General features: G+C 44.2%; 3 protein-coding genes across 14 annotated transcripts; 1 reads left to right on the top strand and 2 right to left on the bottom strand.

Moving 5' to 3' along the window:
* Positions 1-4910: 4910 nt before the first annotated feature.
* UBE3B (ubiquitin protein ligase E3B) lies at positions 4911-42634 on the bottom strand. Of its 9 annotated transcripts, none has more exons than XM_075012423.1 (29): positions 42465-42628; positions 41552-41665; positions 40316-40409; positions 39406-39575; positions 39175-39295; positions 38321-38380; positions 37848-37952; positions 37656-37752; positions 37015-37100; positions 36309-36391; positions 34377-34482; positions 32620-32740; positions 30445-30622; positions 30030-30199; positions 29087-29254; positions 27858-28029; positions 26657-26775; positions 25549-25663; positions 24875-24974; positions 23454-23573; positions 17262-17438; positions 17012-17122; positions 15223-15360; positions 14345-14410; positions 11867-11925; positions 9564-9746; positions 9005-9116; positions 8297-8389; positions 4911-7697 (listed from the first exon to the last, which is right to left on the bottom strand). In XM_075012423.1, exons 3-29 carry the CDS (start codon positions 40352-40354, stop codon positions 7506-7508), a joined length of 3261 nt encoding a protein of 1086 aa, XP_074868524.1. In that variant the 5' UTR covers positions 40355-40409; positions 41552-41665; positions 42465-42628; the 3' UTR covers positions 4911-7505. The 9 variants fall into 9 exon arrangements, with proteins under 9 accessions (XP_074868524.1, XP_074868523.1, XP_074868531.1 ...); XM_075012422.1 differs by having other exon boundaries at positions 41552-41660; XM_075012430.1 differs by lacking the exons at positions 4911-7697; positions 8297-8389; positions 9005-9116; ... (3 more) ...; positions 15223-15360; positions 17012-17122 and having other exon boundaries at positions 17436-17568; positions 41552-41660; positions 42465-42630.
* A 198-nt stretch (positions 42635-42832) lies between these two features.
* On the top strand, positions 42833-57976 carry KCTD10 (potassium channel tetramerization domain containing 10). Of its 2 annotated transcripts, none has more exons than XM_075012988.1 (7): positions 42833-42881; positions 45156-45369; positions 50175-50344; positions 51429-51515; positions 52208-52260; positions 52898-53093; positions 53873-57976. In XM_075012988.1, exons 1-7 carry the CDS (start codon positions 42879-42881, stop codon positions 54089-54091), a joined length of 942 nt encoding a protein of 313 aa, XP_074869089.1. In that variant the 5' UTR covers positions 42833-42878; the 3' UTR covers positions 54092-57976. The 2 variants fall into 2 exon arrangements, with proteins under 2 accessions (XP_074869089.1, XP_074869088.1); XM_075012987.1 differs by having other exon boundaries at positions 51426-51515.
* A 149-nt stretch (positions 57977-58125) lies between these two features.
* MYO1H (myosin IH) lies at positions 58126-100921 on the bottom strand. Of its 3 annotated transcripts, XM_075012984.1 has the most exons (32): positions 100812-100921; positions 97736-97897; positions 95834-95949; positions 92911-93109; positions 90046-90126; positions 89356-89535; positions 87848-87946; positions 86466-86579; positions 83615-83686; positions 82144-82263; positions 80896-80963; positions 79816-79921; positions 78497-78577; positions 76889-76980; positions 74959-75053; positions 73086-73132; positions 72768-72848; positions 72194-72299; positions 71479-71596; positions 70878-70991; positions 70679-70755; positions 69255-69323; positions 68812-68896; positions 67831-67990; positions 66657-66740; positions 66055-66148; positions 65186-65241; positions 63986-64121; positions 61871-61938; positions 61438-61535; positions 60244-60343; positions 58126-59484 (listed from the first exon to the last, which is right to left on the bottom strand). In XM_075012984.1, the coding sequence occupies exons 2-32, from the start codon at positions 97859-97861 to the stop codon at positions 59461-59463; spliced, it is 3066 nt and encodes a 1021-aa protein (XP_074869085.1). In that variant the 5' UTR covers positions 97862-97897; positions 100812-100921; the 3' UTR covers positions 58126-59460. The 3 variants fall into 3 exon arrangements, with proteins under 3 accessions (XP_074869085.1, XP_074869086.1, XP_074869087.1); XM_075012985.1 differs by lacking the exon at positions 60244-60343; XM_075012986.1 differs by lacking the exons at positions 86466-86579; positions 87848-87946.
* Between the last annotated feature and the right edge of the window lie 20657 nt (positions 100922-121578).

The raw sequence follows: 121578 nt of genomic DNA, 5'->3' as shown, positions 1-121578 counted from the left end.
CAGAGATAAATGATTTTAGCTTTTAATAGTTTAAGAAGAGGTGCAAATTACACACATTTGGCCCAATTCAAATAACTGCCACATTTCCCCTAATGTTTACAATGATCTCAGGCAGAGAGCCTCCAGCTTGGGTGAGCTGGCATCTGTTGAGGAGTCATGGAGGAGCTTACACTAAAAGAACAGTCTAAATAAGGGCCAGTTTTGTGGGGAATGGGTTTAGCTTACTAAAAAGGAAATGTAAAGTTTTCAAGCCACTACTCCATGACTTAGGTTTTCCAAAACCCTCTGTTCCACCTCTGGCTCATACACACATGGAGGCGGGGTGATTACTCCTACATTTCACTGTGATCAGAATAAGGGGATGCATAGCAGATGCTTGGCCCACACTGGCCATTTGCAGAGCCTAGATACCCTTTTGCCTAGCGGGGGTTTCCTTAGATCACCTTGGAATTGTCAACATAGACATATGTTGCTAAGGATCATTTATTCTTGTTTGTAAAATTTATGGCTTCTTTGCACTTCCATACTGACAAAACTGGAAGGCTTGCCCCCAAAATCTCACTGTATGGTTGCATCAGACGCTTGTACATCTGTTAACACAGTTGGAGCTGTGAAATGAAGTAAGTTTAACTATAATTCAACTGCTCTGATTACCTCCACAAGGTGTAAGCAACAGCACTGAGCGCCGCTCTTGCGGAAATAACAAACAGCAGTCATTTTGCCAAGTCATGTGTAAGTTTATACAAGTCCCTCTCCCTATAGAAGTGCAGGGCAGAAAGAGAAGCGTGCTGCTGCAAATTTTGAGCCCCCCCTTGCATCCGAACCCAGCCTCTCCCCTTAACAGGGTAGGCACCAGACAAGCAGAGGGATACTCACCTGGAATCGTTTTCTGCTGCTAGGGTCCTGTGTTTGTCCCTGCTCAGGGGGCATGAGTTTCAGAGTGCCTGGTGCCAATGCTACTGCAAACCCGGGGTAGTCCTGTTACTGAAGCAACACCCACTCAGCCAAATGAAAGTTAAATTAAAAGCACCTTCATCCCGAGTTACTACCTGCACTTAGCTATTTCGAAATACAGCGTCTACACACATAGGGCCTATTTTGAAATAGAGCCATCGGACGCGCTTTGGCTTATTTTGAAATAGGTGTTGTTTGGATGGGGAACAGAGCCTATTTCAAAATAGCTGCTGCAATGGTGCTGATCTTGGTAGCTCTTTGCAGCCAACCTTCCATCCCTGCTGCCGTGCCTGAAGCTCCTTAATGCAACAGCTGGAACTACATACAGCTGGCTGAAAATTTTCCACCTGAAGAATTTTCCTATTGGAACATGCAGACTCCATTCAATCGAACTATTTTACAGAAATTCAGTATTGCTTGTTTTGTTTTGTTGACAAAATACTATTGAAACGTTTCCTTTCGACCAGGCCAGCACTTTGTTTTGACTGTCTAAGATAGTTAATACACGCCGAAAAGTCAGCACATTAAATAACTTCAAAGAGGTTGTTTGGATATTTCCAAAACTAAACTTTTGCTGAAATTCAGCTGCATGGGAAATTTCCAAGTACAATTATTTTGTCCCAGTGCAGGACATTGCCACGGGCTGGAGTTTCACAGCACAGAAAATGTGCTTTGTGACCCACTCCAGGGGGGAATGCAGTCCCGGCAGTAACTCATGCACCCGGCAGTAACTCATGCAGTAATTAGCTCCAAACTCTGCTACCCCAGCAATGCCCAGCTCTGAAAGCCTATTCCCAAGCCAGCAATGGCTGTCCCAGTGCAGAGCAGCACACTGCCTGCGAGGGAGTGGGGGAAGTAATAGGAAAGGAACAAAAAGCAACAATGGGGAAAAAGAAGCATGGAGATGAAAAGACAATACAGGGAAAGGTAGTCCCAGTACAGGGGGGAGGGGGCATACACCGTCCTAAGTCCAATCCGCCCTCCTTGACCCCCCAAGAAGAGGTTGGCACTCACAGCAGACCAACAGAGACCACATCCTGGGGTCTTTTCATCTTGCTGCCTCCCTGCTTTCACTGCATGTGGCTGCTGTTTTGATCCTGCTTGGGCAAAGGAGGAGCATATTGCATCTTGGCCGGGTAGGGGTGCCACAATAGGGAGGTCAGGGCTTTTCCCTTCTGAGTTAAAGGGACCACTTTACAAAACCATTTTAAGGCCAGAACAGGCCACTGTGATGAAATCTGACTTCCTGCGTAACTCCGAGAAGTCCCTGTGTGGATTCCTGCTTGAAGGTCAATAGCTGTGCTTGAACTGGAGTGTCTCGTCCAGGAAAAAACCTCCATTCATTTCAAACCATCCAGTGACAGAGACTCTGCCGCAGCCTTTGGGAAGTTGTTCCAGTGGCTAATTAGCCTTGTTTCTAGTCCAGATTTGTCTAGCTTCATTTAAATTACCAAGCCCAGCGGAGGCTGTGCGGATGATTTTTGGTTTATCACTTGTGGTCATTCAAAATCCAATGGTCTGAGTAGAAACAATCCAGGCATTAACCCCACTATCTTGGCCAATAGCCAAAGTGGATATTTGTTCCACTGACAGCTGCCCCTCTGGACGTTTCACTTAGTTAAGGGCATTCTTTGTTGTCTGTACTGACCTGTTCTGACATGCTGCTGTGCTGTGTCAGTGAAGGGTCATGAATTTAAAACAGAGGTGGGAAAAGTACCTGAAAAGTTACTGGAGTAAAAGTGCTGCTGCTTTCACTTCTGGACACTTGAGTACAAGCAAATATGGTGTGTGTTTGTGCTTTTACTCAAGCAGTTTCCAGGGAGATACCGGTGACTTGTTCTTAAGTACACCCCACCTCCTCAGTGGCTGTACTTTTACTCAAGTAACTTTCTGGGTACCTTCCCCAACCCTGGTTTATAAAACAATGGGGGAATCTTTTAAACAGAGGAAGGATTGTTGTGTGCAGCAGCTGCTGCATTGGAGTCAGGAGCCCTGAGGTCACTTCCTGGCTCGCCACTGACTTGTTGCATGACCATAGGCAAGTCACTTCATCTCAGTGCCTCAGTTTCCCTGTTACACAGGAATCAAATAATTGTTTGGGATGGGTCTAGCTCCTGGAGTGACAAAGGCGAGAGCAGAGCCAAATGTCAGGCAAATAAGGCACGCTATCGACGTGTTACTGTGGCCGAAGAGGCATAAAAAGCAGCGTGTGCTGGAGCTGGTGCTCACAGGCCTGCAGTTCTCTGGCCTTCATGGCAATGACGCTCAAGGCCTGGCTGTTTCTTGCCATCTCTCAGCCTTTGAAGCTACTGGAGCATCTGCTGGGGGTGTCCTTTTTGCTATTTCTTACTGTGCCATATGCCGTGATGTCAAAGCAATACCACTCGCACACAGATTCAGCCCTCCTTCGGATATCTGCCCCACCTCTTCCCCCCAGATGGGGCCAGGCTAGCTTAGCCTTAGCACTGCCTGCAGTGCAGTCAGCAACAGCTGAGGGTTTGTGCCATTTCATCCTGTGGCAGCAAAGAGCAAAGGGGCAAGGAGCCTTAGAACAGTTCTTGAGGACACTTGCTAAGACCTATACAAGAAAAGCTACATGGCTTTCACACACAGCCACCTAGGGGGCCAAAATGATACAGCCAACTGCTGGTACATTTTAAAAACCTGGTGTGAAATGATGCGCAGCCATTCTCTCTCTCAGCACAAGGTGAGAGGAACGAGGCACTGGAAAAGCAAAGGGTACCTTTCAAGTACTCCCTGTTGTCCACTGCAGCGGGAAGCCCCTTAAAGCTGTGGGCACATCATCATGATCACCAGTGTTGGGGGGGAAAATTACATAGCCCAAAGCCCTCTGAAACCACTCTGGTTCCATTCATTTCCAACAGTGCATAATCGCAATGGTCACCCACCCTTCCAACTGTAGCAGTGAGAGGCCTGCTGTGAATCCTAAAAGCAGAAGGCCTGAACAGAAGTCCATGCTTTGTTAACATACAGCAAGGCTAACAGGCCTAAGCCGAAGGTAAAGCCTGAACAGAGGGGTAAAAGCAAAAACTGTGAGCTAGGTAGATTCTGATCACAGGAACGCAGCAAGAGACAGAACACTGATAAGTAACAGGGCCTAAAAGCACCCAGCGCCCAGGACTCAGTGATACACAAACACATTCCAGTAAGGTAGGACAGGCTGTATGGTACCAGGACCCTCCCACAGATAACAGCTTAGCACAAGGCACATTCCAACCCAGGTTCAGTAAAGGGTTGTTACGACAACATAATGGATAGTGGTGTTTTGATCGACAAGATCATGGGTAAGATCTACTTACATTAAGCGGTGTCAGCATATTACAATTAGGGGTGGCACCTGGTATACGTAATGTACACATAAATTGTCTGTTCCTGGGTATAAAAGTGCATGTCACCAGAACCTCATCTGCCAACCTGGGGAACAGATCAGGGCCCTCCTGCCCCTTGGAAACATGTTGAGCCCATTATCAAGGCACATGCATGTACTAGTGTAAAACTGCTGGCGTCCAAATGGGGACACCCAGTGCGCTAGAGCCCATGTGTCAACGACAATAAACCTGGTTCCGGTTCCTGCATACCTCGCTTGATCTGTGGTTACTGGGGGCTCCCAGATGTCTGCTGCACTGGCTAACTGCAGAAGCCAACGAAGCCGTCCAGAGGGAGCGCGCACGCAGCCAAAGGTTAACACCACAGCCTGGAGCAGAAGAGACGTCTGGACCCCACACCGGTAACGGCATCTTGCTACAATACACAGACTCCCTGGGCGCCTCTGACCCAGTCTGCAAAATGGAGTCAATGCCTCGCCTCTGTACTTGCCTGTCTCTTGCTCCTACAACCTCCATGTCTATAAAACATCAGCTGGAACGTTGCTCTGCCACAAGACAGGTCTGCCCTCCCCACACCCCACAAAAGAAGACAAAACCCCAATGTTCTTATTCAACACAGCAGGTTTAATATTTTTCTGCATTTCTGACACATGGGAGGTGCCAGGATCTCAGGACCATCAAGTCTGATAGAAAAAATAAACTCATTACTCTTCTATAGCAAAAAACTTTTCCCACCTGACACAGAACATACATGCAAAGTACAGACACCCAGGGCAGGGCTTGTCACACGTTCATAGCCTTCCATCAATACAAATGTCTTAGAGCCTCTCAAAATCATATAAAAATTAGTTACCTATGAAAAATGTTGTCCATATAGCCATCAGCATGTGTGTAGTTTATTACACAATCACAATTGCTATCCAAGCTACAAAATTATAGATTTAGTGTCTCATATAGTGCAATATTTCCAAACTTTTAAAGGAAACTTCAAGGGAAAGAGAGATTTGTTATTTGGTAAACAATTTCAGGCTTGTGATGTAACTGGACACTGCGTTTATCTAAGAAAAAAGGGTACTGTATAACATCTTAAACTACAATAAGCTGTTACAGGTCAGTGTCATGTTCTTTCAATCCATACGACCGTGAAGTGGTTAACAAGGGTTAAGTGACCACTTACACAAATAAAAAATGGTGTTTACCCCCTCTCTAAATTCATTCTAAGTTCATTCCTACGTAATAGAGTTCACACAGAAAAAGGTCGCTAACGTAGGAGGATTTGAGATGCATTTTCCAGCATTAGGACTCAAGTAGAGAAGGCTTATTTCCTTGAAATTCATCATCAATTAAAATGAGAGAACAGAAAACATGACCGCCATTTAGATGCTCTCGTTTGAGGGGTTCCAGCTGGGAGCTTTCTCTGGTCTGCTTTCTACTTCCCGCCTCTCAACAAGGGTTTAAAAGGCCTGCCCAACACCCTGCAGACCCATCCCAGTGCTGAGACTTGTGCTATGCAAAACACACTTGGGTCTGGGTTCCCTGCCAGTCACACCTACTGAAAAGGTCCTGAAGATGAGGTAGCCTTGCATTGTAGCATCTGCTGCTGGCTGACTCGCAGAGTAATGCTTCTGTTGGCTCTGCCTACGTATTGCAAGGAGTAGGATTTATGAAAACCCCACACACCTCCCTCAAAATGCTAAGAGAAGGAAAGGATGGGGCCGCGGGAAGGAGCTGGAAGCCTTGGCACAAATTCCTTTTAATAGCTGGCTCGCAACAGAGTGGAGAAATGAAATCAAAATTAATGATGTGCCTGAATACTGGGATGTATTGTGCTTTCCAGAAATCCATGCGGCACAAGCGAACTCTTGGAAGAGAGCAGTGTCCTTTCTCGATGGACCACGGAGCACTGCTAAGCAGAGCAGGGTCACTCAGGCTGCAAAATGTCAGAAGTGCCAAGCAGCATGTCATCTGTGTAAAGAGGTCTGACAGGACAGTCTCCATACTTCATCGTTAGAAAAGAAGTGGAAATGGCCAGCGTGGGGGAATCTCTCTCTCGCATACACCCTTCCCCCTCCCTCCTAAAAAGCCTTTCTCCAGAGCTGCCAGCTGAAGAGCTGGATGCAGCAGGTGAACACAAGCCACTAAAATAAGGCCAAAAATATTAAAAATAAATAGTTTGGCAAGCAAACATCACTGGGCTATGGAGAGGCCAAGTCTGGGTTGCAAATAGCCTACAGCAGAGACCCCATGAGGGAAGAGAAGGTCGCCTTAAATATGACATTTACATCTCTGAGAAAGAGGCAGACTTCCCAGCAGAGGCATTTTACAATGGGCTGTTGGCAGCTTGATGCATTCCAAGCATTGAATATGAACAGGGGAGATGCATGTAAATGACACGGACAGAGTCGAACACTGCACAAGGGCCACTGTGCTGCCTGGTCACTCGTAGGACGAAAGGAAAATTAAGTTAAAACCGTGTTCTACTTTGCTTCAAAGCAGAAAGTGGTCCCTCTCCTCCAGCAGGCAGAACGGGCTAGGAGCCAGCGGAGGTGTGCCTGGCTCTGCACTCCAGCCTCTGCACCTGTTCTCGGAGCTCCTATGCTACAGCACTCTGGAACTGTCTTTGAGAGAGGAGGGTTAATTTTGCTGCCAGTGCTGGCTGCTGCTTCTAACCTGGAGCCAGCTGCTTGTTTCAGTGGAGAGGAGCGTGCTGGCTGGGGCAGGGGAATCTCAGGAAATCACCACTGCGAAGCTTGTCCAGAGCCAAGGGGCTAACGAAAGGATCACAGCCAATGCAGACGACTGCCTGCTCGCCTCCTAGCTCTTCAGGAACACTTCCACCATCACCTTCCTTAGAAAGAGTTGGGCCACCTCCTAGCAAAGGCAAATAAAACCCTTCCAGTAACAGCAGCTAACCTGGACTGCTCACCGTGGCTCAGTGCACAGTCTGCCGGATCCAGGCCAGGGTTTTCAGTGCTACTTTAATGCTCTCCCTGGGTTTGATTTTAAATAGTTCATATGACACCAACTGTATTGGGTCAGGCCCAGCACCTTTCCTAGTGCTGCAAGGGAGCCGTGGCAGAGCCACAGCTGCCTAGCCCAGGAGCTTGCCCCGGGAACCTCTAATACCATCTGCAGGAGCTGACCCGCCCTCTGTGCAGCTCTGCCTCCACGTTGTCAGCGAGGGGCTCCCAGGTGTGAAGGCAGCTACGAGAGCTCAAAGCCTGTGTTCATGCTGATGGCATAGCGCAGCTTCTCTCGCAGAATGCTCTTCTTGCTGTAGTTGGGAAGCTTGAGCAGGTTAAAACAAGTAGAAGAGGTGGGGAGCCGGCCACCTGGCTCCTTCTTGCGGATGGTGAAGAAGCCCCTTAGCACGCTGCCCAGCGTATCGCCAGTGTCCTAGGGACAGAGGGAGGAGCGTGTCACCTTGCCCTTCCCCGGCACTCAGTGGAGCACTGCACAGCAGGTCACAGCATTAAGGAGGGAGGCATTTATCCTTGCTAATAAGGGGCGGGGGTGGGGGCACCAAGACAGGGAGACTGATACCCAGTAAGTATACAGTGCAAGCAGGAGGAATCAATCCAGCAGTCCTGTCTCTCCTGGCACCATCTAGCACTAAGGGGTAACTTCTCCTTGGTGAAGATTCAGCTGTGATTGACTCTGCAGAGGACACAACAGTAGCCAAGACTCGGGAGGAGAGAACCAGGTAAAGCGATGCGGGGGCGTGTAGACTGCAAGGCGAGGCGCTAACCTGCAGGTAGGCTGTTTCTAGGTTATGACGGGCTCAGAGGGTATGGGAGGAGGTCAGTGCCTCACACTAAGGTGCATATGTTTTCATCTTGTCTCCTCACAGCTTCCTGAAGGACATTTTCTGGGTGCTGCGCCAGGGAAGGGGGAAGCAGGCAGGGAGGGGAGGAGCTCTGTAAAAGGCCTCAGGAGGGGATGTCCAATGCCTAAAGGTTGCAGCAGTGCTGTTCAGGTCCAGTCTGGCCACATACCTGATCATCCGAGACTTCTACGCAGCGGATGGAGAAGGGAGGCTTGAGGTAGGCAAAGCCCAGAAGCGGAGGCCGGGAGCAACTGGTAACAAACTGAAATAGACATGGTTAAAGACCAGCACTGGTGGGTGTTAGAGCAACGTGGCTTGGAAACGAAAACCAGACACAGCTCTTCTACAGGCACTTTCCCTCACGGCCCTGCAGCATCCCACTGACTGTTCTAGGGATAACCTGAAGTGAGACCACGCTGGGAGTGGACGTCTGCGGCGCTCCTGCCTCACTGCAGGACACTGGCGCTTCTTATCAGTTGTTCCTCCTGCGGCAAGTGGCAATACCCATGCAGGGATATTCTCCGCAATACAAAATCCTCCTTCCACTGGGGAAAGGGGTCAGAACTCCTGGGCTCTGGCTTCTGTTGTTCTTTCTGCCACTCAGGCCACTTGTACACTCACCTGCAGATGGCCTGCAATCGAGGTGGCAGGTGACGGTAGAGCAGGGCTCGTGCAGACCTGCCACACTAATGGCAGTGCAGACCAGGCCTCAAGGGATGGGGATTATGAGCACCAATAGCAGCTCAGTTTGTCTAGATAACGGAAAGATGAGCAGGGCGCCGCCCTGAGCCAACTCTAGACTATAACGGAAAGATGACCAGGGTAGCCCCCACCCCCTCAGGCAACGCTCTCAGGAGCGGAGCTGGGAGACGTTTACCTTTAGAAACATGGCTCTCTCCTCGGGGCTGAAGTCGTGAGCTAGGATGTCCCAGAGCCAGATGATGACCCTGTGGCTGCCATGGAAGCCGCCGTAGTACACAGTGTGTTTCCTGGGGAGGACAGAATACAAGGTGCTTACACTTCACTATACCAGATGGATCACAGCTTCCTGCTTAATGGAGGGATCCCTCTCTCCTAGGCAGAGCTCAGACCCACAGCTTAATCCCAACGGGGGCTGGAACTGCTAGTGTGCCCTGAAATCGACATCCACCATTTTCTGCCGACATCTTCAAAAGCATCAGCGAGGACAGAATGACAGCCCCTCTTTTATCCCGTGGCCTGTCCTGCCTCCTGAGAAAGGCTCTTCCCTTGCTCTTCCTTCAGTCTAGTTTTAAGTGACGTCCAGCTTGTCCCTTGATTGTTTATTTGAAGACTTAAAAAAAAAATGGCTGGAGTGGAGTTAATTTTCATGTAACAAACCTCAGAATAACTCTGCTACCTAACAGCATCATTGGCCTATTGGACAGCAGAAAGAGGTGACTGAATTGCTCACTTACTTTAAGTCCTCTAGGTCAATTTCAGCATTGTCACCAGATATGAGCCGCTGTAACTCAGGTGCCGAAAACATCCGAATCCATTCGAGCTTAATTATCGATCGGAAGCCACTAATGAGCGCAGCTGTCTGACTCTTTATCTGCGTGTGCATCCGAAAATGAGCCATGAGGTGGATGTAGCTGATTCTGTCCAAGGTGAGGAGGAGGAAATCAGAGGACCCAAGCAGCACAGAACACCCAGCACACGAGCAAGAGGCTACAATGCACCACTCAAAAGGAACATGGGGCCTGCTTCTGGGCTCTCTAAAGTCAACGGAAAGACTCATGACTCCCTGACTTCAGTGGCTAGTTGCCCAGGTTTCACTCTAATGGGCAAGCAGAAAGCAAAGACAGACTTCTTCCACCTCAGCTTTTGTGCAGAACTTGCCACAATTCTCTCAGCCAAACTGACACACGAAATCATTTCATCCGGATGTCTGTGCCTAGCCTGCAGGAGCATGGTATTTCCAAGCTCTTACAGCTGCTGTTCTCCCCTTCCTGTCAGGGGCTGACAGCTGTTCTCAACACTGACACAGGGCTGCCGATAATGCTGAGCACTTACAATAAGCACATGGTCAAAACACTGGCCAGATATCAGCGAACTGCTGTTGATCAGCTCCTTAGCACTACTGGGGTTATTTTGCACAAAAACAATTTTTCTTCAAGCACTGTGGACTCCGTAAAAAAGACTCACAGGATGAGGTAGTCCTCATCACAAGTAAGTTCATGGAGGACAGGCCCACCAACAGCTATTGGCCAGGACAAGCAGAACAGTGCCCCAACTTCTGTTTACCAAAAACTGGGAATGAACAACAAAGGGTGGATCACCTGATGATTACTTGTTTGATTCAGTCTTTCTAGGGCACTGGGAATTGGCCACCGTTGGAAGACAGGACGCTGGGTTAGATGCAGTGCGGCTATTTTTACGGTCTTACTGGACGAATACAGCCTGCTTTAGAGGGCCCCCATCAGATATGGAGTTCAAGGGATCCAGAGTTAGCAATCTCTTGAAACAGAGTTTTCTGAGCTGCAGTAGCTTGTGGAAGGGTGCGGTGGGGTGGGGGGCCTGTCTGAGCTCACCCAAGCCAAACTGTTCTCTCACTCAGGATACAAACACAATCTAGCTCTTTTACTTACCTTCCCTCCCCTGCCTGCATTAGACTCCAACCCTCATAACCTGCCTATGTTTCTAACCCGAGGTAAGTCAAATAACAATTCTGGATTGCTTCCACTCTGGCATCTGGGGTTTTATTCAGTTTTCTTTACCAACTTCTTCTTTCTCTCTCTCTCTCTCTCTCTCTCTCTCTCTCTCTCTCTCTCTCTGTGTGTGTGTGTGTGTGTGTGTGTGTGTGTGTGTGTGTGTGTGTGTGTGTGTGTGTGTGTGTGTGTGTGTGTGTGTGTGTGTGTTCAAAATGACACATGCAGTAAGTAGAGTGACACACAGGACTTCTGACTTCCTTCTCGACCAGCCTCCTGAAAGGCAATCCCTATTCCTTTCCAAGGGGAACTCGCTGATCTGATCTCAGAGGAACATAAAGATTGGGAACATGCGATTGTAAAGTGCAGCCATGGCAGATGAGCCTCCAGGCTGAACACAGCCCTCACTTGCTGCTAGAGAGCATGCTGCAGATTAAGAGTTTAGACACGCATCTGTGTAATAGAGATTTAATCGGGGACGGGGAGGGCAGATTGGGGAACAAAAGAGGTGGGGAGCTTGGGTCTTAGGCTGTCATAGCTGACATTTAGGATAACTATCGAAAGCTGGTTATCTGTGAAAATAGCTCCAGGGCTTGACATCAACTCTGATTTCCCCTGTCTAAGCACCGCTGTCTGCTGCATTGAATTCATCGCTGCATCTTCTGAAGAACAGCATTTCATACAACTGCCACATGCTATCATTCCGAGAGCATCTATCTGCTCCAAGGTGTCTTTGAGCAGCTGTGCCCTCTGTGCTCAAGACCGTGTGCCTGAATTGCTTTGAATCCATCTGTCTCTCTCTATAACCATCATTAAATCCCTGTGAATATCACGGACCGTGTGCCTTTGACCTGAGAAGTGCTGTTTCAAAAAGTTAAATTGTCAATTCGTATTTTGCAAATCGAATTGAATACAATTTCTGCCGATGAAGTGTAACCAGTAAATTCTATTAAGATATTTATGGGCTCTTTCTACTCCAATCCATCTCAATCTATTTCAGAGGCAAGCCCAAGGAACCAGAATGAAGTATTTTACAGTGGTGACCTTACAAATCTAATTGCTGTACTTACTTGTTTTCATTGGTAACAGGAATGGTCTTCCCTCCCGGAATAAGTTCATGGCAAACCAGCTGAGGAAAGAAATTATTATATTGCTAATTGCTGCCTGCAAACAAACACTGGATGGAGAAGTCTTTCAGGTGCTACTACTTACCATAAAATATTAACTACTCTCTTACAGTAAAACACAGGAGTCAAATGTTAAACAATAAGCCCGTTTTTACCCCGAAACCAGGCTTTCGTTTAGATACAAGCACAGAAACTGAGCAGAGGGAATTTCTCAATGGAGTGGACTTGTCACTTTTCCTCCATTACCATCTACCAGGAACATTCCACACAAAGTACATTTAACAACCCTTAAGGGTGAAAAGTGAAGCCAGGAAATGGTCCCCTTAATTCTGCCTCCTTCCAGTCCAGTCTTTAAGTGCACGATCACAATTTTTTCTGGGAGTCCTGCATCACATTCAGGGTCTGATCCTAAACCCATGTAAGTGAGTGCAAAGACTCCCACTGAGTTTGACAAGCTTTGGATTTGTCCCTCAAGCCAGCAGATGGGAGGGGCTCCGTGAACAAGGCTGTTGGTTAGTGGTTTTTGCCATTCTTACTCACTGCATAGTCCTAGTTTACTACATGCCTGGCAGAGGACAGAAGAGGGTCGTTCCTCTCTCTTTAAGCTAATCACCATAGCATGTGGGAGCTTCACAAAGACTAAAGAACGTATTCTGGTCACACCCCCGGGAGATGGGGAAGTCGTATCCTCATATTACAGATGGGAATGGAGGCAGAGAGCGAATAAGAGACTTGCCCAATGTCACAGACAAAAAGAACCAGATCCTCCTGGGTCCCAGTCCACAGCTTTAACCTCAAGAATGCTCTCCCTTTTCCAGCAGACACTAGCCTCTCGCACAACACTTCACACAACTGCACAGAATGAGGCAAAGAGGCTTGGGATCCCACAGGGAGTCACAAAACACCACGCCTCATTCTCAGCCCAACGGGCAAACTGAATGAAGCTTGCATCCCGAGGAAAAATGATAAAAGCTCACGTATTAAGACTTTACTTTAATGAAGCCCAGCACGGGGCAGAGTTAAGGTTATGCAGGCAAGCTTTGCTGTTTCTGACTTCCAAGTCCTTTCCTTTGCAACCTTAGGTTCATTTCGTGTGAGGCTTTTGCACAGCATTTCCTTTTTTTTTTTAAATGAGAGAAAAAACAAATTAAGAAAAATCAGTCCTGTTCAAATATTTGCTATGCAGCAGCAGAGCACTTTATTCTAGGCAACAAAGGAGGCCTCCCGCCGTGTACACCTTTTGATAGCAGGTAGGAGGAACAGCCCCCTGTTTCCTTCCACAGCTACCCACCCACCTTCTCTTAAACCAAAGGGGCAAGAGTGCTCTGGAGTCCTTTCTCCTCTCCATTCGCCTTCACTAACCTTAGGAAAAGGCAAAGTATGGCCAGTGAATGCCACTAAGCTACCAAGGGTGGGCAGCATCACTGCCCCACTGGCAGCGCAGGAAGAGGCTGCATTACAAAATCGACTGCACACAGACAAAGTGATTAAAAATATCCCAACATTTACAACAACTGAAATTAAAACCACTTTTCAACAAGTCACCAACAGGAACAGATGCAACCTGCTGATCACCATATCCCTGCCCAGTTTCAGCTTTCCACCAAAAACTCACTAAATGAGAAGTGTGTAGAGGGAAAAAAGTCTCTTTTTCCATTCACTTGTATCTTCAAACTGGGGGAACTGTTCTGGATCACACTTTCCGCAGCAATTCACTTTCTAACTGGGAACAGGTTTACCATACTTTGGCCAGAAAAGTACCAGGTTAACGAATTTAGAGACAGCCAAAAGTGACCCCTTTGGAGTATCTGCATTACAGATGTGAAACAGCCTCTAAGAATCAAAGAGGAAGTGTAACAGAATACATTGCACCTCAAGTCAGCAAGCAGCTATGCACACAAAACGGGCTGATTCTAGACAATCACGAACTCCTCTTGGGAAAACTCTGAGACTATGCCATGGAGAGGGCATTCTGCCCACTGGTCCGAGTGCACCTGGGTTTCTTTCCCGTGTCTTACATAAAACACTAGCAGGAAAATAAGCACATATTTCCTCCGGAGCCAATCTAACCTACACGCAGGAATGCTCAAATTCATAATCCTCTATTTGGGGCACCAGCGGCTTTTTAACAATAATGGACAGTGATGCATGTGGATCATCACAACTGGTTCCAATAGAAAGCTCTCTCTGAGAACAATCAGATAGGCAGGCAGAACATGCCAGGTGAACTGGAGTCACTTGGGAGAACTGCTAGAAATTAACAACAGAAGGCTTGAAATTGCCTTTCCCAGTCCCCACGGAAACACGCTGCCTGCTAGCAACTCCAGGCACGTCTGAGAAAACAGATAGACGAAGAGGGAGGAGCAGAGAGAAAAGTTAACCCGGAGGGGAAATGACAACACAAAGACAGGCATGGCCTACCTGACCCATCACGTCTTCGTCATAGGAGAGCGTTAAGCCCAAATCGCTGATATCGCCATCGTAGCGCTAATGGAAGGACATAGGCAAGGCATATGGGTGAGGGAATCAGTGCTCAACCACAGAGAACAACAGCTCAGCATTACAGACCACGCTCCCTGTAAGTGTCCCTGGCAGGTACTCTCCACTGAGGCAGACAGGGTGTGTGACTGATTCAAGGTAAAATAGAGAGTCTCCATATGAGCGGACACTGCAACGCAGAGATTCCTGGCTCCCACACCCGTTCTCAGCTCAAAAGAACACCCTCCCTCACCCCCTGCTTTACATGCATCAGCAGTCCCACATACTCCACTGCCACCTACTTTTAGACTCCCACAAGCATAAGCATTTTCGTATCTTTAAAATGAACACAAGCAACGGCTCACAGGATGGGGGCATTTATGAGACACAGCAAGCTGAATATTTCTAACAGCAGCTAGCCAGAGAAATGTCTCCTCTCGATACCGAAGGAAAGGAGTATTTTAGTGCCTGTGGACATTACTAATACCCAGAGCCTAAACAATGTGGCCTGCCCATACACAGATCTCAATGCGCTTTACGAAGTCACTCATTACCCCCAATTTACAGATGGGGAAAACTGAGGCACAGAGGGGTGATATGACTTGCCCAAGGTGAAGAAAAAGGCTGTGGCAGAACTAGGAATAGAACACAGCTCTCCCAAATTTCAGCTGTGGCTCTAGCCATTAGTCCACACTACCTTACTGAAAAGTACTTTTGGAATTAATCTGGCAGACAAAAGCTCCCTGCTGGCATCCTCATCTAGACCTCTGAGCAGCACTAGCTATAGCAAAGTGAGGAGGTGGGGTACATAGTGCTCAGACCTTAATTGAGGTGAGATTTTTGTAGAACTCTGAGTCCAGAGAAGGAAGTTCATCCACTGAGCTGTAGAAGACATTGTGATGGTGCCCCAGCAACTGACTCAGGAAGAAGGAAGCAAAGGGAACATCCACAACTATCCCCTACAATTAACCAGAGAGAGAAATGTGTGAGGCCCCACTTGTAGGAGCCACGTGCAACGTCTCCAGCTGCCAGTCCTGCGGGACAAAGAGCAAGCTTCTGGCTGGGATGCCAGCACAAAATACAGTTTGCTCCCCTAAACAGACCACAGCCTCTCACAACAGCCATCACTTTGCATTCCTCCCCCTTAGAAATCTCTCTCAGATTTGGAAGCACTGTCTCCAGGATGGGTGGGGAGGAGGTCATGTGTTGCCTTGCTATGAGCTGCTGGCATGGGAAGTTCTGAAAGCACATTACAAATACGTACCAACCCTCAACAACAGCCCCTTGTGCTAAGCAGCAGCTAATGCCTTACTTTAAAAATCAGGAAGTGAGGGGGCTCACAGTGACTCACTGGTGCAGAAGGAAAGAAAACTCAGGAACCCAACTCCCACTGCATCGCTCTGAACGCTGACCTGGGTACCCTGCTTCAGGCATGAATACAGAGTCAGAGAGGCTCTGCTCACATGAAAGCAGCTTCTCGAGCAGGTGATGGGAACACTTCTGTGAGCAAAGCCGATACAGACTGCCAGTCACCTGGAATGCACCTGGGACCCTATTTCCCTCCAAAATCCATCTTGTTCAGAGATGGCCCCGTGTGTACGGAGAGAACTGATGTCCACAATAGAATGCATTGGCATTAATGCAGTGGCGTGACGCACAGAAGTGAACAGTGTCAGACCACTGCCTGTGCAGAGAGGTGAGAGACCAGGACATGGCTAAGTGCTCTTCTAAAACTGCAGACATCAGGTCATGGCTTATGCAAGCCATCTAACCAAACACCCAATGATAACATCGCATGTAGTTCCTAGTCCCAGGTAATTTAGGGGCTTCCACCACTTCTTCTGGGAGATGATTCTTTGGTCTAGCAAATCTCTGTCTCCCAGCTTTCCCTCTAACTCTGAAACACACTCGCTTTCAGACATTAGAAAGCCAAATTCATTTCCCTCGCGGCTCTGTCCTTTCGCAGCTGTTAAGTGCCTTACTCTGGTCTGCCTTTGGAAAGTAGCCATGTTAAAGCTCAGCAGTGGATTCACCACTGCAGCAGAGGGAGCCCAGGTACATTGACCTGGGCAATTTCTTGTATGTTTTCTAGCTACTCAATGAATTTTCCAGTTGGATGTTTGGCCACATTTCACCTATTTAATCCTCAGTCTCCCCTGTTCTCTGCCCGTGGCACAGTCCCTAGGAGATTAAAAGGCACCAGTTTAACTAAAGTCATTGGGCTCAGTTTAGGGTAGTGGGCTGACATACAATAACCTGAGAGATATGTGAGAGGGCAGATCTCATGGTCTCTTCTGGCTCTAATTGGCGAGAAGCAAGGACATGGACGCTGGCGTTTTCACAAGAGGCCAAGGGAGCCAAGTGTCAGTAGGATCTGGGCACCTAATCCCCTCTGAGATTGCCAGCCCAGCAGGATTACTGTAAACCAGCATTACTCCGGGCCATTCTATCGTCCTCACCCTGCCATAGCGCACCTCCACCCACCACTAACAGAACACCACATCTCCTACCATTTGCCTGCGCATCTGCAGGGCTGCGATGGGTTGTATGTAAGCAACGCTGCACCAAACCAGGAGATGTCGAAGTGTCGGTCAGCCTTCTTCAGCTTACCTCATACACAGCCTTTCCGAGCATTTTGCCCACAAACTCAAAGAGCTGGAGGTAGTTCTCATGGATGTAGGATGTCGGGGATGGATACAGCCTCTCGTCACCGCTGGTCATCTGCGCAAACACAGCGAGGGGAGAACCGTATTGTGAACAAGAGCCGGGTTTCACTGGGCATTTCTGATTGGGGGGCGGGAGCGGTGAGGTGGAGCTGGGGAGGCAATCAGCGCCTATTTCTGCAGCTCAGCACCTGTACCTTGAAGAGATTGAGTGCCGGGTCAAACACTTTCTTTATCATCTCCTCCAAGAACTCTTTGAAAACACCATCTTGATCGATGCCAGCCTCGTCGACACCCAGGTCGTTCACAAACTTCACTCGGATAACTCCCTTCATGGCATTTTGGGACAGCTGCCTTAGCTGTTCGTATCCATCCTGCCCAGGTGGGAATTGCCATGCGTTAGCCATGTAGAAGGACACACAAATGTCCACAAATATGCAACACTGACAGGCGTATGCACAGGGATAGACGTGGCACACTGGCATGGCACCTGGGAATTCACATCTATAAAAACAGCAGCAAATTCTTCTGTTAATGCCACGGATGTAGGGCTCAGAACAGACACAGCAACATGCTAAGTGTCCTGAATAAGCTGTTGCATATGAGGACTAGAAATCACCATGCCCAGGATTTCCGGGAAGAAATCTACCTTCTCCTTGAAGCAGCACTTCAAAGGTAGAAAAACTCCTTGCGCCGTGGTGTGGAAAAGGAAAAGGAACAACAACTAGTGTATGATTGTGTAGTTATGGTTAGTACAACTGGACAGAGCAAAACTAATCACAATTACAGCTTTGCACACCACACTTCTCAGTTACTTGTAGAGTATTTAAGTGCCTAAGAGGCAACCAGAGGGGAAAGGGCCACAGGAATAAAGACAGGTGACAAGAGAACTGAAATCCTTACTCAGAAGCTGGAACTCTTCAGTTAGACAAAGGCAGGTGGGGAGGGGCCGCAGGGTCAGGGTCGCACAGCATCACTTACAAGTTCTCTTATTGTCCATAGGCTCGCTGGCTTGTGCCTTACTGAAACTAGTGAATCCTATGATGAGTAAGATCCTAGTGCAAAGGTGAGCTCAAGGGAGCATGACGTGAAGAACCAGAGCAACCGAGTGGCCTGGGATGTGTGCCTGCAACCCAGCATTCCCTGTACGCTGTTCAATTGTATGGCCGCTCAGGAGAGATGCAAACACCACCCAGCTGATAAGCAGAGTGCCCACCGCTAGGCTGTATGTTTCCGGTCGTGGTGCACGTTAGCATGTGCCTCAGTGCACATAAAAAATTATTCTGTACCATGGTTGGAGCTTAGCAGATACCACTGCAGGCTGGTCTGGCGCTGGGAACTCTGTCAGCAACAAATAGAAAAAAAAAAATGCATATGGATGGAAAAGATTAGATGGAACTCCAGGTCTCAGCTCCAGTATCCCAGCACATGGCAATTTGAATAGACCCTGACTCAGGTGTGATGCAAGTGGGGACACAGCTAAGTCAGGAATAAATGTTAGAAAATCCCAACTGAAACTGGTTTTTAAAAAAAAAAAAAAAAAAAGCCTGTTGACTGAGGAGATCCTGAGCTGAAGAGTGCTCTGTCTGCTCCTGCGGTGAACACAACAGGTAACACCCCCTTATACCCTCCCACCCCCTGAATCTAGTATTTTTCTGCTGATCCCCATGCTCCTAAAGGGGTCGTATGCTGACGCATGACTAACCAGACATATGGTCTCTCCCCAAAGGCCTCAAACTGGTGTGGGAGGGGGGCACACCTCCCACGGGAAGGGGCATGTAGAGGTTCAGGGAGGAAAGGAACATGAGGCCATGAAAAATGATTCAATTTTTAAAGTTAAATTCAGCTGAAATACTCAATTTGTTTAGCTGCATTTAATCATCTCTTCTATAAGCACCTCTCAGAACTCTTCATCCAGTACAAATATTAAAAAATTGGAGCAGTTCAATTTCACCATTTGTTGGCTTTATTCGTCACCAATTAAAAAGCACCCTGCAGCATCCCTGCATATTCTTTAAAGCAGAAAGAGAATTATTTTTAATACAGGGGCAGCCAACGCACGTACAGCTACCTTCTTTGTATCACAGATATTTCTGCAAATGCCAACATTCTCCACCTTTCACTTGCTTTCTTGGAAAATCATTCACGTCCTCTTCAAATCACATGTTCTGCTCAGTTTCCTGATATTCACTGTCAGGATAGCCTCTGTGTTATTTGTTATTTCTTCCAGCAGGAGGTACATTCTATTCTTTTTACATTTTAAATAGCGATTATAGGCCTATAATAGTTTGCCCTGTCTGTCTTTGTGTGTGTGTGTAATGCTTTTCACTTGTTTATAACTGTTTTAATTAAACATGGATATGTATTAAATTTAGCACGTAGAGTTAGGTCACCAAAAAAAGAAATCACTGTTAATTCTCTCTCTCTCTGTATATATAAGAAATTTTTATGGTATTTTATTCAATTCCGATGAGCTGAGAGGCTGAAATTTTTCTGATATATGGAAGGCCCAAGGACATTTTTTTCTTTTTTTTTTTTTGTTGACATGTCAGTGACAAAAGAAAAGGAAATTATGATAAAGAGTATATCAACTGTGGCTTCTCCATCACTGAAAAAAAATGAGATTGACCTCCCTCAGTGCATCATACGCCCTAGAGTTCTCAGCAACGATGCCATGAGACCTAGCTGTTCAAAGCAACCTTTGGAGACAAACCACAAGGCATTGAAAGACAAGCCAGAAGAATCTTCTGCTGCCAAACTTCAATGCTTGAAACACATGAAGCTGGACATCAACGGAGCTCTTCATTGGGAGACAGCTAAACTGGGAGAAAATCTTACGAGCTGTCACTACTCATTGCCAAAGCAACAAAAGCTCACAGGATTGGAGAGACGCTTGTGAAACTGTGCTTGTTGAGTGCTGTGAATACTGTGCTTGGTGTTAAAAGTCAGGAAAAGTCATCAAAAATTTCACTGTCTGATAACACAGGGAAGTGTCGCATTGAGGAACCTGCAGAGGACGTAACGATAAGTTCTGGAAAAAATAAAAGCATCGGGGTTTTTGCAATTCAGTGCAACGATACCACTGATGAAGCTCAATGCTGTCAGTTGCTTGTACACTCTTGATTTGTGGATGATGGAGCTGTGAAAGAGGAAATGCTTGTCTCAGAAGCACCGGAGCCCACTTCATAGGCATCTGACATTTTGGCAATAGTTTCTGACCTTTTTCCAAGAAAATGGTCTTTTCATGGGACAAGCTAGTCTGCATTTGCACCGACAGTGCCCCAGCGATGCTTGGTTCTCACGCTGCATTTGTGACGCTGGTCAAAGAAAAGAAAGCCAGCCACTAACTGGGACACACTGCCTCATCCACAAACAAACCTTGGCTACTAAGCCCCTTCCAGATGACCTGCGTAATTCACTCAATTTGGCAATCAAAGTTGTCAATTTTGAGAAAGAAGAGCATTAAATACAAGGCTTTTTGCAGCTCTTTGTGCAGATTTGGGAGCTTATCATTAAGCTCTTTTTTTCCCCACAATAGCATTCCACAAAAGAATTCCAAAATAGCTGGCTCTCAAAAGGATAGCAGCTGAGCTGACTCTACAAACTCAAGCATGAAGTGGAAACTTTTCTCCAAGGTTAGAAAAAAAAGAGGAATTGCATCATGCTTCCACAGACAAAATATTTCAGCTTTCACTGGCGTACCTTGTGGACATTTTTGAGGCTATCAGCAAACTCAATTTGAAGCTGCAAAGAAGAAACACAAACTTCATTGCCAACTTCGATGCAATCAGAGCTTTTATGGAGACAATTCAGCTTCGGAACCACCGACTTCCAGCTGGAAACTTTTCATCATTCCCTCATCTCAATGAGCTCCTACGTGAAAAGGAAGGTCTTAATCAGCATTACCTTAATCAAAAGAATAGAATTACGGTTCATCTGGTGTCCTTGCTGAGCAGCTCATGCACTGTTTTCCAGAAGACATCTTGGGTAATCCTGTTTGAAAATTGGTGCGAAATTTATTCAGCACAGATGTGGATTCATTGCGAGACCCTTTTACAGGAACAAGGCGTCAAATCGAGGTGCAATTCAAGTGCAAAGGAGAATTTCGAAATCACGGGTCTTGAAGAGTTTTGGATAAAATACCTCCCCATTTACTGCAAAGTAGGAAAAAAACTGCTGCCTTGATCACTCTCTTTCTTTCTACTTATCTTCGCAAAGCTGGTTTTTCAACTCTCATTGGATTCAAAACAAAACCAGTGCAGTTGTCTGCAAGTGGGAAGTGACTTTCCTTGTGCTCTTTCATCCTTCAAACCAAGAACTTTTGCACTTGTGAGGGAAAAACAGTATCACCCATCTCATTAAATTAATTCAACTCAAATTGCTTGTACTTGTTTAAATTACTGTTTGTCTTCAGAAGTACAGTAAACCCTTGATTTTATGAACCCCAATATAGTGTGCCTGCCAGCACCCCCCATTGTTCCCAAAGACTGCTTAATCAGGGCCTGTAAAATCCTAAATCCCCCCACCACGCCCCCCCCAAAAGAACGTTAGAGGACTTCCAGAGCCCCTGGAGCCTGAGCTATTGCTGCTGTGGCTGGAAGGGCCAGTCACGTGGAGCTGTGGCAGCTGGAGCCTGCGCCACAGCCAGGAATGCCGCCGCCATCGGAGCTGCCATACATGGGGCGCACTCGCATACATGCCCCATCCCTGGTGGGAGAGGCACATGGCTGCTCCTCCAGGCTACGAGAGGCTCCAGCCCCAGAGGGGACCCAGCTGTGTATCCAGCAGCTCCAGCTGCAGCAGCGTTTCCAGTGGCGATGAGGCTCCAGCTGCAGCAAGGATCCAGCTGTGGCAGGGCCCCAACCACAGCAGAGTCTCCAGCCACGGTGGGTCTGGCGGCTCCAGCCATGGTGGGTCTCCAGCAGCCATGGTGGACTTTTCAGCTGCAGCAGAGGCTCCAGCCACAGTGGCAGGGCTCCGGCGGCTCCTCCAGCGGCAGCAGCCTTTCCAGCCCCAGCAGCGGTGAGTTGCCGGCATTTTTTGCAGGGAGGGGAGGACTGGGGCTGGGGGAGCCGGGTGGGTGTAGTGGGTAGTAAACCCTTGGATTTAACGGACTTTTGGGTTTAACGGACACCCCTCCCCGCTTAGTCCGTTAAGTCAAGGGTTTACTGTAAATGACTGAAAAAAAAAGTCACTTGGTTAACTGTTATTTACCGGTATATGGCTGTCTCATTCTGTTTACTGCAGTGGGGTCAAGTTTGAGTTAGTTCTGAAGTGGTTTGAAGTTGCAATATTTTCGTGATGTACATTATAAAAACGTTGATTAAAATATACACACTGACTTTTTTGTTCATTTGGAAATGTTCAGTAAAATAAAATATTTAATTTTATGCATTTTTTCAATCGCCCCCATATGCACAAGAGACAGGAGTAAACTAATTACAAGTTAGTTGATCATGAACAATGATATAAATATGAGTGCAAAGGGTTACATTTATTTCAAGCAAAAATGGGGGTTGGCCACGGGCATTGAGTGAAAACCAAAAGTAGGGGGTCGTCTAGAAGCTTGGACACCGCTGCTCCGGTAGTACCTTCAAACAGGTCAGTACATACTGGCTCACTCAGCAAAGCTGCCACGTGCATAGATAACCCAGAAGAATGGAAAGTCCCAGGGTCTGATCACAGCATAGAAGGGAAACTTCCACAGTTTATTACAGCTTAATGGAAAAGAGAGGCAGAACCCTGTAGTTTCTACTAGGTGCCTCCAGGAGCTTTCCACAGGAGAGCCATCCACAGCAGCAAAGAGAATGAGCCCACCCCTACTGAAAATGGAAACAAGCACAACCAACGCTGATTCCACCCCTCAATCCTTTTGGCTTCTGCAAGGTGTACAAAGCATGCGCCTGGGCACGCTTAGTTCTGAGGGGACTCGGCACAGTCTGGGACGGAGCTCACAGATCCCCCCGCCCACCCGTGTTAGGAGATTCTGAGGCACTTATTTAACCTTCGACCCAGTAAGAAAGAGGGGGCCCAGTAGTCACTTCCAACCTGTCATGTGCACGTAGGCAGCGGGGCCGACAGGTGCTGCAAGCCCAGGGCAAGGTCGGGGTGGCAAATCCAGAAGGGATGGAGCCAAGGGCAGTCAGCCAGCAGTGCTGGCCCCACTCACCTCTTCCTGACAGCAGAGGGCAGCCAGAGTGGCGGTGCTGCGGCATTTCAAAGGGGCCCGCAGCTACCAAAGCAGCAGCATGCCCACAGACTATGGCAAGGGGCACCACAGAGTACTTAGAGCAAGACCCAGGCAAGCCCAGAATCACATATTCACAGTGCTGTCACCAGCCAAACCAGGCTCCCGGCTGCTGATACGCTTCTCAGGCTGCGCCACTTACCTCCAGCATGCGTGAGCGGCGGATAGTGATGTGCGTGACATGAGGCGATGCAGAGCTGGTTTCAACCAGCCCAAGCTTCTCCTTCTCTTTTGTCACCATGTTCCGGAAAAGAAGAACCCTCTAAAACAATCCAAGAGAGGCCAGGTTGTAAGTGTCTGTCCAGCATCGGACCTGCTGCTCACCCACCTGTCAGTACGAGCCAGACAAACGGAGCAGAACAATGCTGCTACTTTCCCAACCCGAGATACAAAGGACGAAAATCTACCTCAGGGAAATTATACCCTGGCTTAAATCCCACGTGCCCTGCGCAGGTGGGCAGACTCCCTGGTTTCAGCAAGTCCTACCCACAGAAAGGGAGCGTAATCTGGCCCATGCTATCTTTCTGGCATTATGCCCTCCATGAGTAAGAGACCAGCTGCTGTGTTTTATTTAGTAAAGTGCCCACTTAGCGCACAAGACAGCTGGCCAGAGGAAAACCCTCCTTTGATCCCAGGAGCCAGCAGGATGCAGTTGAGAAAGAGACAGCATGGCAAGGCTGCAGTCATCCTGCTCTCTGGGCGGGCTCCGGCAGCCAGCTGGGGCACTGCTGCCAGGATGAACTGCTGGGATGAAGGAGCTGCCTTTGCAAACAAGATTCCCGCCCCACCCAACAATAAAGAGACATTTAACACCAAGGAGCTGCAGTGGACGCTGGTAATTAGCCACGCTCAGACAGATGCATTTTGGTTAATAGCAGCATTTGGCTGAGCACAGATCCGTTGACTTCATGTTAATGGGGAATATCTGCAACTTGCATAACTCTTACTGCCAACTTCTTTCCTCACGCTGGGCAGCACCCCAGGCCCCGGTGCCCCTCACCCCATAGAGAGCTCCAGCTGCAGGCAAATTTGTGGAGCTGCAGTGAGGGAAAGAAGCACATGGCTGTGCTGAGCTTGGCCCCTGAGCTGCAGCTGGAGCTTTGCAGAGGCAGCAGTGGGTCTGGGGCACACAGCTTCTCCCCCTGTGCTCTCTGGGCTCTACCCCACCCTGGTGTGTCCCAGAGCCTCCACTGCCAAGGAGAGCCCTGTCTGCAGTCGGAGAAAGAACAGGGTATGCGCCAAGCCTGGGCTCCCAGTGCCTGGGCAGGGGCAGCGCAGAGAGATCCTGTCCAGACCTCTGTGTCCCCTGCACCGTCTGTTAGAACCATACCATCCACAGGGTGGTTTTGGGGGCAGACGCCTCATGCCCCAAAATTTGGAGGCCCCAACCATCCTATGGACGGGACCCAGGGGAATACTAAGAGGTCTGGCGTGGGACAACAGCAGGGGGAGCCCATGTGCTCTGCTTCACCGCAGCAGCAGGAAGCAACGCCCCCCAACCTCCAGGATGGGCAGCAGCAGAGCACACAAGGCTCAACGCCCTCCTGCCCAGGTCCCACTCACGTTCTTATGGGGGATGACGTGCGGGATGTACTGCAAGAGCAGCTGAGCTCGCTTCTTGTCTTTGTCCAGCTCCTGGAAGAGCACGCTAGGCTTCAGGTCCCTTAAAAAGCAAGAGACACATTCAGAGCTCCCAAGAAACACACAGGGAAAATGGAGCTTGGCAAAGTCAGTGGCAGTAAAAGCACTGAAGAGATCTAGGAGCTTAAATCCTTTCCAAAAGTGGGCCCTGGGGGCTTCTGAAGTGTGGAGCCTGTGCGAGCGATGCTGCCACACGGAGAATTATCACCCTACGCATGAAAGGGAAGCTCCACCACCGAGGACTTTTTACAGCAAAGCAAGGCAAAGGGAGCACAGGGAACCACCCTGGCCTGGGGCTAGCAGGGAAGACCAATAAGGAAAGTTCCATGAGATTGTGGAATCCCCATCGCTGGAGATATTTAAGAGCAGGTTTGATAGACCCCTATCAGGGATGGTCTAGAGACAGTGCGTGGTCCTGCCGTGAGGGCTGGTGACTGGACTGGACGACCTCTCAAGGTCCCTTTTGGTTCTAGTGTTCTAAGTTTGTGTGAGTCTATGTCTAGTAAATTCACAGTCCAAACCAGTCGAGTCAAGAACTGCCAGGCTGAGAGCGCCAAACAGTCGGACGTGGCCCTGAGTGAGGGCCCAGCACTCACTTTCGCAACCAGTGGTCCTCGGGAGCAAACCGCCGGCGACAGTCCCTTTCGTACAAGACCATCAGCCAGCCATGAACAGAGTGGAACAACTCCAGCGTCTCTCCTTTGGCATTCTCTACAAAAGAGACAACCGTGGAAGTGGTGTCCAGTGCCTCCCATACCAGTGACCAGCACAAAGCAGAGAGCCACACTTTTCCCAGGTCAAACAAGAGGCAAAGTGTCCTCCATCTCCACTGGCTTTGAGGGAACTGCAGGGTCTCAGCCTCTCGCTCACATGAACTGCCTGATGCCTCCTAGAATCCGGACTTGAATCCCTGGGCCCTGTTACTGGCTACCACAACCAGCACAGGGTAAACACGCTTAGGTCTGTGTGCTATACACACAGGTATCCAATAATCTTCTGATTCGGCACAAACTTCCCCCAAGTGGGAGTATATTCCTCTCTGAAACCTCACAGAGCTGCAGTAGCCGGTACAGCCATGCTTTACTGGAATCTATTGACCACCAGAAACCATGTGCACTTAGCGGTCTTATTCCCTCCCCACTACTACCTCTCTGTGACCGGTAATGTAATTCCTGTTTTTCACAATCATTAAGAGAAAATGTATCCATTGCTAGGCCTGGCGAGGCTGCACGTGCAGGTCACTGCATACACAAACCATGCAATCGCTGGGTTTGTACACGTAATTACAAGAGGATGGAGCTAAGTGTTGTTTTAGAAAAGGTGCAGGTTTTGAAAATGATGTCCCATAAATTCTCCTGTAATAACACACTGGCTGGTGGGTTTTTACATGGTAACCCAACATGGAACAGGTATTCGAACACTTGAATGGTGGACTGTTTCATTTCAAACATCCTAAGAATTTCAGAGTGGTAGCTATGTTAGTCTGTAGCTTCACACACAAACTCACTTCATCAGGTGAAAGCTCAGGACGTGCTACATTTGTTAGTCTCTAAAGTGCTACAGGACTGCTTGCTATCCTAAGAATTTGTAATTATTTCTCTTAACAACATCCAGTCACTCCAGCACATTGGCAGTAATGAATGGATTAATCCACTTCTAAAGTAATTATCCTGGTCCCTACAATCACTCTGCTGGAGCACTTACCCACAATTCCCTCCCAGATCATCTTAAACACAAAGGAATTTAGGAAAGAGGAGATGGTAACAAGCTCTTCCACCTTGAACGAGATCTGCTCTTCATAGACTTCAATGTCGTCAAGAATTCTGGAAGAGGAAACCAAATGTTGTTTTGTTTCCCTTTTGAAAGGCTCTTTGAGAGTGCATTTTGCCTGACACATTTAGAGGGAATTCTCATTTCCTGTGACAGCTAAGACCAGAGGTAAACCCCTATCAAACAGTATTATTGATTTTAATCATTATCTGAGTTTAACATAAGACAGCAGAAGTTGGAGAAAGAAACTGTGCCTCAAATAGTAACATACTTGGAGAGGGCTTTTCACTTATAACTCACAAAGGACCTAAACAAGGTGGGTGAGTAGAATTATCTTCATTTTACAGAGGAGAAGACTTTCTGTGCAGGCAAGGAGGTGGCCCAAGGTCACAGAGTTGGCAGTGGAGCTGGGAACAGACCCAGGTATACAGGCTTCCAGTGGAGCTTCCTGTCAGCCAGAAAATGCGTGCGCCTCGGAAGAATTTCCCTTGTGCTTGGATGCAACTGCAGCACACCAGCATTGAGAAAATGTATTCCTAGGGCACTCGATGCTGTAGCACAGTGATGGGCAACCTAGACTAGGGGGTGGGCTGCACAAGTGGCCTTCTTCCTCTCAACGGGCCACAAGATTGTCATAGCAAAGACGGTCTCCTTGGACAGGGTAGTTTTGCTAACTGTGCTGATCTAGAATTTGTAGTGCGTGCCAAATGAACTGTAGCAGCACTTTGATTGGCTGCAGAGGGAGTACCCAGCTCTCACAGTCAATGTTGCGTGTAATCAGCTCGCGCCTCATGTCCATGCCCTTTCTCTGCACACACATCACTTAGTAGAACGGGTAGGAAGAAAACACAGACAGAAACGGGTGGAATCTGGCAACCCTGCACATGGGCAACGGTAAACAAAATGTCTCATGGGCCACACGTAGAACCTCAAAGGGCTGCAAGCTGCCCACTGCCGCTGGAGCACCTAGTAACCTCTCCTATCCCATGTCCATCCCTTACACGCCACTCTTTGCAAAGCATGCGGTTTGGCTCCTGCATTTTAATTCCCCATAGGTAATTACAGCAGCTTTTTGGCTCTCCACCCTGCCACCCAGAGAACATTCCATAGGAAAAGCCATCTGTTAGCAACCTACGTGATCAGGTGTCTTGAACAGTCGCAAAAGAGCGTCAGCATAGCCAGCAGCCTCTTGGATTCCTCAGTGTCATTGTTCAAACATTCCAAGAAGAGTTTTAATCCGCCCTGGGGTCCCAGCTCACAGATAAACGCCCACAATTTGGGCAACAGGTCATCAAGATAAGTGAGGCCTACAGGAAGGAGGGAGAAAGACAGAAAGAAAGTCTTAATACTGTTAATTAATAACATTAATACAGCTCGTTCCCCTGTATGCAGGGGAAGACAAATATGACCCACTGCAGATAACAGTTTAATTTTCAGAGAGGTAGCCGTGCTAGTCTGTATCTTCAAAAACAACAAGAAGTCCTGTGGCACCTTATAGACTAACAGATACTTTGGAGCACAAGTTTTCATGGGCAAAGACCTGCTTCGTCCGCCACGAAAGCTTATGCTCCAAAGTATCTGTTGGCCTATGAGGTGCCACAGGACTTCTTGGGTTTTTTTTTTTCTTAAATTTTCAAAACTAACTACCAGTACAGAGGAAAGTCACACAGTGTTCCTGGATGCAATTCACATGAACAGGTGTTCTACAATCCCAATGAGACCTGAAGGAAGCCTCTTAATGATCTAATAATACTTTGCACATCTAGAGCACCTTTCAGTTAAAGAATTCACAGCACTGGGCAGCATCAAATAATGAAATCCTTTATAATACCGTCATTATGGTTCCCACTGTACAGATGGTGAAGAAAGGCACAAAAGACAAGGCTATGCATGTTGCTCAAGGTCACAATGGCAGAGCTAGGAACAGAAGCCAGGAGTCTGGACTGCCAGTTTCCTGTTAGTGCTACTGGCTACAACACTGCTCACCACCTCCTACCTCCTCTCTAGTAAGATAAATAATTTGTTCTTAATACAAATGAAGCAATCAACAGGATCACCACAAAAGACTAGTACCAATGGGGATTATGCAAAGACATCAAGCCAGCTGCATAGTGGATAAGAAGTAAGCAGGTTTCATTAGAGCAGAACTTGTTTTCATTTGTATTTGATAAAGGAGCGATGAACGCTATTAATCAGCGGGATGATCCAGGGTAGAACACACTTTCCATCCAGCCCTGTCAAGTACAGCTAGTAGCAGAGCCAAAGGAATCAGTGAGAGGTGCACTTTTAGCTCTTTAGATGATTCTTCCCCAATTTTAAAAGGCGTTTTGATTAAAAACTCCCACACCCCCTCACCCCACTGACCCGTGAGTATCTGCAGCCGGATCTGCGTTAGAGTCGTCAGTGTGGTTTGGTACAGCACACAGATACTGCACACCTTCTGCACCTCTGCTGAATCTACCCGCTTGCCTCCAACTGGCTTCAAGATGTTGCGAACAGAGGCAGACTTCTGGAAGGCTCGCTTGAAAAGGTCTGATGGGAGAGAAAGGGAGATGCATGCACACAGGTCTACGGGACAGACATTCATCACTATGCAGTGTCTTATGCTGGGTCACCCAACAATGGGGTGTGGGGGTTAGCAAGGACAGTAACCAGTTGAGTGGGTCATGCCACAGGACTGCAGATTTCAGTGAATTCCCAAGGCAGGATGTTTTACCAGAAGATTCTCCATTTCATAAACACCACAAAGTTCTCTGGTGACATGGAGATTCTTCACTAGTCATTCTCTAGTTTCATACTTTATCCAAATGTAATAGCAATTAATGGTTGTGCTATAATATCTCACACGTATCTAGAATACACTGCTCCAGAAGAGTTATAGTGGGCGAGATCAAGAGACAGAGACCCAGAATTCCAGAGCTGTAATTCAGACTCTGCCAACGATTCATTGTTTAACCATGGGCAAGTCACTTCACCTCTCTGTGCCAGTTTCCACCTGTGAAGCAGGGCTATTAGCCAAGCACGACAAGGTTACGTTTGTAACCACAACAGGCAGAGGGGAATGACTGAATTGTGTTTTCACTTTCAAACCATTTGAGAAACGATTTGAATCCTGCTTGAAAACAGGCAAGTGGTCCCCAAGAACCTAGAGTAATCAGAACAGGGATTGGAGCCTGGAATGAATTTGCCTCTAACAGTACTGCAATAAAACTCAAAGCCTTTGACAAAAGGGAGTAAAGTCAAACTTTTGCCATCGAGAGAGATGACACTCAGCCCATGCCATGGCCGTGGTCTGAAATGAACTGACTTTTCATGGGAAGGCTGCTCTGTGGGGAAGCAGGTTGTCCTGACGGGTGAGTTGGATCCTGAGTCTCCACCAGCTTCTTGCTGAGAACATCACTGAAGAGGATTCTAATTAGGTGGACTCCCCAGAGATGCTGCAGCTGCTTCGTGAGCAGAGGCATGGACTCATTTAACCTAGAAGAAAAGTCAGAGCAAGGGGTGGGGAGAGAGAGAGAGGTTGTAACAGTGGCTTTATCCCATCTAGCAAGCACCATATGAATGTGGTGTTAAGGTTGTACAAGTACAATAGAACTCAGGACATGCAAGGCGTTACGATTGCCATGCTGTCCTTCCTAGCAGTGACAGAGCGCAGGCGTAAGTTGGCTGAGTTATAAAAAAAAATCTCAGGCTTACTTGTCTCAGAAGTCCTGTTCACTTACCCATAATCCACAGTCTGGGAGAACCAGCCGAGGACAGGGTGCCAGTGCGTGAGGTTGGACTTCTTTTGCGACACATACTTCTGGCAGTACGAGAGCATGTGAATAAGCACGCTCACAAAGTGAGCTGTCTCCTCCTCCAGCACCTTGTCATTCAAGGAGCCCAGGTAAACGAGGTTACCTGAAAAGGGACCAGTAGCAGCCCTTTGAAGAGGAGTGACATTTGCAAGGGAGTGAGCAGAACACCTTTCCTGGAGACACAAGGGGGTCTCTCGCCACCCCCTCTTCACTTCTTAACAGTGCTGGGCTGTACCCTACCTGCCTGCTCTCCAGTGCTCTAGACCCTCTGTTCGTAATCCCCTCCTTGATTACTGGTTAACTAAACAATGACCCAGTGCAACCCATCAGCCTGGGCGGGATCCTGCTCTCCCTGAAGGAAGGGCGAAAATTCTTTCTGTCGTTAACGTGGGATCTCTGTACTGCTGCAGTGTCACAAAGCAAACTGGGGGACTGAATGGGCTACTGAAACCATGCCAAATTCAGGTCTGGCATTAAGCAGGTGCAGGTACTAGTCAGAGCAATTAACCATGTGAACAACTCTCCAAGGTGCACGCTGCACTATCTGTAACTGACCATTTTAAAATTAGGACTGGATGGTTTTCCAAAAGATCTGTTGTAAGAATTTTTGGGGAAAGCACCCTGGCCTTATAGAAGACATCCAGCTAGACAACATCAGTGGACTCTTCTGGCCTTGGAACCTGTAAATCCTCCACAGCCCGTGATGCTCAGTGAACACAGTATCCCTGGCACTGCTCTCATTCACACAGGGTTTGAGCAGGCCTCGAGGGCCGCTCCTTAAACTGATTCTGATCCAAACCAATTGTCCAGTGACCACAATTTGTCTCTTGCTCTCTGATGGTTGTTCACTGACTTGTTCCATAGAAGTGGCTGGTTTCAGCCCAGTTACCAGCACATCCATCACACGCCAGGGTGATGCTTTTTGCGAGCACAGGACACATCCCCTCCCACCTAGTCATCTCATTTTCTTCCCGTCAGCACTTCATGTGTGGCATTACATGAAATAGAGAGCTCCTAACTGCAACCAGGCTAGAGAATCCAGAGGCCATGCTCATTCATTCATTACTACAGCTCCCCTGTTTCCAGAGAGTTGGCGTGAGCTCAGCTAGTTTCAGTAGCCTATCAATGTAGGCAGGAACAACGAGAAGTCCTGTGGCACCCTATAGACTACCAGATTTTTTAGAGCATAATCTTTCATGGGCAAAGACCCACCTCGTCATCTGATGAAGCAGGTCTTTGCCCATGAAAGCTTGTGCTCCAAAAAAGTCTGTCAGTCTATAAAGTGCCACAGGACTTCTCATTGTTTTTGTGTATACAAACTAACACAGCTCCCCTTCTGATGAACATAGGCAGAGTGATTTCACGTCTGCTGTGCCACTGTCAGAAACAGAAAGGAGTTTCTTCCTGAACGTCACCCACCCTCCTGTTTCCTGGGTCTCTTAACATGACCCTCTTGGTCCACTTTAGACCTCCCTCAGCACAGTGGGCCAGACTGGGTGACCTCTTGAAGTCCCTTCCAGCCCTACCTTTCTATCATCAATCATCGACAACCATGGGCTCAGCGCCTGTTGGTGTCCGGTGCCTCCCTCACGATCTCCTTCCATCTTTTCCTGTCCAGTGCGGAGAGGCTTAGTTTCTGTAGACCAGCTCCGCACCAATCTACTACATCATCTCCCCATTCTCTGTGGGGTCCGCCTCTTCTATTCAGACCACCCACTACGCCAGATACCAGGGGTTTGATTTTTCATTTGTCGTTCATTCTGCAGATATGCCCGAATAGCTGTAACTTCTATTGCATAACCTTCTGTAGTAGGTTCTCTTTCGCCTATGTCTTCCTATATAATTCCTCGTTGGTCACCTTTCTATGCCTTAAATTATACCTGCAGTTAAGTGTCCCGGCAACATACATCATGCAAGCTAGTTTAGAAACCGCCCAAATCAGTCACACTTGGAAACACTGGCCTTCAATATCCAGAGCTCTTGACCTTATTAGAGGAATTCAGATTTTGCTCACACAGGCCCTCTCCTCAAAGCAAAGGAAGACTCTCAGGAGTTTCTCTTCTCATGTGGGACATACTGAGATTACAGACGCATGCTTACCCAGTAAGCAAAGAGTATGGCTTCCTTCTAAACACACACAGACATCTCGGCATGAAGCCTCACGACTTAAAAACAAGATGAATTTGCGGAAAAGGTCATGGGATTCCATTACGGCCAGTCGCTGAAAAACAAAATGTTTTTTAAATGGTTATGAAGTTAACAGGTAAAGTAACAGAGCATCGCACAGAAGTAGCCCAATATGGCTCATCACTAGTGATTTAGGGCACCTGTTTATTCCAGTAGGAAATGACTGCATTTGGGGGCACACTGGCTGCATGCCAGGGAACCGCTCTAAAGAAGCGATCTCACAAGAACATCACAGGCATGTGGGGGAGCCTGCTGCAGGGGAGATCTGTAGGTGAACTGGGCATATTCTAGCCCATCACAAGGCTAATCTTTACCAGTCCTGAGTCTACGGTAATTAAAAAACACCTGCAACCCCTGGAATTCACTGGCAATCACCCATGCTGTGAAAGGGAACAGACAAATTGCACAGTATTAGTGGGTACTGTATCACCACTCAGCAAAGATCCCTCTCTATGCGACAAATGATTTTGCCCATCTTTGTTATCTCACCCCTTGTCAAAAATCACCATGGGGATTGAAGGCCAAGGACACACAAAAGTAATATGTCCAGACCAAAAACAAACAAACAAAAAAAGCCCCAAGTAACCTCAGGTGCCACACACGGCTGAAAAATTACACCTAAAATTGCCTGTCAAGCTTCCACAAACTTGCAGTTTCTCTCCACCCAAGAGATGTCCAGAGTTGAGTGGATCAATCTCCTTAATAATGTCCTATTCATCTGTATGCCCAGCAGAATAGGCTCTACATTCACCAGCTGTTGCCAGTTTCTATTGGCTGAGAAATGAGCACCGCACTCTAAATACCAATGTAAACCCGCCAGCGTTCTGGCCTTGTGCTATTTAATATTTGTATTAGGGGAGCACCTAGAGGCAACATGAAGTGTGGTGGCTGAGAAACAAAGGCAGATAACTACAGTCATGAAGATCATGGGTTTAAGTCTTGCTCAATCTCACATCAAAAGGCCACCTCCAGTTCACCCAGCTGCAGAATGAGTACCTGATCCAGCCAGTTCGGGCTGTTGAAGACAGCTGGGTGTAATGTTGGCCAGGTCACACCTCTGTGTCTCACAGGCTATGAAATTGATGTGTCTTCACAGCATCAGCCTAATGAGCTACTGGGCATGGTGGATCTCTGACTGGACCTCTTTTGGAGCCTGAGACTTGGTTATGCTAGCCACTCTGCCCCAAAGAGTACAAGACACACAGACACTTTATAAATGGGGAAACTGAGGTATGGAACAATTAAGTCAAGCAGGGAGCCTACAGCTGGCTATGCCTAGGAAAAGACACCAGACCTTCAGGGACCTCGTCCAAAATATTAACTATAACAGTATCCTTTCTCTGTATGCCAGGGCTCCCCATGTACCCACAGTTCAAGATGTGCACCATTCCGTAGGGATCACTCAGCATTCTGTTTCCTGCAGAATACCAAAGAGAGCTATCTCGGCTCCTATAGCATTAGAAACTCAGTCCACAAGGGATGGGGGAGAACATGCGCTTCCATTAGGAAACGATCAAATTGGAGGGGAAAGAGATTTTACTGTCAAATTTTAAGAGGCTGATGCATCTCCTTACACACCAGTATTTTTAACTATAGAGGCACGAATGACTAATTAATGCATATTAGATATGCCAAAGGTTCAAAATTCTGCAATGAAGTGGCTCACTTACCTCAGGTGTTAGCGTAACAAGGTGGGTCACTATTGCAGGCACTGACATGATATGGATCAGAAATGATCTCAAGAGATTGTCCGAAAATTGAGCTGCAATCACAGGGCTGAAGAGAAAAAAAAAATACTTCAGTCCCAGGTTTTACGTTTCCTAAGAAATCCAGCCTATCACTGAGTCTGAGAACGGGCCACAGCTTCGGTTCTCATTAAAGGAGGTCAGTTTGAAAAGAATCAGGACCTTATGAGTTCTGTTACCACGGCGACCTAGCAACCTCCACCATGACCTTAGGGAATCAAAGAAAGACAGAAGCAGGAGGCAACGTGGGGCTTTATTCCACACTACTCCTTAGCTCTCACCCAGAACCTCCCCTATCTCTGAAGAGCTCTATCAACTAGATTAACCCTCCCAACATACTGGTGAAGTACATAAATAAATAGTTCCCATTCACTCAGGCAAAGATTGTGACCTATTCAAGACCACACAGTGTGTCGGGGGGCGGTGGGGGGGGGGGGGTCAGAATCAGAACTCAACTCTACTTGTGCTGGAATGAATATCAGAAACCAGATGTTAGCGTGTCCCCTGGTCCCAGAAATGACACTTACAGAAGGAAACCTGCTCACAGAGTTAGCTTGGGGAAGTCGGGGATACTCCTTCGGCACCATGGTTTGACCCCAAGTGATTTTCCCATGAAGAGAGTTGGGCTTTGCAGATCTGAGTTTGGATTGCACATGGTGTTTCTTAGTAACAGAGAGTAAGCCGTGCTAGTCTATACACTATCAAAACAAAAAGCAGTCAAATAGCACTTTAAAGACTAGCAAAATAGTTTATTAGGTGAGCTTTCGTGGGACAGACCCACTTCTTCAGACCATAGCCAGACCAGAACAGACTCAATATTTAAGACACAGAGAACCAAAAACGGTACGCAAGGAGGACAAATCAGAAAAAGACAATCAAGGTGAGCAAATCAGAGAGTGGAGGGGAGGGGGGGAAGATCAAGAATTAGACTGAGTCAAGTCAAGTCATACTTGACTCAGTCTAATTCTTGATCTTCCCCCCCACCCCTCCACTCTCTGATTTGCTCACCTTGATTGTCTTTTTCTGATTTGTCCTCCTTGCGTACCGTTTTTGGTTCTCTGTGTCTTAAATATTGAGTCTGTTCTGGTCTGGCTATGGTCTGAAGAAGTGGGTCTGTCCCACGAAAGCTCACCTAATAAACTATTTTGCTAGTCTTTAAAGTGCTACTTGACTGCTTTTTGTTTTGATGGTGTTTCTTAGCTGACTAAAATCCATTATACCAGGACAAAATTTACACCTGCAAATTGAACTGCTAGCACAGGCCTGACCATCTGCACTCCTGTTTGACATGCACCCATAATTTTGGAGCTAGAGGTGCACCAGCAGTTTATTGGGAGGTGCAGATCCCATGTGAAGAAAGAAAGCCAATTCCTTCAGGCTATTTACCCAAGACACAGAAATGCACCATTCCAAGCTTAACCCCAAAGCTGAGCATCACAACTGATTTATAAGCACTTGATTTTACAGGTACAGAATAATAAAAAATTAAGCCCTCCATCTAAATTAATATCACACCCTAATACGGCAAACTCACAGACAGATACAAAGAGAAACACAATGGACGCATCTACACCAGGAACTAACTTTGAAGTTAACTTCAAAGTTAGAAACTACTTCACAGTAGCCAGGAGAGAGTCTACACACATTTTCCCTTACTTCAAAGTTAACTTCCCGGGAATAGGAAGTAATGCCCTACTTTGAAGTAGGGTGTGGAGAGATGCTCAACTTCAAAGTTGTACTTGGAAGTTTTGTAGTGTAGACACAGCCAATGAGAAACTGGCAGGGAAAGAAATCTTTAGAAAGACACCGTAAGCAACTGTGGATCCATCTCACTCCAAGCTGCTTTTATTGCCTTACCGCAATGCAAGAGAAAAGATTGCAGTTAAAGTGCCTTTGGACAGGGATGGTCTGGATCTCGCCAAGCCATTCGTTAGCACAATCTGAAAAGAAAATTGCAGCCCGTTACAGAGAAAAATCCATCTGTGCTCGTGAAGGGCATAGTCATGTTCAAGGGATATAGAAAAGAACGCAGAAAGGGTGTTACTTAATATGGTTGTTTCACGTCACTGGCCTGGATCAGAGCATTTCTGGTACAGGTACCGGCAGCACAGAAAAAATGCATTCAAAGAGGTATGCTATGATCATGCTTGCTTAAGCAAGACTCACAACAAGCCAGTGAAACACTCACACCCCCACTTTACAGATGGAAAAACTGAGGCAGAGCACAGTGAAGAAACCTCCCTAAAATCAGACACGTTCAATGGCACTGCTTGGACTACAGTTCAAGACTCCTGAGCCCTGGTTCTGAACTCTACCCAGCTGCATTGAATGACTGTCTTCTGTCTCCTAAAGAGATGGTGAAATGGTATATAGATTAATGGTATCCACTCTGAAAGGAGGGGAGCGTGGTTTTTTGCTTTACCGACCAGAAGCAGAGTATCCTCAGAGAGAGTCATGGACAATCCGTGCTCAATCCAAGCATGGAACAATGCGTTGGAGAATCACAGAACTTCCTTAATGCAGGCTTTGAAAAGCAGACCAACTGCTAAGATCATAAACTAACCTGCAGCACAGAATAAAATCCTTTCTGATTGAGATGTCCCATGATATTTGCACAGATGTGGTTCATGGCTGGTCGCAGGGTTTCTCCTGCAAAGACAAAATAATAATAATTGCATATAATATAATCTGTAATACTTGAAGTCATACATTGTGAATTATGAAAAAAGTCTACGAATGCCTTCATTCTCAAACTCACGGCAGCCCTGCACAACACACCGAGTTTCGTAGCTTTCTGGATTATTTTAGATATGGAAATTGAATTAAAATAGCATGTTTAGGGTTTGGGGTTTTATTTATTTATTTTCCCAGTTTTTCCATAAGGTTTCTTCAGGATCTTTTTATGAGTACAATTAAAGAAATGTTTGATGGTCAAGAGAGCTGGAAGTCATAACAGCCTTTTAATCCACATGACACTGGAGCAATATGAGACAGCAGCAATACTGACTGAGCTGTTATGATCTTAGGGAAAATCTCCTTTCTGATCCACAGCACGGATCTCTGTGGCTCAGTCTGCACAGAATTAATCATATCACTTGGCAGTATGTGAGAAGAAAAGTATTCCCTTTCTGCAGCCAGAAGACCTGGAAGAAAAAAGGGCCGGAATGGTGCCTACAACAGGGTTTTGGAAAGAACTACACAGACCTTTTCCCCTAAGTATTTTCCATGTGGAAGTGTCTGTGAAGGTAACCAGCATCGTGAGGTGCAAAGTGACCAGTTTAGAGTCTTGAAGGATGTCAGGCTGGAATAACAAGATCATCAACATTAATAAACCAAGTCTACAACACCAAGGTGAAACCACAACACATAGAGCTAAACCCAAGGAAAGAGTGTTACCTTAAGCTGTTTGAGAAACTCACAGCAAGACCACAAAATGTCTTTGATCTGTTTGATCCACAAGAGCGTAAGATCCTTAGAAAGTGCTAGTGACACATACCACACCTACAGGGAAAGAACAGCAAAAATCTGCGGTAACCTTTTCTGCTGTTGTTGACCCAAAACACAAACCCAGGAAACTCTGTAATACAACTGGTTCAACAGGCCGCACAGATCCCAGCACTGAACCTGAATCACCCCACTGCCCATGACAAGATCGGTTGTAAATTGTACTGTGTGGGACCAACGGACCCTTACAGTGCAACTAGTTATCTTGGGTTTTCCTATGGTATTTACTATATCAAACCAGTTCACCATGGAATCTGAGTGACACCAGAGTGTCTCTCACTCTATATATTTCAGATCAATGAACTTAAAAAAAAAAACAACACAAAAAAACACCTAAATGCCCCTAACAAAGTTGTCCTGCTGACCTTGGGTTCATTCTCTACATCCATACTATTCAGGATACAGCGACACAACTTTTCAAACCTCTGTAAAGAAAGAGAGACAGAGGTAAGTGTATTTCTCGATATGGATAGTCAGTTACAGGAAGCAAAGAGCTTCTGTACCAGAACTAACTGAAGCTCTGCTGAGACCAGCATTTTGTGTTTGGCAGTGATTAATACCAGTGTCATAAGAAGAAAGAAAACCCCATTGAGCTATATAGTTGCTCCCTCTTAGATTATAGATTGAGCTTGATTACATTTGCTTTGCTTGCAAGTTACACAGTGAGACTTCCATCCACTCTAGGTTCCGTGGAATCATTTTCACCTGGGACAGTAAATTTCAGGAGTCTCAGGAAGCAAAAATGGAAAAGAATCTAGATCACTCCTTGGCCTGAGAAAGGATCAGTGTACTCTTTGGGGGTGACATCAGTGATGCCACTTGTTGCTCTCTGCGCTTTGTCTTCACTGCAAAGTTAACCCAGGGTTCTTCAGTATTGCCCCTAACCAGAGCCCTAGGCTTGCACAAAACCCTCTCGGTCTAGCATGGTGGTGTATCACAACAGTGTTAACTGGCCCATCGGGTATATTAGTAAAGGACTTGCTCAAATTAACTGAGTATCACAGCCAGGATTAGAACTCTCTGTGCTCAGTCCTGCTGTCTCCCCACATCCTCCCCACGGCATTACAAGCTAGAAGGAGCCGTGGGTCACACTCTGAACCCTCCACGCTGTAACAAGCCATTTGACAAGCCAAGTGTCAGTTCAGAGATATTAGATGTACAGACTACTTTGCATGTTTTTAAACCAAAGGAGAAAAATGTGTCAGAGCAGCAGCTTTACCTCTTTGTCCTCTTTAATTTTGAAAATGAACAGCAGTTTCCTGGCAATTTTGAAGATGGAAAGGGCACTTCTTTTACTGGAAGCAGATTCATTTATTTCAAAGAAATCCTCCACTTCTCTCCTTGGAAAGAGGAGGAATCAGACAAGGAGCATTATAAAAGAAACCAATCACCTACAGAAATAGCTCAGTTCACAATAGGCAACCAAGCCCGTGGATGGAATTTCACACACCTGATCTCCCGCTGCAGCCAGCAGCGACAAAGAAACCTCCTGACCAGGGCTTGGATCTGAATGGCAGCTCGCTCTCTCTCCTTCAGCTCTCTCCGCTCCTCTCGGGCCTGACGTGCTTTATCGAGGAACTGGGCTTTGGAGGACTGGGCTGTACCAAACATTTTTGTAACCTTCCACAAACATGAGATCGGGGGTTATCCAGATGTTAAAATATAGGCAGCAAGTATGTTTGGGGAACTGGGAGTAATATGAACACAACACATTGCCCTAGGACAGGTATGCTTGGAGGAGCAATTCCCTACATCACTGCAAAACACCTGCTTTGATTGGGTTGGACAGGCTGCGTCCATCTTTAGAAACAGGAAATGAGCTGTCCACACAACACAGAGCAGGATATGTAGGTCGTCAAAGTGCAACACACACAGGGGCATAAAAAATGCAGTGGGTCAACAACAGAATTAAAGGCTTAGAACATGAAACAGCTGTCACGGGAACCCCTCAGAGTTCCCTTTGATACACGAGGGACTATGTAGCATCTGTCTTGTAGGAAACTTCCCCATTACCTCTCTACTTCACCTGCGTGTAGTCAGCTGACCTGTCCTTTTAGAGGGGGAAGGCTGGATGGTAGTCCTTCCAGAAAACCCCTTTTGCTTGGGATAAGGTCACTAATGACCCTAAACATGCTGCTTCCAGCATGCTCGCAGACAGAGGAGAAAGAGGCTGAAACTGGCCCTGAACTCAACTACCTCAACACGATTGCATGTTTCTCTACCCCCACATCATCTGTAACAGGTGAATTGCTCAGTAAATATTTAGAGACAGATTCAATATTTACAGAGCAACAATCACAGCTCCAGAGCATTCAAACCACAGATAGGTCCGCACTTCGACTTTGTGAATATTAACACACCTGAGGATTTGCTTCCGCAGAAGAAATACTGATACTCATCCATATACAAACATGATCCACACCTGCTCTGTCTTCAGGTAGTCTCCCTTTGCCTCTGTAGAGATAAACACATCAGTTCTAGATGGCGTGTGGTGATGGGGGTGGGCACGGATTGGTTAATTTCATTTAGTGCGCTAGATCAGTGTTTCTCAACCTTTTCTTTTAATTCAATACCCCCAAACTTTTCTTGCTTTAGGGGTAAGCAAGCCACCAGCTGAGAAACATGGTCCTAAGATAAACTGTTGAAACAAGAGCCATTCAACTTTTCCAGGTTACTGTACCTTTTGCAGGAGTCAGATCTGTTTTGCATACCACCTAATTACACCTCACTTAAAAACTACTTACAAAAACATACAAAAATATCATAGAAGATCACTACTGAAAACTTGCTGACCTTCTACCATTTGATAATCAAATTGGATTAGAAATATTGTACATTTCAGTGTAAGGCACATGAAGCAGTAAAACAAGTCATTGTCTGAATCAACTTTTAGAGTGTGCTATTTACTAGTGTTCTTATGTAGCCTGCTGTAAAACTAAGCAAATACAGTAAGCTCTTTCATATCCAGCATACCCAGCAATGCATAACACTAAAGAAAAACGAAATTAGATATTCAAAAACAAACAAAAATGTATGCAGAGCACTTTATTTACCAACAACAGTAGTACTGCGCACTCAGTACTTATACTTTGATTAGTAACAGAGAGAAAGTCGTGCTAGTTTATATACTATCAAAACAAAAAAGCAGTCCAGTAGCACTTTAAAGACTAACAAAATAAATTATCAGATGAGCTTTCGTGGGACAGACCCACTTCTCTATGCCTTAAATATTGAGTCTGTTCTGGTATGGCTATGGTCTGAAGAAGTGGGTCTGTCCCACAAAAGCTCACCTAACGAATTATTTTGTTAGTCTTTAAAATGCTACTTTACTGCTTTTTTGTTTCTGTACTTATACTGTACTTGATGTATTTACTTGTACATACGTTCACTATGCTGTACTTAAGGAAAACGTAACTAAAATTTACTAACGGTTAAAATACCAGTGATTGAGAGTTCCAGATGACAGAATGCCACATACGAAAGAGTTTACCATATCTAGATGAGCTGATGTCCCCCCAAAAGACCTTGGTGTAACCCCAAAGGTAAACATACCCCTGGTTGAGAAACACTGTTCCAGATGTCTTGGCTATACTCACCTACTAAATTGTCCAGCAGGCACACAGGGACAAATGTTGGGCAAGGCTCAAAAAGCAGAAAGGTGCATCACAGTTTTGGTGCACTAGCTGCAAGTGGTGTGTCTCAAACCTGCTCTAGGAAATAAAGAAAAGTTTTATATTTCATGTGAAATTCTACTATCAGAACTTTCATGTCACCAAATCTCATAAAAAGCCTGACAAACAAGACAAGGAGAACAACCACCTAGTATTAAGATTATCATGAATATTATCTCATTTTTTCCGCTCAAATCTCCCTGTATAAAGCTAATCCACCTGTAGCCACCTGTCCCTACAAGGTAACCTCAGAAGTTAACAAGACTTTTAACAGTTTCCAGCTAGGGGAATGGATCACACAGAATCAAACATCCCTTCCTCACTCTCACTCTCACACACACACACACACACACACACAGCCTTTGACCCCTCACGTTGAGCCCATCCCTTAGACCAAATACTCCCAGACTCTCTAATACATACACTACAACACACGAGGTACCTCTCAGCCCCCAAACACAGCTTCCACCCAACATTGCAACGCTCCCTCAGATCACCAGAACATACCCCCCCCCCCACCACCCGGTCTCCTCTGAGGATCCCCCAGATCAAGGCGACCCCCTGTGAACCCCCCAGCACACCTCCCTCCCATCCCCCTCCTCCAGCACCGCTCACCCCTCCTACTCCTCACCCCAGGACCCGGCAGCACACACACACCAGGATCCCCCAACTGCACCCCTCCCCCACGGGGATCCCGCACCCCCACGGCCCCTCCCCCACGGGGATCCCGCACCCCCACAACAGTTCCGCCCCCCCGCCCCGGGGAGCCCACCGTGAACCGCGAACCCCTCCCCCCGCAACCCCCGGCATCCGCCACCCCGGTGAGCAGCCGCCTCACATGTGCACCCCTCAGCTGGGCCGGGGCCGCGAATCCCGGGGCGCGGCGCCCGCTCTCCGCGCGCCAGGCCGGGCAGCCGCTGGTGCGCCGCGCTTAGCTCTCCGCCCGGGAACGCGGCCCGGCTCTGCAAGGGACCCCGCTAACCCCTCCCGTGGCGCCGTGCCCCGCCAGCCACTGGCACGCCGCCTCCCAGCCCAGCGGGCGAGCCCCGGGCAGCGGCCCCGCGCCGTGCGAGCAGCGAGGGGGCATCGGAGGCGTTTGCGGGGTGCGCTCTGCGGGGCGGAAGTGAGGCGCTGCCGGGACGGAAATTAGGATTCGAGTGAGGGGCGGAAGTTCCCCTTTCCTCTCCCCCCCCACCCCCCGCCCGCTTCCGGTTTCTCCTCAGAGCGGCTCGCGGAGTCGTTCGAGCTTTTCATGGTAAGCGCGAGGGGCCGGGGTCTCCGCACGGGAGTCGGACACCGTCAGCCTGGCCTGGGGGGCGGGGTGGGCTGCGCTGTGACGCGACGCGCGTTGTTGGGGGGGGGGCGCAGACCGGGGGAGCCCGGGCGTTGGGCGGGGGCGGGGGGGGCGCAGACCGACGGTGGGGGGGGGGCAGCTCCTGGTGGCCATTTGTTACGGGCTGGGTCTGCTGGCCCTGCCCTTCTCTGCTCACTGCTCTGCCACTTGCTGTGAGGAGTTGGTCTCCTAGGCCCCTACTCTAAGCTCCTCAGCTGCCTGCGAGTCTCTCTCCGGGCCCTGCCTGGCAAAAGCAGCCAGCTCCTGTACCTGCGTTGCCGGCTGCATTGAAGGTCTCTGAATGACAGGAGAAGATGGATGGTTTGAGAGGTGGCTTCTGGCCGTGTGTGCAGAAGACTGTGTGCCCTAAAGGCTATAGGACTTGGGTGGGGCCGAGCTGGCTGTGCTTCAGTCATCCCATCTTGGTGCATTCTAGGAGCTTGAGGCTAGCCATCTAATAGTGACTTAATGGAGGCCTGGTGACCAGTGAGTTTGAGTGCAATAGACATTGTGTGACTAATGTCTCTCCCTTTCAGTATTTTGATAGACAAAAGTACGAGTTGGCTCAGTTGTTGCGAGTGGGCTGGGCTGACAACTAGCCCATGAGCTTTGTGCTCTAAAGCTCGCTGTGTGATTCTTATTAGATGACCAGTGGTGACGCTTCTGCTCAGGACTCTCCATGAGCTAGCATCGGTGCTATAGGTGAGGAGAGAAGTGGTTCAATGGATCTGTGTATGGAATCTCCAGGCAAGAATAGTAAGAGATTGTAAACAGTCATAAGTGCATCAAAAGCCCTGTGAGTGTATGGAGATGAGGAGCCTACATTCACAAATGCACACACTCCCTCAATTTTCAGAAGCACTAAATTTACTCACTAAAAAGTCCTTTCACACTGAAATCTACAGACATTCTAAATCACAGCCAGTGGGATTTGTAATAGACTGGATGAGCCATGAAACGAACTCCCTATATATGCAAGTGAAGGTACTCAGATGCCAGATTATGGCAGAACTAAGCCACTTCCCCCAGAAGAATTTAAATCTTGTGAATTTTGAGGTGGAGAAATTAATGTACTTTTTTTTTTTCATTCTACTCAGTTTAGCCACAGTAGATAACCTATGGCTGTAAAATGCTGCTCTGTGCCGCTCTCATTTATTTACATTCTGCATTTGGCTTGTTTAATGCGCAGGACATTGTGTGTAGAGTTCATTTATGACTTTGAATAAAATACTTAAAAGATAACAAAGAGCTGAGGCTGAAATAACACCCAGTATGGAAAGTTAAGCGAAGGATCCCATGTGTAGGGAATTCAGGTCAGCTAACACTGAAATAGCGTGAAGGTCCAGACTGTTTTGTGCACAAGATTTCAACTGCAGTGCTGTGAATCAAGAGAAGATATTTAATGTGCGGAAAATTTTGGCTTGAAATGCTTCCATTGGATACAAAGCCACCGTAAACAGGAAGTTAGTTCAAAAATGGGAGTCATTAGATAGTCAGTGAGTAAATGCTAATAAGCAATGCTCTGGATTTCAGTTTAGCTTAACTTTGCTTTGTTTGCTATAGCTGCAGGAAACTGGTCACCATGGCATTAAACTACTATAGCCACTATAGGGCAAGTCCCTAGTAAAAAGCCACAAAACCCCTCTCTAGAGGTTTCCATATTTTATTAAGGGATGTTAAAAGGGTTAGCTGGCTAATTGTTTTACCTCAGGGCCTGCTGCCCAGCCCTGTGGCAGCCACAGTCCTGCTGTGTGTGTTGGGTGTCCCAGTGCCTGGCCTGCCAGCTCCTCTGCGACCGGGACCATTCTGGCCTGGTGTGGCTGCAGCGTTCACCTCATGCTTACCAGTATGCTTAGCAGTTAAGCATTTAATAGCCCTCATTTTATTATAGAGACTGGAATAGCAGAAGCAGTTATTCTGTGGGAGGGTGTATGGCAGATTCCTGGCTTTATTGACAACTCTGCCCTTCTTATGTTGTGAGCCTGGGCAAAACATTTAACCTAGGTTCCTCCAGCTGCAAAATGGAGGTTGGCCTTAGCTACCTGACAGTATGTTGTGAGGCACTGTGAATTCCCCAGCTGGAGTTGTAGAACAACAATGTATTAGTATTACCTACATAAGATGCTACAGGGGAGCAGTAAATTGTGTTGTGCGCAGTGCTAGACCAGCTCTCATTGCAACCCCTCTTCCTTTCAGGAAGAGATGTCAGGAGAAAGCGTGGTGAGCTCAGCAGTTCCGGCAGCTGCGACTCGCACCACCTCCTTCAAAGGGACCAGCCCGAGCTCTAAATATGTCAAGCTGAATATTGGTGGCGCTCTCTACTACACCACGATGCAGACGCTGACCAAGCAGGACACCATGCTTAAGGCCATGTTCAGCGGCCGCATGGAGGTTCTCACCGACAGCGAAGGTAAAGAAACACTGTTCGCATCATTCATGGCAGCAAAAAATAACCGTTCAGTCAGGATTGATCAGCACGTTAGAAAATGGACAACTGTAGTGAACAAGCTTATTCTAGCCCCAGGCTTCCCTAAAGCATTTGTTATTTTGTTAGTGTGTCTAGCAGACTGTACAGCTGAGGAAAGAAATGAAACAGAAAAGATGTGAACATTATTTCTTTCAAGCCATAACCCTCCACTTGTTGTTTGGATTATGACAAAGTCCAAAAGCCCTGATCAGACCCAGATGAATAAGCTTTTGCTTCCTTCTGAAACATTCAGATGAAATGTACTCTGGTAGAAGGACTGGGTGAAGTGGTTAGAACAAAGGCTGAAGAGTCAGCACCTGCTTTTTAACCTTGCGGTGCGAAGGTTAATTGATTTATTTCTCAATCTGTAATATAGGGCTAAAACTTACCTTATGAGGGTCATGAGCCTTAGTGTATTAAGCACTCTGGGGAGTCTTGGATGAAAGAAGCTGTAATTCTAGAAAACAAACCAGTTATGAAATGAAACCAGCTGTACAGAGGTTACTGACAGCTAATTATGAGTTTCTTGCATCTGAATAATTTTGATATTTGTCATTTACTAGGACATATGAGAATCAAGCTAAAAATATACAAACAATTTGTAAAAGTAGCTAGCTTTAGTCAAGTCTGTCTGCAAAGGGATAACTTAGACTGTTCTGAATTATGCCCTTTTTAAAAAAAAAAAAAAAAAAGCTAGTGCTCAAAAATGCCTTCCTTCCTTATCACAAGGACATGGACAGATTATCTTTTAAAAAGTCATGGGAGAAAACCTACTAGGTAGTGATTGTGTTCAGATGCAAAAATTCCTCACCTGAGGGCTGTTAAAAACTCTTAGCCCAGTTTAATGTCAACATTCCCACAGTGTGGGAGTACCACTGAATTTAATTCTAAGCACAGCTTTTTATTTGTGTTTTGACATTTTGCCCATTTTCTGACCGCTCCCATGTTAGCAGATTTATACATTTATTGTGTTAACAATAGTTCATTAGCAATCTTATCTTAGAGGTTGAAAATTCTTTTGTTTGTTAACTTGATAGTGTATTGAACATTTGAACTTGTTTTGAAGATGTTTTACATGTTATGCCTCAACAGAAGAAACTTAGTTTTAAGCACCAGAGTGCATCTGGTGTGTGTTTAGAGCTGGAGAGAAACAAATTATGGCTTTAATGGGTTTATGGCCCTCCTGACAGTTTTGTGAGAGCAGGAAGTGGTTTCACAGCCACATTGTGAGAAATACAGCACAATTTAATATATAAGATTTTCCATATAGAGTCCCATCTCTAAACAACTGGGGAAATACTTGAGTTTGTTTCATTTTTTGTAGTGTCCTTTGCAAGTATTCAAGTACTGTACTGAACTCTAAACTCAAAGGAATCAATCCCCTCATCACAAAAATGCAGGCAGCTTTGCAGTCAGACATAGCCACTGTTCAACTATTTAGTAGTGTTCCACAGTGTTAAAGTAGGAAACAGAGAATCCCTCTTCCATGAAAAATGCAGGTGGAATTGTGAAGGGTAAGCAAGGATATAATTATCCAAGTAAGCCATGATATCACTTGAGAAATGTCTTAGGGGATCAGTACTTACCATAGGGCTGTTCTGTTACATTTCATCTGACAAACTGTACATCCAGAGGCACAGCCCTTAATGCCTTTGGAATATTGGTCCATTGCTGATACAGTGGGAAGCATGCCAGCTATTCAATCATCATTTACTTCTAGTTTAATAATAGCACAAGTATGCAACTATTGAAGGTAAGGCATCATTCTTTTGCAGAGGTTTCAGAATTTCTGCAGTGGCACTTAGTCAAAAGAGTGCTTAACCATTTGTAGTGTTAGACAAACCTTAATTCTCCCATTGTCCCTATGAGTAAGGAGAGACTTTAACTTCTCTGTGTTTCCTCATCTGTAACATAAGTACGTAATTTATGCAAGGCCCCACAGCAAGTAAGTTAGAACTGTGATTGCTGTTAAGAGAATAAGGCTATCTAGAGCTGATCTTGGTAGTGGTAGAACACTACTTTTGGGAAATGTGATCACATACTTGCTTTGCTGTGACTTTCACAGTTCGTGGTATAGGAATGCTTCATTTGTCAGTTTGTGCTGGTGTTTCCTTGGGGATTTTAATATTACTTGCCCGTCAAAATGAGCAACGCATGCTGCAGTGACTAATATTTTATCTTCCTCTGGCTGGTATTACTGGGGAGTGCTTATGGAAACCAGGACAATAGTGCCATAGTGTTCAGAGGAAACTACCCTTATCTGAAAGCCTTCAGATAGTGTGTTCTTCAGTCACACCCAATATGTGGCACAAAACAGATGGTGCATTTCAGGAAAAGCAACTTAATTCTTTGAGAAAATCACAGAATAAAGTTTTTAAACATGTAGTATTTTACACTGAAAATCCTGTTCTATTTATAAAAGTGATCATATGACCTCTATCACCATAGTATGCTTTTTCCTCTCTCCTCTCCTGGGTTTACAATAGAAATAATGTCTCCTTGTTCTGGAGGAGAAATGACTACGGTTATCTGGCAATGCATGCCAGTTCTTTTCAGTTTACAGATTTAATTTGCAAATTGTAAAGAAAGATGTATATTGCACACATGGCTCCAATATGTTAAGTCACTGGCTCCATTTGGTCTGTGATAGCTCTTGGGTTTTAGCAGAAAGGGGGCACAGGAAACTCCTTACAGTGGCATGGCATTGTTTTGGAAACCTCTGCGGGGGCCAGTGGTCCTCCTTCCTTCTACAGGCAGTGCTACACATTGTATTATGCCCGGTAATTCGGGACAATCTGATGTTTGATTCCTTTAAGTTGGCACACACCTCTGTAAATCAGGTCTGCGTCACCTCTAGCTTCCTAGAACATTCCCCATGCTCCCTCTGAAGCTGCAGTCCTAATCAGTCAGCACCTCTGTGAAGCACAAAAATCTCTTGCTAATTGGGTCTTCAGTAGGAAAAGTCTACATTGAGTTCAGTGGCTGAAGAATTAGTTTTAGTAGTAATTTCATTAATTCAAGCCATGCGGTGCATGCTTTACCCTACTTTTCCCTTATTTGTCTAAAATATGAGGCCTTCCCCACAAGCGTTTCCTGGAGCACATTCTTGAGTCTAAGCCCATAAAAATTGGCCTTCTGTTTATGGAAACTTGAGCTGTACATTGCATAATACCTTTCTGGGCCTTTGCCGTGCTTCAGGAGATGGACTGCTGTTGCATGGGGATGAAATAGCAACTTCTTGTTCAGATTAAGGGTGCTGTGCATTATATGATCGCTGATGAAGTTTTCTTCCCGTCCGTCTAGTGTTCCTATCTTGTAAATGGCAACTACTTTGCCTTTTAGCAAGTGGTTTTGGAAAGGAAACGCTTCAGCATGAACTCTCTCACACGTCACTTGCACGACTAATGAACTCACATCTCCATAGCACCTGCTAGTCAATTTGCTGTCCTGGCCAATGCCAGTTTGGAAAAAGGAAGATGAAATGGGACTTTCAGGGACTCTGCTGAAATCCATAGTATCCATGTGTCACCTCTTAGCTTCCTCCTCACCTTCCATGCTTGCCATTTAGGGACATCAGGGTTACTTCAACACATGACGCTTTTTAAAAAAACACAGAGCACCTGGAGTGGCAAGCAGTGTGTGAGTTGGGGAAGGGAGAGCATTTCTTTGGGGCCCTGCAGGGAATGGGGGAAAATAAACGTTCTTTAAACCAACCACCATCTTTCCTGCATTCTGGGAGGAGGAGTCTGTCACAAAACAAACACTAAGTCTCTGCCTGATGGGGACTTGGCTTAGGTTCAGTTTAGAGTCTTTACTGTGCACAAGGTATGGGAGCGCCAGCTCAGACAGGTAGGACTCCTGGTTTCTGTTCCTGGCTTTGCCCTTGACTACTATAGGTCCCTTAGGGTATGCCTACATTGCTGTAAAACACCTGCCACTGGCCTATATCAGCTAACTTAGGCTGGAATTACACAGCTGGAAAACCGCTTGTGTAGTTATTTGGGCTGAGGGACTCTCCACACTCACAGGGTCTGAGAGCCTGGGCTCCAGCCCAAACCCCAGCATCTATGCTACCATGTTATACCGTCCCAGTCTGAGCCCTTCCAGCCAAAGTCTGCGACCTGGGCCAGCCACTATTGGCTTAGTGCCGTGACGTAACAGATACAGTTTAGCTACCTGGAAATTCTCTGTTGTACCTGATCTAGCTGTCGCTTCGCTGTAGTTATAGAAAATCTGCCCTGGTGGCTGTGTGTGTTTGGGGTGCTGCTGTGAGCACCCCAAGGGGGCATGCTAGCAGGTTCAAGATTGCAAACAAGATTCCAGAAAAAGGTGTGGAGGCTGAAAACAGAAAAACAGTTTAATTTGCTGGTGGGATTGGTGTGTTTTGCTACTACTTCAGCTAACACACAGTCAGTGGCTTGGGAGTTGAAATACACATTGAGCTTTTTCCTTCCATGACACTCTTGTAGGAATGCGGAGGGAGCCTCAGCCACACAGGGAATTCACTCTAGAAATACAACCAGCTGCCAACTCAAGCAGCGAGATGAGGGCTTGGGGAGGTGATCGGCAGGATGTGCTTAGTACACTGGCATGAGACAATGTTCCACAGAGAGGCTTCTCTGGGTAGAGCTGCAGCGTGTTATGTCACCTTCTGGCCAGATAGGGTTGGGGAGGAGTGAGGGTGTGGACTCTTTGCTTAAGTCTTTCCCTTTCGGTTGTTCAGCTCTGCCCTGCTTTATCCCTTCTAGGCTGGATTTTAATCGACCGCTGTGGTAAACACTTTGGAACAATATTAAATTACCTGCGTGATGGGGCCGTGCCTCTTCCTGAGAGCCGGAGAGAGATTGAAGAGCTGCTTGCTGAAGCAAAGTATTACCTGGTTCAGGGTCTGGTGGATGAGTGCCAGGCAGCTCTACAGGTAGGTGTGTAGGGTTTATCATGGAGCTAGTCAGTGCCAGGGACTTCAAACTTGTTCCATCAGCCAGCCCTTTTTTGCACCTTAAGAATACTACTACTGGTTAATCCCAACTTCAGCTCATCCCTTCCTGCTCTGTCCTCAGAAAGCAGTGAGAAATCACTCCCTGTCTCTTTGCTTGCAGAGGGTAGTTAAGCCTGTAAGGGGTTAGGAAAGGTCAAATAGTTTTCTGGACAAGTAGTTCTTTCAGTGTGTGATGGACTTTAAACTTGGCACCATGGAGTTCCAGGTGCAGGGGCATAGCAGAGATCAGCTCTGCTCAGCTCACAAATAAAGACGGTTAAAACTGCCAGCAGCACAAACAGCCCTGGGATCCAAATGTCAAGCTGGGGTCTCTGCTGTCCACAGAAGCTTCTCTTGGTCTGCTTTGTGATCCTTCACATTCGTGGAGTATTGATGGCAGAGACGTGTAGTCAGGCATAAGGTGGTCTCTTCCCACAGGAGCAGCAGCTGTTGCAGTTTTAGGGAAGGAACCCCAGCAGCCACTATATGGTTGCATAAGACCTTTTGCACCCTTCTCCTCTTACCTGAAGTCCCTGGCAAGGGTGGAATAGACATGTCAGAGCAATGGGTCTTGGAGTTCATAATCTAGTGAGACACCTGGGACAGTTAATGCCTCTGAGCCACTGTTGTGGGTTCTTTGCTGACTCAGGCAGAGATCTAGGAGCTGCCTTAAATGAAAAAGTTGGGCATCTGGGGTCCCATGACTTTGAGATGGAGCCTAGGGTTTCCCAAAGCACCTCAGCAACTGTTTTTATACTTCTTTCCCTTTCATGGTGGGTTAAGGTAGGGAAGCGGGTATCCTAGCATGCCTACAGAAAGGAACATAGCTATTTTCTGGAGTCAACTCCCTGCCCGCTCAGCTCCTCTTAGTTCAGATGATGGTGAGCCACCGCTTCCAGCTGCATTGCTGTAGCTAACCCCAGGCTTCAACATGACAGAAGACGATGGCCTCTGCCTTTTCTTCAGAGTCCCTGCAGAAGATTTGCACTACCCAGCTGTCTGACTGACTGTCTTGTTTCAGCAGAACAAAGATGCATATGAGCCGTTCTGCAAAGTACCAGTCATCACTTCTTCTAAGGAAGAGCAAAAACTGATAGCGACATCCAATAAGGTAAGATGATGCAGGTTGTGCTCAATCGCTGGGGTAAGGCTGCACACACCCATCCTCACTACAGCAAGGCAGCAGCTCACCACCTAGAATGAGAGCTGACACGCTGAAATGTGGCAGACTAGTTTGCAGAATTGTGCATGCTCAGGACCGTCTGTTCACTTGCAACTTTGAAACCCTTCAGTTGTTCTTCCTGCAGCCTAGTTATTCCATCTGAATTAGAAGTTAAACAGCTTTTCACTAGGTCTTGAAATGGATCAGAAATTTTTAAAAATGCATTTTATAGTAGGGTCCTTTTCTGCTTTACATATTCAGATAGAGGCAGCAGGGCTCCCATTCCTAGTAAACGGGCATGTACATTCTTGCATGTTCTCCCCACCCCCCACATGCCACCACAGCAAGCATTAATTGGGGGTCTCAGCACAGGCATAAAGGACTGGACTGGCTATAGAACCAGTTATGCTCTGGCCACCCCAGGCACTCTGTCGGGGAAGCTTACGCTGTCATTATCGTGTAACTCCAAGGCTGTCCAGCTAGCACCATTCAACATACCTAGGGCCACTTGCCCAAACAGTGATGTATGTACAGCACTGTCACTTCATATTACCCATTCTGTGCCACAGTGGCTTGCCAGGAACTAAAATTTCAGCTGTACTGTAGCCACTAAATTGTGCTTCCTGTATTTTTTTTTCCAGCCAGCAGTAAAGTTGCTGTATAACAGAAGTAATAACAAATATTCCTACACCAGGTAAAGCAGCTTCTATTATTGGTCATTAAATGTATAGTTTTAACTGGAAATCAGTTGTCAGATTCAAAGAGAAGGGGCTTTTCCTTTCACTGTGTGTGCTGCTGACATAAGCAGTGAGCACTTCTCTTGCTTGCCTTGTGGGGTAAGAAGTGGATCCTTCTCCAGTGGAAAACAAAGTGCAGCAATAAAGAGCTTCCTTTTTAATACCTAGCTGTGATCCACAGGAGCTCCATGGCAAGATGTTGCCCTGTATTCTGCATGAACTGCAGCATTCTTACCTCCAGAGTTGGCAGCTGGCCAGGAGTCAGAGGGGTGTGTCTAGGTGGCTCTCAGCTGGGCAGGTGTGGTGGCTGGGTTTTTGTCCTTACATATGACTGTCTGTAACTCATAACAGCGCTGGAACAATCCAGCTAATGCTGAACTTTTAATAGGTGGAATAGGTTACACTGGAGATGACGACGCCCAGCACTGAAGCTCTATTACGCACTGCAAGTGATTTTAATGCATCCTTGAAGGCTGATACAGCAAATAAAGGGAGACAGGACTTCTCCAGCTGCTAGCTGCCTGAATCTCAGTTCATGTCATTTCTTCTGTGTGGCATTAACTCCTATTTGACTAACGATGTATTCTCTTGCAGTAATTCTGATGACAACATGCTGAAGAACATCGAGCTGTTTGATAAGCTGTCACTGCGGTTTAACGGGAGAGTCCTCTTTATAAAGGATGTGATAGGAGATGAGATTTGCTGCTGGTCTTTCTACGGACAGGGGCGTAAGATTGCTGAAGTCTGCTGCACATCCATTGTCTACGCTACAGAGAAGAAACAGACAAAGGTAGGGGGAAAACCCTTTACTGCTATCTACTAGCTGATCTGGCCACTGTCCGAGTAATGTACTGACTTGTGGTTTCAAGCCTCATTTAATAACTTCCCCTCCCTAGAGTATCTACCTTTTAAAGAGGAGAAGACAAAAGAGTCAGACTTAAATTATAAGTTCTGTGGTGCAGGGATAGTTCTGGGATTGTGCACTGCCTAGCACAAGAGGTACTAACTTCCAAACAAAAAAATACAAGCTCTGATCTTTAAACCCACTTGCATACTCACCCAGATTCACTTATTTAATTGTATTAAAGTTACTTCATAAAAATCTGACAAAGTGGGTCTTTGCCCATGAGAGCTTATGCTCCAAAGTATCTGGTAGTCTATAAGGTGCCACAGGACTCTTGTTTTTGAAGATACAGACTAACTCAGCTACCCTCTGATATTCATAAAAATCTGTTTCTGTGCTTCAACTGCTGGCTTTCAGCCTCAGATATCTAACAGCCAGTGGTCTGACCTGAGCCATTAGCACAAAAAGGCAGATCCTTTCTGGACAAGGTAAGATTGTATGTGAAGAGAAAATTACTGGTCTTTGAGTTCCTCTTAAAATCTTGTAATGGTTTTGCAAGATTTCACACTTCCTGCAGAGTACTTCCCTGACCAGCGTATGTTGGAGAGGATTTCTTAAATACCAAAGGGAAGATGATAAAACAAAGGGCTAGCCTGAAATTTAAGCCTGCCTGGCCTAAGTACGATTGATTTGGTTCTCCTAATCTAGCTCTTTTGGGCACACAGGTGGAGTTCCCAGAAGCCCGGATTTATGAAGAGACATTGAACATTTTGCTTTACGAGGCTCAGGATGGCCGAGGACCTGACAATGCTCTTCTAGAGGCTACGGGAGGGGCAGCGGGCCGCTCTCATCACCTGGATGAGGATGAAGAGCGGGAGCGCATTGAGCGTGTGCGAAGGATTCATATTAAGCGTCCAGATGACCGGGCACATCTTCATCAGTGAGGAGTGACAGTGGCAGACTGCCCAGCCCTGTTGCGAAAGCTGGGGCCTGGCCTGCTCTATTATTTACAGCTGATGACCAGGCAACTTATTTATATTCAGTGAAGTCTATAAAATTACATTTTGTACCAAACTAGATTATTTTTGGATATTTAATGTGAAGTAAATCTATTAGAGGACTAAAGAAGGTATTGAAGGTCAGAGCAGTGCATTTGGGGCAACATTTGAATTGTCAGCTCTCTTCACCCTGCTGTTTTGAGGTTAGAGCGGAGATAGGTTGGTTTTCTTCTGCTTTTTCTACTATTGATTCTGCACTTTCTCTAGGATTTTCAAAAGACTGCCCACCTTCTCTGCAGACCCACACTTATTCCACCCTGTCTGAACCTACTGTACCTGAGAAGTGCAATTCTCTGCCCCAGGGATGCTAATGAAACTAACCTCATCTGCTTCAGCACTTTCTCCATTGTTCTCTCATCGGGCTCTTGAAGTGGGAGAGGCAGCTTCAATAGAAATGCTTCAACATAGCTTTCAGAAGACAAGTTTCTATGGATGCTGGCTTCCCCACAGACTAGTTTTGCTCTGTATAGTTTGAAAGAGACTTCAGTGGTGCTGTTTGAGAAGTAGACCTGCTGTGGTGCCAAGTCTTACTGGGTGGTAACAACTCTGGTTTGCTGTTTAGCGCTGGCAGTTACTCAGACTCAACTTCAAAATTCAAAAAGTATGTTAAAATGAGCACATTGTCAGACTACAGCCTCCCCCTTGAACTTACTGGTAGTTGTTCAGTGACACCAGTATGCTAGAGAAGAGTGGGGTTTAAGTGTGGGAGCTATTTACTCTATGGAAATGGAAGGTTAGGAAAAAGCTTTACTTTGATAACATTTTGCCTTGGGGTCTAGGGTAGCTGCTGTGCCTAATCACTGTTTAAACATTTCCTCGTAAAACAGTGTAATTTGAACCTTCATGGTAAAGCACTGTTTTTCCACCTTCTCCTGAGTCAACAGGATTTTTTTTTTACAGCTGCTCTGGATAACTGAAGCATGGACTACTGCTAACACCATGTAATCCCAGTCTCAATATGGAGCTAATTAGAAAATTGCTCAGAGCTTGAGTTCTAAGTGATACTAGGAGCTTTACCTCTACTACTATTATGCTGGTGACTACTCAAGAGAAGTGGTGGACATGGTTTAACTTCCCTGTCTCTACCACATGGTAGTTTAGACAAATGACTGTACTCTATAGGCTACTATGTAGACACTTACTTCCTAAAATTGTTCTTCTGTTCTGCAAATGCATTTTTATCTACCTCCGTGTCTCTGGGGCATAGTAGAGAGTCAAGTGGAAGTTTCTATTAGTCAAAGGGAGCAACTGCTACTAACAAATAATAGCCTGAGTTAGTTAATTCTAATGTTCTGTTCTGTCCCTCTTCGGAAGGGAGACAAGGCTTCATGCTTCAGGGGTCTGAATGAGACCTTCTCAGGGGACAGCTTCTGTTGGTGGAGTTTCTTACAGCTTCTTCTGATCCAGGTTGTATGGGCCTCTCTTGGAGTTAAAATGAAGAGCTAAATGGATCACCTTTCTGATGCAGTATGGCAATTCCTGTTTTCCAATGATGTATGTAGCAGGAAGTCTGATAAGCAATGGGTATACTGTAAAAAAAATTAGCATAGCTGTGGATAGGACAGAATAGACAACGTGTCACTCTTAGTATTTGTCAGAGGAAGTGTAGTTTTAAATACCCGGGGCATAACTAGCTGGGTTAGTGTCACCACGTATAGTGCTCCTCTAAATTTGTTTTGTAGGAATGGTATAAAGCCATACATACAGCTGCTTGTAGGTATTATTGTAAAATCAATATGCTGACTTGTTTATTCAATGGTGCATCACTGTGTAGTTTAAATACACCTCCAAGCCTAGGGAACTGAGGGTGGAGACTGCTTTTAAGAGGCAACTCTGTCAGCCAAAGATGATTTTGATGGAACATCTTTGTATAGTACTTATCTGCTAGACCCTCAAACAAACATTACATTAACTTGCTAGCAGAGAAGTGGTCACTGTAAAATTAGTTTCAGAAACAACTGTAAGTGTAGCATCTTGGACTATCACTGAAAACTGACAGATGTGGGCATAAAGCTCACTCCTAGCTGTGTTTCATATGGAGATACTATACTTCTCTAGATTATGCAGCTGGAGAATCTCTCCTAGAGTCTAGTGGTCACAGACTTGAGTAAAATGAATAGCCTGCTCACAGAGAAAATGGCTTGTTACTGGTATGTGTGACTTGAAATAAAGAAATCTTATCACACTGGAGAAAGTTATGTCCGTCCCTCTCACTGAACTGTTTTGGGGGGAAAGGAAAAGCCTTCTCCCCAGTAAACTGCACATTTCTATATTTTACAAGTTGAATTTGTTTTGTTTACTGAAACACAGCATGACCCTGCTATACGACTGCTATCTTTAGTATTAGGGCAGGCCAGGATTCTGCCTGCCTGGAAACTAGTCAGGGAGATAAAACTGTAGATTGTCAAGGAGTTCAGTCTCTCCCACTGTCTTTGCTACTAGTGTAGGACCAAGACCACCTTTTTTTCATGGTAGAGGAAGCATCTCTCTCATTCATCAGTTTAGAGCACTAACAGTATTTCCATTGTGATAAGCTCTGAGAAGGAAATTCTGTTACAGCTTTAGTAGTGTAAATACAGCAGTTCTACCCCTTGGTGTTTCTGAGAAGATTCTTATTTGTTCTGACACCATACAGCCTTCTTTCCCCAGCCCTTTTGAATCAAAGGTAAAGTGTCATTTTCCCTTCATAAAGAGCTGTTGAGTGATATTAATACAGCTTAACAGAAGTGGTTTTTAAAAGCCCTGTTAGTTAGGAGGAAGGATTGAGTTACTGTGACAGCAATTTAGTACTTTCTTGTTTTAGCCCTTTAATTGCTTCAGTTATGCAACAGAAGCATACCATTGTCTCGTAAAATAACGTTCAGTGTGTGGCACAGTCTTGAGTTATGGATGGGGGACCACAGTTCATTGCCTGTATAGATGCCATGACCTTAGAGCTCCTGCCTCATGCAACATCCTGCAAAGTAACACCTATAGTACAAACCTCGTTAAATAATATAGCAAAGAGCCTTAATTGTGCTGCAGAATATTAAAACCACCAGCCAGGGCCTGAAGACGAGCAGGAAAGTCAGCCTTTAGCATGTACTGAAAGCCTTGAACTGAACCCCTTAACTCTTAGTGCACAGTTTTAATCTTCTGCATACATTACCCACACTGAAGGCAGCCTTAGTGCAAACTTCAGTTTAAGATATCCGAATAAAACAGTTGTCTTGGGATCCTTTTAACTTATGTCATCCCAGGTGATAACACTTTTCTTTAGATAATGAGCTGTTTTTAGCAGCCTTGTCAAGGCATCACGTTAGAAAGACTTTGTGGGGTGAAGATAGTTGCTGTTTTTATATAACTAGGTCACCCCATTTGGTAATGAGCAATATCTCATCAAGCAGCTACAAAAACAAGGCAAAGTGCAGAACGTTAACAGCCTTAAGCCCATCTGTTACTGTTTCCAAGGTGCAATACAAGCAGTAATACAGTACAGACTGAAGCTGACCAAGCTATTTGTGAAAATGTCTTGTCCTTTAAGGCAAAGCAGCAAAAGTTCAAAGCTGCAGCTTGGTTTTCATGTTAAGACTGTTCATGTTCCATTCCAGCAATTACACAAGCACGGCACTAGTAAGCTCTAATCTGCTTTGTACAATCAAAACCTCACCAATGTTGTAGAGCTATGCACAAAAAGCATAAGATGGATTCTTATGTATGGTTGTATATGCAATGTGTGCTGTATGCTCATTTCACTATCTGTCTGCAAAATAAATTAGAATTTTCTATTTATCTCCCTGTTGATGTTGCTCTTAAACTGTCCATCTTATCTGACTGGATTCCAGAGCAAGTGTTCTCTTAGAGGAAGCTAAATCATGTTCTAGTGTTCCCAGGGGCTGAGAGTGTTACCTTCTGATAAGGCTGGTAGTTGAACAGCTGGTTACTCCAGTTCCCAGAACTCTTCCCCTCTTCAAACTGCAGCAGCAGCAGGATTCAGAGGCCCTTAAATATGCAGTCTCTGACTCTAGTCCACCCCAAACACGTCTTGGCATCCTCGCTTTGATGGAGTAAGAGAAGCAGTATTTTGCCTCAACATGCAGGCCGGCCCACTGAATTTTCAAAAATTCCCTTTAATACCACTGCAGCTCCTGGAGAAGATAGAGAGGAGATTTCACCCCACCCCCACCAGCTGCCATTCATACTTTGGCTAGAAAAGTGGCCCTGACTATTCAGAGCCAAGCACCACAGCAATCATTCTCCCAGTTGAAGACCCCCTGCAGATTTTCCAAAGGAAGGCATAGGCCCCTTTGGAAGTCAGTTTGCTGCCACCTGGAGAGGCTCTGGATGATAGGTTGAAAACCACTGCTCAAGAAGGATTCACTTCCCCAGCAGTTAAATCTCAGCACAAGGAGAAAGTTGAGGACTCTGCAAGTCAAGGGACTGTGCTTTGTTCAGAAAAAAATCCTCTCTACGCTTTCAGCTCAGTTTAAATTAGTCAGTGAATGTTTCCCCCCCCCATCTTTTATTTTCATATAATTAGTAATTCCATTACCTTGTATTCATACAGGGCACTGTGTATAGCCATATGCAACAAACATGGAGAATGACTCAATACCATTCACTATAAACACTACCTGGCCAGAAAGCAAGCAACCTCATCTAGTACTGAGTCACAAAGAGCATAGCGTCAGCCTTGTTCTTGGTGTGTTCAGGGCACACTTTCTCTCTGCCCCTTTAGTCCCCTGGGGCCGTAAGGGAAATCTGTCTATCCTGGCTTTGAAGGCTAATAGCCTTCATGTGACCAGAGGTGGTTCCAGAGTACACTGCCCCATTTACCTATCTGCAGTTGGTGCATTAAACCGGTTTGTACAATGAATTGCTCATTGATTCCTAACCCAAGGGAACCCTCCCCCACCTTAGTTTTGCTCTGAAAGTCTTTGGTTACTTAAGATCATAGCTGTGTCTTAACTCTACTTACCCAGCAAGTTATTTTGCATGTTAGCTGATATTTGGGTTAAACAGGTTTATGAAATTTAGCATTTGTGTAACTAGAAGCTACATCAATTGGATTGTTACAGCAACATATGGGAATCTAGAATTAGCTACAGTGAAATCTAAACTTCAGTTTTAAAAACCCAAAAACTGAAACAATGCAGGTGACATCAAACCACAACAGTCTTATGGCAGCAGAAAGCTTTCAGGTGGAAGATGTCAGTGCTGATCTCAGCCTGCAGGTTCCTTTCTGTTACGAATGAAGCAGGAATTCCTGTTGAGCATCAGGACTTTATTCTGGCTGACACCTGTTATAGGAGGAAAGTGTTTAGTTATTTTAGTCCAGTGCAGACATTCCGGTGTTGGTGAGAGCTGTGTGGAAGGAGAACTACCATGCAGCAGTGCCAATTGTCAGAATGGAGGTGGCACTTCAGTAACCAGCCAAGTCAGGAAACCCCTTATGCTACATGTACCTCTGGGGATGGGCAAGACAAGCCAGATGATACTGCCAGGTGCTTTAGGTATGACTGAACAATCCAATGAGTGCCGAGGCTTATTTCTAATCAGGGAACAACACGGATGTAATTTAAAGCAGAAAGACGGCAATTAATGTTGTTTAATATGCTGGTATCGTTGCTTTTGAAACAGCTTCTAAAGACTCCAACCTTTCACTGATCTCCATTCAGTGGTGGTAATTTGCTACCTAGTGCCCAGGAAACATTTGGGCTCGTGGAGGCAGAGTTCTGTTCTTCGTGCTGGCTTGTTAGCCCTCCTGCTCTTCTCTACCCAAATGCTAGCAAGGAGGAGAAGCAAGTGCCTATTACCTGCTGCAGCCAGCAGTGAGAGAGAGGATTTATCTGCCCCTCTCTGCTAAGAGACTTGGTAGTGCCTTAAAGGCAGGGCTGTGCTCTGGAAAGTAGTCATCTGACCAGTGTTATAAAGGTGCAGACAATGAGAGGAAGGGGTGTGGGGTGGGGATAGGTCTTGTTTTCCCAAACAAGCAGAACTGTGGCTGCTCACATCATGCAAGAGTCACTGTCAGATTGAACTTGAATTCTAGTTCTTACCACTGTGAGGTGTCCATTTTTGGCTTTATAGATCTGAGGCTCCTGCCCAGTTGTAAAAGCTATCGTCCCTTCCTTCCCAGAACTGATGTGAAACTGAAGACTGCAAGTAGATAAATGTATATCACCTGTTATGTGCTTTCCTTACAATAGGCTTTACTCTAAGCTCCCCTTCAGATCTCAAGTTCAAAACTCATCACAGACTTGGTAAATTCTCTGAACAATTGCACATGTGCAACCAAGCCAGAACATCAGTTTGATTATGGGAACACACTAATAAAGGGAAGAAAAAAATAAAAATCCTGAATTGGGTAGCATGCCTGACTTGGATGGCCTGAACCAGCATAAATGCTGGATTTTATTACAACTGAAATGTAGTAGCTGTCAGAAGATAAAAAACAGGAACAAGTCTCCATTGCAATTTTTGCATTCCATTGGTTTCAGTCTAAGATCTATATACCCACTCCCAATCTCTTGAAAGCCCACAATGCCTGAATACAGACTGAGCTGTTAGGGTTACTCAGAGGTTATCTGAAAGAAGCTGCCTCTCTTCAGAGCCTGATGAGTTGAGAGTAGCATTTTTCTGGAGTGACCTGGCTGACAAACTATTTAATGGGTCAGCATCTCTAGCTTTAAATAAAGCCCAGCCATTAAGCTGCTGGCAGCTGTAAGGCTCCTGCATGTCTAGCCTTTGCAGCACATTTAGTTAAACCAAACAGAGTATCATGCAGAAGATTACAACAGGCAAATAATTTCAGACTTCTTCGCCTGGCAGGAAGTAGTTTGAAAAACTGCATTTAAAAAGTTAAGCGGTTTTGTAAGTAAAACAGAAAGCTGATTATATCCAGTCACACAGAGCTGCTGTAACACACATTTACTGCAGAGCCATATCATTCACACTAGTATGTTACGTAGTGCAGTTGTGTGTTCAACATGCTTCACCTACATTAAATAAGTTTGCAAAGAAGTCATTACAACAGCTACTGCTAGAGAAATGTTTTGGGAAATAATTCCCTGAACACTTACTCCAAACACCAGGTTAATTTTTTATAAGATTAGGGGGCCCTTTGATGTAGGCACACAGCATTAGTAAATAGGTGAGGATTGCTGGATCAAAAGATTTTTGGTAGAATTCATTGTCACAGAATCCCTTTACAAGCTGTAGCATGAATGGCAACAAAAAACCCTAGTGCTTACCTTCCCTGAACAACTTGGACAGCATTCTGCCTGTTGGCCAACATGCAGAGCTTTGTGATTGTCTCAAAGATGTGCTTGCACTGAAGGATCACATCTCCCTAGAAGCAGGGATGGAGACCATACAATTCAGCATTCTTGAGCACAAGAGTGAATAGCTTTTCATCTCAGACCAGTTAAGCTAAACATTTAGCTTAACATTTAGTTAAGCTAAACATTTCCAAAGGTAGGAAAATACTGTCAGTGATATCAGAAAAATGTCTAATATATATTTTCTAATTATAGGTAGTTTTTTCCCCTCTCAGACCTGCGTTCCTGTATAAGTAGGTTTGTAAAATGCTGCTTCTAGTTCACTTGGTATTTATGGTAACATGGCTATTTCACCTGAAGATGTTCCACATTTGCCTGAATCACTAGGAGCTTTATAGTAGTTTACCTTCTGTTTGTTGTCCTCTGGAACATGGATGACTAAGATCCCATCACTCAGGTTGCTTGTGGAAATACCTTAAAGGAACACAAGAAAGAGTGAAACTGAGCCATGTTCAATAATCATCCTGGGTGAAGGTTACAGTATCAGTTCTCTCAAGCTGTGGCTCGTTTGGAGAACAGTAAGGATAGTACATTGAATATGTTCCATTTCCAGTATGAAAATCTGCTCTCTTTACCAGCTCCCAGAAGTCTCTGCTCTAATAGCATCAGTGCCAATTCCTGAGTAGCATTATTCTTACACTGCTTTATTTCCCCCCTCTTAATTCCTAAAATATTGAAATAATTTTGAAATTATTCTTTGTTACCCCGCCCTCCAAAGTCTCCCCTCTTGCCAGACCGGGGCACACATTTTGAATGTGCAGCCACCTCTTTCCAAATTTTGCCAGTTTCATGAACTGGTGCATAAACTGTACTATAGTGGCATGTTTGGAAATTCTGTTTCCTCAGCAGAATCTAGAAATCTAATCCCCTTTTCCCTTAGGTACTGTTTGCTGTTATTTATGAGATTAGTTCCCCACCCTTAAATACATATTCATGCAGCACATATACAGAATACAAACTGCTACCTACTACAGAGAGTAGTGGTTTTATAAATTGCACAGATTCTATCAATAGAATGAACTGGCATTTGTAACCCAGAAGAGATCTGGTTTCTGAAGTAATTTAATAAGATTCCTTTGCAAGATATGCTGGTCATTTACAGTAGTGAAGTAAGGATGTTCTCAAACGATTAGCAGCTTCCCCAACTCGAAAACGTAATTTTGCCCAGAACTGAGCTCCTCAGACCAGGGGTCTGCAACCTGCGGCTCCAGAGCCACATACAGCTCTTTAAAAGACATCTTTGTGGCTCCCAACGATATCATTGCAAAGTAAAAACAACCCTCCCAATTATTTGATAAAAACTGTAAACATCTAAAACCCCAGCAATGAACAACTCATTTAAATAGCAAACAATATGCAATCTCGAAATGCTGGATAATGTCCCCTTTAATATGTGCAGTGCATCGTGTGATATGATGCTATATTGGTATTTTGATCATGTTGCTAACAAAGTCTTGATTTGGAAAAGGAAAAAGAAACTTGCAGCATTCTTGCTGTGAAGGGCAACACGCATTTTTAAGAAAGAAAACTGAAGTTAAACGTGAAGTAAAATTGGCTTAAATAGGTTCAGAAGTGAAAATCAAGAAGATACAAATGCATGTAAAGTTTGAGGAACTAGAATATGTAAAAAGTTTATGAAAGGTATGCATTAAACATGTATCACATTACAAATCATTGACCCTCCCACATCCCACCCCTTCTGCCCCTCTGCTCTCTGATTTGCTCACCTTGATGATATTTTTCTGATGTGTCAACCTTGATTACTATTTTTGGTTCTCTGTGCCTTAAATATTGAGTCTGTTCTGGTATGGCTATGATCTGAAGAAGTGGGTCTGTCCCACGAAAGCTCATCACCTAATAAATTATTTTGTTAGTCTTTAAAGTGCTACTGGACTACTTTTTTGTTTTGATAGTATATAGACTAGCACAGCCATCTGTCTGTTACTATAACAAATCATTGTGTGTGCATGGTTCTGAAAATAGGGGTTACAAAAAGTCTGGTTTGATATTTATTAAGGACTATCTTGTATTCACATGCAGCGTGGCTCCTGAAGTATTGAGTTTTTTCAAATTTGGTAAAAAAAGCTCAACTTGCTGTTTTGGTGGACCACCCCTCCCTTAAACAACAGTAAGACTTTAAAAGTAAAAAAAGAGCTGCAGAGTAGGGCTGTTTAGAAATGTATCTTGTTTTTGATAATCAGGCTCATGGTCACATGCGGCCATGCTGCAAATAGCTGATAAACTGTGGTCACCCTTCAGGGAGTCAGCAGGAAGCAATAACTTTGAGAGCATCTTTTTTAAAAAACACCAAGAATTTAATCGCTAAGCTAAATAGCCGGTGAGGGAGTTGAAAAGATTGTAAGGAGGACTCAGCAAGGCGGTAAACTCCCTCTTCACATTCTGTCCCTTTGCAAGACTGCAGCCACCTCTCCAAGGGAAGAGCCAGCACTCACACTCTTACCTTTGAGAGTTGCATAGTCGATTTTCTGTTTGATCTTGGCCATTTCCACCACATAAGCTGCTGACTGGGTCAGAACAAGTTGCCGTTCTCGTGCTTTAAATCCATTCCTGTCGTATTTTACCACTGGGGTTACATACTGAAACAACACATGAATGTTAGCAGCTTCCACTGAGGTTAGGTTCTGATTGGAGACAACTCAGGAAATGGGCAACATTTAGGGGGTTATTTCCTTGCCGGGTTTAAAATAATCTTGAAATAAATGGAGTTTGTTTAATTTCTGAAATTGTGGCAGAGGAGGGTTAGCAATCAGTGGAGGCAGATCACAAGATCTGGGAAAGATTTTTGTCTACCTTTTGTGCAGCTCTCCAGCTCTGGGATAACAATGGGAAGTGCACCATATGCATCTGCAGTTTAACTATTAATTGTGTACTGGAAGAGGCAACAAGTATAGGGCATTAAGTGCTTGGGTTTATATAATTTGGGCACCCTAGAAAAGGAATTCAGTGCTGCTTGCATGACTCAATCTACAAGATTCTCACAACAGAATCAGAGACTGAGGGTGACGTTACTATTTTAGGTCACGCTCTGTAAGAACTCCCAATATATGATAATCAGTGAACTCCCTTCCCCGCCCCTGGAGACTTAAAAGGTGCTTACACATTATAAGCAATGTCACATGTCCTCAGCTTCCTAGGTATATACCTACAGAAAAGCATCCCAAGGCTGGGCTTAAAGTTAAACTCACACAACACTGAGGTGTCTCTAGCCAGCGTGAAAATATTTAGCTACACTGGTTATTTGATAGCATGTCCTGTTCTTCAGACCAGGACAGTGACACCAACAGCTTCCGCAGGCCCCGGAGCGAGAGGGGGCGGGGAACAGGCCAAAACCAGTCAGACCTCAGCACCACAGTGCGGTGCCCTCCCGCACCAGCTGACCGCAGAGGGAGCAACACTGTTGCAGCACTTCAAAGGGAACCAGTGCTCCAGCTGCCACTGTGGCCAAATGCCAAACCCTGGGGCAACTGCCCCCTTTGACCTCCCCTGTCGGTGGGCCTGGAACAGGATGCGACACTCTTGAAGATCACAAGGTTGACCTCCACACCTTTAAAAGTTTTGGCAGTGACGTGGTTAAGGGGGGTGGGGGGTGAAGACAGTAAGATGGGGCTGATATGTTTTTCGGTCACAGATTTCTCCTTACCTTGACCTTCTCGCCACGAATTAGTTGCAGCACTTTGGGGTTTATGTCTCTCTCATCTAAGGAGGGAACCAGAAACATACTGCACAGTGAAGCTACAGACTAATACGGCTACCTCTCCGATACTGCACAGTGCTGAGGCATATGTTGTATTACCAAGTCCCTCCGAATCGATTCAGCCTCTGCATTTGCTGTTTAAATGTCAGTATGCTTCATTCACATTGTAACTCTGAACCTTCCTTGATTTTATGACCTCTCAATGGGACTCCTAAGACTGTTCCAGGCAAATACTCGTCCTACGAAGTTAATAAGGTTTCCTTGCTCAGTAAATTACTAATCCATCTGACCCTTGCCATGCAAGTCTCATAGGAGATTCACCTTTAGGTTGGATGTGACTCCCCCATCTTTTTTTCTCCAGAGAGATCTAATTGAGGCTCCTTCTCAGACAACATCCCATTATTAAGCACATCTCCCACTAGGGCATGAACACCCTGGCTATGTCTACACTAGAGAGTTTTGTAGAGCATCTGCACACAAAATGTGTTTTGCCAACAGAAACTGTCTACAAAAAACCATGTAGATGCTCCGGCAGGGGGTTGGGGGGTGCATTTTGTAGTAGAGTGGCTCAAAAGATTGATCCACTTTTATGTGTAGACATGGTCTGTTGACAGCAGTTTTGTCAGAACATCTCTTCTGACAGAACTTCTGTAGGCAGATGCCTCTATGTCTGAGTATTTGAAAGATCACCTCTACAGGATTTAATGGAATACTCCTCACTTGGGCAAAACTTCCTCAGACCTCAGGATCTGTTACCTAACATATTAAATGGGACTCTGAGGAAGGAGCACAGTGAATTTTGTTGTTACACTTACTTTGCCTGGTGTCTGCAAAGGGCTGGCTTATACTCTGCAGGTAGCCATCTTTCTTCCCTCTGAAAATGGCACTTGCTACTGCTTTTTGCTGCAACTGTTTAAGAAAAAGAATCTTATTTCCTGTAGAGCATTTCCCACTAGCTAGATCAGTCATCACTCAGAGCACAGTTCCTGCAATTTGTGCATTAGACATAAAGCTGCATTTCTCCCACCATGTTTAGTTTAATCCTGCGCGACTATGGTAAAGATTTAGTAGAGAACCAACCTGACAGCTTCTTTCACTGCTGATCTGAAAAGCAACAGGAAATAGTCCCGTTCATATAGTACACGTCTCAGCTCAGGCTATGGGAAAGAACTGTACTGTGCATTTCAAAATCCCACGCAACTGAAGCTCAGGACTATCAACTACAAATAAAAGCATGAATATCTATTTTCCTACTGTAAAGGAGTGAAGGAATCATTGACTTGGCTAGAATAAAATGTAGAGTTAAACTGCCTTTTTATTGGTTTGCCTTTGTTCCACTCACTAAAGAGGAGGACTGTTCTCTGATGAACTATCCTCCACCACATCCGTTCACGAGCACGCACACTCCATTTATTACCTGGGCAGTTCTCTCAGCTGTAGTCCCTTGACAATATTTTCGCACTAGGTTCCTCATGCAGATTTTCTTAAGCATCTCGGAGGTCTGCAGCAAACAACAATGTATTTTCAATGTAAACATGCACCAAGCGTCCAGATATAGCTGGTTTGGAGCGAGAGAGGCAGCACGGGCTGAACTTGCATTTATGAAGTTTAGTCTCATTTCCAATACCAGTTCCAAGTATGACTTTGGAACAAGTCAACCTGTCACCCAGGTCCCTGCCACCCTTGCTGTAAAATGGGTTTACTCTAAAGAGAGATGGTTCACATCTGTGCAGCGCTTTTAAGAGGCAAAACGCCAGATGACTGCAGAGTATTACTGCTGATGCTGAAGTGATCCAAGATGTTTATCCAGGAAATGGAAATTTCATATATATAAAAACAGAAGCTGTTTCTCTAGAATGACAGTTTAGACTTTCAGCCAGGTAGTTCAAGAATTGGGTTTATTCTGACAGCCCCACACCAAGGATTAGAAAGGCAATAGAAATGTGAAAGGTTTTACATTTAGTATCCTCTTGGGAATGGGCTGAACAGTTCATCCAGTTCTTACACCAAGCTCTCTCACCCTGCCAAGCCCCACTGCGGAATACAATGCACGCCACAGATCCAAGAGGACACACAAACTACTCGTGCTGCAGGTTTAAAATATGGCATTTGTTCTTCTAATGCAACATAGGGCTGTCAACAGTCCCCTATTTCAAGGGATGCCCCTCATTTTTTCATCTCTGAATGAAATCAGGCATTGCTGAGTACTGCTTAGTATTAATATCAGGAGAAGGATGAGCAAACACCCTTATTTTTGAAACAAAAAAGCAGTAAAGTAGCACTTTAAAGACTAACAAAATGTATTAAGTGAGCTTTTGGGGGACAAACCCACTTCTTCAGACACCCTAAGCAATTAAACTGAGATCAGTTATTGAGTGCATTTGCAATGTGAACAATTTTCAACAATAAAACTGTTGAAAATGGCAGTAGCATTGGAAATGAAGCAAGCAGCTCCTCTCAGCACACTTGAGCATTGTTTGCTGCAGGCTGAGCAGAGTTAGAGGGAACCATTTCACTCTGATACAAGGGAAGGCTGCACATATGAGCAGTCCTTTCATACGGTATCACTATGTAACAAACCCTGTGCTCACCTCTTCCAAAATAGCAGGAGGCTTGAGCCAATTCTTGTCCAAGACATTTTTTGGAACATGGTCTCTGAGCTTCGTGAGATAGGTGCACTGCACAAACCTTATGAACTCATCGTTTTCAGAGCAAAGGGGATTTTTTCGATTAATGAAGCCTTTTATAAACCTACAGGAAACATCCCAATCAGAACTCTTGTGGACAAATGGCATTCCAAACATAATGGGAGCAGAAAATTCATGCCAACAACTGCTGAATACACAATGTCAGAGAAAGCACTGCAGCCCATCTCCTTAACGGAAATCTTCAAATTTACAATATGCCCAACAAAGACACTTCCACTCAAAACCTGTACTCCATTTTATGGAAGGCATGAATTTTTAATGCGCCAATAAATTGTTCTTGTAAGTTCAAGAGAAGATCTGTTATATAACCTTCAGATCTCAGTTTCCAAAGTATTATTTAAAAAAAAAAAAAAAAGTCAAGCAAGAGTCAGGTTGGAAGGCAGGAGACTGGGCAACTTCTAAAGATTTAGTTTGAGGATCACCTTTGAAGCCTAGCCACTCACGCACAATACAAGAACAGCACAATACAAGAACATATTTGGCCTGTGAAAGTGGACCAGAAAGATCATGAGAAGGGGCCTGAGATTTCTGGTAAAGCCAGAAATAGCTATTTGAAGATGGTCACTATAAGAGCAACATTTGCAAAGGGGTAATGAACAGCGATGAAAAACAGACATGAAGTAGGTGTTCTGCCTACAGGCTGAACAAGAGTAGATTTAGCACATTTGTTGACACCACTTTAGGATCATCCCATCCCCATGTACCCCACACACACACACACACACACACACACACACACACACACACACACACACACACACACACACACACACACACACACACACACACACACACACACACACACACACACACACACACACAGAGAGAGAGAGAGAGAGAGACACCTTCCCAGGTGGTACTAACCTTTTGATGGTATCAACAGCCCACATTCTTTTCTTGGCCTCTTTGCGTGCCAGCGCCCCTCTCCAGCAGGCCTCAAGCTTAATAGCTGCGAGAGTCAGCCAAGTTGACAGGTTACACTTAGAAATATTTATAGTCCTTTTGATGTAGAATCCCACAATTCCTCCCCTGTGCTGGATGTGAGGAAGAGTTTCCTCAGCAGGGGGCATGGGTGCGCGCGCACACACACACACACAAATAGGGTCACAGCAGCTAGTGGAATAACAAAGAATCTGGCGGACTCTCTAATGCTGCTGTCACCATGGTTCGTTGGCAGTTAAAGACACATCTCTCATGCCTAGCTAGGGTGGGTATAGTGCAGGCGCAACTGCTGGCAGGGAAGCAATACCCTAGAGAATTACAAGCTCATGCTGGAAAACTCAATACTGAGGAATGATCAAACTTACCAGCTTCCCTCTGTTTCTTGTATTCTCGCTTCCCTAAGCAGCCTTTGTATCTGGCCTGTATTCTTGTTACTGAAAATAAAACATTTCTTGGTACTATTGAATCACAGCAATTTGAGAGTTGCCCTTCCAACTGAACAAGGAAATGACATCTAATCCAATCAGCCTCACAGTATTCTGTGATAGGGTCAGCTCTAAGTGGGGGAAGGGAAAGTTTGTCCATGAACAATGAAGGCATGCAGGCCCTGCAACGAGGTACAATGTCATTAGCAAAAAGAGGAACCCAAGAACAGCCATATTGGAAGAACATTTACCTGTCTGCAACAGTGGCTAGTTTGAAATGTCTCAGGCAGGAACAAGAAAGTTCCCCCTGTGGGGGGCAGGGGTTCTCTGTTTAGAAGGGGAGCTATTTCTTGCCCTCATGCAGACAGTGCTGGGCACAGCAGGATATCTCCTCAGCATCCCCATGGGGGACGACAACTCCACAAGATGGGGTGAAGCACCCACTGGAACTCTGAGTGAATTCCCCAGGGCTGATGTTACAGAACATGTGTAACATGAATTGTGTAACTGATTTCTAGTCCCCTTTGGCCATCTCTTCAATTCTACAGGGCCCTGCAGACTGGAAGTCTCACCTCGCATCTTGGACTACAGCTTCAGATAACCGATGCACCAATATCTGGTTATTCTGAGCTATGGTCTGCTCATGTTTGGCCCAGCTCAATGCTCTGTGATAAGCCACTGCATTTCTATGCCATTGCAGTGCATAAGCAGCTGCCTTTAACTGACTGGTTCTTGTAGGTAGCAAAGAATTACTGTGTTCCTGAACTGTTGCATTTCAGTGCTGGCAAAGCAATTCCCATTATGCAATTAAGATCTTCCTGGGTGAAAATTCCATTCAAATGATATTAGACTGGGTCTAGTTCATATGCGCATGAGACCACTATACTAATCATAACCAATCTCCCTTTTGGGACACTTTCTAGAAATAGGAAACCATGTTTAATCAGCAAAGATTTCGCAGCACTTGCATTTTAGCATGTACATTTATAAATGTTAACCCACCTGCTAGTCACAGCTGTAGTACGGGCATCCACAGAAGCTAAAGAGGTCCCTAACTAGCTATTTGTATGTGCAAACTCAGTGTTGTATGTGCAATCTTGGTAAATGGACAGAGGCAAAGCTTGCAAATACTAAAACCTCAAACTTCCCCAAGTCTGTCAGACCTGAAATCTTTACCCAGTTCCTGTAATTTACATCTCCTGGAAGCCTATTAATTGTCTCCAGGGATGTGTTTCTGGCATCTATTATTCTCCCACAAATGACTGAAGAATGCTTGTAAGAGGACAGGCTTATTTTTCTTGGAAGTATTGAGGTGGAAAAGGGTTATTAGGCTTTGTATGATAAAAAGGCAATCAGAGCTGTACCTAGCAGGTGTTTGCTGTGTTCAAATGCATCTTCCGTGGCAAATAAAGTCCTCGGGAAACGAATGAATATTTTCGTTCTAAGAGAGAACACAGCCCATCAATCAACAGCCACCATAACAACTTGAAAAGGAGCAGTAACATGACTGGATTATCTGTATGCTTGGTGTAACATCCAGTGACAAGAGAAAAAGGCCTTTACCTTCCTAGTTTATAGTCTTCAGGCTTGTATCCAATGTGCTTTATGAGTCTCTCCACTCCCTCAGCAGCTGGTCCATGCCAATGAGGCCAAGTAGCTGGACACAGGGATTTGTACCTACAAAGATCAGTGATACAGCACATCCGCAAGACAAGACTAAGTTTGAAACAAAGAGCAAAGAGGCCACTATATGCATCTTGGAGGATGCACATGTACAGGAGATTGGGATTAGATGTGTTCAGCAAAACAGCAGCAATTAAATCAGCTTCTTTCTTGCACAGATACAGTCTTAAATTCTGTAAATCCAAAACACCGAGCTAACATTTTAAGACTTCATCACCTAAATCCATACTGAGGCTCCCAAAAGTAGCCTAATTCTGAGGCATGAGCATAGCAGTCAGAGCTCTTACATTCAGAAAATGAGCAGACAACCCCAGTGACCAGTAATCAGCTGACACCTGTGCATCCCTACACACCGGAGAGCCAACCTTTGACCTGACATTCAACTCCAAGGCAGAAGGATCCTTTCGTACTGTAAGAAACCTGACCTCACTGAGCCTGCACATGCTAGGGAGTAGCTATACTTCCAGTGAACTATGTTTACCTTTGCAAGAAGAGTTCATACTTTCGCCGGTATGCAAAGCCAGCTCGCCTCACCCGCAAGTGCTCCATCAGCCCCAAGTACTTCACCTGGTGTCTTACCAGGACGTCATCAAACTTGTCTGTAGTGAGTGGATTGCAAAGTGAGCAGGAATAATTTGTAATTTCTGGCAATGGTATAACACCCTCCCTATTCCATACATCAGGACAGGTCAATTTTGAGAGGTGCAGAGTTGAGGGGGAGGATTTGCCAGTAAGAGGCTTAAAACGTTCTCCTGCTTTCTCCGTCCCCAGGGAAGAAGATTCTTGTGGCACATTGGAGTACTTGACCCAGGTTTGAAGATTAACCTATGAAATGGCTGGCTGCACTGGGGCAGCTAACAGATAGCCCACTCAGCAAGCCCCAGTGGATTCTAAGGGCTGTCTAGAAGATGACGGCAAAACACAGACTAAGTAGCAGCTGATACATGAAGTACGTGTAGTCTGACTAGCATGTAAGTGGCACCACAGTTCAGCAGCCAGAATAAAAGGGCCCCACATTCATTAAAGTCTCGACTTTCATTGTGAAAAGTTCCAGGGGTGCTCCTTGAGCTTGCTCCCTCACTGCCTCTGGCAACACTCAAGCGTTGGACTTTGCGGGAGGGCTTAAGGACTTACATCACAGCGCAGGATCTGCCTCTTTGCCCCACTACTATCAGGGTAATGAAATCATCCCTTACCAGGCTCTTTGCCATCGTTGGGTTTAATACACCGGATGTAAGAAGGCTCCTTGGACATCAGGATTTCTATTAGACTAGCCAAGCTGGTTTTGAACTGGGTTGCAACCTGCACCAACATCAAAGACCTCTGTTAATGACACGGCTAAGACAATGCAATTACTGAAGTCAACAGTAAAGCCCTGCTCCAATCCTTGATTTGCATGCAGAATTAAAACACATGCTTTCCCAGCTCACTGAAGAATTCGAACATCGACCACTCAAGATCTTCCTAGCAACCACACATCAATCAACCCTTCCGAGTGGAGCTATCTTTATTTAATCTAGCATGGTTTCTGGTCTGAATAAATCATGAGTACCCTAGCAGAGATGCTCAGACCCCTGGCTGAGATCTAAGTAGCAGTTCTTTTTTTCCCCTCCCAGTTTCAAGACTGCCAGGATCAGTGTTAGACTATTGAGGAATTCTATTGACATCCCAAATAAGCTCAGGAAGAGGAGTTAGGCCTCTGGAATCCAAGCTATTTTGAAAGTTAGTTTGCTACTCCATCCAGGCTTCTACAAAAAGGAAGAAACTCACAGTCTCAGGCCGTCTCCTGTTGTCTAGCTCAGACGGAAGAAAACATTCTGTAATTATGCCATTTTTAGACTTGCACAGTACCTGAAACAGAGGAGCAGAAAGGTCGGTCAAGCAGATGTCCTACTCCCATGGGCTGCTGCAGAATTGGGCCCATGGGACTGTCTGGGTAAGAGTTTTCCAGAGCAGCATAAAGCCTGTCATGGCCATTGAAATGCTCGTAACTGCGTAGCAGCTATTCAGGCACTTAGCCAAACTAAAGATCAGTCACCAAAAACATCCCTCGGAAAAGCTTATTTAGGTGATTCAGTTGCATCTTACCTCTTTTAAGTTTCTGTACAGAAGATCATTATTCTTCTCTAGAAACCCTGAAAAAAAGTTTTAAAAAACAGCAAACACTGTTCTGAAGAAAACTGAAGGAGAATTAGGAAGTGCTTTTGCTAAAATGACATCATCTGGCTTTCATAACAAGAATCCAGCTCCCCAGCTATAGCAGAATACTTGTGCAAGAGTTCTAGTCAGCTCCCTCCAAAAGATCAGTCTCCTACCCACCCCTGGAGAGTTGCAGCCTGAGAACAGCACAAGCTAGGAAAGCTCCTGCTGTTCTCCGGCTGCACCACTCTGGAGTGGGTGGTGGACTGTCCCCACACTGACTGGAAGTAACGAGGCACAGGTAAGGAGCCAATGCAGACATTTTGGCACACGTCAGTTCAAAAGGTTTTAGTTTCATTTCAGTGCAGAGTAAAATATTTAGAAACCTCAAAAGTTGTTGCAAAACAGAACAGTCATCCTCCCGATGCTCTAAAACCAAAGGATCACTACCCAAATCAGCCTTGTGCACAGAAGTCTCCATCTTGCAAGGACAGATCCATTTCCATTAGGCATTGTCAAGGAGACCAGTCAAATTAACTGGCAATTTGATCAGATAGTAGCAGGGAGGTAGCCATGTCAGTCTGTATTCTAACAAAACAAACAAGCCGCTGTGTAGCACTTTAAAGACTAACAACATAATTTTTCAGGTGATGAGCTTTCCTGGGGCAGACCCACTTCTTCAGATTTGGAGACAGCATGCTCTGTCCCGTTCTGAGTTCATATCTCCACTATGGAGCATTAACTCCAGATCTGACGAAGTGGGTCTGCCCCAAGGAAGCTCATCACCTGCTAAATTATTTTGTTAGTCTTTAAAGTGCCACATGACAGCTTGTTTGCTTAGTTAATTGATCAGATATAATCTTTGTCTGCAACTCTTCTGCAGCTGTGCACCACAAGTATATCTGAAATAAAGTGTTTTTGTTTTTTTTTAATATGACCCTTGTTTGCAAAAGACGCACTGCTCACAATAACCAGGAGCTAAAAGAGAACCAGCAGTCTTAGGAACCGGTCTTTAGACCAGGTATGTGATTCATGGATGCTAACACTCACTGCATATGGAAACCAACAAATGGGAGTGCCACTGCAGTCCTCAGTGATGCAAGATGCTATAGGAGGACAAGTGTCATGCTCAAGTTACACAGACCCTGAGTGCATACTGCAGCCAGTAAAAGCTGTGTGTATTGTGTTGTTTATAAGATGCAGTTGTCTTAAAACAACTTAGTGATGGAAACTTTGTGATTAGAACTCTAGTCTGGCTGTACTCATACCTTGCATTTGAGCCAGAAGACAGGACAGAGTCTCAGCTAATCAGATCGTCGTGACTCCATTGTTTTCAGAGCTGCGTCACTTACATCAGCCAAGAATCTGGTCCAGACCATTTACCCAACAATTTCCTATTAGCAACTAGCAGTCAAATTTTATGAACATGTAGGCAGATAGCTTTATGTGCATGAGTAGTCTTGTCTTACTGTTGAGTGAAATTACCCATGTGTGAAAGTGAAATTACTCACAGGGCTTATCTACACTACCTCCCGACTTTGAAGGGAGGATGGTAAGTAGGGTGTTGGGAGTTTATTAATGAAGTGCTGTGCTGCATATGCAGCACTTCATTATGCAAATTTCAGCCCCGCAGCAACTTCGAAGTGTTATGAAGTGCCGGATCACATCTAGCTACGCCTCACCCGCTGGTACTTTGGAGTGCCGGGGCAACTTCTAAGTCCCTATACTCCTCAAAATGTCAAGTTAAAGCACACATCCCAGCAAGAACGGTTCGAATATTCATCCTTCAGGACTGCAGGCTTGTCACCTGGCCCACACTCACCTACGACACAGTAAGTGACCTCCCCTGCATAGTGAAGCAGTCGGAAATCCACCCAGTCGATTGATTTTCGTGTTTTTTGGTCTGCAAGCTTGCGGCTACAAGAAATAAACCACCAAGAAAAGCAAGAAGCCAGATAGTTTCTTCAGCTCATGGGAATGGTGGAATCAACCATACTACCAACAGTTAATTGCAAAACCAGGAACTGATAAGTTAGGTTCATATACATATCTCATGAATCTGATTGTAGAGTTAGGGCCCATACAGGCTTTCCTTGTAGAAGTTCCTTTTTGGAGAGATGTTGCAGACTATTTTAACAGAAATGGCTCATATATATGGCTATGAGAGCTCCAGTAATCTCATGCAGCCTGCCATGTGCTAGTTAGAAGAGGCCATTCATTCAGGATATGCTTTATATCTTGCAGAAGGCACTTAAATGTTTAGGCATTATCATCTTTGTCTTTGTGGCCAGAATAAGGATGACAACTGGCTTTTGCTTTTTCTCATAGTTTGACAAGACCACCCAAAATTTGACCACAAACAGGCAAAAAACACAGTCAAAGGTGTTTCATGAATAGCAAATACCTAGTGGAAAAAGGCTGCCACAAGCTTTAGAAGTTTAGTATTTCTGGGATCTACTGTATTATTTAATAATGGCAAAATTCCATTTGTGACTTATGTTCCCCTACAAAATGCATTGTTTTGGGTTTTTAAATGGAGTATTTCTAGCAATTATCTTCAAAGATCTTTGTCTGAAAGAGTAGGCTATTAAGGAAAACAGAAGTAGCAGGCAGAGTAGTTACTGATTCTCCACAAGGAATTATCCTGAGTTTCTCACAACTAGAAATAGCATTTCAGAAGCTTGATTCTGTAAACCACTGGCTACGCATTGGTTTTTAGTTAGCCTTCTTTTAAAAAAAAAAAAAAAAAGGTAGCCTTTGTGAAGACAGGGTCCCTACGTCTACACTACAGAGATTTGTCAACAAAGCTCTGAACAGCTACATGCAAAATGAGTTTTGTCAACAAAACTTGGCATTTCTCCCTGCAGCATTCTGCCTCTCCGTAATGACACTTCTGTTGACTGTTTCTGCCAACAAAAAAAGCCATGCAGATACTCCTGGGGTGAGGGGGAGTGGCCCTCTGACAGACAGGACTTCCCTCCAGTTCACTGAGCAGCTCTGTTTGCTGAGCTTCCAGCTAGCCATTCTGTCGAGCGCATGGCCCAGCAGTCTGGCTGCTCTGTCAGAGTGGATTGCTCTTTCCATCCGCTTGTGTGTGTGGGTGGACGTGCTCTGTCAACAGAAATTTTGCTGGAAGATCTCTTCCGACAGTAACTTCTGTCGACAGATCACTAGTGTAGATGTAGCCCCACATTTGTACAAAGGAGCCACTAGATGCTCCAAATAGAAATATTTCTAGAATTACATATATTGGGAAGAATCTAGTTGGGACATTTTCACTTGTGGTTCTCTCACATCTTATGGAAATTTGCTCATTGGAGAAGTCGGCCTCCGGTTCCAAATCCAAGCTTTGTAGATTGGGTTCATCTCCTGGATTCAGTTCTGCCTAGCGCTAAGTACCTTCAACTCTCACTGATTTCAATGCAGGCTGAAGTCATTTGTCATGTCACAGGATTGGCCCCTAATTTTGATGTAAAATACGCACAGAGGAGGAGGAAAAACTGAGCTCAATATTGGCAAGCTATTGATACAGAGAACACAGGAATTCCCCCCATCCATTTCCCCCAGCCCTTGCACATACCACAGCTTATATTCTAACAATTTAGGTTTATCATTGTGGTAGATTGCAGGCAGCCTGCTAGACTGGAACTTTGCTTTGGTATAAAGCAGAACCGTTACTCCTCAGAACAGAACACTGCAGAAACCCTGGAGTACAGTTCCTCTACTGTAGGGTACAGAGCATAAGTGCATACGTCAGGAAGTGGGCATGATCTCCTACTTTCTCCTCCAGCTTTTCCAGGAAGCTTAAGTCAGTTGCTTCACCAGGCCGCAAACATTCTTCATCCTTAAAGAAGACACATTGCAGCATCTTAATCTGACCACATCTGCCATCAGCAGGGACAAGGAACATGATCGGGTGACTCAAGACTTGCCAAGATTGTTTTCTTATACTCTGTGTAGTATATGAAGTCCCGCCAAGACCCCAACACTGTTTTGAGAATGGTCATTTCCACATTTGAGTTTTTCATTTGCCTACTTATTTTAGGGTTTTCTAATGACTGTAGTTACCTGAGTGCTGATGCAGCAAGAAGCTGGCCTGGTTTTTATGTTTGAGAGCTCAGTATTCCATTAGTTTCAAGAAATGCTGCGGGTTTTCAGCCCCTTGGAACCTCAGACCATAAGTAACTCATTCAAAGCCACACGGGATGTCTGAAACATCACAGCTGAGGTCTGCTCCCCGTACTGATTCCCAGTCCTGTGCTTTAACCACAAAATCATCCTAGCTATCAAAGTCTAGGGAAACATCTGCAACAAGATGTTTTCTTTCAATGAGATAAAGCTAGGGAGGTGAGGTGCATTAAGGCAACGTATGTAATGCTAATGTACCCAACCTAATTAAACACACCATATTAATCCACCTTTAACTTTGAATGCCACTAAAATCTGGACAGTTGCCACACCTATCCTTGCCCAAGTACAAGTGCTGCTGTTAAAGACATGCCAAATAACTTATTTCAGAATGCAAATTGTCATCTCATGCTGGTTTAATTTAGTACACTCTGGATACAAGATAACATGTCTTGTTAAGTACTTGTACATTACAAATGACAGTATCACCTCAAGAAACTATAATTAATGTTTTCAATTAAAAAACTATTTGGTTTCATACAAAACCACCTATACACACACTTGTAAAGTCTGTAAATTGGTTTTATGATGCTAGAATTATGCAGAAGATTTTACATTCTCTGCAAGCATATACCTCTCCCCTTGTGCATTTCACAGTGCTTTTAGTTAAAACAAACCAGCAGTCATGTAGCACTTTAAAGACTAACAAAATTATTTTTAGGTGATTTGTTAGCCTTTAAAATGCTACATGACTGCTGGTTTGTTTTGTTACAATACACAGGGTGACCTCTCTTGCTTTTAGTCAGTTTCACATGAAGGTAGCAAGGTGGAAGTCAATATCAGGAGGCGTCAGGACTCGGGGTGTGAAGGCACAATGCATCACTGGTGCATTGCATGTGTCTTTACAGGAAGGCTCACTATAAAGAAAGAGTTTAATTCCAAACAGCCCCAGCTTCCAATGCAGGATGGCAGCTGGTGCAAGCTGGACCTTTTGAGGTTAGAGATAAGCCAACAGGCAGAGGAGCATGAGGAAAAAAAAGGCACCATTTGCTCAAACTTTACTTTGGTGTTCTATGGTGTCTTCAGATTCTATAACCTAGCAGTTCTACCTAACCCTTTTATTAACAAAGGCCTGATGACAGAACTTGAGCATCCACAAATTTACATCCTGTAGGGCTCTTAACATAGAGAGTAATAATAGTATGGAATCACTGTACACGTTTTATTCCTACCAGTATGGCGATTATTCCTTTGTGTTTCTCTTCAACCAAATCACAGATGATCTTGTTGTTGAAATACGGAATTGGCTCCCACTGGGATTAAAAGGAAAAGACTGATTTTAAAGAATTCAGAGAACTGGAATAAATGCAAAGTTAGGATTCAAGGTCTTCTTGGAGAGGTGTTTGACCTAGCCACTCTTCAGAATCGTCCACCTTTAAGCCGCACAGACAGAGTTATCAATCTCTGAAGGACTACAGCATGTTAATGTAGTCTGTTCTGTTGTAATATATTCAGCTGCATCTTTTGTTGTTAAAACTTTACACAACACATGATTAACTTATAGAATTTGTTGCCAGGGGATAAGTTCTGAAGGCCACAAGTAGACATGGGTTAAAAAAAGAATGAACTGAGTTCATGTAAAAACAGGTCCATCAATGGCTTTTAGCCATGTTTATCTGGAATGCAAACCAATGCTCCAGGGCTCCCTAAAGCTTGACTATCAGAACCTAGGGCAGAATGACAGAGCATGGATCTCTTGGTTGTTCTGTACCTAAGTGCCAATTCTGTGGATGTTACAGGGTTGAGCACCCCCAGGGAAAAATCAGGAGGTGCAAATTCCACTGGCACCAAGCTCCCCACTGATCTACTACTTCTCCTCCTTCACAATGCTTCCTGACACCACAAAACAGCTGCTTCATGGTGTTCAAAGCTCTTGGGGGAAGGGCAAGGAGTGAGAATGGAGCATACTTATGAGGGGAGCAGAAAGAGGTGGGGTGGACACGTGGAAGAAGGGGTGAAGTGCAATGTTCCCTGTAAGCTGTGTGACTGTGCAGTGGCTCAGGAGAAATTCTAATGCTGGCCCAGTTGATTAGCAGAGCACCCACAGCTGGGTTTTGTGTTTCTGTTGAAGGTGCACAGTCCCACCTGTCTTGGTGCGCATAAAAATGTATTCCACACATGGATAGAAAAAATCTGCACATGGAAAAGATCAGAGAACACTGGTAGAGTAGGGGCAGAATGGGGTCAGAAGAGGTGGGGTGGGGGTTTGGAGGAAGGGATGGAGTGGGAGGGGCTTGAGCACCTCCTGGCAGGAGCTGAAGTTGGCACCTAAGCTGCTGTTCATTTCCCCTGAAAGGGGAAGTATTATTTTAAAAATGTACTGTAGATAGTCCTGAGCTGTCAGCAGGTGGGAGGAACCACTATACCTTTCCCTTCTCAAACATCAGTGACAGAAAGTTTTAAACACCATTAATGCCTCGATGAAAGAAGAGCAAGTTTGCTCTACAGTCATGTTCAAGAGAACAAGCTAGGGAAAAGCAATGAGAGTTACCTCAATACCTTCCATCTCATATTCCTCCTGCTCTGCCTTCAGCGTCATCTCAATTAACAGCTGCTGCAGCTTTTCATTGCAGTAATTAATGCAGAACTGTTCAAAACTTCAGAAGAATAGAATAAGCAAGGGCAATGAGACATTAGACATTCAGAAAGTGCTGAATTAAAGGATAACTATTTCTAGCTGCCTTCTTAGTTTGTAGGAAAACTAAAATATACACACCCTTCTTCTCAGGACAGAAAATAACCCCAGGAAATAGCTGAGACAGCTGTACTTCTGTTTTCCTACTAGGGCTGTATTTTAACAGAAACAGTCCATATACATTTCAAGAGTGTTTACCTAGCAATGCAGATGTTTCATGAAAACTTGAGAAATCAGTCTGGATAAAACACACAATTCCTCCTTCCCCAGATCAAATCAGAGAGGTTTGACCAAGTTCAGTCCACACACATATCCCTTTATCGCTACATTCCCAAGAGCTGGGCTGCACTTCTGCACCTTCAGAGTCCCAAAGGAAGTACCTATGTTCTTCACTGAATACTTTTTCTTAAGAGACTCCACGCTCCTTTTTGTAGTCATAGAGAGAGCTCAAAGCAAGCAGACATGATTTCAAGTGTTTCTGAACTCAACTACCAAACTTGTCACCCACCACTTTCTTCCCAACAGCCTTATTAATTCAGTATATGATGACAGCATAAGCATTACAGGGTTTTGTCTAGCTGAAAGAAGGTACTTGTCACATCCTTCTGTCTCTTTACAGGCTTTGAAAGCTGCCCCACACAAGGTGGCTCACTGCAGCGTTACGTGCATACATTTTTCCATACAATTCTGGACTTTTAATACAGCTAGAGCAGAGAAATGAGTTGAGGCCTTCATTGGACTTCACTTATTCACTTCCACACCTACCTACTGCAATGCATGGAAGAGATCAGGTGCACCTCAGAGCTGATGAAGGGAGCTGGGACTCAATTTCCTGGCCTTTCTGGGGTGAGCAAAAGCCTGAGCCCTACTGGACATGCATTGCTTTGGAAGCAGACCCATGATAGCACACATACACACAATTTGATTGGCCCTTACCTGTTCGTCTCAAACACTTCAAACCCGTAGATGTCAAGCAGCCCAATCACAGTTTTCCTGGTGAGGTCCTGCCAAACATACCATTATATACTCCATGGTAAAAAGCTGATTTCTGTAACTAACACAATTGTTTTGTACTATTCACGCTGTTCCCTTCACCTAGATTTTAATCTCTCATTGCTTCCACTCTGCTCCGAAAGAGATGTCCATGGAGGCTCCTTACAGGGACACCATCATTACAGCATGTGTCACTCTAGCGGACAATTTTGCAGCTGAACAGACCAGGCATTCAGGTGAACAAGCTAAGACTGGTCTAAATAAACTTACTGAAGTTGGGAGTAGGGGTAGGAGAGACTGTGGAATGGTTTCACCCTCTTGTGGACACTGGCAGGATGGCTATCGCACATATTGTGTTCCAGACAATCATTGCCTTCTGTATTTGAGTAGGAGGCAAGCTCTCAGGCTGGGGACTCCTGGCTGTTCCTAGCTCTCTGTGAATGTTTGTAGTCACCCTAAGTCAAAGCCTAAAGTTAACTCAAACCTGAGTTCCTTATAGTACACTTCACATTCTAGTGCAGAGCTACTGTAGATGCAGGGAAGACTCCAACCAACCCCCATTTTTCTCCCTTCAAAACTATCAAGACCTACAAATGCAGGTCTATACATGGCTGCTTAGTGGCTTACAACCAAAAGCAAACTTCAACTAATCTGGAAGGTCACTCCTATCTCCTAGTCACAGGTATCAAGGCTACTTCCCATACACATTTTGTTGCTGTTTGGGAAACATTTTTCTTGCCTTTCCTAGAGCTTCATTTTATTCTATATGCTTTGCATTTTGCATCAGCACTACAGACCAGAAAGTGGTATGTTAGCTTCCTGCTATTCGTTAAACAGAAGACGCACATACCATAGTTTTGGTAGATTGTACAAAAGCAGTGATTTCTTTTTCATATCAGATATAAAGTGATTGTATCTAGATTGGTATTTACTGTCAAACAGGATGGATAACTTTAAAGCAGGTCATGCATTGGCCCAACTACTTGGAAATGTACTATTAGTATTTGATAAAAATCAAGGAGAACATGAATCTCTAGCTCTCAGCTATTTGGATCCCTGAACTCAACTAACGGACTTGAGATGTCTGGTAGAAAACACCTTATTACTGTCTCATTCTGGAAGCACTGTCTACTCAGTGAAGGAGACAGTACCTGTCTGCAGAACACAGAATTAGCTAGAATGAGAACAAACCTTGTTGGCTAAAGCTCCATTAATTTTGTTGACTAGCCAAGTAAAAGTCCGTCCATAAATCGCCTTAGCCACTGCATCCCGAGCACAGAATGCCAAGTCTATGTTCAGGGGAGTTAGAACCTAAAAAACAAGTAAAATACCGCATATAGTAAATAAAATAACTCAGTCAGTAATTTTCAACTGACTTAACACTCAGGGCTAGTCTATACTAAGCGGAAGATCAACTCAGTCAGGGTCGATCTGCTGGAGTTTGATTTTGTGCAAATGGAGCAAAATCGATCTCTCAGGGGCCAGCAGGTGACCCCTGTACTCCACACTATTGCATGGAGGAAGGAAGGTCAATACAAGAGTGTACAGGCTAGACCTTCACTAGGGAAATAAGTCGATTTCGACAGGTTGATTCTAGCTATGCATATGTAGTAGTTAGAATTGCGTATCCACAATTCAGCTTATTCCCCTAGTATAGACTTAGCATCACATATTAGAGCGCAGGCTACCATCTGACAGTCTGCACTTCACTCTGAAGCAAGAGCCAGTCATTCTGCTTCAGATCAAAACTCAAGCCAGCCACAGCGCTGTATAACAGAACAAGCACCTCAGGCTGGTGTGACTGACTACTGCTCTCAGGGCTGCAGCTAAGGAGACCCTATGCTGGGCCCTAGTGCATGCACCATGACAGATCTCCCACTGCCCACATCTTAACTTGTACCAGAGTTTGGACTGATCCAGGTTCACACTGGTGAAATGGATTTGAAGCCTGAATGGTTTTGAAATGAAATGAGACATTCCGTATATCGTGGTTTGGGTCAGAAGGTATGAGACACAATAGCTATAAATCTCCTACGCTTAATGCACAAGCTACAGGAGTCACAGACAGTGAAGCAGATGACTTAAAAGAAAGGACTGATCCCCGTTTTACTCCCTAAGTTGGAGTAAACACTTTTCTGCGTACGAGCTAAATGATGTGCACCAGACATGCAGGGGAGATAGGCACATGGGACTCTGCCAAATTTCAAGAGGAAAAGTATCAGCAATTCTGATTTCACTAGTTTCAAATCAACACAGACTTTATCAGTGAACACTTTATACAAATGTTCATATTTGCATATGAGGCCTAATTTCAAGAAGCACTTTACAGACTACACAAAGGAAGGCAATTTGGCACCGATGTGTGGCTGCCAGCAAATCTTCCTTGGCCCTGTCTTTTTCTATAACTTTGGGCTGCCTTCTTGCTATGTGATGTGACCTCAAACCTGCACTTTTACTATCTCAGAAATTTACTAAGGAAAATAACTGTTCTCATCACTGTCGTTTTACAGACAGGAAAAGAGTCAGATTAAGGAAACTTCACCTAGTTTACTAAGAGAATCTACAAAGCAGAGTAAACCGGCTCTTAACCCTATGTTTTTGCCACTACAATAGGCAGACTTCTAATATACTGTGAGGAATCCGACAATGGTTTGATTTATACCTCTTCCGATCTGGCTTCTATCTTTCTGTGTGTAAGAGCTTCCTGGAGAATGGATAAGTGGACACCCAGTAACTGCCAAAAAAAAAAAAAAAAGCCACAGTTAGAGTACAAGGAGTAATTTTACGGATACAGTCAGTTTGGAGTAACACTTCCAGGCTGCTTCCTTTTACTGTTAATTACTCTTGAAATCCCAAAACACAACAGGGCAATCAACATTTGCCTTTCTCTGCACTCATAGATAAGCAGTGGAATCCATCATATTATGGTTCAGAGGAAAAGCAACCCACAGCTGAGATAGCAATAGCATCTCTAGTCAGAAGGAGATTTTAACTTCAACACTTTTCTTACTTGCCCTGGTTTAACAGACTGCCACAATGAGAGGTCAGTCAAAACTTTTCACCTAGTGTAGTGGCAAATTGCACAGACACCATCTAGGGGTTTGCTCCCTTGTGGAGGGCTCAGCAGCTGCTTCTCCATTAGGGTGTAACCCACACAACTTGTTTCTGGATGTTACGGGATTGGCCTACCGACAGATTAAGTCACTGTGATCTCGTGTTATATTTAAAAGACTGGCTGTTGGTCATTACTGACAACAGGACATTTAAAATGGATGCTGCTACCACTCCAACCTGGACCTACGATTTGGCCCTTTTGTGCACTGGATTGAAGGAGCCACATTAGCCAAAACATAACAAGTCACCCTAGCAGCAACTGAGCATATCTGTCCGTAGTCACCTGGTGACCACGCAATGTCAATTGGGCAGGTCTGGGAACTACCAATGGAAGACACAGACAATGTTCAAAACAATAAGACCAAGGATATTCTAGCAACGCTTTAATACCCCACACCCAAAATGAAAGCACAGGTCGGCCAGCTACAAAATGTGCACAGGGACGGTAATGGAGTATAAATAACCTCAATAGCGAAAAGTTGAATTAAAATACTAAGATGCCTGTTGCATTTTATACATTATAAATTTTCAACTTTTCCACTTTTATGCCAACAGCACGAGCTGTTTAAACCATTTAAACTTCAGGGCTCTGCATTGTGGCAGCTCAATACAGAGTTCCAGCAGGGCCGACAGCCGCTGTGGGCCCCAAAGTAAGGTGGGGTGAGCAGGGGCCTGGCTCCACGCCCTTAGCAGAGGCAGGGCCCTTAGCACAAACCCAATCATAGCACCTCTCCACCCCCAGTGCCTCGAGGAGCATTGTTACAGCAGCAATTCACAGGGACGTGGGGTTTCAGCCACTGCCACAGCAGCGGAGGCAACAGCTGGGAGCTCTGGACCCCTTTGAAACTCTGGGCTCCAGTGCAACTGTCCCCTCTTTGGCTCCTGCTCCCTCCCCCTCCCCTTTGGAGGGCCTGCAGACTTCATAAGGGTGCTATAAAGAGAGCAGAGGACAGGCCCCATGGAAGGGGAATGTGGCAAAGGGGCAGTTTTCCCAGGGCCCAGCAATTCAAAAAGGCCTGGGGCTCCCAGCCACCACCGCTACTGCAGGAACAGCAGCAACCAGAGTCAAAGACCCTTTAAATCACTGCTGACAAACCACTGAGGGCTAGTGGGGGCACAGTGTACTCCCAAGGCAGCGCTGAGCACTGGCTGCCCCAGCCCCACCCCTTCTGCCCACAGCTCCGCCCTTCCAGGGTTGCAGAGTCACCCTCCCCCACCTTGCCCAAAGACCCGGCACTTCTGACCCCGACAGTGGAAAACAATTAAGTCCACTGAAAGCAGGACAAGATGACAAAGGATTAATCTGAAGCAAGAGAAATTTAGGTTAAATATTTGGAAAAAGTTCTACTTCTAAGGGCTCATCTACATTGGGGTAGATTGGGCTGGTTTTTTGTTTTTGTTTTTCCTCCAAGAAACCCCCTTTTATCAAAAAAAAAAAAAAAAAAAAAAAAAGCCCCAAAGTGTTCACAGTCAAGTAGGATAGTTCGAGCTAAGATTACTTCGAGGAAAAAGCCATTAACTCCAGCTCTACCTATGACTTTTGACAACCCCTGCCTTTCAAGGTTGAAAAGGAATGTGTGTGAACAAAGAACAGCTATTATTGGCTCATGTGAAGGCTCCTTTTGCAATGCTTTGGCTGTAAATGAGCATGCTCTGCTTCGCAATGCTGTGGCTGTTGAGATTCTCTAACATTACTTATTTAGACATTAGAATGTCAAAACAAGTAACATCAAAAAAACCTGCAGTGTAGACATAGCCTAAGGGTAGTTAAGCTCAGGAATAGGTTTCCAAGGGAGGCTGAGGAGTCCCCATCACTGGAGGTTTTTTCAAAACAGTTGGATGAAACCTCTGGAAGGGATGGACGAGGTTGATTTGGCCCTGCCTCTGTAGGGGGCAGCTGAGCTGACCTCTCCAGATAACTCTCAGCCCTACATTTCTAGGATCCCTGATTAGCTCAGGGTCTGTTTGAGCCTGTCTTGACATACACTGTCAATGTGAGCTCCTCAGAGACAGACCATCACTTTGGAGCAGGGGTGACCAATAAGACGCAGGCAGTTCGCCAAGGTTAGCACCTGGTGGGCTGCAGCCACTTTAATTTGCCCGTGTCTCTGCAGCTACATGTGCTTGCACCTCTCATTGGGCCACATGTCGCTGCCCACTTCTCACAGCTCCTGGTGGCTGGGGTGACCTTGGCTGCACCAACTCTGGCAAACTACATGTGGTCCGTGGGCTGGTTATTGCCCACAGCTGCTTTAGAGCATGTGGAGGCTTCCTAAGACAGCATATGCTACCATCCTCAGATCTAAATTATGGCAAGAAAGGGAAGCAACCCTTCAGGCCTAATGTGTTGGGCCCTGCCTCTAAATCTGCATGGAGGCTTCCACCCCCGCAGATGATACCTTTGAGATCCATTTGATCTGGCTGCCGTTGGTGATGATGGCATGACCATTACTATCTTCTTCATACTGAATATTCCCCAGGTGCAGGACACTGGCAATGACCCCGAAGAGATGCTGAGGCCAAAGTGACAAAGACTGTTAAAAGCCAAGTTCATACAGTTACATGGTCATCACTCTTCAGCAGAATTTGCTCTTTTTAAGCTCCATGGCAAGGCAATGTTGATCTGAAAACAAGCTACTGCTGAAGGAGACAGTGAGAGATTACCAATTACTTCTCTAGACTGGTACAAAAGGACACTCCATCCTGGCTCCCTCCTTCCAGTCTGACTCCCTGGGATATGTACATCATCTGACTACTCAAAATTAAGCCAGGTGCTCAAACCAAAGTAGTATATGGAGAGTGGAATCCACAGAACAGGCAAAAAGGAGGTCACCAGCCATGTGTACATGCAGATAATAGGGTCTGCATTTCAGGCCAGCTTGGTGCTGGGACCATCACTTCTATATCCCCTTCTTCCCCTACTCCCAAGTTCACCAAACACTGGTAGTAAAAACAGGGCTCTTCTCTACAGGCTGCAGTTTAACCGAAAGCAATCCCTGAACTTGCAAAACAGTTACACGGCCATTTTAGAGAGGCATAGGTGAGCCCCAGTGATCTCTGGGCTCAATTAAGCGATATCAAAAATCAACAATTAGGAACTGCAGGGGGAGGGGAGCGAAAAGGTGCATGTTTTAATTGTACCGTTTCTTTGAAAAAGAAATAGCCACTCAAAGAGGACACAACCATATCTTCCAAATTCCTAATTCTATGTCCTGAATTACAGATCAAATTAATCCCCTTCGGGTTAAAAAAAATAAATCAAGCAAATATCTAGTGATATGAAGGGTAATAACAGCCCTGCTTTTATAAGTGACATGAAGTTCTGGTACTAGCCTCTCTCTACGACCTCCCTCTCTACCACCACATTTTTCACTCTTCATAGACTTCCTTTACCAACAGACTTTCGACACCAGAAAAATATAGGTTAGGGAAGGAGTCAAAGTTCGCCACTGACCAAGTAACACTGTTTGCAAACTATTTTTCCCCTGGTGAGTACATGCATTGGTTATTGCACCCTATGTTCCCCTCCATTGTGGAATATCAGACGACAGTCAGGTATTAAGAGAAGTCCTGCTGTTAGATTACCTCGTCCGCTTCTGACTTATTGCAAGATTGTTTCCCACAACACGTACTTCATCACTGTGTCTTGTCCAGTTTTAGATGCCCCAAGGGAAGAGGGTTCTACCACTTCCTTAAAGAGAATGCTGTACAGCCCTTATTTGGGAATTCCCCAGATATCCAGCCTGAACATAAGCACACATCCCTCCTCATGCCTCCGTACCTCAATGTCTGTCTCAGTAAAGTCAATGACAGAGAAGGCTTTGCGGACTGTTTTCCAGTCACTCTTGTCATTAATGGAAGACACTTTGGCACATCGACCCTGTTGGGGGGGTGGAAAAAACGGGTCATGGAAACTTTGCTTCCATCACTGCAGTTCTATTCATCAGGTGATCTGAGTTCCAACCACACCTTGACTTGGCATTTTCGATTCCCAGTTCTCCAGAACATACAAAAAGCTATTCGATCCCTGCCCATACAACCTATGGCCCCTGCTGGTGAGTCCTTTCTATCACTGTTCCCTAGAGCATGGTATGTGCTGAGTTTGGGTTCCAGGTTCTCAGCCCATTTAAGATGAAGGTTTGCCACAAGTTTGAGATCTAGACATCTATTGCACTTATAGTAATGTAGCTTTTATTACTCAACGTGTCTATACAGGGAGAAGGGCCAATTGTCTGCATATTATACTCCATCAAGAAATAAAGGACATAGGAGTTCTTAAAACAGCTGTTTGCTCAGATGATTCTGCATTTTATGAACAAGTATAGGCAATATTTTTCTTCATGTTGTATACAACAGCTGCTTAAGTCCTCAAGCTCACTTATTTCACACAAAATTAATAAAGCCTTAAAGAGAGACCTTTATACCAAGTGTAACTTGCAATTAACAGTCATTTTACTAATCAATAGTTCTTAGTCCATGTTTTCCAATGAAGCCAAGGGGTTTTATAACAACATAAAACACCAGTCAGCACTTCTACCCAGCAACTTCTTGTCATTAAGCCACCCTGCTTCCTGCAGGATATAGTGCTCATTTCCCTACCAACAGCTTAATGTTTATCAGAGTCTATCACAGACAGATAAGAACTGCACTGCAGTGGGCTGGTGAAAAGCTTTGAGGTGGAAAAAGCTGTTACTCACACACAACTGCCCTCACACAGAGCACTGAATTCAAAGTGATTGTGGAGTATGATTTCACATTTGTTTGCTTCATTGTGAAATCCTTCTGTAAATCAATGGAGGAGACACAAGGAAGGTTGAAGGTATAACTGAAAGATAGAAACTATGTCAGGGCCAAGTTTTAGTTTGGTACTCTCACCCAGCTTCTATGTATTTCACAGCCCAATGGCTGAATATAGGCCAATCATAGTGTCTCATTCTGAAGTGCTTTTTCCATTAACACTGCAGAAGTTACCGTCTCAACTCCCTTTACTTCTAATATTGCTGCAGTTTTGGGCCCAGGGCACATTAGTGTCAAAGGTACAACAAGGGTAGAAAAGTCACACACCAACAGCTGTTCACCAGTATTCTAATCACTTAGAAAATCAGCAGCGATAATCATGGCTTTTACCATAATACAGTACGTGAACAGTGGAGAAAGCCCACCAAGTCAAAGGTAAGCATATTGCATCACCTTTACAGAACAAGATAATAGGTAATGCAGTTTATGCTGCCAGATTCATCCTATAGCACCCCAAAGGCAGATCCATTCTGGGGGCTCTCTTATCCCAACCTGTGCAAGATACGTGTACTTCTGCGGGTTACGCTCCAGTCCCAGCCAGCGAAGAAGGTCATCTTCCCCACCCTCCAGCAACTGGTAGAAGATATGGAAATTCCGTTCCCCATTGTTTTGATGAACAACTCGGGACTTCTCAATCAGATAACTGAGGATGTGCCCTCCTACTGGAGCTCCCTAGGGGGGTGGGGGAAAAAAAAAAAAATCAAAACCAGCCAGGTGAGCTTCGATCTCTAAACCTTCAATACCCAACAGTCCAAGTAACATGAAGCCTGTGGAAGTGTTTTGACTACCCTATCCCTATTAACACACACATACTATGACAAACTGAGGACACAGAAAGCCTACTTGCTTTTACCCTTCATTAGTTCTCTAATAAAAATACCACTTAGGAGACACATTCTTGTCTGAGTGTAACTGTCTTTTCAATGTAATTCCTGTTCTGCAGTGAGTGTCTTTTCCACTGAGCACAGGGCTGTATTGCCAATAATGCTGTGAGCTTCCAAGATACAGCACTTCAGACCCAGTCAAAAATGCATGAGCTGCAAAAATGACGTCAGAAGATAGCCTGCAGGGTAAGTACTTTTGCAGAGCACTACATTTACTATGTATTGCATGCTGGTGCCAGCCAGGTAACATTGCTATGCTCGGTTTGAGAACAGTCCAACACATCTGTTTTTAGTTTACCTTAAAATCAAATTGGATGTCCATGTATTTTCCAAATCGACTTGAGTTGTCATTTCGCAGAGTTTTTGCATTTCCAAAAGCCTGCAGAGAAACAAGTGAAACCAAGTGACTCTTTCTGCTGTTGAGAACTCTTCAAAGGGGCGCCGGGGCCATGAGGAACAGAGGGATAAGCATCAGCACATCCAGATTTAGATGGCCTATGCACATTCTCGTCTACTTTCATGTTTGTTACGTCAGCAGGCAGTAAATCCCATGAAACTCTGGAAAATTAGATTTTGTATTTGTACACTTGATGCACTTCCCTAGTGCCTTCCTTACACTCAGCAAGTGTTCAGTTTTTTCTATTCTCTTATCGCCCTCAGTAGCTTCTTTGTGCAAGGTTAAGTATCAAAGGCTCACACTTACTTATTGCTACTGTTTGGTCAAAAAGATTTAGACAAGCTTTCCTGAGATTTAGGATGATCAGCAGCTGTCATCTAAAGTTGACTGAATGCGTACTGCCACCACATGAACCTATGGCTACATCTACATTATGAGATAAATTTGAATTTAAGGTAGTTAGCTCGATAATACATGACTGCCTTCACTGTCAATACAGCAACTCGATTTAGGGAGCAGTAATACCGATATCATAACATTATTGGTACCTGCTGGGCACAGAGTCAAGTTCAAATTTAAAGTTTGATGAAAGGTCGGCATGGTAGCACCATGTCTTAAAATTGAATTTGTTAGCCTCCAGAGGTGTCCCGTATGTAACCCACAACGCCCCTCACTGCTCCGCTCTGGCCACTGCTCTCCAAGTGCACAGGAATTAGGTACCAGGAAGACTGAATTTAAAACTGGGACCAGGAGGCCTATGACTGTGGGGTCATGTTTGTATGAGAGCCTGAGAAATGTCTCTCTTTCTTTGCCATTAACGCTGCCAGCACATCTGCCCATTTTTTTCTGCACTGCCTGGTGCCAGCCACTGCCCTGCTGCACCACGCAGCAGCAAGGCTGTCGTGGGGGTTGTGCTGGTATAAGAGGCCAAGAAACTTTCTCTTAGAGGTTGACATTTGTGCATGCCCCACTCCCTCCCCCACAGGTGCCACGCAGTCGGGGTGTTTCCCGTGCTCAGCCACATCACACAGATAGCCCCAAACACAACAAAAGGATGTGCCTGCCGTTCGGTGCTGACCATGCTGCCAAGCAGCACCATGTCCTGGCTTGCGTGCAGTTAGGACTCCAAGGGTGGAAAAGATTGTCAGGGGCTTTCTTCCACACGGGGGAAGGGGAGGAAATACTTCAACTGCCTCCTCTAAGAAACTCCCCATGCCCCTGCCCCAACAAGGATGTGGGGGGTTTGCAGCCACTGAGGGGAAGTTTCCCCGGTGGCTAAGATTTTCAGGGCATTGCTGCCATCTCCCATGTTGGCGATTTCTGTGTAGTGAAGAAGGAAGACAATTTTTTTTCCCCAGCCTTTACTATCCTCTCTCTTCTAACTTTGGACCAGTTCACACAAGGACGTGAGGGTGGAGGGCCCATGGAAAATACAGACTGTGCACAGAAGCTGTATAATGGACCGGGAAGCCAAACACCCTCCCCTTCAGCAACTCTCTTTTTTCCAAAACTTTACTATCCACTCTTTCTTCATGATTTTCATTGTCCCTGTGCTATTTTCAGGGAACAGATGCAATCAAGGGAGCGGGGACAGTCAGTGGATGGCCAGTGGAGATGAGGCACCTGCCGATTTTTATAAAATCCTTGATAATTCAGTTACAGAAGAAAGATTTCTGTTAACTTCACCATCTTTGTTGATGCCCTACTTTTTCTTCCTTCTGACTGAAAAAAATCGACATCTGCTTACCATGGGAGGGGAATAAGGGCAATGCAATGTGGGAAGATGATGTCAAAGACCAGCAAAAATTCTCAGACTGCTATGGGGATGAGGGAATTTTAGCACAGGCTCCCACAATGCACTGCTGCAACCGTCGATGTTTGCTGATGGAGTGTGGCAGCAATACGTTGACTTTGTGAGGAGCACATGGGGAGGTGAGGATAGCCAAATTTGAATTTCTAAAAGCCAGCATTACACAATCGATATTAATAAATTCAAATTTATCTTGTAGGATAGATATAGCCTAAATAAAGCTCATCTCATTTTGGGGAAAACTCTGAAAATCAGCCTTTAGCAGCAATAGCCACAGTTACCTTCCTACACGTAAAGTAACTAGAGGGATAGGTGACAGATGCTGAAGAGCTTGTTCGATCATTGCTAAGCTTCAGAATTTATTAAATGGTCTCAGAATATTTTCTCCTTTCCTTGGGTAGCACCACAGACAAAAATCCACTCCTTGCACAGCATTTATACAGCACAAGAGACTACACAGTTTGATTAGAGGTGAAGAAATATTGCAAGCTAAAAGCTATAGGAAGAAAAATAAATTTAAAACCCTGAGCAGCAAGGTGGCCTACATCAATTCCTTCACATGTCAGAAAGGAGGTACTTGAAAAGAGGTTGAAATTACTTTCATTATTATGCATCCAGAGATCAAGTATCTCTGCATGCAGGAGGTCATTCTGCTGATTAGATCTCTTCTCTCTTCCCTGGGTGCAAAACATTTCAGTATTATACAGAGAAATCTTGTGGACTCCACCCAACCTCCTGCATGGTAAAACCCCTTTGGGGGGGGAAATTGTGTTTGTCTGTAGCTTCACAAAAAACACAATCAAGCAGTCCTGTAGCGCCTTAAAGACTAAATTTTGTTTCATCATCTTACCCTTGAAAGCTCATTACCTAATAAATAAAATGGTTAGTCTTTAAGGTGCTGCAGGACTGATCAGGGTTTTTTTTGTGCACCTTTAGGAGGGCTTTTTTGTTTTTACCTCCAGAACCGGATTAGAGAGAAGCAGGCGATCACGGACTATTTGCAGCTGTTCTGTAGTTGGGCAGGTCACTGCAAAGTACTGCAAGATCTTCTTGGAGGCTTCTGTTTTCCCTGCTCCACTCTCCCCAGAGATGAGGATGAAGTGGTTATTGTATTCAGCACACATTACCCGGTAGGCATTGTCAGCTATGGCATATCTGAATAAGAAAGTCACCCAAAAAAGCAGCTTTAAGTATTATTCAATAGGAAACAGCCACACGAATGGTGAGAGAAAGATCTGACAAGAGTAAATGTTTCCATAGGATCTTTAACACTGCAGAGCGCTACAATTTACAATCCTTGGACTGGACCGGCAAAATGTTCCCAGCAGAAAAAATTCCTGATGCACAACTTCAAAGTAGAAACGTTAATTCAGCTTGAGAGATTGGCACTGGGAGGAAAAGAGCTTCAATCCACAGAACCCACTGGGCCCGCACACACTGGTATGGACACAGGGTAGCACATTGCAGGTCCGGGACCCAAAGGTGGCAATTAACGAATCTCAAAACTATTGATTAAAACAGCATCCTGCTAGCCAACCCCAATTTCTGTCCAGGGAGATATTTTAAAGTCAACAATTAGTGGGGGAACCAGCTGGAGGCAGAATTATGAATAGTGAGAAAAAGGCTGAGCACAGAGAGCCTGGAGGAAGGGTAGAGACCATAAAAGGGAATGTTTCAGACGCACCGATGAAGGAATATACTCAGTACTGCAATTATGCCCAGGGACATCATGACTAACCGTTTGACCTGCCATCATCAGGTACATGAGGAAGGCATGCGCTGAGCTCTGACTATTTGGACAGATTCCTAAATTCTAGCTCTGTCTGACACAGATCCTTCCCCGAGTTTTTCAACAAATTGGCCCCTCGATTTCACTTCTTGTAAAGTGGAAATAAATACTTACCTGCCCTCCCAGGCCAGTTGTGAAGAAAAACTAACATTGTTGTGCTTATAAGATGTATCTGAGATGTTGGGTTTAAGGGAAAAAGGCAATGCACCACATTTACTGAGAGTACAAAGCAAAAGGCATATGTATTTATTTACATATACATTTATATACACATCAGTTCTGCCAGCATTGTTAAAGCTACCAGTTTGTGGCTTTGAGTCTGAGTAGGGGAGCCAGGTTTTTTCTGTTGTAATTTTGATGCTTTGAGACTGTTGGCAGGACAGACCCAAGCTACCTTGCAAGACACACCATTTCTAGAGCTTTTTAATGCAAGTCTACAGGCTTTATTGCACTCTGCTGTAATTAGTTATTTTGCAGCATAGTTCACTTGCCACGTATTTTATTTGGAGATCAATATTAACAAAAACAGCGACAACTTTTTGGGTGTTGCCCCATTTTGCTATTGATGGGATTTGTTATTTTGACACATTCAGTGAGCTTACTTTTAATTTTAGGGTTATTTGCTTTATTTTAGTTATTACATACAAAGGGTACATCTGATAATTGCTTAGCATTTTTGAGCTCTTGGCCCTTTTTCAGTCCTTTGGATGTCAGCTGGCCTCTAGGGGTTATTTTTAAAATACTTATTTTAAACAAACAAAAATTACATAGTTTTTGTAAAGATGGGCTTAGTATAAAACATTCTAAGATTAAAGTAATTACTGATGTTATTTTTTTTAATATAAAAAAGTTACATTCTTAAAGAGAGCAGTCCTAAGGATAAAAGGAGGAACACAGTGAGTCAGGAGGACCCTTCTGGTCTGTTCCTGCCTTGAGATTAGTGATGTGACTGCAACATTCACAAAGGCATTACCATTTTCAAATCGTCAATATTAAGTTGAAATCACCCTCCATCCAACTTGCGACATCCACATGACAATCTTGCAGAAACATATTGTATAATGGAACAATTACTCCATAAACAACCCTGCAAAGAGCAGCAAGTTACTTGCTAAGACGGGGTGGCTAAGATAGGCCCTGGGGGACAGATCTGTCCTCCCAAGCCTTTTAACCCAGCCTGTGGCAGGCCCCTAGGACAGCAGAGGGGGAAGAGCTTTTAGTACAGCCCCCACCGCCTCAGGAAATCCTCTCAGCTCCTGTCGGCTGGAAATCGGTCAATGGAAGATGAGAAATTGGGCAGCACTGCCCCTCCTCCCAGCAAAAACTCTCATTTCCCATCAGTCCATTTTGTGCATCCAGACAATGGGAACTGAGAGCTTTTGCTGGGAGCAGGGGCAGTGCAGCACCATTTCTCGGCTCCCATTGGCTAGTTTCTGGCCAACAGAGGCCGAGAGATTTTGCTGGGGGGGGGGGGGCAGGAGCAGGAAACTCTCCCCCACCCCCTTCCCCCCAGCTGAGAGCCACATGGAACAACTTTTGGGTTGGGGCTGCTGGCAGTCAGGGAAACCTGCCTGAAAGTGATGCTAGCCAGGAGCTGATTAAGTAAGAGCCTTCTGCCCAGAGCCTGCTTTTGGCACCCCACCCAACTCCCTCCCAGGCCCTGCACACCCTCTTATACCCCTCCCCCAGGCAAGAATCCTCTCCTGAACTCATACCCCCTCCTGGACTCTGCACCCCACTACCATTTCCCAGGTCATAACCCTCTTCTTCATCTGCATTCCCTCTCAGACCTCCAGCTGTCTCCTGCACCCCAGTCTCCTACCCTAAGCTCCCTTCTGCACCAAACCTCCATCTGAAACCCCACACCCACTCTATAAAAAAGTGCAGCCTTTGACTACTTATGAAAATCACGGGGTGGCCCCCATCAAAAATTATTGCCCATACCTACGCTATGATCAGTAGTATGAGAAGTCCCCTCCTCCCACCAATTGCTTTTAAAACAGTAATACAAAACTAGAAACAGTGCTAGATGTGATCTTGAGAAAGTCTATTTAAGTGAACTGAAGGCAGAGGAATCTGGTGCTACTTACATATGTGGTGGCAGTTCAAAAAAGTTGACCCCTTGATAAATTTCCATCTGTTTAATGGAGTAGAAATCCAACTCTTTGTAGGGATTCACAGATACTAGAAGGGTGCCAATATACGTCTACAGGGAAGAACAGGACAGTGTTAGAATGACTTCACCTGAAGGAGCAACCTCAAATATAACATGTTTTATTTCAACAGTTTTCATGTGGAACTTCTCTATAACAAAATTTTCAACAAAAAAAACTTGGGTATTTGTGCTCCATTTCTAATCTCCCATATATTTAAACAAGAGTTTAAAGGTTGATTAATGCAGTAATTGCATTGGTTTCATCCTTTAATTGTCCTAATAATGAGACTTTTAATACCTCTGTCCCTTGATGCTTCTGAGATTTGATTCATAGTAGAGCCTAGTTAACATGAGAACATATTCACCCACAATTTATACACTTTTGTTGAGTCATTGGAAGTCTGCTGTCCTCCAGGCAGGATGCTGATGCTTCATAGAAAGCTAAGTCCATAAGCCATTTAATGGTTACTTAAAACCACACTTCTGCGGTGTAGTAGTCCTGTTGGCTGCAGAATATGAAAGAAAAAATGGAAGTACTCTCTTTTTTGGACCAGCTTCTATAATGGAAAGTACAAGCTTGCAGGCTACACAACGCTACAAGCAGGCTCCTCAGATCTGAAGAGCTTTGTTCAATTCAAAAGCTTGTTCAAGACCCCAGGTGAAGTTAGCCTAAGAAAAGATATTATCTTGCCTTTCAAGAGACTACTGGAATAGCAAGAATTCCTTCCTGAGCCCTGCAGATGAACAAATATCAGTTTCAAGTCTAAATGCCTTTACTTTAGAATACTTCAGTGAGACACAGTTGTACAATACTTTAGAACAGATGCCCCATTTCACCAAGATCCCTTATTTTCCCCCTGCTTCTGCCACCAAAATATTGAGCTTCAAGTAACAGGAGAGAGGCATGGTAGTTTCTCTGCCACTTAAGATTTGCACAGCAACCATGCACATATAATCTTAGGGCCTAACTTTGCAAAGTGCAGACCACTCACATTTGCATTGTGGGTGCTCAGCACCTTTGGAAAAATAAGGCCATTAAGCATTAGCAAATTTCCATCCTGTGGTTCAGTGCATTCTTTGTGCTGGCTTGGCTTTTCCTGTTCCTTTGTTATTTATTGCACACTGTTTGGACACCTCGAGCATAAACCATACCATCCAGAGAAGACACTTTTTTTAGTCTGAAGGGCAAACAGGGCAGTCAGCCTCCCAGATACCACAAACATCCTTCTACCTCTCCCCATACAGCAGACGCCTCTCACCACTAGCTTTCTCAGCTTTCTGAATTAAAAAAAAAATTGTCTCCAATACATTCTAAGAACTTATTCAATAATCTGTGTCTGCTGTTATTTTCCCAAAAGGCATCTGAGTTGTTGAAGTCCCCCATCACCACCAACTCTTGGTCTTTGGAGGATTTTGGATTTGTTTAGCCTGGCAAAGAGAAGACAGATAGGACATAACTTTCAAGTAGATAGAAGTTTGTCACAAGAAGGAACAAAAATTGTTCTTAAGATCCCAGGGTAGGACAAGAAGCAATGGGCTTAAATTACAGCAACAGAGGTTTAGGTAGGACATTACAAAAAAGTGCCTAATTGTTAGAGTGGTTAAGGACTGGAATAAATTGCTGAGGGAAGCTGTCAATTTTCTATCACTGGAGACTTGACAGGTTAGGAAAAGCACCTGCCAAAGATGGTCTAAAAGGTTCCTGGTAGTACCACGAATGCAGGGGACTGGACAAGATAACATCTTGAGATTCCTTTCAGTCCTGTAATTATGCAATCTTTGAGATACAAGAAACAGCATTGTCATGAAAGAAAGTCATAAAAGCATGCAGATTTACATAGATGAGGTTCTCTCTGTATCTCTTGCGAAGGTTGTCCAAAAAAGCAGCCTCACTGGTATGGGAATCCAGAAGAACGAAGTCCTGTACCCCGACTCTGTCCCGAGCTATCAGAGCCCCTTCCATATTCAGCTGGCCGTGGTTATCACTCACATCTTCTTTCTACAATACAAAAATGTAAGTCAGTTATAGGTGTTTGAGCCTTTCTGAAGGGGAAGCATTCACACCAGAGAAAAAACTGCATTTGCCTAACCAGTAGTTAATTCAGTTCAGCACAGAGACAATTAGCTTCCTATTACTGTGAACTCAGAGCCTACTTGAGATTTGCCAGTTAGATGATCTGATCTTCCATAATGGATTCATTTTTCCAGACGACAAATATCAGATGCAAAGGGGAAAAAAAGCCCCATGTTCCATGTAGGCTTCTCTACAACTTAAACACAATTGCTTAGAAGCCAAACAAACAAATCTTGTTCCAAAACCCAGATGCGCCACTAAAGGTTTGGGCAAGCAATAACCACTGTGTCCACATCAGCTTAATTGTTTCCAGAGGAGTCAGTTCAGCTAGATACAACAAGGATATCAGGTGAGCTGCTCTAACAAGAACAGCTGGGACAACTTTAAAAAACAAAAGAGGATCTTATGAAACCAGGAACTGTATTTGACCTTACATTTTCCAAGGAAATAAAAATCAACCTGAATCTGCTGCAGTGAGTACATGCATTTTCTAAAGTCTTCCGCAAGCAGACAGAGAACAACCTTTTTTTCCAATTTGGACAGCAGATGTCTCCACACACCAAGGAAAGTGCTCTGGACATAAACAGGGCTATAATGCAATGAAGCAAAGATATTAGATACAGCTGAGGTGTCTCGACGGAAACAGTGCACTTTCACAACAATATGGAGATATGCTGTTTTTGGATCGCAGTCTGCTTTCAGGACAAGGAAAGACTGTGTCATGGCTATTGCTGAGCAAAAGGCTTCTCCATTTCTTTGTACCGTCCATTTTTGACTTATTTTGAACAAAATACTTTTAGAGTTAAAGGCATTTCCCATGTCTGGGATAGACCTACCTTGTCTGGCTTTACAGACTGCATTAAGTTTATTCCTCTTCAGTTTTTAAATGATGTGTCAAGTTAATGAACACTAGGAAGTAGCCACGTGTGATATTCTTTATAACTATTATATCCCTTATTCTGTTTGTACAGATCTTCTGAAATATGTTTCTAAGAATGCATTTTTTCCTCCATGCAGGATTTAAACTCACTATAAATCCACAGTTTAAAAAAAATACTGTGAAGGTAGGCTCAGTGTTTTCAGTGGTTCTTCGACTTGGTGAATTAAACTAGAAAAATGAATTTGACTGAAGATCACAAAATGCTTTATCAGATAAGGAAATTGTAATGCAAGCCTCATGTTTGGTATTGTGTTAGCCTTTATTACCCCAATTCGATTTTTTTTCTGCTGTATCTCAAAAAGATGCACAACAAATTTGGAACCAGCTTTGAAAGGATATTGTGAGAGGCTATTTATGTAGCTGTCATGTTATTTTAAATTTTTACCAGAAACTGTGTAGAAAAAGTCACTATAAAATGCTATTTCTGCTTTTATTTCCAGTTTCCATAGACTTCTGGCAAACCTTGACTCTGGACTTGACCTTCGGAGAAAGTCAGGATAGCATGAGTGGAAGAAGCAAGTCTTGTCGTCAGAAGCGCAGTTATCAGGCGAGAAGAATTTCACCACAGGCATCTCAAAGCTCTGAAATTAAGTTCAGAACTTTTTATGAGCACACACTAAGGAGATTTAGTTGAGCTCAGGGAATAGTCAGCCTTTCACAAGACATGCAGTTCCTTAACCTAGTCTACAATGCTTTTACTTGTTTAATAAAAATCAATTCTCTCTACTTTACAACTCCACTCTCTGCATTTCAGAGGTTATCTTGCCACACATTTTAGATATGCAAAGAGGACTTGATCATTTATAGTTATTAGAAATCTCATTGTAATTTTTAGAAGTAGAGGCATCTGGACCAAAATTTTAACTGAGGTAATAACATTCTCTTGAGCTAAAAGTCATTTTAATTAAAAATGAAAAATACTATAGCCTCCGAGTTGCCCCATACTATTGTTTAGTCTAACTACTTGTGTTCCACCCCAGAAGTAGAAGTGGCTGTGTTTTAAGTACTTGATCTTTGCGTATGAAACCTGTCCTTGCTCAAACATATCTGGAGGATCACGTTCACAATTGTTTTCAAATCCTTATCAGAACAGAGATCTACAGGAAAATACCCGACATCTCACAATATGCTGAAGACAAGGGTGTACAGGAAGAGACAAAAATCTCTACAAATTCCAACATGCTTTTAACGCTCTGAGCAACGAATCTGACTCTCTATGAAACGCAAGGAAGTGTTAGTGCTTGAAACCCTTCATCTCTTGATCGGTCTATCACCACTTTCATTCTACACCTCTGCTTCGGTAAACTAATAAGCAAATTTTATATTTTCAATGATGGTATCTTCTAAGCCGCTAGTGAGAGGAACATTTAGGACAAAATTCTACAGTCTCAAAGTGTTATACATTTGCAAAAATTAGTTAATTCTGATCTTTTTCAATCCTATACTACAGATCATTGATGGTAACAAAACAGCAGCTTGATGCAATCTGTTTGGAATGCCTACAAAATGCAGGAGAGCATTCATACCCAGTTTTGTATCACTTGGTTATACATGTCACAGTAACACCCAAATTCAGTAAAGCTTGTTCTGCAGGAATTTTCTGGTTTGACAAGGTAGGAGCTATAAGCTTCAGTATGTTAGAAATAAAGAGACAAGAAAAATACGCATCTGATTTAGTCACAAGAACTGTCCTCTTGATATTTCCCTTCCTTTCAAATGCTATTCAAAATTACCTGGTATGCTAGTAAGTGACAACTTTCCACCATGAAACAGAGTTGACAGTCTCTTTGGAAATATCCTGTGCAGTTTATTTGTATGACTCAGTCTCTAAAGAAGTGATTAATATTTCCGCTCTTAAATATACATTTTATATTCATGCCACAAAATGTAAATATTTACCTGGTAGGTTTTGTTTTTTTCCCTCCCGCTATTTTCCTCACCAGTCAACAAACAAATGCTTTTTAATTTTAATCATCTGGACTCTCTTAAAATCTTGCTGCAGTTTCAATGCTGATTGGAACTTGGTCCCACTAACAGGAATTGACAAATACAGCTGGGACAAATTGTGCAAGACTTTATCAGAGTTAACAGAGTTGCCTTTAGTATCACAGGTCATGAACTGATCAGAAATTATTTTTCCCAGGATGAAGACAATGAGAGGAAATGAATTCCTCAAGTCACACATATGCAGAATGTAGGACCTAGTGAAAAAAGATTTTGATGGCAGGGGAGAAGGGGAGCAAACCTGAAAATCTGAGTTTGCATCTAGTCAACAAATACAAACTCTTCAGGTTGGATTTCCACCAGGGAATGAGTTTGCAAGCCCATCTATGAAACACCGAAAGACAAGGAACAGCCAGTCCCACTAGCCATGGGCTGAAAAAAGGCTCTTGGAGAAAATTCCAACTGATCAGAGCAGTTTTGATTGCCAGGATGAAAGGTGACAAATGTAATGGAAACCAGCAAGCAGGCCATTGTATGGAAGTCAAAGAGCCTAGCCCTGGATGTCTCCAATCAGAAGAGCATTCAGCACCTTCCCAATACTTTAACATACAGAAAACGGTGCTGCATTCCTCTTCTCCCTATATACGTGCAGGCATGGCTGTGACAGGATCAGCTGCACCACTCAAAAAATTTACAAACCACAATTCTTCATTGAGCTATTCCTGAGTATCCTAATTCAACACGCACTAATTTTGGATTGAACAACTCACTTGAGCTGTTCAGTTCTAGAGCGCTAGAGATTTCTTGGGCTTGGCATTTATCCCATACCAATCACTGGTACTGACCACCAGCCATTAACGTCTCATACATGTGATTGTATATATTACATTCTGTTTGGGACTCTCCCCCGCTCAGATACATATAGCTGGTTCTCTCCCAGAGCTGCACTCCCTTCTCGTTTTTATTGCTTAGTGTGCACGCACACCAACTCCCACTCCAGCTTCCCCGTCTGACCTCTTGTTGCCTGCATAAGATTTTCTATTCAAACTTTTCCATTTTTGCTAGCTAGGACCAGGAGTCCTCTCCCCTCGAACACTTCTCCCAGGGGAGGCTTGAACAGGGGAGTTTTAGATGTAAATATTTTAGGTGTTTTGCGCATGGTAAACATTTCATGCCTTCAGCTAACTAAAGTGGTATCTTACAAGTCTGCTAATACTACCACTGAGCTAAACCAAACTGAACCAAAACAGGATAGTGGATGCTCTATCCAGGGCTGACATAAGGAAGTTCAGAACTCAAACCATATCACAATATATGCCATTTCCCCCCCGCGCTTTTTTTTTTTGCCCCTGAACTGCTGATGGCATTAATTTTTCATACTGCCTTTGTCAGGAAGCTACTGTACGGTAACCAGGTTTACAAAGTTTATCATTTTAATATGATAATGTTTAAAAAACACAGCCTATCTGCACTTTCAAGATGAATTTGTAATTCTCATGTAGTATCTTAGAACATCCGCTCAGTATGGAATGCAAAAACCAGTCTCTTCTCCAAGCCTGGGAACATGAACACAACTAATCTTGAAATCCCAGTAGCTGCCTAGCTGATCACGTTTCTTTAACTTATTTTGTTTACCAATTAACATATTGGTAATTTACACTCTGTTCCCCTCTGGGCAAAGATCCTGCACTCACTTCTGAGTGAAGTTGTGCTCAGATTCATGCAGCATTGGCTTACCACTGTGTGGCAAACTCATTTCTTAATTACCATAATTAACAACAAGCAGTCTTTTAGCACCGAAAAGACTAACAAAATTTATTAAGTAGAGTAGACCCTCGCTTTGCGCGGCCTTGACTTACATGCTTTCATATTAATGCGAGTCAAGTTGGGGGGGGGGGGGCTACTTTATTGTAACACACCCCCCCCGCTTACCCCTCTGCTGCTGGCTGGCTCAGGGGCTCCTTAGGAGGCAGCTCCTGCCTCGCGCCTGCCTGGCCCTGCAACACTGGGAGCAGAGAGGGGGAAGCAAAGGTGGAGCTGCCTGGGGCTAAGCAACTCTGCGGCTGGAGCTGCTGCTGCCAGAGCAACCCCAGGGCCAAGTTGTGCCACAGATGGGGGGTGGCAGGGGTGCCATGGCTGCTCCACATGGCCGGCAGCTGGAGCACAGACTCCAGCTGCCCACTTCCCCCAGCTAGGGAAATTCCGGGAATCTCCCCAATACCCCACCCCACCAATTTACACCAAATTTGATTTATGCAGAGGTTGCCCAGGATGCAACCTCCATGTAAATCGAGGTTTTACAGTAATGAGCCTTCCTGGGCAAGACCCATGACTGTCTGTTATTTGTGAAGCTACAGCCTAACATGGCTGTCACTCTGAGCTGGACTACCATGTTAGTTAAGGTGGGATTCTTTCAAATCAGGTGCTAATTATTCAGATGACATCCTACCCTTACTTAGTAAATGAGGGGTATTCATTGATCTGTCATCTTGAAATTTCTCAACTCTTCTCTGAGACTCAAGGATGTTTTTCTTATTTGCTGACACATGAGCTTGCTCAGGGAATCTATTCTGACTCATTTCAGCAGCTAGGTTACCCCCCACACCTCCCGGGATTTATTTTTCAACCTTTAAAAAGAAGCAAAGAAAGGTTCCAAAAGAACCAAACTCTGGAGAGGCTTAGATTCTTCTTCCACCTCCAAGCATACTTTGGTCCTGATATAAAACGGCAAAGTCCACAGAAAGTCATGCTAAAAAGCTAAGGCACTTTTTATTTCCCAGCCAGCTGTAAAACAAAGTGCTGTGCCTTTTTGGGTTGCTTCATCTCTGGGGCAATGCAGCGTAGAAAGTGTTGGTCACATCTATTCTATGGAAGTGTTGTTTTGTTTTGAAAGCACTGGAATGCATGCTGGACATCACTCAGAACTAACGCGAACGTAAGTCCTCTGCCTTAAACAGTGGGCTGCAAGAAAACCTCCACCCCCATAAAGCATTACTTACTTAAACAGGCATTGGGAAGCCTATGAGCTAAATATATGAGTAACAACAAGGATGGTACAGTTGAAGGAGGACCAGGGTCACTAAAAGATTACCTCGCTACTCACTCCGTGCCTGTATTAAGCTTTATTTATAATATACGCAGGAACATACAGCGATGACAAAAGGTTTCATTAAAACAAATTCACAAATAACTTTAGCACCCATGGAAAAAAGGGCCTGAGACCACAGGCTTGAGGAAGGACTAGCACCAAATGACAACATACAAGTTCCCACTACACAATGCTCTTGACTCTACTCAGTCTCAGTTTACCAACTTCCAGTGCCTTTTTCGTAAAAAAAGAGCTGAAACTCAGCTGGGTCCCCAGCCCCCACCCTGATCCCTATCCCATGGCTGGGGGGCTGGTGAGGTGCCAATACTGAGTATCAGCAATTACTGGCACAAGAAAAGCACTGCCTACTTCTGTTTGACGCCGAGGTTGCTAACTGTCCACTTTACCCTCAATGGTCTCCTACAATTCATCAACTACTTACACAAACAATTTGTTACAACTTGTACTTAGCTGCGACACTATCTTTTCCAAACTGGAAGAAGAGCTCTGCCTACCTCGAAAGCTGACCTTTCGCTAACAAAATTTGGTCCAATAAAATATATTACTTCACCCAACTTGTCTCTTTAATATTTTGTGGCCAACATGGCTACTCCTTGACTGACTATTCAGGTAATTTGTCATGTTGATCACCTAGTTCACCACAACACCACAGTCTATATGGATAGCATAGTTAGACTTCCTGAAATTACAGCTCAATCCTGAGAGACTTGATTTTAGGGAGTTTGAACTGCGCATTACAGCAAACACTTGCTGCCCTTCCTTGTTGGAGTTTTATCTGCTATATCCACCCCTACCAAATTTACCAAGATAAGCTAGGCTAAAGCCATTGCAGTTGTCCCATTGTACAATCTATCAAGTTCCTCTGGCTTGCCAACCAGATGACAGTTAGAAAAGCATGTCACAATGCCAACTTTGCTGCTGTTGCTCATTATGCCCCCAGAAACTAGCTATTACAAGAACACCTTCCGAGTAAGAGCCAAATGCTGGGTGCAGGAAGGGGAGGGTGAATTCTCAGTAAATGTTCAAACAAGCCAGGGAAAGAGGAAGAACAGCTTTGCAATAGGTCTGCTGCCATAACTGCAGGAGAGATGAAATGCACCTTGTGGCTGATGGGATTGGGTGTGGGAAAACAAAAACAACCCCAAAGACTGAGGTAATTTGTGATAAACCACTAAACCTCTCACTAGATTGTCAAATAGAATCTCAGCAATGGAAAACAAGTTTTTAAACGAAGCTTGTAGTACTTAAATGTAAGCAATGGATAGGAATATTTCATGTTTTTTATACACAAGAGTTGAAGTTTTTTACCTGTTTTAAGCAAGACCTGTTTTATTCTTTTAGTGGTAAAAATGGCCCCCGGTTCCTTTTTTACATAAAATATATGAACTGAGTACCTTTGTTTTGTCTTTTAGCAGCATGGCGGAATGTCTCTCTTGGGGGATTTGTGAGATCCAAAGTTTTTGAAAGGAGGATAACACTGCAAAAAATAATGCAAGAGTGGGAGTGGGTATCGTGGTGTGGGATTCCATAAGCAGTCCCACACAGAGCCCTAAGTACACAGGCCTGGATTTTTTCTACATTTTCTGATCAAAAATTTTGGGTGGTTTAAAAAATTAGCCTTTTGCCCTCTCGAAATGCCTTCCTTGACTTTTGCCTGTTTAATTAAAAAAATAAAAAAAAAATCACTCACCAGTTAAATCTTCTTCATGATGGCTAGATGCAAGGCCTTGCAATCCCACAGAAATAGTGGCATTCCCTAGGTCAACAATGTGTGTTCATATCTGAGTAACACGCTTTACACTAGAATGTCCTAGATCAGGTTTGACATACAGATGTGGCAGAGCATTATTACTGATGGTTTTGCACATCTTTCTGGCTGGCTGCCCTCCTGAGAAACCAGACCAGGTAGGCAGTGAGTTTAGCCATGAAACCACAGAGCTGAACACTTTTTTTAGGTGACAGTAAGAAAAAAAAATGTCTTGTGCGCAGACAGGCTCCTCTCCCTGCCTGGTAGGGCTGCCAGACTCTCTAATGACTGACCATTAGGCGTTGGCAAGCGTACACTGCTCTTCACATCCCTAAGTTGCTTAAAGGCTAGGGAAGTTCACAATGTGACTGCCTGTGTACTACCTGTTCTGTGGTAGATGGGGCCCTTCCCCCAGGCCTATAATTCCATCCTCTTCCACGAGCATATCCACTGTCGTGTGCTCAAAGGCAGTTTTAGAAGCCACAGGGTTAAAACTCTAAGGCTCCATCCACACTTATACTTTCGTCATTCCTGGGTACTTAACCTCCCCCGCTCCCCAAAAAATTGGCAAGGTTTTGGCCTGGCAAGTGCACAAGTGAATACTGCTTTGTCAGCCAGAGCGCTTTCCTGCTCACAAAGCAAAACCTGCTCCTTGGGAGTGGAAGTATTTTGTCGCCAAAAGTACCACCAAAAAGTATTCGCACATGCCAACTTTGAGTGACAGGGCTGCATCAGCAGTCTTGTCACTAACGGCTGCCTAATGAGGCACACCCTAACACTGAACTGACGGGACGTGGCCGATTTCCTCCTCTCAATATACTACGGACAGATCCTGACTCAAAAATATATCTGCAGGCCACTCTTCTTTTTAAACAGGTGGAGTGGAGAGCATTTCACTAAATGGTGACATGATAATGCATTCCTCCTTATAGGTTAACCCCTAAGCTCTTAAGCAAGTTCTTCACTCCATTGCAAGTGACACACAGTGAATAAATAGGCTACAATATTACTCTCGCCCTTCCTCTGACACTGGCATCCCTATCCCTGGTTCACAAGAATCAGAGGCTAAGGGCAGGTCTACTGTTATGGAGAAAGTCGCCTTAAGATATGCAAATCCAGCTATGTGAATGGTGTAGCTGGAGTCAATTTATCTTAAGTTGAATTCCTATAGCAGCCCAGAAAAGGAGGTCAACAGGAGAAACTCTCTTGTCGACTTCCCCAACTCCTTGCTACCCCATAGTGTACTAGGGTCAGCAAGAGAGTGATGAGTGGCCAGTTTAGCACATCCCTAAATTGACTGGCTAAATCGACTCCTGAGAGATTACTGGAGATCAGTCTCGGGAGCCCAAAGTATCGACAAGCCCTAACAGAGGGACAGAACTTGGAAGCCCCTTGTTAAACATTGGCAGCACTCTTCTCAATATAAAAATTGCAACAAAGAACCCCAATGGTTTTAAGATCCCTCTCTGAGGAATAAACACTGAAGACCCCCTGTCCTCTTTCCCAAGATGCAATTCTTCCAAGGATTAGTTAGAATTCCTTATATACTTTTTGCAATCAGAAATGTTGATGTCTAAAATTCATCCAGAAAAATCAGAATCTCAACTCATGTCTGTTTGAGACAAGTTAGAATCTTCTCATAGAAAATAAGACTAGACTGAAAATCCTGGGGGCAGGAAATATTCATTGATATTTTATGTAGCTTTCCTAACAAAGTTCAATTTGCAACATGAGCACTGCAGACTTTACAGATACAAAGAACAATTGTGTATTTCAGCTTCAACATGACAGTGGCCCATACAAGATATCCCTATAAGGTTGTCCATATTTAAGTGGCATTTCAGTTTTCATCTACATCAACTGCTGAGCAATTCAAGAACACTGCAAGAAGCTTACATCTAACCCCCAGAACAAGTGACTAGAATGTCTAACCTACAGTACACAGTTTTCAAGGAACAGGATTCATAAATAGAATTATATTGTGGAAAACGTGTACACATTGTAGCCTAATTTCTTTTTAAAGAATACAGAAGAAGGTTTTCAGGTTAATCAACAGCCCAGGGAAATGCCAACAATTCTTAAGGCCTCTTGTCTGTATCTAGGGAATAGTCTACTATAGACTTGTTAAAGGGTGACTGTCTGTCCTCCTGAATAGAAGAGAGGTCGAGGTGAACTACTTCACTTTTATAAATCAAAAGAAAGAAAAAAAGTGAGAAAATCTCCAGAGTTCAAACATTTCTTTAAAACCCAAACTTTAAATACTAAATGGGCTTCATGGCTGCCATTTTGAAAAACATTAGTTTGCCAAAAGACCCTTTTGATTTCTATTTAAAATGTAAGAGCTCACAGATAATCCATTGAGAATCAAACTCACACAAAAGGCTTTTTGAAACAATCATGGTGCTTGTGAAGGACAACATTTTTGTGCAGAAAATAAAACATTTTAATGCGCTACAATCCATTACACATATATTCTTACATTTCCTTTCAGTAATTATTCATTAGAAAACATTTAACGTCACTGCAGATTTCACACTGGGCAGTCTGCACACAAAGGAGTAGAGTTGGCCCATTTATAAGGGACTGAGGCCTTCTTTTCTAATCTGAGAAACTCCAAGGAGGTGGGGCCTACCAGACACAACAGGCAAGCTAAATTGTGCAGTTAACGGTCAAAGCCCCCCTGCCTACTTTGACACTCATTTAAAGATGACAAGGAACAACAGAGATTTGTTCTTAGCAACTCTTTCTTGTTATGCGGTCTACATTGGCTAAGCTGGGCGGTTCAATACATGAAACCGGTATAGATATTCTGTTCCACCTGCCATCTCTAACCCTCACTCAGTCCCGTCTCTCTTTGGCCCCTTCTTCCTTTCCCCACTTTAACACAATGAGACAGGTAAAGAATATCGTTGAAGAGTCCCATTCAACATGTCAGCTTTAATAAAACAATTGCCTGTCAGGTTAATATGAGGAGCTCAAATTTTGGGTTAGTGCCAGTAATCCTGCTCCTCAGATGCAGGTTAGTAACTCAGTCCGACCCCGTCTCTCTCCTGGAATAATGAAAAAGCACCTCCGTTACTCTGTCAAATATCTACATGACTTCAGATTCAAATATCACAAGTATGCAAAAATACATTAAAGATAGCAATACAAATTTACTCCACTCAGTTCTGAGTACCTGGTTTACACTAAAATGATATGAATATGCTGATTCCAAAAGTCCTTTTGCTACACCAGCACCTGCTGACCCTGGTGCAAGTTACTTGTCCAGACCCTGCTGCAGCTCCACGCTCACCTGCTAATTCCTCTGCAGGAAGGTAATAGGCTAGGAAGCTCAGAGTTAAAACCTCACTTGGGAATTTATATAACACGGTACAGAGTTCAAAACAAGATTTAAAACTTGAACATGAAGAATTAGAGAGCATCCTCTTCATAAATCTTTGCTCCCTAATACAACTTAAACAATGATGTGCTCAGGTTTACTAACCCTGAATCAAAGAAAGTGGCTTAATCTTCATTATTTGCAGATCATGTCTTACTAGAAACAGCAACTGTTGAAGAGCTCCATAAAGAGAATCACTGCTAGATAATTAGCATGGTATCTTTAACTGGAAAAAGAAATTTGGGGTTGCAACTTCTGGAAGGAAAAAAACTGTTGATTTATGCAATGATGTTGCTAGAAACAAAATAGTCCTTGATACAAAACATTAGGGCATTGTAGACTTAGTAGAACGGTGCTTTGCCTACACTAGAGTAGCAACATTTACAGCATGACATGTATGCTTTCCCCTTTGGCTAAAGCACAGGGCCAGACATCCATTTAGCTCAGATGATGAGAGAAGAATATACAATTCAGCAGAATCATTCCCTCCTATTTATTCTTTTCAAGTAAACATTTTGTCTGCAATCAGTCTTCAGGGCCAACCTACAGGATATTTAGTCTGATCCTATTTATTGTAGCTTCCAGTCTTTGTACCCACCATACCATCCTTTCAGGTTACAGTATATTTTTAGAACACTAAATCAGAATAAGATTAGGCTCCTTTGTGCTTGGCGCTGTACATAAATTTTGTAAGAGGAAGTCCCCGACCTGAAAAAAGACAGCATGGGAGAAGTCATATTTTTACCATTTTACATACCCAGAGGTTAATAGCCCAACATTTCATGGAGTTTGGGGCAGACACAGGAATTGCACTCAAATTCCCCAACTCCCATTCCCCTACCTGAATGACAAGACCATTTATCTATCGCACAAAAAGACAAATGCACAGTTAAACAACAGACCATCATATTTGAAGAATTCCTCTTTTTCATACAAACTCAGCTCTAAAATGAAACAAGCAATTGCTATTTGACAGTCTTCACCTGCTAAGACGTTACAGGACAAATTCATGTAATTGAAACTTCTACAGAGAAGGTGACGATCCAGCCTGAACATTTTAATTTTTCGAATTAAACAGTATGCGAACAAAATAAAAAGTAACAAAGAATATTCTTTAAAACAATTAGTTCCATTTTAATTATTTAGGATACTTTAAGATGTTTTTAAGTACATTTTGAAAAGGCAGTGAAAACGCTGTACCCTGACAATTATTCTAGCTTCCACTATCAGGTACCTGCTGAGACTAGACAGCATCAAATATTTGGGGAAGAGTATTTGTGAAATGTGCCAACATTCTAAAAAAAATTCACTAGACCAAAGTTTAAATTGACTGAAAGCAGGGACTACAGCTGTTCTCATAGCCAACTTTTGTGCAACAGATTTAAAAACACTCCATTGCCTGGAGGGTTGCAAATATGATGGAATACTGGAGAATTTGCTTATCTTTATAGTGGCATTTTGTACCCATTCATAGTTTTACTAGAGTAAAACATTAGTTTAACTTGATAAAGATTTAGCTAACTGCTGAATCAGGGAAATAATCTAGCTGAGACACATTTCCTTGCATGTCTGCAGTGAACATTCCCTCACCAGTAGCTATCACAGTGAATAAAACCACACATCGTGTATTAACACTGGTGAGTATAGACATAAAGAGTGAATGACTATCTCAAATTACGCTGGAGCCTGGGCAGCCCTATTCCATTAACTCTTGGTAAAAATTAGATCTACTTCAGTTTTGTTACAGGTAGGGAAACCACATTTAATCAATCAGTCTCATAGATGGGGACAAGAGGACTGTTTTGGGCTGCCTCCTTGGCAGTTGATTACACCATAATTAAGTAATTCAGACTTCTGATATTTGAGTAACATGATCTTCCATACATGTTAGATATCTGGTCAATAGCTACTCAGACACTTGGCTTCTGACAGCAAGGCACAGGGAACGTTCTGCTACAGGCACTTCGATCCAGACGAGATTTGTGTTTATCTGACACCAGTTTCAGCGACAGAGAGAAAGCCATGCTAGTCTATTAACTATCAAAACAAAAAAGCAGTAAAGTAGCTGTTTTGACAGTTTCAGCAAGTCCAGCATCTAGAACAAAATGTCTTTTGCCTTAGACAAGACAAATGCAGCAGACCACCCTGTCCAGTGACCCATTGCCATCTGTAGCTATCTTTGGTGCTTTAGAAAAAGATGACCAAAAAACAAAGCACCTCAAGCCCTGAATAGTGTGGCATGAAAAAAATCCCTCCCTCCTGAACACTACAGGTGACCAGTTAGCACCCTGAAGTCTGAGATCTTAGTAACACATGACCCAACCACACAGATGGCAAACCACAGAAACATTGAAAAAGAAGCCTAAATTTGTTGCCAAAGCTGCATCATCTGGCACATAAGGACAGACTGAAGCTTTGCAGCATAACGTAAGAGGGCCCTTTTCTCCCAAGAATCCTCCAGAAAACCTCTTCTAGCTGCAGCCCTGTCGAGGTTTAATATTGGGTAAACCTGTTCCTTCAGCAAAAAAAGGGAACTGGCCTCTGTCCTCTCTGCCTGAGACATGCATGGTGGAGACTATTCACTCAGCTATAAGAAGAATGTGCCATGTAACACTATCACCCCCATGGGCAGGTAGTGGTGGATGAGAGAACAGGGCACTCGAGGAGGGCAGTCTAATTATCTGAAGGAAGAAAATTTTGTTGTTCTCCTTATGCATATCAGGACTCTAGAGTGCAGAGGGGAGACTTCCTCCCTCTGTAGGGTACTTAAAAAGAAACCACACACAGAGACATGGCCTTTTATTCATCTGTTAGAAAGCTGTATTGCCCTGAATGCTTTCATTTTAAAATTTATTCCTCTCCCCTGTACAGCAAATATTGCTCCTCTTTTCCTGATCTTCTCTTCAAACTAACTCATTTTATTTCACATCTTCCATCCTTTGCAGGTCTACAGAACATCAGTTCAAGTGTTAATGGACTACCTGGGCCCTCAGTTTTGCAGCAGTAAATGAAACATTACAATAAAGGGCATCTCTGCATGAAATCCCAAAAGAGTAAAAGCTTACCATCTCTTCCTCCATATTGTTACAGACCAGACTAACTAACAGCACCCCCACCCTTCCTAAACAATCAACTGCACTTTGTGAGCACTTTATATGTTGCATTGCCTCATAGCGGGAGTGATGACTCAGCTGTTGGAGCTTATGGTTAGAAGGATATTAAGTTGCCAGATAGCACAATCCTGGTAACAATTTGGAGAAAGCAGGTACACATAATACATTAATTAAGGGCATGGTTAAAAGAATTAGGTGGCCGTAAGTGAATGGGTGTTATATGGGGCCAGCAAGGAGTCATTATTAAAGGCACTTTAATCTTGGTAATTATGCAATAAATAGGGAACTGTAAAAAGAAGACTTATAATAGCTTATCTACTAAATGACTTGTGGAGTAGAAGAGAAAATGCGCTGCTTTCCTGAAGGATAATTTTGTTTGTGTTCTAAAACAGAGAAAGGGAAGATACAGAAAAGACGTAATATCTTCCCAGAAATTCAGTCACTAGTCAGTTTTATTATCAATAAGTTCTCAGCAAATCATTAGATGTTGGTAATGCCTCCATCTTTTAAAACTTCCACCTAAATTGCATGGGTGACTGCCTCAGGAAATTAGATTTTGTAATGCAACTGTAGGCTGACAATTCTTAAAGCCAATAGATGATCTGACCCTTATAAACTTCCTATAGTGCCCTTTCAGCTGCTCCAAAGCTTTGTGTTCTAAGCTTATTTGATTTAAAAGATGCTTCTATCAATATGTATATTTGCAAGGGCCTTAAAACTAAATGTAATTGAAATGAAGTAACTTTATCTTGTTAGCACATGATGCAGGGTATATGTTACTTAGCTTTAATCATTATTAATCCTGGGAGATGAAGACTGGTCTGGGAATTAAGACACTCGCCTAAAGCAAGGAGATGTGGGTTTGAGTCCCCACGCCAGCACAGGCTTCTTATATGCCTTTGGGCTAGTTTCTTAATCACAGAACCACAGGGCTGGAAGGGACCTCAGGAGGTCATCTCTCTCATGTCTCAGTTTCCCTCCTAGACTAGAGGTGGTTGGCATTCTAAGCTGAGAAGCCAGCAGAAATCATCCCTATGTAAGCAGGGTAGAGAAAAAAGGTGGAGGAAGTAATGATGATTACCCTTAGTTTTGACCATTCCTTGGGAAGCTAGAACTCATTGCAGTTTATCTGACTGGCAACTGATATAGTAGGACAGTCCTGACTGTAAACAGGGAAAGTGGACTTTTCCAAGGAAAGGCTGTTGAGTCCTTATGAGTCTGTAATTCTTTCTTGTGAGCATCCGTCTTATTACTGAGGGTTATTACTAAATCCAAATCTTCCTGGAGTTAGAGAGGCTTCAGTTTGGTTAGTCAGTGAATTAGGAAAGGAAGTGGAAGGAAAGCGGCACCACCTGTTCAATTCTATACATGCAGGAGGCTTTCTCGCAAACATTGCAGCGACCTGAAGTGCTGTTCAGTTTAAGTTCATTGCCAGGTGCAGTGTTCAGCTGCCTCCTTAAACTGAGACCATGACAACATCTACTGGTTCGCTGAATGCTCTGAGTCTGGTCGCTGGAATCTGCGTTAAAAATGTAACTAAGCAGAGAGGCAATTCCTGAGTAAGCAGAGAAATAGAAAAAGCCAGAGCTAACTTCCCATGAAGCGTGCACTGCTGACTAAAGGCATCACTCCTCTTTCTTTTCTCTTTCATTAATGTTCGTCTGAAATCTCCCATTTTCATGACTGGTGGCTAGCTTTCTCCTCCTAGGATTAGACTCTGGCTAGCAGCATCCACTTGTCCTCTGGCCTTACCACTGGCTACGATTTGCTGTTTGCTGAGCCAGGTCCCCCAAGGAATAGACAGAGTAGGCTGAAGTTTGATGTGTTTTTTTAAACAGAAATTACCAAGTTCTTCCATTGCTTTAGATTCCTTTGAAAATCCCAGGCTGAGTGCTTAACCAATAGGAAGAAACCATTCCTGCATCTAGGATATTGCAATCTACTTCAGATATTGGCAACACAGTTCAGAAGCAGGTGATAAAACATCAAGAGCCGGCTGCGCTGCAACAATCTTCACAGTATTACATGTTACACCAGGTGACTTTGCCCAGAGATCTACTACTCAGTTGTATCATTGAGTCCTGTGTAGTTGTACGATATCTTTAAAGCTGATCTCCAAGGGGAAAATTAAGGGTTAGAAGTGGGATTCTGCTATGGATTTTTTTTTTGTCTTAAAAAAATCAGGTCTTGTTTCTCTGTTTTTCCTAGAAGAATGAATGGAAAGCTAGGTGTTTACCATCAATGAGACCAACTCACACCTGGTTAACTGACAGGGGAAAATTGATTTTATTCTGTTTTGTTTGTTTGCTTGTTTTTTGTTTTACTCTGTTCTTTAACTCAGATTCCCATCAAATAATTGGAAAACTGGAAGAAACAGTCTAATAACAAAGGTATAACAACCCCAACCTTGAATAACCAGCTCTGTGGCTCCTTTAAGGAAACCTCCAATAAAACAGGGAAAGACAAGAAGTGAAATTCTTGTTATGTTTAACATAAAAGTAAAAACAATGTTTTTTTTCCCAGCAGGAATGCTTTTCTAGCCTTCTAGATACATTATTAAGAGGAAGAAGGGGAAAAAGAGCAAAACAATTCTTCATCTCTAAAGCCGTGATTTAGTAAGGATCTTAAGCATGACTTAACGGAGTACCAATGTGCTTAAAGTTAGGCATATGTGTGCTTACCTCGTAGACTCGAGGCAAAGTGATGCCGGTTCCAGGCTAACCCAGCATGGGCTGTCCAACACAGAAACTGGGTGATTGCTTTGCAAATGTGTTGCTATATTTCAAATATTCAGACCATCTTGTTGTACATATTTAATCACCCTTGATGAGGTGAAGTAAGCCATCACTCTAAGTAGCAGCTTAGGAAATAATATGCACACCAGAATAAGTTTTTAAAGTGTCTCTGCTGCACAATGTTCCAGCAAATCTCCATAGATTTTATTAGAGTCAAGCACTCAAATCTTTTCACAATAAGTTCCACTACCAACAATCCAAATAACTAAAAATGCAAACCAGAGCCACTCTCAAATCAAGTGGTGATACAAAACAGCTAAAGCACACCTTATTTCCTCGTTAAAATGAAATGCAATAGAATTAAAAAACATCTTTTAACTTGAGTATGGTGACCTTTTTTCTGCAGCTCCCTCCATCTGATGCAGCCCTTTGCTCCTAAAGTAATCTTTCATGCACATCTCTGGACCACTGCTTTTATTCTGAAATCAATTTGCTTGCTTACTTGTTGGCTTCCATAACCAGTTCTTTTGTCGTGTCCTCACTGTGCCAACAGCACAGCTCCAGTCCTACTTACACTTGTACAGTCCCTGTGCCACTTCTCCCCACTGCTTACCTCCTTCTCCTGAGTGTCTCCTCTACACTGGGAAGTACCTCCCTCTTCTGATGTGCCAAACTGATTCCCTCTCCATTCACATAGTTTCTTGAGACACCTCTGATGCAAAGCCTTTCAACCCTGAGCCTCAATAGGACATCATGTCATGAATGATCTTCATGATGTGCATTGTAAGCACAAACTCTATTGCCTCTAGTGTATATTATATTTTCCTTTATAGGCAGAAAGGGGAGATGGGGAACAATTGTTTTCCGTGTCTGAATGGGGCTGAGCATGCTGCTGTTTAATAAATAACAGACTGCATAAAGAAACTTCTTTTGCTGCTGCAGAAATACTTAATGAACAGGAAGGCAATGGCTCTGCCTCAAGGAGATTTCAGCCTAGACCAAATGTTCACGAAACAGTTCTGGAGTAAGTAAAATGAGTGTGCCGGGATAAGATGCAGATGCTGCAGGAATTTCAGTCTGAACAGACATTGCAAAGCTTTGTGGAAGAAGTTAGCTTTCAGGTAGGATTTGAAGAAATTGTCATGGGAAAAGAGGTCAACTAACAAAACAATTAATGCTTGTCCAAACAGGCTAGTTTTCAAAGCTTTCCAAATCAGTTCAACTCAATTCTAGTAGGTATCCAGAAATCAGTTTGTAGTAGTGGCACAGCATGGCTAACACTGCCTTTCACAGATTTTTACTTCCAGTGCCAGCTATTAAATTATTCCCACCAAGTAAAGAAATTCCTTTGTAAGCTTTTCCGCAGTCTATGGCAAAGTGAAAATCATCAGCAAACTCCTGACAACAATGCATCTTAATTACAAGATGCTACAAGCCTCTGCATTTTAATATGCTTTTGCAAAAGATAGCTAGCTTGACAGTGGAGTCTTATCTGATGTCTACATTGCTAATCCTTTATTTGCGTAACAGTGAAGTTGTTGGCGCAACTGTAGCATCTTAATTTTCTTTAAAACCACTTGAAATTACATTTGTGAGTATGCAAATATCAATATAAAAGGAGCACTTACTGCTTAGGAGTGTTGTTCAAAAGAAACTTTGTTACTGACCTTTTTGAAATAGGTTTCTAATCAATAGCTATTTATGCTTGCATTGCATCAATTACATGCTCTCTAAGAGTATTCATTTGAAATCAGTATGCCATAATCTAATCTGTTCTAATGCAATCGTTACACATTTGCTGAAGCACTTCATGTCATCTAGAGTTGCATCTTCACCTACTAAGATATTTGAGATTACATCCACTAATAATTAACATTACCTGGACATCCATCCTGAATGCTCTTAAAGCCAGTTCTTTACAATTATTCCAGCTAAACTATTCACAACTTGCTTTGAACTTGTTTATCGTTCTGTACAACACTGTGCAGCTAGGTCTGACAGGCTACTTCCTCACCTGAGTGGAGCACGGTTAATAATTTACAGTGTGAGTCAGTGACTGTGTCCTATGGATACTTGTATAAACATATCGGCTGCAGCTCAGAGATAAGAACTAGAAACCGTAACTTCTTTGAGATTATATTGCAGCCACTGCTGATCTTTGATTAGTCAGTTACATTACATGCTAATCACTAACTACTGCAATAAGTAAAAACTTAAGTGTATTTTATTAACATTTCTGCTGGAGTCAGCTGAATGTAGTATAATCCAGGCATAATGCTAGCACGTTCAACTGCTTTTCAGACCCTTAAACCTTAGAGGATGAAGGAAGTGAGTCAAGCTGGGAGCTCTAAGGTTAATAATGTATATTCCCCGGGCTACAGTATCTCTTTTCCCAGGCTTGGTCTAGGTGCTGCTTAAAAATTAAAAGTGCAGATACCCTGCAAAGGAAGAACTGATGCTAACCTGGCATGTTAATCTTTAATGTGTTTCCAACTCAAACAGTAAATTTTACCAACTTTTTGAATTGAATACAACCCCGGCAAGCTCTTCACCTTAATGCACAAAATGCCTGCTAAGTATAGCAAGCTAAACAGTCTAGGATTCAGATATAAAATGCCCAAATATAGTACAATCATCGAACACCAAGGAAGCACTAGAATGGATGCTTTTACCAGCTCAAACCTTCAGGTATTCTATTCTTCTTTCTTCTACAGGATCTTGACCTATGACCAGACATAAGGAGAAGCCATCATACCAATGCAGACATCCTCATGGAAGCATTCTAACATTTAATCTATTTAGCCTACACTAAAATAGGGGGGAAAACACACAGCTAATTCCATGAATTGCTTACATCAAATACAACGGAACTGTCATTGGATGTTTGCAAATTTACACAGCAGTTCATTGACTTGTGTTGTTTCATACAATGATACATATGTAGAAATGAAGTATACATACTTGTGTTAACCCCCACTGTAATTGCTGCATACTTCCAGGATAACTTTTCAGTGCTGTGACTGCTTTATGATGGGTTCTGACAAGCAGGCACATTAGCTACCATTGGTGTAGTACCTATGTAAGAACCTAGGTAAACAGAAAATATTCATTTTGATATGATTGATCTGAGGACAGGACAAAAAGCAATAGGCTTAAATTGCCACAAAGGAGGTTTAGATTGGATGTGAGGGAAAACCTTGTAACTGTCAGGGTGGGTAAACACTGGAATAAATTGCCTGGGGCAAGTGTGGAGCTCCATCATTAGAAATGTTAAAGAGCAGGTTAGACAAGCACCTGTCAGGGTAGGTCTAGACGATGCTTGGTCCTGCCATGAGTGCAGGGGTCTGGACTTGATGCCCTCGCAAGGTTCCTTCCAGTTCTAGTATTCTATGATTCTATATAATAATTTATTTCCATAGCTCCCATTCGTGCCCTTACCACCACAGCCAGCCCACAAACAGTGAAAAACAAAGTTACTTTAGATGTTCAGATTTCAAATACAACCCAGAAGGGCAAGGTGGAAGAGAGGACAAAACTAAACATAACGCATAGATGTAAAGTGTCTAAACATTAGTTATTGGGCTCCATGAAGAAATTACCAATTAACTTTATCTGTCCTATATCATGCAGGAATTAGACTAGACAATCATACTGTTGCTTCCTGGATTTAAAAGAAATCTATTAATCTAAATTTAAGTGTTTAATCCAGAGCTTTAGCCATAAAGGGGCACCTAAGGATGTATCTTTATGTATCTTTAATTATGCCTCCATGTACAAGTTATTAGTTCTGTTCACAGATGAGCACAGAAGAAGTTTGTAGTTCCAAGATATAACACAACCTTCCAGAAGAAACTTCGCTTCTTACAGAGGAAACAAGATATGGGAGTCCGGCATTTGTAAGCAGGAAACTTACATAAAATTCATGTTTACCAGAAGAAACCATGATCACAGTATATCATTCCCCAGTCCATCAAAACAAAAAGTATTAATAGTAATTAATTACTGTATGAGGAAGGGGATGGAGAGGAATTATACCTGATAGTGGTATACTCAAAAACACTCAGACTATGTTTAGACTGGGGGTGCTATTTTAGAATACAAAGGCATCCCAAAACAGCAATGCCGTGGCTTTTCGCAGCACCTGAAATAGCACTGCTATTATCGGACATGCTATTCCAGTTCCGCTACCCCTCGTTGTGAGAGGAATAATGGAAATTTCCTAGTAGCCCCTTATTCCAAACTTCAGTGACGTTTGGACGGCACCAAGTTCAGAATAAGGTATTTCAAGACCTTTTCCACCATGCAAATTATTTCAGAACAATGGTGCAGTCTAAACGTTGCCTCAGAGGTTAGATTCCAGTAAGTATTCATCTCTGTCACCCACTTATTTTGCTCATTAGGGCCACTGTATCATCTAAAAAGAAATAAACCTGAAACCAAAACCAGCATCTTAGTACAGATACAGAACATGGATTCCAAAGCACTGTGGATAGCTGCTTTGTGTTGCTAGTTCACACACAGCACCCAAGCACTTAGGGTGAAACTCCAGCTCCACTGAAGTCATGGGGGTTTTGCCAGTGACTCCAGTGGTACACAGATTTCATTCTTAGTCCCCTTCATATCAGGAAAAAAAAAACTACAAAACTAACAGCAGACAGTCTTTTTTTTTTTTTTTGTTAATCTCTTTACGCCAGAGCTCTAAATGGCCTCCTGAAAGATTGAGCTCACAACCTCGGGTATAGCAGGCCCATACTCAAACCACTGAACTATCCCACCCCACTTCCTAGGGCACTGAGGGTTCCATATTTTTATGTTGTCAGAGCTTCTCAGCTGCATTTAGCCTCATCTCTGATTTTACGCCATACAATCTGGTGTTAACTAAAGTGATCAGTTTTAAAGTGTTCTGAGTCAATACCTCAAACTACTGTATTTGTAACAGATCCTTGAAACAATCACATATGGAGCAGCTTTATAAAACCTCCTATTGAACTAAGAGTTTCAAAAGGCTTTACAAATGTTAATGGATTAAGCTTCCCAACAGGTGTGAAGTTGGTATTATCACCCCAAATTATCAACAGAAAAAAAACTGAGGTAAAGTCATGTGAACAAGTCACAGAGAAAATCTGCAAAAGAGGTGAGAACAGAACCCAGATCTCCTGAGTCTGTGTCTACACCAGAGCGATCTATCAACAGAAGTTACCCTTGGAAGATGTCCACTCACAAAACTTCTATTGACAGATTGTGGCCAGACTGCAAAGCGGATCGAAAGAGCAATCTGCTCTGTTGACAGAGAGTGGCCAGACTGCCTGACTGCTTTCTCAACAAAACAGCCAACCAGAAGCACAGCAGACAGGCCCCCCACAAGAATGTCCAGACTGGCTTTCTGTTGACAGGTCTCTGCCAACAGAGGCGTTCTGCCTCATGGAGGAGTGGCAGAACACTGTCAGCAAAAGTGCCGCATTCTGTCAATTTACTGACAACAGAACACCTTGGGAAAGTGGACGCTCCATGGGTTTTGTCAACGGCTCTCTAGTATAGGTGTAGCCTGTGAGACTTTAATCAAAGCCATTCTTCTAGCTCAGAAATTACCCTACAGCAGAATTATTTGAATAGGCTCTAATGACATTCCCCTTATCAACTACAGGTTGAACCTTTCTAGTCCGACACTCTCTGTCTGGTCTGGCAACATCTGTGGTCTGGCATGGTTTTAGTTAGCCACATGTCCATTTATCATGGCTGTGGCCAAGTTTCTGGTGGTCCCATAAAGTTTGTTTACAGCAACTAGTCCTGGCTCCAAGCGTTTGGTGCTGTTCTTTAGCTGTAAGTTACCCCAAAATATCTTCCAAGAGTCCATAAGCAGTGGACATGTTGGTAATACTGCTAGACATTATTGACCTCCTGTGCGTTGGCAAATTCTCTTGTTTGGCACCAGTCATGACCAGAGGGCGCTGGAGTAGAGTGGTTTAACCTGTAGAACAAGGATTTAACCTCTTTCAAATAGTTGGAATTTGAAGTCACTGGTACATCTGATACAAACTGATCTTTTCACATTAAAGAAGGCTGGACAGAGAAGAACAAGACGAAGAAGAAGAAGAAGAAACAGAGGTGGAATCAAGGAGTGGAGGAAAGTAGTATTCCAAGCTGATACATTGAAAGTGAGTCTTCATTGTGAACTTAGACTGCATGATGAGGAGGGCATGAGAAATATCTAATAGCTCATGGGAGGGTACATAGCATAAAGAGGGAAGTATGGTCATATGTTCTGAGCACAGGACTGGGAATCAGGATAACTACTTCTGGTCTCAACTCTCTCTACTCCAGATTCCTTAGGACTTCCCCTTTCTGTGTTTCAGTTTATACTTCTGTAAAATGGAGATGACAATGTTGACTCTTCTCGTGGGAGGTATTGAGAGGGCTTATGTGTGAATACTTGTAAAACAAATTTTGTTCAAGAATTTTAGTGACAGATGCTATGTATTCGCGGACTATTTAGACACTGCTGTGTCATCTTTATGAAGTAGACGTAAGTACAAGCTCCTTACTGTCCTTATTGTATGTTTTTGGTTCTAAATTAATAGTACTTTGCTTTATGAGAGCTGGCTGGTTACTGGCTAAAATTAGCTGTGTCTGCACTAC

The sequence above is a fragment of the Carettochelys insculpta genome, chromosome 18 (assembly GCF_033958435.1).
Source record: "Carettochelys insculpta isolate YL-2023 chromosome 18, ASM3395843v1, whole genome shotgun sequence".
Taxonomy (NCBI): Eukaryota; Metazoa; Chordata; order Testudines; family Carettochelyidae; genus Carettochelys; species Carettochelys insculpta.
This window is presented reverse-complemented; position numbering and strand designations above follow the sequence as displayed.

Coding starts and splice junctions, on each gene's coding strand:
- UBE3B (XM_075012423.1), bottom strand. CDS start 40,354: ATGAGTATCAGTATTTCTTCTGCGGAAGCAAATCCTCAG. Junction 28,030..29,086: donor CCGGCTGCAGATACTCACGG/GTCAGTGGGGTG, acceptor TCCTTCCTGTAG/GCCTCACTTATCTTGATGAC. Junction 8,390..9,004: donor AGAGAGCCATGTTTCTAAAG/GTAAACGTCTCC, acceptor TGTCTATTTCAG/TTTGTTACCAGTTGCTCCCG.
- MYO1H (XM_075012984.1), bottom strand. CDS start 97,861: ATGGAAGGGGCTCTGATAGCTCGGGACAGAGTCGGGGTACAGGACTTC. Junction 72,300..72,767: donor ACAGGAGACGGCCTGAGACT/GTGAGTTTCTTC, acceptor ATGTTGGTGCAG/GTTGCAACCCAGTTCAAAAC. Junction 69,324..70,678: donor ACACAGCAAACACCTGCTAG/GTACAGCTCTGA, acceptor TTTTATTTTCAG/TAACAAGAATACAGGCCAGA.
- KCTD10 (XM_075012987.1), top strand. Junction 51,516..52,207: donor TGATAGCGACATCCAATAAG/GTAAGATGATGC, acceptor TTTTTTTTCCAG/CCAGCAGTAAAGTTGCTGTA. Junction 52,261..52,897: donor AACAAATATTCCTACACCAG/GTAAAGCAGCTT, acceptor ATTCTCTTGCAG/TAATTCTGATGACAACATGC.